Source organism: Falco biarmicus, chromosome 11 (assembly GCF_023638135.1).
Source record: "Falco biarmicus isolate bFalBia1 chromosome 11, bFalBia1.pri, whole genome shotgun sequence".
Classification (NCBI taxonomy): Eukaryota; Metazoa; Chordata; class Aves; order Falconiformes; family Falconidae; genus Falco; species Falco biarmicus.
The window spans coordinates 33,803,395-33,946,869 of NC_079298.1; the positions used below are offsets into that span (position 1 = coordinate 33,803,395).

The window sequence follows — 143,475 nt, forward strand, 5'->3', positions numbered from 1 at the left end:
GGCCACGGGCGGCACGCGTGGCCCTCTCTTCGGAAAGGCGGCCGGAGCAAAGCCAGCAGGCGCCCCGCAGCTCCGCGGCCGCCTTCGGGGACACGGGCCCGGCAAAGGCCAGCCACAGGCCACGCGCTTGGCCCGCTGGGCCCCGGGGCTGGTGGCCCCGCTCTGGCGGGAAGACAGAACCTCAGCCCATAGCTTCAGCTGGCGACGGGCCGGCAGCGGCTGCTGGGGTCACTCCGGACTCCAGGCAGGGGCACGGCCGCCGCCATCCCGCCGCCCCGCTCCTCACGGCGGTAGCCGCACCGCCGGCTCCCGGGCGGGCAGGGGGGCTGCGGCAGGCTCAGCGCCGCGGCCCCCGTCCCCGCCTCGGCGGCGCCGCCGTGGAAAACATGAGATCGCAGCGATCGCCACCGCGGCTTTACCTCAGGGCGCGCACCCCTCCCCGCCGGCGACACTGCGGGCGGCTGGAGCCGCTCCGGGCCCGCGGCGCCGGCTCGGGGCAGGGGTGAGGGCTTAGCCCCGGCGCGGGCCGTGAACGGAGAGGGATCGCGGGCTGAGTGGGGAGGGCGGCGGCGGGCAGCCCCGCCGGGCTCGGTGCCGCATCGCCCGGCGCCGGCGCCGAGGAAGGGGAGCGGGAGCGCGGGCCGGGCGCTGCCGGGCTGCGGGGAGCAGGGGGCCGCGGCGGCGGTGCGGGGAGGCGGGGACAGGAGCGAGCGGCCCCCAGCCGCCGCCGCGCCCCGGCGGGGAGGGAGCGGGAGGAGGGCGCTGGGCGGCCCGGTCTCGGTAGCCCCATCCGCGCTCCCCCTGCCCAGCCCCGGCCATGAATATGTAACTCCCCTCTATTTCCCGAGCTCCATTGCGGAGCCTGCCGCTCGCCATATTGTGCTGCTGGGGCTGCGGCTGCACCGCCGGCAAGAGAGGGCGGCGGGAGGCAGCGGCGTAGCCCGGCGCGGCGGCCTGAGGCGGGAGCCCGGCGGGCGGTGAGCGCGGGGCCGGGGCGGTCGCGGCCGCTGCCGCTGGGTCTGTCCCCCTAGCGGGACAGGGGAGGGTGCGGAGCCGCCGGCTGCGGCAGGCTGCCCCGGAGGGGTGTCTGGTGCCGGCAGCGGTGCCCGACCCCGGCGCGGGGGAGGCGGAGGAGGGGCTGCGCCTCCGTGAGGTGGTTGTTATGGCGGGGCGGGGGTGTCCCGCAGCGGGCTGCCCCCCGGGTTTGGGGGGCTGCCCGGGAGCAGCCGCCGTCGGGCTCCGCCGCCCGGGCAGTGGCCGCGCAGGTGGGTGCGCTGCCCGCCCCGGCGTGTGGCGGCTCCGCTCGCCCGGAGCCCCCCGGCGGGTCCGGGCCGGGGCCGCTCGCCCCCCGCCTGCCGGCCCCGCATGCAGGGGGCTGAGGGGCTGTGGCGGGGCCCTGGGACGAGCTCCGACCCCTTCTGGTGCCCCCCAACCCGGCGCCTTCGGCGGTGCCGCAGGGCCGCGGGGAGCCCCGCAAGCCTCAGCCCTTCCCGGGGGCCGGCGTGTGGCCGCCAGACCCGGCGGTGCGGGAATATATCTGTGTATATATAGATATATATATGTGGGGGGGGGGGGGGGGGCAGTATGTGCACATGCACGCGCTGGAAGCTGAAGGGAGAGGTACCACGCACAGCTGCCTGTCACAGCCGCATAGCTAACACCAGCCCGGGGAGCGAGGCATTGCCCAGTGCCTTACTTGGGAAGGGAGAGCCGCAGAAGAGAATCACGAGCCGTTATTCTCGTTTCTGTAAATTGCCGCTGACTAAAATACAGTATTTGGTGTGATTTATTGCTCTGCGTTCCCAGTCTTTTGTTTCTCTTAAAGCCCGTGTGCATCACTGTGCTGAACAGTGTTCGCAAGGCGTGATGCTGGTAAACTGGTACTGGGAACGACCTGGCTGCTCTTGTGAAAATGTCATCGCTTCCAGCAGGGCATCAGGTGGAGAAAAACACTGTGTCGGGAGCTGTCGATGTGTCTCATCCCTTCACACTCGCTCTCACTCCTTCTGATGTGAATTTAGCACCTGTTTCTTGCCAACTTTTATACTCTGTGGTAGCTAGCTCTTCAAAATCCTTTGCCTTCCTGGGACCCGCCCCATGGCATATTCTGTATATGAAATGAACACTGAGCAACATTCTGCTTCTTGGGATTTTTGTTAAGCTGTTTGTTTGTCAGACCATCTTCTGTGGAAAAATAATTGGATCAAGTGCCTAAATCCATAGAAATCCAGAGGACAGCTAGTGATTTCCAGTATGATAAATTGTAATCCAGTCCTGTTTGGAAGTGCTTGTAGCTCTCTGTAATAACTATGCATTGCACACAGGCTTTTAAGGATTAAAGGAAACTGCTTGCATTTGAAAAAAAAAATGTGACTGGTGTGTGGGGGTAATTATTTTTGCTTGGGGAAAATTCTTTAATCAAATATGCCATTCATTCAGTGACAAAGACTCAATTTGTCATAGGAGTTCCCTGCAGAGGTTCTCTCATTTGTATTCATCTGTGTTTTCATTAAAAACTTCTGTAATGAGATAATTTGACTTTTTAATACATCATGTCAAGCTCAGAGCTGGCATTCAACTTGTCAGCTAAGACAGGGGCGCTCACTTTGAAAGTAGTGGATATCGATAAGCAGTGTGTTTTGCATTAAAAGATACACTTGTTTGAAGGATTAGCTTTGTCAGTTTGGAGATGGGAGGAATTTTCACTGGACAGATGTTAGCATGAGCTGCAGTGTCAGGCAGCAAGCTTTGTGGCTGGATCTGGCACCGTTACAATACACTTCAGTGATGACAAGTTTAAAACATCTTTAGACCTCATTGACCCTGTGAATTGTATTTACAGTGTTTTAATAAATACCTCATTTCTGCATTCAACTTCATAATAATAGCGAGACACAGATTTTGCATTGGAGGAGTTTAACTTCTTCAGTGGCTAAAATTTTGACCTTTTGCTTCCAAGCTTTGAAGCACCAGCCCTGCTGTAGCTGCCAAGAAAAGCACTGCCTGTCGTGTCTTAGTTGAAATAGTACACGAGCGCTAGTGAAATAAATTGCATGGGTCTCCCTTTATCAATGACGCTGTGTTTTAAGAACGATGTATGTTGAGTATAAAGACTTGGTTGGGCATCTTGGTTGATGAGAGCAGAATTCTGACATTTTCAGGGCTGTGTTACTGTTAAATAGAAATATGATTGGTGCTTATAGGAAAGGCATCAGTCTTGTATGGGAAATAGATGTTGGGATTGTGAATTTCTTCAGCTTTGAATGTTTCTTTTTCCCTTGCTTGACAAAAAGAATGCAATGCAGGGGCAAGGGGAAGGTGGGGGAAAAAGGAGTTTCAAAAAATGAGATGTAAGTTTGCAACTGCTCAGTTGTATTTTTTTTAAAAGGAGCACTGGGTCTGCTCTTAATGAAGCACCAGTTCAAAGAACATGTATGAAGTATCAGAGTAAAGGGATTCCTTCCACTTCTTTTTTTTTTTTTTTTGCCTAAATACCCTTTACCTATTTTTTACTGAGGACATCAGTTTATTAATGATGCAGGAAGGAGAGAGATTGGAGAAGGGATGTTGTTGAGCCCCAGCTTGGTTCTGCTTGTTGATGAAAATAACTGGCCTTTGAAGCTGACCTTAAATTCTTAATTTTCTGAGGAATGAGCAGCGTTCAGTATTATGGAGCTGTTTAGACTTGTTGCAGTGGAGAAATATTTTAGGAATTATCCCTGTCTGCCCGCTCCCCGCTTCTGGATGTGGAGCTTTCTTGCAAACAGCTGGGAGTTAGCAGTAGTATTCAGCTAACTAATTAAAAACCTAATCCATTCTTTACTCTTCACTACTGGGGGATAACGTTAAACAATTTTGTATGATTACTGGGTTTAAACTGTGTAAGTACTGCTCCTGTAGTACTGTTTACAAAATGTACAGTTTTATTTGAGAGAGTTCTTAAAACACAATTTATTCTTAGCTGTCACCCAGCTTTAGATGAAAGCTGTCTGGCTGCCAAATTAACAATTTTGTTTCTATATGTTTATGTCCTGAAACCAGGACATAATAGCTATTAAGTCAATCATACATAAGATGACTTGAGTCCTTCTTTTTGTCTCTACAGGTGTTGCGGGGGAGTTTATTTTCTGTTTATTAATAACCAAGCCATCTTTTGTTCTCATTAAGAGAATAAAAAATGACATCACTATTGGTTGTGGCTAGCTAGCTTCACGGTGATAACTAGGTGAGAAATTTTTGTGACTATTTAACATACCTCTGGAAAAACTGAAAACCAAACATACATCTTGATCTGACGTTCTCAGAATTTCTCCCACAATATAAACTCATGAAAATATTACTGCTTACTGCCATTTATATTAATAAATGTGATGGATAGTAAGTATGTTGTATGCTGAAGAGAAGGATAATGAAGTGGCTCATTTGACGTGATCCCAGTAGCCCGAGGAGAGCAGTATACCCGAATTGCAGTATATTTGGCTTGAGCTTCTACAATGTTTCCTAAAATTTGTTTAGGAGCATCTTGGATCCTGTAGCACTGTAACAAAGCAGCCAAAGCAGTAGTCCAAGAAGCTGATGAGCAGGCTTTTATGTTTTCTGCTGGTGGAATGCAAAATAACAAACACACGTTGGGTTCCCGATGGAAGTGAAAGCAGATCTGTGCTGGCTCCTCAAGCATTGCGGTTCAGGGTCTATTGTGATCATTTCTATGTGCCTTCAGTTTCAGACTGTCTTGGCAAGCTGGGCTCAGGAGGGGCATCTGTGGGTGGGAAGAGCCACCGCAGGGCAGGGAGCAGGAGGTGCAGCCCTGAAGAGTATTCTAACAGATTAAATATGGAAGTAATGTATCCGTTCTGTAGCTCCTGTTTGTTAACATCGTGGTAATCTTCGTGTTTGCAGTCAAAGTACAGGTTTTTGATGTTGGTGGTGCCTAACACCACAGCTGCCAGGAGGGAACCTGGAAGCCTTGACTACACTTACCTCTGGCAGGAGTTTGGTTTTGTTGTTTTTGATCTGAGTGAGCACTGTGTTGTATTAAAACTGCAAAGTCCTGAAGGTGAAATTGAATCAGTGTGTTTCATTATCACCACCAAAAGTAGGTTGAGCTGTCAGGCAAAAAACAGCTGTGGGTTGTTGTTTTTTGGGGTTTTTTTTCAGTTTGGTTTGGTTTTTCCCTTGGTGTAACTGTAGCTGTAGAAGTGATTTCTGCCAGCAGTCACCAGTCAAGGACTGCGTTTCTCCACGTTTGCAGTGTAAAAACTAAAAGTAGAAGATCTGTCTTCCAGAGACCTAACCTTTGCTGCTGAACTGTTAATGGCATTTGTGGGCATGGGAAAGATAATTTGAATTGTAGTGCAAGTACTTTCATAGGATTTCTATTAAAATGTATGGCAAACTGAAAGGTTAACAACAGGGTTACTGAAGTGATCAAACTTAAGCTTGTTGATTGGAGTGGTCAATTCTTGCTTTCAGCAGCTGTTACTTCAGAGAGAGGGCAAGGAATTGGCTAGCCTCGAAAAATGTGCCAGAAGTGCTGTGAGGGTAAGAAAGTACTGTAGAAACAAAAGCACTGGTTCCCAAGCATAATTCTGTGGGGAGGGGGTGCGCTGCACAATAGCAGGGTACATGGTGTTTTGATACAGTCACACCCGTGTAAATGCAGTCTTTTACTGCGTACTGTGAGGTCCAGTGCACTATAAACATGCTACTAGAGAATGAATTTTAAAAAGGAAAAAAAAAAAAATTGTTTGATTAAGAATATCCTAAGGCAACGTGTATCATTCCTGGCCTGTTCGTATGTATTTAGTTGCTGTGACAGATTCAACTTTTCTGGTGTTTGAAGGTTTACTTTTGTTTGCTCCCAAAAGTTTTTAATCCTTTATCCTTCCTGCTCTGATCTGATACAGCACTGAAATGAATTTTAGGCAGGGTTTTAGAAAGGCATTTTTGCTTTTCTCCTTCACAGTTGGTTATTAATTCTGAAATCTAAGGTTGAAAGAGCTTAAGAACTTCATTTTTTAAAACTCACTTATACACACAGTATAAGTAGCATGCTTCATAAAACGAGAAACACTGCATAAAATTTAACAACTAACAGAGAAAATAGCAATTGTGCTCACTCTGTCAGAGTGTCAGAGTTCTGCTTAATATTGTTACTTCACAGGGCTAAATTATGGCTTGGTGATAGCTGTTTTCCTTTTCATGTGAGTTGTTGGTGCAGGTCTTCGGCACGTTTGAGGTCAAGTGCTTGCCTGATCTATTGACCCACATCAAGAGTGAAAAGGTACTGTTCCTGTAACAGATTCGTTTTGGCTGCTGGCAGAAGGCATTAATGTTTTATCGTATTTTAGCACTCACTTTTCACGAGGTATAGATGGTGTGAAAGGGTAAGTACCAGGATTTTTTAGCTTTAATAATTAAAATAATCTTACTACCTGTTGCATTAGAACAATGGGCAATGTTTGCTTTTTTTTTTTTTTGGTGTTACCAAAAACTGAAGAGTTTTCTACTTAATCCCTCTGAGATTAAAAAAAACCCCGCAACCTAAGCTTTTTGATTTATAAATAGCCTGGTTTTGAAATGTGATGAGTTTGAGCATTTGTAGGTATGACAGCTAGAGGGAGGTGGATGAATTCCGGACTACCTGGAGGTAGCTAACATGATATAGAGGGAGTTCTTTGGCAACAGTATGATAATTTTATGTATTCCAGTTTTTGTAGCTGAAGAGATGCCCAGGAGGGTATGATACAAAACCGTAAATAAGATGTTGAACGCTAAGGACTGAGATTATTGACAGTAATGGAGCGATCCAGGAGGCAGTGTGAAAAGGCTATTGATGCTCATTGCATGGAATATAGAACTTGTATAGAATAAACTCAGATTTGAGCATCAACTACGTAAGAGCAATGTACTTGAACATATAGTGCTGATATGCTGTTACACTTCACTGCTATAAATATACAGAGAAGCACCAATTTAAAATCAATTACTATTGTTACATCCAATAAATGACTGTTCTTAACACTGTGATTAAACACACTTGAGTATGATCAGAAGTTTAATTTGGTAGGATTTTTTTTCAATTCCTTAATGCTCTTAACTTCTAAAATGGGAGGATTTTCCCTCTTCGGTCACTTGTATTAACATTAGATTCATTAAATTGTTCCATAGATGTACATATGTATAGCAGATGGTTTGCATGAGGCCACAGCACAAAGGTTTCTAAAGGCCAGGATGAGCAGCTTGACGGCCAGATTGGAAATGCTGCCATACTCCCTGGATCAATTCATTTCAGGTCCAGTAAATTGTGAATGGCAATTAACCGCATAAAAAGATCCTATGTCTTAAGGCACCAGGCAAAAGCTTTCTTCTTGAGGAAAATAAATACAGTGAAGAAACTGTAAAAGACCATGTGCTAGCAAAAGCTAGTGGGTTTCAGAAATGCCAGTGTTACTTTCTTTCCCCTCTGTCGGATGTCATCTGTCTGGTAGCCTACTGGATGTTTGATAGTCACAGCATTAGGTGTCGTTACTTCATGTTCGAGAGAGGGTTGGGGTTTTTGTGTGTGTTGAAGAGAAATGCCGGTTAAGCTTATGGGGCAGGTTGTAGGAAAATGGGGAGTTCGGGACTAGTTGTCAGGAAAATGAAAAACTCAGAACCAGTGTGATTGAGAGGGACAGTCATGTTGGGAAAGTGTCTGTAGTGTTACCGACTGTTGAGGCAGTTGAACTGCGACGATGCCTCAGATTTCTTTGCATTCCTCAGTTTTATTGGCTGCTTTGGGACATTTTTGAGGTTGTGGTCTTGAATTAATTTTGCAGCCTACACGCCCCCCACACCTGGTAGTGCTCTAGGGCAGAAATGAGGTTGTCTCTCTTTACTAACTGCTGTTCATAGACTGACAAAAAATGGATTTTTCAGTTTGACCATCTGAAAATGCAGAGCTTTATAATATTTGCTTCGGGAATAAATGCAGTTTCCCTAATTCTCATGTACTTCCAGTGCTGAGTGCCATCAAATAACTTCTCATGTAGTCACGTCCCTTCCAGATGAAAAGCTTTGTTATTGAAAGTAATGGGATAACAGGAAAAAATATTGATCTTTCTAGGGTGACCTTTACAGTGGATTTCAGTAAGCTTCACACTTTTAGAAATCTAGATTCAGTTTTAAGTGGAAAATGAGAGAATCTGACAAACAGTCTTAAAGATCATGTGCTTCCAAGCAGCCTGTAGAAATGCATACTTGAAACTTGTAATACGCATTCTGGTGACACAATACTACTAAGAAAAGGAGAATATGTTGTTTTTTCATACAGAACAGGCTGTATTTGTATTTTAAATGTAGAATTTGGCACAACCTTGAGTGTGGGGAACATCTGGCATTCATGTATGTACAAATAGTTCTGGTTTTATTATAGTTAAATTGTTTTCTCAGCCATAGTGGGGCTATATTGATATAATAGATCAAAACATATGAATGTTAATCTCTTCATTTACTTTTGTCCCTGCCCATGGCAGGGGTGTTGGAGCTAGATGATCTTTAATTTCCCTTCCAACCCAAACTATTCTATGGTTCTGTAAATAAAGCAGGAAAATAGGATGGCAAAGAACCAGAAGCAAACATTGTTAAAATGGGATTGTCAGAATGGTTATCACATTGTGTTGATTTCTCAGTGTGCATGGTGCTATCCTTCAAGTGTAACTGAAATTGGAATGACTTAAAGTAGTGAAAGGGTAGACCTGCTTTAGGTTGTTTAATCACATTAAACATCGACCGTAACATGCACCACAGTCATATGGCCTGCATTAATACACATTATTATTTACAGTAACGTAGCCTCAGGCTAGTCCCAGCCATTCTTTATTTTTGTACATTTTTATTCAGACTTAGTTTCTGTTTATTTTTTTAGCTCAAAACCAGGTTTCCAGGTTTGCTCTGTAAGAATGAAATACCGAACCCCTTCAGAATAGATCTAGGGAAAAAAGACAGAGGATTAACTATATGAGTGCCTATGGCTAATGGCTATAATGCCTGCCTTCTTCACACAGTGGAAAATGTGGTCTTTGTACCCTTGTGCAGTTGTCCAGGGAAAAGTGTAAGGGCAGCAGCTGAATCTGCGGTGGAGGCAGATGGGTTTCTGTCTGGGTTGGCATGAGTTTTGCTTTTGCAGTAGGTTTGGAGGGACATGGAGGAGCGGAGGCTTCCTGCAGCGCCTGGGAGGCTTTGGGTGGTTGCAGGGGGACAGAAGGGTGACACTGCCTTGCCTTGGGGCGTTCGGGAAGAAGCTGGAGGAGGACTGTGCTGGCATTTGTGAGGATCTGGGGGGGGGAGTGAAGGTTGTGATTAGGGTTGTAATGATGCGGGGGGTTTTAAACACGCACAGTCAAAGCCCAGTTCAGGATCCGAGGGCGATGCCCTGCGAAGAGTCTGATCCTTATTTCTCAGCAACACTGTTGCTCCTGGAGCTGCCGGGTGCTGATTTTGTGTCTTTCATGGAGCATGTAACAACAAGCTCTAGCAAGGTTTCTTGCTCCTTGTTTGTTTGTTGGGGTTTTTTTTTTGTTGTTGTTTTTTTGTTTGTTTGTTTTTTCTTTAGTTCAGTGTTTCTGTCTCACAAATACAGTCCAAGGACATGTTTGTTTGCAAGCTGATATATTGTAAGGGTGGAAAGCATGGTGTGAATATTTTTTATCTGTTATCAGATTTGACTTCTGGAGCATGTAATTGCTGTTTGAAGTTTCAGCTTCATAGCTTCTATTAATTTGGCGTCTTTAATAGTCTTTTAATTGGCTTTGATTGTGCTTTGCAGATGATAGACTTCTAGTTAGTGTGTACAAAAGTATTTTAAACACTGGCTTTGTGTAAGTGGAGCTAACCCCTCATATTTAAATGTAGTAGGCATTTACAAAGGAGTTCACTGACAGTACTGCAGAGCATTAACTGACAGTGTTTGGTAATAATTTTGAAATTAGCCCATGAATGTACTTCTAGGTGTTCTGTGATAGTAACTGAAACTATTGCCTTGATAACATTTATTTTGTAATCTGTATCTGACCCTCATAAGTTTGCAGATTGACTAATCCGTCACCAGTTACAGCCCTATTCTAACAGCTACAAATGTTAAATTTGGGCAGATCCCTTCAGCTCTCAAGAGACCCACTTTTCAGTAGGTCGTCTAAACCCAAAGCATTTTTGCTTGCTGTTGGTCTATTTAAATGTGGGTACAGGAGAGAGAAAGTGTATTCTCAAAAAACATGTAGTGTTTTGGGCCTTATTTGTTAATTTTCCAATTTATACAAAAATACCTAGTTGTGAATTTTACTGCTGGTTCCACAAGTTCTTAGAAGATATCGAAGGAAAATGTTCTTTTTCTTAAATATGCGGTTATATCATGTGTTTACAGAAGAAACTCCCAATTTAGGCAGACCTGATGGGTATTTTCTATAACATACTAGGTATCTGAAGTTCTAATTCCGTTGTTGCTGTTTTCACACAGTTCAAACAAATGGATTCTACTTTGTATAAAGCTAGTGGTCACTGTAGTCCCTTCTGATGTTTCTTTTGGGGGTAAGGAGGATGTTTGTGTGGTCATAGTCAGCCACATAGATTGTAAAAGGTGTGTGGAGTAGATCAGGTTTCTTCAGCTTTTTATTATGGCAGTGGTTTATTCGTTGATTACTGTTAGTTGCCATCGGCTTTTCTTGGCTGTTTCACTTTCTATACAGCAAAACTAAGTAAAAATGTTTCCAATCATGAGATAAACCCATAATTAGAATCACTGGGGTTGGAAGAGACCTCCAGAGATCATCTAATACAACTTCCTGGTAAAAGCAGGGCCAATTAAATCAGGTTGTTCGTGGCCACATCCAGTGGAGCGTGCCTGTCTCCGAGCGTGGACATCCCACAACCTGTCTGGAGAGACTTTTTATTAGTGAGTGTTTTGCTGTAGCTTTATGCTTCCAGTAGAGAGTTAGTTTCTCGTGTGAATTGTACTGATCAATGCTTACTCTGTCCATATGCCTTTTGCCATGACAAATAGGTTCTCATTTTTGGTTTTGGTAGGTTATGTACTTGTTGCTTTATGTCTGGCTCATGGTATGAGTCTACAGCACAAGCTCCTAAAGATTTTAAATGGGGCTTTAATGACTGTAAGAGATAATGATGGATACCAAACCATATCTTATCTCTTAGATGTCTTCAGGACTGACAACTTGAGCCTTCCATGTTGGAGATGAGCTGCACTACAGAGGCACTGTGTTTTGATTGCAACTCTGAACGTGAATCAATGAGCTTGAATTTGTTGCTAGCATAAATCATGACTGATTGTGTCAGAAGACGATTGTACACATGGCAAACGTAATATTGGATTCAACTTGCAAATAGAAAGAAGTGAAGATCTTCCCAGTAAGGGATGTTGTGACATTGAACTTGATATTGGGAGGACAAGGACTGATAGCTAATGAACTAAAAACACTTGAGCAAGACATTCCTCTCTCAAGTTTATCCCTTTTTGAGATCAGTATGTAATTGTAGTGAGCGCGATATAAACTTGCAAAGAGGCTGTTTGAGGAGTGGTGACGATACGAGTCAACAGGCAGGAGAGGAAGGGGAGGCATGGACAAACGCGGTGACATACTTGTTCAGGATCATCGACCAGTTAATTTCAGAGCTGGGAACAAAATGAGCTCCAGGCCAGAACCTGATTCGGCTGTCTCCCAGGGATTTTGACATCTAGGGAAGAAAAAAATAACTTCAGAAAAGAGTGAATACTAAAAGTACTAGATTGTAATCTAGTACTAGTTGTCCTAGATTGCTTAACATCCAGTTGTAATCTGAGCTGCTAGTGAACTGCAGTGAAGATTAATCCCTTCAAATAGTGTCTGTCTATTCAGAAATGTATGGGGTTTGTTGGTTGGTTGGGTTTTTTTTTCCCAAATTGAGCTCTTAGGCAGAAAGTAAAAGCAGAAAAAAAAAAATATCAGAGTGCTTTAACTGAACAAATTGAAATGAATGACTGAATTGAATACTTTGTCAAAATACGCAATTTGTCCTTAATGCTAGTCACAATATCAGAGAGAGTAAAACGTAAAACTCTAATCCTGTTAAGCTTCCAAGTAACTGCACTATGATACCTCTTTTTACAAGAACTAATCCTTTGGAAAAAAAAATGGGAATGGTTGAAGGTGCTGTTGAACTTGGCATACCAAATAGAAGCCTAACTCTCTTACTGTTTTAAGTCTAAATATTTACCTTTAAAACTTCGAACAAAAATCACTTTCTAAGGATTTAATACTGTGTAGAAATGTGTGTATTATTTTTTTAAAGAGCCTGGTGCAATTTTTTTCCCTCTAAAGTGTTTTTTCATGAAAGTATTGGAGATCAGTAGGCGAGTGCGAGTTAAAAGGCAGCTGGTATGGCTGTGGCCACACCTGAGCTGTGTTTGTGGGTTAGTTGTTCCAGCTGCTTGGTACCATTCCACCGTTTCTGTGATCTCAAGGTATTCTGACACAACCACACATGCAGTTGCACTTTAGCCATTGCCTGGGCTACAATAGACACTGCAAAGCGTTTTGGAGAATAACTCCGGTTGTGTGGGATCTCTGGTGTCCAGTAGAAAGTCCCCTGCTCCCTGGTTAAAGCAGAACCGCTATCAAGTTAAGTTCCAAGCTAGAGCTAAGGAAATCTTGAATTTTCACAAATGACAAATTTTGAGAAATAAGATTAAGGAGTGATTATACATTGGTGAATCTAAGGGTGGTAGATCTCTGAAAGGGTAAAGTAGGGCAGCGCAGGAGCAGTGATGCGGCTGCTGAGCTTCTCTTTTGCTTTGTAGCCAGTACAGCCTGCCTGCCTGCAGCGCTTGACTGTTCCGAGGTGTATTTGCTGCCAGTTGGATTTTATTTTTACTGGATGGTTTCAGGAATGGGATACCCAAATACCCAGTCTCCTGTGACTCACAGCTACATTTGAGCAAATAAGTGTATTTCAGTTATAAGAGCTTGTAAAGTGGATGTGGTGTGTGACAAGTGTGGATGTTGCTCTGCTGGAGTTTTGCTCTAAGCATGCTGGAAGGACGCTCCAGCATAAATTCCCCGGTCACTAAGCAGGCAGGAGGTCAGAGAGGGGCCTTTTCTGATGGAGTCCTTCATAGTGTGATTTTTTCCTATAACTGTCTGCCTGTTCTCCAGGAACAAGACTTATTTTGTTGTAAAGTTTTTAGGCCCCAGCCATTTGTCTTCAAATTTATTTTGGAAAATAGTCTACAGATGGATGAGCACGAAGAACAAGATTGCATAAGCCCTGTTTTCCAAGGAAATCAGGCTTAAATAGCAAGGCTTTCAAATGAAGTGATGCGATGCTCTTTACTGAAGCTGGCAGACTCATCTCACAGCTCTAGTTAGGGAGCTATTTAACTTGGGGATAAAGTTTGGTTTTCTAAAAGTCAATCAAAAGTTTCCGAAGCGCTTTAAGAACAGCACAGGTGTATCTTGTTTTCTTTTGGTTTTGATGCTCTGGCAATGTGGAGAACTGAGAAACATCCTGGGTACAAAGGAATAAAATTCTACATGTTCTGATAATCTTCAGCCATCTCCCTGTTTAATCTTCTGGTTTTCTTCTGTAAAAGACACAAAGCAACTAGGTAAGTTTTATGACTAAATGCTAAATGTTAGCTTGTTTCCCTCTTTTTGTATGCTTTTTGGAACTGGGGAATGACAAGGAATCAAACCTGAAAAGATTCATAACATCTCTGGTTCTCAGATTTGTCATATGTTCTTCTGGTTATATCAGGTGGCTCTTGCTTTGATAGTGACAGATGTGCGCACTCTGTAATTACAAAGTTTGTGCTGGAGTTTTACTGTGCTTGAGGACCGAGTTGGTCTGAAGGACTGCAGGTGTCCCTGTTGGTTAGGGGTTTTTTTTGTTGGTTTTTTTTTTAATGGCTGACAGGAGTAGCCCTCTGGCTATAGCATAATTCACAACAACTAGTACTTGTTAGTGGCTCTGGGAGAAAGATGTTTGATCTGCCTACAGGAATGTGGCTTCTCCCCTTCATACCGCCCTGTCATCATTTGACTGGTTGCTTTCCTTTTATATCCAGAGGGTATAAACAAGGCATAAAGGTAAAAAAATGATAGAAAGTATAAAGTCATGATATGTTAAAGTTTTTTGCAAAAACTTAATGATGAAAGGCTCACAGGGGTATCTGACTTCACATTGCTCCTAATGCTGGCACATGTAACCTATGAAGAGATCCCATTGTCTTTGTTTATAAAGTGGAAAAGATCTGAAATGTTGAATATGTATTAATGTGTTTCAGTAGGTTTGAATTGACCATGTTTCCAGCGTTCCTCAGATTTTGACTTCATACAAACCAGGGGCAGAGGAGGTGTTTGCTAGTGATAAAGCGCACTCTGTGGATCTCTCCAGCTTTCCGCTAGCTTTAAGGCCAGTATTTTTCCTCTTAAAATCTGAGACTGCTATCACTGCAGACCTTAGGGTGAGAATAAAGCACTCAGCATCTTGGATTAGAAGCCATTAAAATAAAGATGGTCAATTATTTATCATGACACTTGTACCCTGTCTTCTGCAGTGTAGCCTCAGGCCTGTAGGGAAGGTTGCAAAATAAATGATAGTGTTAAGACACTTGTTCTCCAGATTAATAGGTTTGCTGACAGTCTGGCATCTGGAGAGCTGCCGTTCTGTGTCAGCAAGTGTAAGCGTGCAAGTTTGGGCAAGATACTGCTTGTGCTTGCGATGATCTCTTTACCTGGGGCCGCTTTGATGGGCTCTTTACTGTGATGGAGTTGCATCATGTTGGGAGCAGGGTTCTCTTTTAAGAGAGGCTGGATTTACTGGGATTTAGTTGTCTTAATCTGCTGCAGTCTGACTGAATGCTTCAGCAGATTTTTGGGGAAGGGTGTGAATGATTAGCAGCTGTGTGAGTTTCTTCCAGTAGCTGAAATGATAGTTAAATGTGTCAGCTTTAAAAGCACTCAAGAGTAGTATCCAGTGCAGACACAGAATAATAATGTTGGGTCTCTGTTGGAACAACCCAGTGGCACCAACGCATAACAAAAGTCCTCACCCTGGGGGACTTGACTTCCCAGAATTACCTTAAATGATAGGGGAGATTAGAACACAGAGAAATACTATTTCCTTTCTTTGCCACTAGTACGCTTCTCAACATTGCTTCTCTGCTGAGATGTGTCACTTAACACCATCATTAAATTCATACCTCTGAATAATTTAAATGAAATAAATACCTGGAATTCTAACAGGACAGTGCAATGCTTGGCCAGACTGGGAGCTGGCAGCCTGCAGCAGGGTTGTGGTGGCACGTCGCTCTTCGTGGGGAGGTGAGGTCCTAACTGGACATCTTACTTTCCTGATCCACACAGAGAAACATGTCTCTTGTGACAAGTAAACTGTATTTTTAGGGCACAATATTTATATAGTAAAAATTGGAGTTGACAGTCTGTCATCTCCTAATTATTTCTTTTGATGCCTCTTCAGATGCTTATTACTTATTAGACGTAATAGTGGACGTGGCTACTTCATGTCAGGCTTCCACCACCACCACCACCTTTTTTGGTAAAGTAAGAAAACTAATTTCTGTGCTTGGGTGAAAGTAGGTATAATAATCTTTGCTGCACTGCTTCTCTTGCTTTTCCCTCCACAATTAATTAAAGCTTATAAAGTAACCTTGTTCTCCAGAGAGGTTGACCCTTTCATGTAGAGCTTGATGAATCAAAAACTGGATTATAATGTATCTGGTAGATGACAATAGGATCTGCATTTGGCTGCTGATTTCAAGGGTCTGAAATACAAACCTAGATTTAAAAAAATGAAAGTGATAAAAAAGGAAGAAAGTGCTTCTGCTTTTCCCACCTAGTAGAAATGTCTGCAACTGCAATCTTGCCTCTTAGATGGTTCCATTCATTTTTTTAAACATAGCCCACAGTCTGGGATACATTTTCCTTCTTCTTAACGCAGGTAGTTTTTGAGAGATGGGGAAGATTGCTCCTTCTTCCCCAGTGTGAAAACATTTTCTGTTCAGAAACATCATTTTCTTCTATCGTTTTGACCCAACTTTCTTTCACATCAATGGTGACCATGTGTGGTCATTTTGCCTCATCTCATATGATAATCCCAGAATTTGGATGGGAAAGCATGATGGTTTCTCTGTGTTGTTTTTTTTTTTTGTGTGTGTGTGTGGTTTTTTTAATGAAAAGGTGATGTGTGCCTTTGCCTGTAAGCAAATTCTGCAGCAGTGGTTGTGGAGTGTATCAGTCGTCTGTTGATGCGGTTAGTTCTAGCTCTGTCCATTTCCAGGAATGCCTGTCTACCACTACTGATTAAAAAAAAAAAAAGAAAATTGAGAAACCCCTAGTAATGTGTGTATGATTCGGGTTTCTGAAACTTAAAAACTTCTGACTTTGTCCCCCAAGTCATTGCAAATCAGGTGTACATCTGCTGAAGCCCAGCAGGACTCAGAAAAACTGAACCTCTTGGTTGAAATGACCCAGCAATAATCTTCCAGCGTTCTCTAACTTGTGCTAACCCCTAGCGATGCATTTTCAGGAGGAAAAAGAAAGGCAGTATAGTGAGCTTCCAGTGAACGTGTTTAGCTGGTTTTCTGTGTGTGTGTACAATTTGGACCTTCCACTTGGTTAGGAAGTAGACTGTACTTGACCCGTATGCACGTTTGTAAGTGGATGTTTTATGGATGTTTTCCGCATCAGGTGGCATTTGCAGCTTTCACATCACACAGCCAAAGTTTTATGGCCTTCAGTTCTATGTCACTTTTGTTTAACAACCTTAATTGATTTTCACAAAGTGTTCATGGCTGACTGACTGCCTTAATTTTTCTGGAGGGGTGTTGGGCATGGAGTTATCCGCATGGCATACAGTGGAGCCCGGTACTTGGATGAACAAGTGTTCCCCCTGTGCTTCTGCTTTGTTGGCACAGAGACTGCTGTGTCTGTGTAGACCTGGGGGCTCCCTGCTGGCCAGAGGAGCCTGCCTGGGAGCGGAGCTGGCTCCTGCCCCCAGATGTATGGGACTCTGCAACTTGTTTCTCTTTTTCTTCCCAGCCATGTCTCAAGCCGTGCAGACAAACGGGACGCAACCTTTAAGCAAAACATGGGAGCTCAGTTTGTACGAATTACAAAGAACACCTCAGGTAATACGTGCTTGAGAGCTGGCCTTTGTGGCAGGGCTTTCTTTTATACTCTGTAGAATGTGAAGCTTGATGTTTAAGGTTTTCTTTTTCCTTTAGGACTAGTGTTAAATGCCTATTCTAAATGACAGAATATATAAAAGAAAAAAAAAAAGTCTTTCCAAACCAAAACCTCTCCCATAATGTTAAAAGAAAAAGTTTCATCTTTGCCTCTTTTTCCCTTTCTTTAGCAGTATGGGTATGTGTGCTTTACGTGGTTATATATGTGTCTGGGTTTGTCTTTTGACTATGTTTCTCTTTAAAAGAATAGTACAACATGCAATCTTTGTGAGGCAGTTACTAAATTCCATTAAAGAACTTTTACGTTGTTTTACACTAGGAAGCAATCACCGATGGCTTGGAAATAGTGGTGTCGCCCAGGAGCCTGCACAGTGAACTGATGTGTCCCATTTGTTTGGATATGTTAAAAAACACCATGACGACAAAAGAATGTTTGCATCGCTTCTGTGCTGACTGCATCATTACAGCCCTCAGGAGTGGGTATGTAAATATTATTACAGGGAAAAGGGGTTTCACTTGAGATGAAAATGTGATTGAGAAAATCCTTGAAGTCCTGGGTACTGATGGGGAGCAGTTCCTTGCCTGTGCACTGCAAGTTTCTGCACATCTTCTGTATTTCACTCTTGTGTGTTCAGCCAGCTGCGGCAGATCCAGATCTGGCTTTTTCCTCATGAAAAATCATCCCATAATTTTGTTTCTTGCAAGGAGTTGAAAACCTCTTTTTTCTTTTTTTTCCTTTTCTTTTTTTTTTTTTTAAGATCCAGTAAAAGCAAAAAAACCCCACCTACATTACTTACAAAAATTAGTCTTGCCTTTTCCTAATAATAAATGTCAAATTGTGTGGCCCTTCAGCAGTAGTTCTGCTTTCAAGCTTCACTACCAAAACAGCCTATGCTAAAGGACAATTTTTTCTTGTATTCTTCAGTTACAGGTCCATATTTCCCAAAAGCTATAGAATTCTGCAGTTATCTATTTCTGATAATGGCAATTACCTGTGGTCAGAGGTCACACTTAATTTGCTGTGCCTGTGTAACTTCTGATGAGTAATTAGCAAGAATACATTAGAGGGAAACAAGAAAATTATCAGCAGTAGACATCTATGTTTCAGCTACGGAGGCCTCTTCCTCTTACAGCAAAAAAATTGGGTGAATCTGATGTTTTAGTTAAATGAGAACAAAATGGTAGGAAGGACAAGGCTTTTTAGTTTTCCCAGTAGTTAGTACTTGAACTATAGAATAGTTCCTTAATCTTTGTTTTATTCTCTGTGTGTTAGAAAGACTATGCCTTAGTATCATTTGCACTAGACATGCATTTTTTTCTTGGTGAAAATCCAGCCAGACGGTTAAGGGAAGGAGCAGTTTGCAGAGTGGAACTTTTGAACTCTTTGGTCTAAATACAGTTTAGATACATATATCTGAAAACTAGACACATGTTTGGGGTTTCTGTTTAAATATCTGTAACTACCTGATCTGTCAAAAGATAGACGCCCCATTCCAGATTTACTGTAAATATCAAGTTTTAGTGAGCACTTTGACTATGAATTGCAGCATTAGGGCAGGCTTTTGTTATTGCAGGGGAGTTAGTATTGTTTTCTTCCTTCTTGTTCATGTCCAGCAACAAAGAATGTCCCACATGTCGTAAAAAACTAGTTTCAAAACGATCACTGAGACCAGATCCAAATTTTGATGCTCTCATCAGTAAAATTTATCCAAGCCGAGATGAATATGAAGCTCATCAGGAGAGAGTGCTAGCAAGAATCAGCAAGCACAATAACCAGCAAGCTTTAAGTCACAGCATTGAGGAGGGATTAAAGATTCAGGCCATGAACAGGTACGTAATCCATGTCACTTGTCCACAGGTAACCTTGTTTGCCTTAACACTAAAAATACACTGTCTGTCCTCACTCCCTGTATAGCTTGATATTCCTCTGCTCTGAAGTCTGCCAAACTAATTTGTAACCTTGGGCAAAATAATTTTTAACCTTTTTTCTACTAATAGAAACCTTTGTATTGCTCCCTGCCACTTCTGTGGCAGCCTGACGTAGACATTTCAGCCTAGCTTTGCCAAATTATAGCTATCACGTCTTCAAAAATAAACTGTAATATAGCGAATCCTGTACAAGCGTATTACCTTTACATGCAAATAAATGCACTTAATACCAGAGCTTAGGTTTTAGTTGTGACTTAATTCACGAGGCTGGAATATATATGGTTTTTACACAGTAGTGAAATCCAGGGGATGCATTTAAACCTAAGAGAGCCATCTGGGAAAGAAGCCCCAAACTTCATGTCATGCTGAATCATGGTGTGATTTATATTTTTAATCACCTGTGGATTCATGTTTAGATCAACGTAATGGTCTGAAGTTGCCTGAAAAATAACTGTATGAAGTTAAAAATTTTCTTACAACATGTTTAAAAGGTGTTTGAGGGATAGGAAAAAATCCATAGTTTTGTCTGTGAGTATATTTTCATAAGAAAGAACGAATTATGGTCTTTTTTAAACTTTAAATATCTCTGAAGAAACATTTAGTGCTTGTGTGTGCATATGCCTGACTTCTGGCTTGGTGGGGACCGGGAGAGGGAGGAGTTGTACGAGCCTGTGGGCCTGTGTTGGGTGAACTCTGAGTGCAATTAGTGTTTATTTGTACCTGTTTCTGACCAGGTTACAGAGGGGCAAGAAACAACAGATTGAGAATGGCAGTGGAGCGGAAGATAACGGTGACAGTTCCCACTGTAGCAATGCCTCAACACACAGCAATCAGGAAGCAGGGCCTAGTAATAAGAGGACCAAAACATCGGATGATTCTGGGCTAGAACTGGACAATAACAACGCAACTGTGGCAATAGACCCCGTAATGGATGGTGCTAGTGAAATCGAATTAGTTTTTAGGCCTCATCCAACCCTCATGGAGAATGATGACAGCGCACAGACGAGGTAAATGTCTCCTATTCCTCTTCATCTATTCTGCTGTTATTTTTTGGTGCTTTTGTTTTCTGTCGCTTCTTGGGGCTTTTTAGATTCAATTTACTTTAGTCATACCACATCATGTTTAACCATATGCACTCTTTCCCTCTTTCTGCTCCAAGTCAAGTAGATGGTACTGCTCAACTATTACCCAAAATACAGTAACAATCTGTTTTAAGCCTTTGATCACAATAAAGATATGTTTTTAAGGGTTTTGTAGTGTTGCAGTTCACAGCAGGTGCTAGGATGATGGTATAATATCAGTCCCTTTTCTAAGATTCTTTGGGAATAAGCAAACCTTGTGTAAGTGTCAGCAGTTTTCAGAGCTTTGTGTCAGTGGGATTTCTACGCTGGAAGCTTTTCCTGGCATTTTTTTCATGATCCAGTCCAAGCACAGACTGCAGATTTTGGATTACAGCAATGAGCAGTCTCAAGGAGTTTCCTCAGGTCTCTTCCTGGTGCTCTCTCCTAATGAGACATCTCTGTAGTGTTTAGAAATACATTATACGCTTCAGCCAGCTTTTCTTTTTTGGTTTGGAATTGCAAGGGAGTTCTGGGGGGGGGTTATGAAAGGCAAAAGGAAGGCTAAGCTTCTGGGAGAGGCCTCTGCAGCATTTGCCAGCCTTTAATTCTTGCATGAATAATTGAAGTGAGAATGGTTAGTGAGGCAATAAGGAAAAGTAACGGGGAGCAGAGGTGCAGTGTGTCATGTTCGTAGCTTGCCCCTTAGGGTTTTCTGTCCAGGCACTTCAGACTGTATCTGTGCTTGGAAGATTTCAGCAGTCATGAGTAGTTCTCAAACCCCTTGGCAACATGTTACAGGTTTTTTGAATTTGAGCAGATGACAGTGTAGTGCTGTGCTCTCTACAAAGAGCAGGAAGGCCTGTGGGAGAAGTGTCAAAAATATGTATGGGCACTTTGGAACAATAGTTTGCAAAGTTGCTTGCGTGTCTTGGGTGAAAGCAATTAACACTGTCTGTGAACTGTCTTCAAAGGCCTTTTCACGCTTGATGCTTAATATCTGGGGGTGTTCCACATGTCTTTTTCCCATACCTGCAACTCAGACGTCTGATTATCTTTGTGGTTGTTGTCACAGGTACATCAAGACCTCAGGCAATGCCACCGTTGATCACTTGTCCAAGTACCTAGCTGTGAGACTGGCTTTGGAAGAGCTTCGTAGCAAAGGAGAATCAAACCAGATGAACCTTGACACAGCCAGTGAGAAGCAGTACACCATTTACATTGCTACCGCCAATGGGCAGTTCACTGTAAGTAGAACTTTTAACCGAGAGTAAAACTGAGCATCAGCCATCTTTGATACAGGTTCCATTAAAATCCACTCAGTTGGACTTCTCCTGAGTTGGCTTAGGTGTACAATTCATAACACCATGTTTTAGGTGTAGAATTCATAACACCATGTTATTTATTTAGAAGCAGAGCAATTGCTTTTTAGGAAAATTTATACAGCAAAAGTTTGGTTAGTAGAAAAGGAGGGAAATAAATTACTTGGGGGGGGAAATCCAGGGATGCCAGCAACTACTAGCTGACTCATGCCATTGTTTTACAGTTAAAATGGAAGAGGAAAAATACTACTTTATCTGAGGCTCCTGTTTCAAAAGCAGATAGCTGTAGCACCAGGAGGCGTCTACTGTTAGGTGGCGTTTCTCCACGTCTGTGTAGGCTTCCAGTATTCTACTGTGTATCAGCTGTGAGTACACTTAACGGAAGAATCCCTCCTCTTGGTTGCTGACTTCAGAATACACAGATAAAACAGCAAGGCAGTATCACAGTGAAATTGAACTCTGAGCCTGCTCTTGGCTGGGGCGTTTATCTGAACAAAAGTCTTCTGGTTAAAGAGACGGGCAAATGCTTTGCAGTAAAAGTCTGTTTCAAACAGCTTTCAAACGCGACTACAGATTGTCCCTTAGAAGCAGAGATGCTTTTGGTGTAAATACACTACTACTCCCTCTGTAGAGAGAGCGGAAGGAGGAAAACTGAAGTTTACTTTATTTGCAACTAATACTCCCTTTGCAGAAGTGTGTTTTGGTGCTGTTTTAGTGAGATCAGCAGTTCAGAATCGCTTGCGTTGTGGGGTTTTGGTGCCAAGTGGCTAGCTAGTAACTTGTGCCACATTATTGGCGACTTCTCCAAGTTCAGCACGTTTCTCCGATTTACGTAGTCTGTTTCTACAGCACTACCCGTGCAAGCCATCGGTTACTTCATTTCTGTTTTGGTGTTCTCTTCTAGGTATTAAATGGGTCATTTTCCTTGGAACTGGTCAGTGAGAAGTACTGGAAAGTGAACAAACCCATGGAACTGTACTATGCACCAACAAAGGAACATAAATAAGCTGTGGTGGAAAACTGAGATGGGACTAACTCTTTTTATAGCTATGACTTCTTTAATATTAAAAAGAAGGCACCACCATTATCTTCATGGACAATACACATGATGCCTTCAGGCTCTCTCAGTATACTTATTAATATGATTAGACAGTATTCTGGGTTGTATTTAATTTAGTCTTTGGTTTGGGCTTTTGGTTTTTCCCTAGGAGACTAAATGACCTTCTCCAGTGCATTCCAGTGTTTGACATGCTTTTTTGTTCCTAATGCATGATAACTGAACGAGTGTTCCGGTTTGGAATGTCTTAATTTTGTCCAGGTAAATCTGGATTTCTAATACATTTGACACAGTTATAGTAGCCTCTGTGAAGTATTGAGCATTGGATGGCTGAGTAAGTCTATTCAATAGTAACATATGCCAAGGAATGTGTTAAATGTTGTAATTTGCTAATGGCTGTCCATATAAAAGATTGGTAGAGAATTGATTTCTGATAGTCTTGCAGCTAGAGGTAATCCGATTCCCTAGAAAAGATGTATTAATAATTTTCTTGTGAAGAGAGCTGTAGTGAGAAAGCGGACACTTTTAAAACCTTGCCGTTTACTGGGCTTAACACTTCAGTGCAAGGTGATTTATGAGATTGGTTTGCTTTTTAACAAATATTTCAGTCGAGAAAACTCCCAACAACCTAACCCCGTAACTCCTCCCTGTGTCGAACACACCAATCTTGATGCATTCTGCAGTTTCCCGTCTGGCCCTGTTGCAGTGTTACCCTGTCCTCGCAGGCTTCATTGAAGATGATCTCTTGGAAGTTCTCTGCTCCCTAGAATAACAAATTTGCATTGTGAATGTATTGGAATGTTCTCTAAAGAACTGTCCTGAAAACTTTTTTTTTTTTTTTTTTTTTTTTAAAGCAAATCCCCAAAATTCCAGCACACAGACTTAATGCAACATTGAAATGCTTTGCTTTGTGGAATTTCTGCTACCCCAGCTGTGAACTTACCTGGGCTTCAGTTTGAGTAGGGAGGACTTCAACTGTAAGCTGCTCAAAGATTTTAGGTTTCTGTTTTGTTTCTTTTCTTTTTTCTTTTTTTTTTTTTTTTCCCCCATAGCTTTAACAAATGTGGCTTAGCACTTTGGAAGATGATTTTAGTACTTGACAAAGTTTACCGTTTAGTGTCTTAAATTTAGGTTCAAGTTTTAAAAAACTTGGCAGTAGGCTGTTGTGTAAAAGTCCAGTAGCTACTGTTTATTTGCATGTTAAATTCCTCTCCCCTTGCTCTGGACCTTGCTGTCACTTACTGGGGGTTGCTTTACCTATTGGCATTGTGTCCTAAGGGAAATGACGCCACCATGAGATTCCCTTTGCTGTAAGACTTGCTGATGTGCTGATGAAGCCTTCACCCATTTGCACCTGAAGCTAGCAGGAAAAGTTGCTATGATAGGTGGGAATATACTTTAAACCGTACGGTTGTGCTCCTTCTTTGTCTTGCCTGTAGTTAAGACTGGTTTTGGCATGTGGTACGTAAGTATTCAGATGCTTGGGGATTCTCTGGGGAGGGAAATGCCCTTCCATCACTTCTGTCTTTCAAGCTTAGCACTTGTAAAAATGTGTCCATTCCAACTGATGTTTCAGATCAGCTTTATCCCAATGTGAAAACTGCACAGGCTTCTTTGAGTAACTTTTATAATTTCCTTTTACTGGAAACTTTTTTTGTGTGTGACATGAAATGGCAGTTTCCAGGCCCCAGAATGCCAAGGGGGCAGCTTTCAATGACATGCGTTATTCATGACTTTCTGGTGAAATGTTGCATTGTATAGACTAGTAGTGCATGTCCACTAAGTATAATCTGGGGGGTGGGGGATTATAAACGCTTTAAAATTTATGGGGAAATTTCTAGATTAGTTGCAGCATACCTTCCCATTGTGATAGCTAAGGTAATGTCCAGTCCCTTAAGCAAGAGAGGTGTTTGTGAAGCTGAGCAGTCTGTCTAGGAGCTGTCTGTCACTTTGTCCCCAGTTCTTTAAAAAGCGTGGGAGAATGTGAAGCTTTTATTTTCATGTTGTAGTGAATTTACTGAATATTTATGTTCTTTAAATATTATATATATATAATGTAGTTGTTTGATTAAACCATTGATTGCACTGTGACTCTTAGTGCTATAAACTATTTTATTTTCAAAATGACTTTACTCTTCCACCTTTTAAAGCCATGCTATGTTAGGTATGGGTTAGCCTAATAGCTCTAGTAGCCAACTAACTCATTCTCAAATTGACAATAAAAGCAAAAATGTTATCAACAACCTGTTGGAACTTCCAGTGTTGCTTCCTCTTACAGTTCATAAAGCAAGCCCTTTGGACAGCTTTTGTTTGCTAATGCTGCTGTGGTTGTGGTGGCCAGAAGGAAGGGCGAGCAGGCACAGCTGACCTCCGCCAGCATGGATGCAAGGCGTCTGGCCGGAGCACTGTTAAAAGTCCCTTGAAAATGACTGAACTCCCCTGGGCATCACATGCTTTGAATGAGACAGAGGCGCAGAGAAGACAGCGGCTCTTCCAGTCATAGGTGCTGGTGTGCCAGTGGGAGCCTGTAGCCCGAGCAGCGGCGTCAAGGGGTTTCACAGCACTCGGGTTAACCCCAGCAACTCTGGCTGCCTTGAACTTGTTAAGCAGCTTCAGCAGAAAACAGTGTAGGGTAACTAACAAATCACTCGGGCTAAGGTACTTTGTTAAAAAAAGTCATGTTCTGTTCCTTTCCTTGTTTTATTTCTACAGCTACTACAACTTTTAACCAGAAGGATGCACCTCGAGTTAAGAGGCAATGCTTGTGTACAGTAAGCATAGGGTTTCTTGAGATGTACTGAACGTAAGCCATCTCTGATTGCAGGAGGTTCCTCTCTCTGCCTGTACTCCCGCTGCTCGCTGTGCTGACACTGATCTTCAGAGCCTCCTCTGAACAGCTTTAACTCTCTTAGAAAGCTTCCCTCAATCACAGCTAAACAGAAAACACCCAGAGCGCTCACGGGCAGTGGCTCAGTGCTGTATGCAGCGGGTAGGTAAACGTGCTCCTCGGCTAAAAAGCATCAGAGGTGCCACTGTACTACCCATACCGGTAACTAGATCATATCCCAAAACTTCGTTTTCCATCATTCTCTGGTGTTTGTCTTCCAGCATGCTGGTCAGCTGATAACCTAACACTGATTTCAGTACCCTAATGGTTCCAGCATTTACTCAGTTCTGATTTTCTGTTGAGCACAAGCCACTTGCAGTTAACACCTCAGTGCAACAAAGATTTGTGGCATGCTGAGGGTTTGTCATTAGTGATGGTGGCACAGCATGCATGGCAAAGTACTATGCCAAGTATCAGCTCAAGCTCCGTGCTACAACATCGGCCAGCTCTAAGAATTTCAAGAGAATCAGCAGGAACCTTGGCCACCAACACCTGCATTATTCTGATTTTTCTTCTCCTGTATTTACTTCTTAGCAGCCAACCATGGCAATACGGATTGCTGATCGCAACAGCTTTGGGTCATGCTGCTGGGCACAGAGCGCTCTGCACTGCTGTGCTGTTAGTGACTTGTTTTGAGATGCAGCCAAGCAGACTGCTGTGCTCCCCAAACCCCATTTCCATGCAGCATGAGAACAACGTAGTAGTCATACCGTCTAATAGAATCAAGAAATAACAAGGAGAAGCCCTTAAACAACAGCCTTGAACCAATGCTACTGTTCTGTTAACTCATTAATGCAGGGCTGACCCTACCTGATGGGAAACTGAGACAACTAATTGAACAGAAGAATTCTCATAGGCCTGAGTAACAAAACACTCTGCCTGCTGGCCACTTAAACCAGGCAAAACTCCCTGTCCCAGATTGTAACGGCTCCTGCCCATCTGACAGAAGAATCAGAATTGTATGGCCAAGCCCGAACTTTGCTTTCTCTGCTCCTCCTGCTCTGCTACAACCACCAAGGAATAGTTGCTTTGACTTGGAAAAGCTGCACAGTACCTTCTGTTACTTGGGAGGAGCTGTAGAAGTAATTGAAAATATTTCCCATAACAGGCTTCAGTTAAACTTTTGTTTTAGCCTACTTTACTATTATACTTTATCATTACTACTATAATTGGAACACCATCTTTTGTTCCACTTAACTGACTTCATGACTGATTCTATCCCACTTAAATTGACACTGAAGTGAGCAGTGTGACATCTGCAAGCAAAACTTTCCAATAGTGTCTCTGCTTAAAAAAAAATAAATGCTTAGTTCAGAACTAGGGAACACTAACTTTTCTTTCTCCTTCTATGTCTTTTTCCAATTTGATCCCAAGTTATCTTTGGAAAAGAACCATAAACACCGAATTTCTGAAGGAAGCTTAGATTGTTGCTGTATCACTGCTGAAGTACATTCCGTTATCCCTTTAGTGGTAATTTTATTTTTATTTTTTAATTAGGGCAGAATGAAAATAACTCATTACCAAAGCAGTCCTGAATTTAAGATGGTATAAGAGGCAGTAACTTAATTCTGGCCTGATGGGAGCTTAGGAAGTTTTGCTTAATAAGGAGTGTATCAGTCATGTTACTCTTGGTTGGCACTCAGATGAGAGGCAATACTCTTACTGTGACATTTCAGAGACGGGCAAGAGTAATAACCCCTCATATCCTGCTCTTAGATAGCCTGGCCCCCACCGTGCTAAGTTTGAGCACCAGATCTGTGAAAAACTGCATCAGCTACTTCGATTGTGATAGCTATTCCCACTTCAAGTGAAATAGACAGAGGTGTCTGAACAAAGATTGGGAGAAAGGAAGGACAAAGTCAAGCTTATTTGGCTGGAATGCTGCCGTATATTTAAGGAAACCAGAACCAACTACCAACACACAGCACCTTTGCTCGTTTGCAGACAAGATCTTTTTAACAGCTAAGATTGTATTATTGACAGATCAGAGCAAAACTTCACCTAGAATTTCAGCTTGTGGAGCCTTGTCACTGTACCTTTTTACAGCACATGACCAACTGTAATCCCCGAACTAACAACTACTTAGGGTGACTAACACAATTCATTAAAGTTCGGTTATAAACTGAAGTGTCAGTTAAGTTGTGTAACCATTCCTTTCCGTTCTCACTCCAGTTAGGTCCTTGATGGTAGGCAGAACTATGAAAACAGAATTGCATGCCAAATTACATGGGCAACTGGAGTTACAGTCCTCGCGTGGTGCACTCCTCTGCCTTGCTTCAACTCGGATCGCATTTTATGCTCTTTTATTATCTTAACACGACCTTCCTCTGAATTGTAAGCAGTAAGGTTTTAGGAATGATTCGTTTTAGGAATATCTGTTTCACATTAACCTCATGTTCAGAAACACTTTTGGCCCCATCCACCCTCCTGTATTCCGTGCTAGCGGTAAGGCTTTAACAAAGACTCAGGAGCAGCCACAGTGCCTCAGGGTGAAAGTGGATGTGAGCATAAAAGCAAGTAACTAGTCCTGGAGACCTCCTCACAGTAACAGCGCCTTGACCGCACATGCTGCGGTCAGGGGTAAGTTCTGCTACATAATTCTAAAACGTCTTTTCAAATCAAAATAGCAGGCAACTCAAATTTTAAAAATCCAGTTTGGTAAGAAGTACTGGCTTACTTGAACAGGGTGTGCTTGCAAGTCTGTAACACCCTCACGTATGAACCAAATTACTTGCTTTAATCAGCTGCACAGTGAGTAGGGTAGTCGTTCGGGAACATGGTGGCAGCAACATCTTCCAGAAAATCGGCATCCTCTGCCTTGATATCTGCAACAGCTTGAACCTGCTCTGCTGCCTGGAGCCCTTCAGTGAGATGGACAGGGCCGTCTGCCTGCCCGGCCGTGTACGTGGGAGTGCTGTACTTCATAAGAATAGTCTTAAATTGTGCCAAGGGCGCATTCGTGCGAACTCCCATAGGATCAAAGTGGGTTCTACTCACTCTGTATCCAGCTTCAGAGAGATAGTTTAAGAACTTATTTAACCTGAAAAAGACCCAAACCGTTTAAAAAGGAGTTAATGTTAACAAGGCCGATTCAATACAAGCTATGTATCGGTCGTCAGAGCAATGTAAGACTGGAACGAAAACCTTACTTTGGCATGTTCATTCCTTTAATACTGTGTCTGTGGATATTGTAGTAGAACGCAGGGTGCTCAGCGCTGCTCTCAGATTTTTGTCGCTTGGCTGCATTTCGAATCACTTCATCACTTTTTCTTTTTCCTGGACCACAAAAAATGCCAGTGAAGCCAAAGACAGTAGGATCATAGGATTAATTTAGGCTGGAAAGGGCCTTTTAAGATCATCAGGTCCAACCATTAACTCACGATTGCCAAGTCCAGCACTAAACCATTCTGAAGCGCTGCATCTATATATTTAAACACCTCCAGGGATGGTGATTCTACCACCTCCCTGGGCAGCCTGTTCCAAGGCTTGACAACCCTTTCAGTGAAGAAACTTTTTCCTAGTATCCAGTCTAAACCTCCCCGGGCACAACTTGAGGCCATTTCCTCTTAACCTATACCTTTCTGTCTGCTTTTGTAAGCTAGTATTCTGCCAAGCTAACATCTAGCCTGATTTTAATTAACGTGCCATTTTTAGTAGTAACAAATGAAGTGAAGTAGGCTTTATGGAGTATTTAGCATTCTACTCTTATCAGTAAGTATGATTGTGTGTAAAATCAGTAATTCAGTGGGAAACAATCTGAGTACCAGTAATTAAACATAAAAAAAAATACATGAACGGTAGGTTGGCTTAGCCATCACTTAAGCTGTAGTTTACTTTGAAAACTGCTGCATCTACACTAAAATGATCTACTTACCATGTACCAAGGAGGATTCTGCAGAAGCATTTGGTGTTTTAATATATACGCCGCATTCTTCTAGAATACAATTTGACAAACATTAATTCTACTGTTAAGACAGCAGAATGGCAAAATACATTTGTTAAAAAGAAGGAAATAATCCCACACTCTGGCCTGAAGAAGGAAGGGTAGTAAGAAGCATACATATGCATAACTTTTACATTATTAGCTCAGAACTTGAGTTTAGAGGGGATATTCAAAATATGATTTCATTTAATGAGTAGAACAGCGTTTCTGTACAGAAAGCCATTGCTTTTAGCACGCTGATTTGCAATCCCTGCAGAGTATGCAGAGCGTGACGGCTGGAGTCTTCTCTTCCCAACAGCACATACTCTCAGGTCAGGGTTGGAATACACCAGAGAACTAGCAGACACTTCGTATTTCCATCTCCTTCAGGGAGCATACTGGATTTCCTAGCAGTCAGCCTGCCTGCATTATGTTTATTTCATTTAGGATCTGCCATACTCATTAAAGATGTGTAAATTCAGTGCTCTGCCTCTGACTGCAGCACCAGAGGCTATCTGACGAGAAACGATCAGTCCCATGCTACCTTCAATTTTATGAATACAGTGCTGTTAATAGTAAGTTATCCAAGAGCAGCATCTCTAAATTGCCACAAAGCCAGTCCTGTCCTTTTTGCGAACAGTATTCTTACCTTGCTTGTTCTCATCATAAGGACTATGAGTAGAAAAATGTTTTAAAGTTGTGCACTCTGCTTCGCAAACTAACGTCTTCAGAAGCGGCTGAGCTTCATCCAAACCATACTGAACAGCCTCAAACAGCATTCTTCTGATGAATCCAGTGTTAAAGAGGGCTCCTGACCTATGAAATGCAAGACAAGTGAAAAGTTACATCTTAATGAAAGCAGAAAAGTTGCTCGAAAAACCTCCTGCCCAAATTGATCAGCAATTACAATGAAGTGCTGCATCAGGCTGTGTTCATAACTTAATGATACTGAATTGCTTTGTTTGGAATGACAGTAACATTGGTCTTGTATTAAAAAAAAAAAAAAAAATCAAGATCTCAAGAATGGTAATTTTAATTTTGCCCTGCTATGTTGAGAAAGTGAATTAACTCCAAAAAGAAAGGTACTGTCAATTGTCAACCACTTCTAATAGTGCTTTGAAATGGTTAACAAAAGACTTTATTCTTGTTTCTCACAAGAGAAAATTTTAAGTATTAATTATCAAGCAGTGCATTATTTACTACTGTCAGCACGTGTAAGGATTTACTAAATAAATTCTCCATTTGGCAGCTACAGCAACATGCAGCCAAGTTCTCCTATGCAGGATGTACTACCTAAGTTGCACCGAATGTGAAATTCAAAGCAAGTTTGTTACTATTTATGAGCAAAAGCAAAACCTGAATACCCTATTAAATCCAGATCAACCAAATGTTTCCTGAATTCCAACTGCCATACGTCCTTTTGTAGCACTAAAATATCCAGCAGGCTTGTATTTTTATTCTGTGACTGAACAGCTGACCTCCACAGGTCCCTCTAAATTATTCCCCAATCCTGTATTGTGTTCTGAACTTACCAGAGAGGACCAAGAACCACTGCCGTCTTCCCAGGCATACTGCCATGGCAGTCACAAGGCAGCTGCTGGTACGGGTTTTCTGTAACGGAAAAATGGGATTTAAGTTGTTTTGAAATAGAAGCAACACCTGCTTTACCAGAGAGAGGTGACACAGATGGGAAGTAGCAGATTACTTCAGTGGAGGTATCTGGAAGGGCAAGCAACAGCAGAAGTGTAACACCATCCTGGTTTCCGCCGAGCAGTGCTTATGAGAACTTAGTGATTGGTAACTTCATCTTTAAAACTAGGGTTTTCCTTTTATATTCGTTTAAACTACCCTCTGACCAATAGCTACCTTGTAGCTTAATTTTTGTCTCCTGCATCTGCTGATTGTGCATAGAGACAGCCCACAAGCAGTGAACTTGTAACCTAAAGTCTGCCTTCATCTAGCAGCAGCTGCTAGATGGTTGACAGGAACGGTGCACACCTTTCCTCCAGCGCCAGCTGAGCGGCAATACCCGTCAGATACTGCCTGAAGCCAGGCACAACACGGCCTCGGTGGCGGGGAAAGTCCGCTACATCTTAAAGTAACCGAAATGAACAGCAGAAAAGCAATCTGACATGGAGATCTATCAAGCTGCCACTGCACAGGGGAACCAAACGGTAGCAAAGACTGTCCCACTCTTCATGCCCTCTGCTGAAAAGGCGTATTTGGCATCCTGGCAGCTTCAGCAGCGGAGTATGTCCTGCCTAGGAACAAATCCAACACACTTACAGCAAAATCCATGCAGACAACCGATGTGATCCACTGCCATACAGCACTGTACCGTCTCCACCTCACACAACCAGGTGGAGATACCTTCTCTACCTCATACGATACACTCATTGTTACATTAAAGGGAATTATTACTTTACTAAAGGGACGTAAATATAAACAAGCACAAAAAGGAGATAAAGGAAATCAAGACTTTCTAGAAAGTGCAAAAGAAAAGCCATTTACCTTCTACCATATTACCCTCTTTCTGAAAAATTCTCTCTTCGCACCACTGGCAGTGGATGAGGTATCTTATTTTCTTAGCCGAATCATCTGCAGGGGATGGTCCCCTCAGAACTCTGACCACTACTAGAACAAAATGTTCTAGCGCTACTGCAAGTAAAACTTCAATGCCTTTGTTACAGCGAGCTGCAGCTCTGCGAAGGAAAAACAAACACAAACCCAAACTGCATTGAATTGCCACAGACACCTGAGCCTTCTGAAACATTCCTGAGCTCATCCACTTTCTAGAGATACTAAGGATCTGAGAAACTGATCAAGAGAAATTCTTGTTTCTAAAGGGCCTAGTTTTGTCTGCTACCTGTAAGGCTAAGTCAAGTTTGTTCTCCTTCCTTTTATCACGTCTAGAAATATCCATCTGCCACCTGCATCATCTTTCTATCCAAATACCTATCTATTGCCAGGATATTGTAACAACAACCCTCCCCCGCCCCCCCCCCCCCCCAATTAAAGGAAAATCAAAGTAGAACTGTAGAGGGGCACACATGATGGTAAATCATGGAATGTTAATTGAGTAAGGGCTGTGGAAAGGCAGGTGAGCAGTTCCTGAATAGGTAAGTGTTGAGAAGGAAGAAATGTTTAGGGAGCTGGAGCGTGTAACCCAGAACACAATTAAAACTTTGTTCAAGCAGCATGTTTGTACCTAAGTAATTTCTGCAGGGAGAGAAGGAAAATCTACATGTATTCACGTCAGTATTTGCGCTCTGGCATTCTGAAGACTTCTGTGTGCTTAATTTCGTCCCCATCTTTCCTGAGCAGCTGTCCCATCCTCTTGCCTGTATCTTTTTTTTTCCGCCCAATTAGGAACCAGGTTATTTAACGGACTGAATTTACTGAGAATATCTACATGCAGACGACTACTGTCACAAGTTAGTAATTACATGTATCTTTATAACCTCAAGCATGAGGATCTGAAGTGAACATCAGTTTCCACTGAAGCAAGTTTAACTCTAATGCTTGGCTAGAAGCCATTCAAAGCAGCTTAATTAATATTTACAAAGTCCTGTGCAACACTAAAATGACAAAATTGACAGAGGAATAAAGAGTTTGCAGATAGAAAAAGTAACACTCAGACTTGCCCGTTACCATCCCTCCCCACCACCAAAAAAACTCCCTGCCATAGCAAACCCGTACCCTTATTTATTCATTTTCACCTTGCTCCGTCTTCTAGTTAAAAATTTACATCATCCCACACCAGCACACATAAAATATGAAACATTAATTTTGTATCCAGAAGTCTGGGTTTTAGAATTAGGGAATTCTAGAAACTAAACATACACAACCTGCAGCAGTCTTAAGTTTTTTATCACTAGTAATTTTTTTACAATAATTTGAGCTCAATTAGTGGTACCTTGTCACAGCAGCAATTACTATTCTGGCTGCCAGTTCCCTGTAGTACTCTGTTCTGACAATATTACATCCGTAATGACGCAGGGCAACGTGTCGAGCCTTTGCATACAGAGAGCTGATGTCTGTGGATGTCAATGACACAATTCCAAGATTTCTCACATTTCTAAAGGCAGAGTCCAGGTAATTCACAGAAGTTCCGAAGGGGTCCAAATGGCTGAAAAGTAAGGAAGTAGCACTCAGTATCTACGAATGCTCAGGAGTTTAGCTTTAGACTGAGGAAAACACTTTATAATCTTCACCTATGGTCATATTTAACACAAAAGGAGGAAACAGGAAAAAAATTTACAGCACACCTCTTGTGAATTACTCTGGAATACCCAAGTGTCAAACTGCAAAAGCCAGGGAGGCACAGTGCTGGAAAAGACACATCACCACAAAGTCAGCAAGTGCTTTTTTCTGCATCCTGACCCACCGACTAACTCAAGTTACAAGAGTATTGGCCTGATACTTATCTTCATCCTCCAAACAAAGCGAAACTTCCAAAACCAACGGTATCTTCACATGTATGCATTCCAGTTTATGTACTAAATAACTGGCCTAATTTTCAGCCTGAATACCTGCTGCTTAGATCTGGATGTTAATCAATACAAAAAAAATCCAATCACTTATTTTGATGTCTGTATAGGTTTTCCATGTATGCATCTATAAACCCAACTTGGAAGAATTAGCCTACTTTAACTCAAAATGAATACGCTGCAAAATGGATTAAAACAAGATGCAATAAAGTCCTACACAGAAACATGCAAAGGTATGAATTTTAAACTAATTAAAAGTTTTAAGAAAAAAAAACACTAATATGACATTTCATCAAACAGACAAGGAAGTTAAAAAGAAATAGTCTGGCTTAACATTTTCATGTACATTTATAGCCCTTTTTGGATGTCACAAGGGCTTAGTATTTTTCCAGCGATTTCTAAAACACTGAAGAGTAAAATTCTGTTCCTCCACCATTTCTGGAACAACAGAATTACGTTTAAAACACCCAAGTGACTGTTGGCTGATTCTTTCATTCCAACTTTCCCAAATAATCATATACTGGGGGATGGTGTGGGATGCATCATATCAAACCAGAAAACTATGAACAGAAACATTCAATACTTACATAAAATCAAATGATCTCAAATGCATTATGACATTTGCATCCATTTTTGTCACCTCAATGGTGTCAGTATTTTCTTCTCCATCTCCCAGAGCTTCCTCATTGTCTTCTTCCTTAGTATTCAGTTTCACCTTCATTTTGTTTAAATGGCAGTTTTCCCGAATCATCGTCACAGAATTTTCATTACAATCGTTAATAGTAACTTTCACAGAACTTCTGAGATGCTTTGCCCATTGTAATCCCATTATACCTAAGGAAAAATAGAATTGTAATTCCGTGACAAACAGAGTTGGTTTCTGGATCACTGAAATTGCCAAGAAAAATATTAATCCTTTTAAATGCTTGTAACACAGAGGTATGTGGGATGCAAATTTTGTCATGTTCCTACAAAAATGCGTTGGTGACCTTCTGCCTCAGCACAGAGTGACAATGGGGTATGTAAAGGGACAGCCTATCTGTCACCTCTGTATATGATAATGGGGGCTACAGACCCAAGGACCTGTGATTTTTGCAGCCAGCTGGACCCACAGTCTGCAGGAAAGCCCCTTGGCTTGTTTAATGCTCCAGCATAGCAGGCGGACTCCAGAGGTAGCGGGAAGCTTTTCAGGCTGCCTCCAAGCGTTTGTTGCTGCCTTTTGTAGTAAAGTCTATGACTACACTGTAGAAATGCAGGACAGGATGTACACCTGAAGACTGGCCTAGTTCAGAACGGTGATAAATCCATTAGCAGGAATTTTTATGCAAAATGCTAAGCAGTTACTGTTCTTCTCAACTATGACCTTAAGTTTACAGCAGCTGGCCGATCATGAGGCAGCGATCCAGATCTCTTCAGAGCTTTGCTGCAGATGGATAATAGACACTGGTAACTACATTACATTCTTGCAATCGATTAAGAGACAATTCTGATAAAGAAGCTTGGATTCATCACCATTTTTAAACCACAAGTTGATTTTACAGTCAAATTCTACAGCCACAGAATCACAGGACATTTGTGACCTTGGACGCAAGTTTAGGAAGATGCTACTTCGTGGACATTAAGGCAACTGATTTCAAGGAGACCACTAAACATTGATTTAGTATTATTTACAGTCTTTTTAAAAGGGCTAACAGCAGGCTCTTGACAGCTGGTTGGTTTTGTACAGAAGCTAACTGCCTGCCTGCCTAAGGAGAATTATTGTGTACCTCACATTATTTCTGAATACGTGATGTCAGTTACTATTGATTTCTGCAGCTTCATACTATTGAATATTAGCCAAATGATTAAAGAAATTGACTTTACCGGTGGCTCCAAAAGCATCCAAACATTCTATCGGTTTACGTTCCTCGGCTAGAACGGCTAGTGCACAGAATATCAACTGCCTTGAAAATAAAAAAGAATGGTCACAGTAAGTTGAGAGAATACTTTTCCTTCCTTTTCATTATTTATTTCCCTTGAACATAATGCTAGAACATGTAAGCTAAACTCTACCTTTTACACGCAACAATTGTAAATCAAAAACCTCAACTACCTTTAAAAGTTTAACTCTTCAGCAGGATATTCATAAGGTAAGATCCTGAATCAACTTAGTTACTCTAACACCAGAAAAAGCGGCTGGCATTCAAAAGTAAAGGGTGTTTCTTTCACCTTCCTAGCCCAACCTGATACTGCCCTACTAACAGCTATGTTTAATAAGATGTTCGAAATTGCTGCAGAGCACCGAAATTCCGCTGTGTTGAGGAACAGGCCTTGTTCTTTTAGACGCGGCCCTAAGGCGAGTTGCAATGGCCTGCTCCAGAGGCATGCCTTAGCCTGCACAGACGTACCCGAGCCAACTGCAAACCTGGCAGCTCAAATATTACAGCACTGAGACCGTGAAGGGTCAGCATGGGCTGAAGCACAGTCCCACGTGTTGGTGTCGACGCTCACACCTTTCAGTTGTGGTACAGACACCATTTATGACTCCTTAAAAAAAGACAATACTCCCTCCTTCACTTTTTTTAATGCAAATAATGAGAAGACACCTAAGAGGATCTGAGTCCCAAGAGAAAAAGGCCTAGAATATGGAAACTAATTTACAGGTACACTGCTGCTGTTCAGTTAGGAGAGAGCAAGCAGCAACTATCCATTGTATCTTATGGATACAATGAAATGTATCACAGAAAAACATCTTCGGTGTATACAATAGAGTGAGTTTTCAGGTGCGCTCCTTTCAAATCCTGTTCTCCATAACCTACTCATTACAGAACACTTAATTGTTTCAGAATTGACAATATTCCCCACATCGTGTTCTTGGGTTTAAATATTATTTGTCAAGAAGCCTTTTCTGATGAAAACTATTTCTCCTGCCCTCTGAACAAAAGTTTTGCAGGGTTTGCTTTTCAAAACACATAAGTATTTTTCACTGCAAACTCCCCACGCCTCTGGTGCATCCTTCCACTCCCTGTTCTCTTACCTGTTGAGTTTCATTTTAGGATTAAAATAGGAATCTGTTTTATGAGGTGTGGAGTAGTTGGGAAGAACCTGCACGTCTGTGGCTGACTCTTTCAGCACTCTGTAAGAGGACCTGGGAGAAGGAGCTAAAAGACAGTAATTGAGGGAAGGAAAGAGTGAGAATTGAAATTATCATCAGCATATTTGATAAATTAAACTGAAAATTTGCTCCCATATAGCAAGAAGTCTGGGTTATGCTGTAATCCAACGAGCACATGGGTGAGTTAACAAGTATGTAGGGGAAAAAAAAGCAGGGAACAATTTATCTTCTGGTCCTAAGCCTGGCTGATAAGAATCAAACTCTACCACAATTTTCTTCTCATAAAACATCATTTTTTTTCTCAGTTGGCCTCCTATGTATCCACTCAAATTTATGAAACCAGCCTCTGAGCCCGAGTCTTAGCACATTTGTTTTGCATGTTCAAACATAATACATTGCTAATTAATTAAATCCCTATTAACATAGTCCTGAATGTATATCAATGAGCTTCAAAAACCCCTCAACATCCTTGATCTCTGTAAGTTCGCAAACAGCTTCATGAAACGTGTCTAGACAGCACAAGCATAGGGACAATTTCAGCACTTAAGCTCTGTATAAAATACAGTCTGTGGCAAAATAAACTTTCTGTTTTGACAGCTGTAAACACATGCTGTCCATTCCTCTAAGCAATTTATCGCCAGTCTTCAAGTAGCAAAATTTATCCAGGAATGACCAGGAAAACCCTGTTAGCTATCAACTAGACACCTTGCAGTGCTCAGCCTGCCTCTCTCTCCATGCTTTCAAACACACAAATTGTGAATCTGTGAACCATGCTCTCCATGTGCGCTACCATGCGCTCCACAGTCATAGCCCCCACGTGCTGCTGAAGCGCCTACAAAGCATGAAATACCCCACCTCTCAATTTCTCCTCTCCCCATGAGGAAAACCAGACACATGCATTTTGTTAAAAAAATGACAAATGGGTCATCCTTTTCTAACAGCTCCGAAGAGAACCATGCAGAGATTTACGTATTTCACAACAGAAACTCTATTCAAGTTGAAGTTAAGGAATATGGATAGATGGAACCACCATCACTTCTCAGACACGTGAGCTGAAGCCCAACGTTAAACGATTATTCCTAAAGCACATATGGGTAACAGAAAGAAGTGTGAACCTCACAGCCCCCAGGACTGCCCTTACTATACTGTACCTAAATAAAATCCATACATCTACACAGAGACAGAGAAAAAGAAGTCAGGCTAATTTTCAACAGGAACAGTCTGGGCTGTAACAAAAAAACCCTCAATTTTTACACACCAGCTAATCAATTATATCCTTTCTACTCAACAGCTGTAGAGATCAGACAACTTGCAAAAATAAAGGAAATTAAATTAATTTTCAAGATTTGGCATTCCAATTATTTACATTTTTTTCAATCTAGCTTATCCAATTTTAGAGATAAAGTCTAAATCTGGAAGATGTCAGGATTGTAATTTATCAAAGAACTACTGACACCTCCGTCATGACTGTCCAGGGCTGAAAAAACATCATCTTGTTTTGTGAATGACATGCTGATGTAGTTTGGCTAAAAACCAAAGGATTTTTATATTGCAGAAAGATTTTCTCTAGACTGTTTAAACAAGAAAGACAGCAAAACACAGACACATTAAATTCTCTATGCAGACTTTGTTTTATGGCTGCCGTGTTCCCCATTCCTTTGGAGACACAGAAACCTGTGTTTACAGTATTAAACTGATTGTGAAGGGAGTATTATTGATCAGTAAGGACAGAGTAACTGGTCAATGCAGAGACTAAATCACAACATTGCTACATCTTTGAGGAAAACGAAAAATTCTGAAATATTAAGGGCATATTTCTCATTAGTAAAGCTAAATCTGTTTTGGAATTTTTCCTCATGCCTCTCACCCACATAGCACAGTTATTGCATGTGCTACATACGATAAAACGATTGAATGTTTTATGTAAGAAAGAACCTACCTGTAATGAACCTTGATTCGGTTTCTCCCTTATTCACATGACGATTAATATGACCTATCATGTCTGTTCTTCGCATGATGGTTGCTGAACAGATGATACAATGGTAATGGGCTCCCATCTTTGAAAATGCCTGTAAAATATAATGTGTGGTGTCAGAATGCATACACGTGGTTAAAGCAGCACTATACCCGAACACTGTTACCTCTAGCGCATACAAAATATTTTCAACCTACAGCCAGAGACTGTAAACAACCTGCAAGCGCAGCTCTCCAGCCCCAGCACCACAACCAGTTAAACTCTGCCAGTACTCCCTGTCCTCTGCACACAGGGGAGGAACTGAGGAGCAGCCCCTGCCTGGCCTAACGAACCTTCATCTCTTCTGCACAAAGCTGCCATCTGCTCCAAACTGTGACGAGTGCTTTACATGACCTAGGCAGCTACCCACCAAAGTAAGAGAGATACAACTATGTCCAGCTACCCAAGGGTTGTATCAAGTACATATACTCTGGACCAATGGGCTTTTGGCATCCCACACTGCAGGGCCACATGTATTTGGCAACTAGGCAGATTGCAGAAGGTCCCCTACATCACCCATTTCCCCCGCTTCGTAGGGTAACGAATAGTTCTGTGATTCAGCAGTTTTACCTGGTCTCCAATGAGGTTTGGTTTTACTGGGCGACAAGGTAAGTGACAGATGCACATTCTGTACCCTGGAAAACAAATTGTCACATCACAGTACAGTCAGTAAACAAAAGGTATACGTCCTATATCACATGGTCTCATTTAAGACTCTCAAATATTGCCACAAGATAGCAGTAAAAGAACATCACCAATTAGTTGGTATATCCACCCTCTGTACAGGGAAATTTATCAGCCAACTATACATGTTAAATTTTAAAATGCACAAGAATTACATACAGACAATTAATTTTAATAAGTCTGTTAGCATCCTACAAAGCTACGTTGAGTCTTCAGGCTATACTTTCTTTACTTTTCTTCAGTCACAACTTTCCAAAATACTTGTATTCTACAGAAGTGGTGTTACCTGGCTACAAGACTTGTGTGAAGACTCCCATAGAACCTATCTTCCAATTAAAGAAAAACAAAAAAACCCCAACAGAGATACCTACTAATGCATGCAAAACCAGAACTCTAGTCAGAGCATTTTTTATTTTAATCTTGTTCATCTTCTAATTAGTCATTTTATTTCCTGCAAACCCAAACACCTAGTTCTTTAAAAAAACCACACACTGTTCACTTTCTTTTCCTTTTGAAGTTCTTGCAGGGAATTTAATGCATCTTAAAAGCAGATCAGTTTATTAAAAAACAGATAAGGCTACCAAATACTGATACTAAATAAACATTTTTAAGTATTCATCTGAAACCATGGAATCTTTACAGTGAGCCAAAAATGACCGCACATGTGTGTGATTATGAACAACATAACAAAAAATTTTATTGAAGTAACTTTCATTATATACATACTTTATATTTTACAGTAAATTTCATTACATGCCAAGCAATTACTATCATTTTCTTTTAAAACAAGTAATGCACAGCTGTAACTATTTTGGCATGTAAAAGAACAGAGCTATTTCATATTTCCATTTTACATCCCAGGTCAAAACTCATTACATCAAAATGAGTTTCTAATTCAGAGCTGGTAACGAGATACTTAAGAGAAATTTACCAAGATGAAACACAGATCAATGTCCTACGTGTCCACCATTTCTTCTAGTATTTACCATTCAAATATGATTGCCATTACCTTCAAATTCAACAGAAACTTTCCAGTGCAAATTCTGAAGGTGACGATGGAGCTTATAACTATAGCAAGCTTTTAGTTTCTCCTCAGGACACAATGGACAAGGCTTCCTTTCATCTGAAAACACGGACAAACAAAAAGCATGAGGAACACATGAGATGGAGTTACCACTCGTGTTAACAGAGATGCATGCTAAGAGAAAAAGAGAAGGAAGGTACTATCAATGGGAGTCAAAGATTAATTCCCCAGGGTATATTCTATTTCGGGCATGCACAAACTTTAAATTTGTGGGTTGCCTCTTTCTACCCCATAGAATATAGACAAGAATCACTATTACTTTAAAGATCATTAACTTCTACAACTTCATTTTCTAGTACTTTTTAGTCCAGCAACATGAGGCTAATGCAACTTCTGAAGAGTACTGCAGAATAACAGACTTTTATAGATGAAGTCTAGAGACTTGCACTGTTTTGAAAAAAACCCCAACTGAAGAGGTTAGAACAAGAATCTGTCCTTCCTGCTCTTGAATCTTTTAGATAAAACAAGCACCTGGTATCTTTTTAAGCCGCCAAAAAAGGTAACATACTCTTTTAATATTTTTTCTTGGAAATCCTGCATAAAAGACAAAGGCAAGATTACCTGACATCAAAGGTGCTGAAGCACTTGTAGTAACCTAAGTAAGAACTAGCTATTGGGAGATGTATGTTGTAGAGCTGTACACAGGAGTTACATATCAGAGCATCTGCTGCTGGGTCTTAAGACTGCTGAATGTCAAACCACCTCCCATGCAGAGCTTAGCAGAAAGGCTTCTACGTGTTAGAACAGCATGGGATCAATACTGAAACATGCCACACAACATTGGTATCTAGAATAATAATTACTGATTTTAGGCTTGCACAACAGCAAAATTCCTCTTTTATGACTTTACGAGTCGATTACTTATGTCCATGCCGAGTCCCACGCCACAGAAGGCAACAGAGGCAGCCTACAAATTAATCACCAGTGCTCTCTAATGCTGATCAGCCTCTTTCATTGACTAATGAATTGCTGAGTATCAAATATATGAGGTGATGGTAATACAAGTCAGTCCATAAACATATATAGCAGGAAAATGCTACATCCGTAGCAGAAGAAAAAAAATCACTATCGAGAACAGGGAAAGGAATAATGAGTTTATCACTACCACGTAACTCAGCTCAGCAACAGCTACAACTTCAGGGCTTACGAGGTACTTACGATCTATTACTTATGATCTATCTCCTCACTGAAATGAACAAACTCTTTATAGAAGTTTTTGGCATATTTTTTAGTCAAATTAAACAGACATGGAGGTAGGCTATTATTTCCATCAGTGGCCACTCTAAAAGATGATAAAGGCGCAAGAGCTGTATGATGCAAAGCCTCTGTGGACCCTGATGTTTTTCTTGATCTGTGAATAAAAACTACCTTCAGTCGCAAGGGCTGCCACTACCAGCACTAAATACATACATGTAATCAGAGGAAGTTGTAATAAAAACACTTTGCAGTCTTAAAGCAATCCTCCAATATACATCTAGATCAAAAATGAATACAGAGCGGGGAAAAAAACCCCAAGAACATCCAAAACAGAATACATTTTAATTTAAACTGCACTGCAAAGACAACATTAGCTTCCCTGTTACCGTGGCACTTGAAGTACAATAAAAGTGAGACTAAGCTGCTGATGCACAGCTACAATTAACATTTTGCTGTTCCATGCATGCTGCCAACATTAGAAATGCTACAATGCAGAGGAAGACTGAAAGGAATCATTAAGGCCTTAAATTTACTGAAGGAATTACAACATTCACTAAGCAAGGGAACAAATCATTAAGCTATTTTTAATGAAAACCCTAGTTTTTAAGCATTATAAATGTATGTCGTGTGTTGAAATAATAACTAAGAAAACCCGTAAATACCTGTAACATGAAGATCTGTGTTCTGGGATACTGCCATGGTAAACTCACCTTCTTTCAGGTCAGCTAGTTTCTCTAGATCAGCAAGATGTCTTTGAATTGAAATATGTTTCTCTAAAAAGCAGAGATATTTAGAAGTTAAACACTCAGTTAAAATATTATTTTTAGTTTAGTGCTATTTTTCTGTGTGTCACTTCAAATCCAACACTATTAGAGAATGACTATAGTACCAATTGAAATACTTGTTTGTATCCTTCAGCTTCCATGGTAGAAGGAATGACTGCAAAATTAATCCCCTGAATGGTTCTTTAGTAGGATCCATATATTTCTACTTGCTTTTTAATGCTGACACACATCAAATTTCTCCAACTGGAAAGACCTTAATTTAAAAAAACAAGCTGAAAAGATCAGGCCCCATTCCATGTACTCCTGATTTTACTGCTCAGCATCATCAGTGAATTATGCACAAAGAAGTATAAAAACTTCCTATGAACTGTCTGGAAAAACTAAAATACCAGCTAGAAATGAACAAATTATAAGCAACAATTATTCACTGTACAGCCAGGACACATTAAATTCTACCCTATTTTTCTTCCTTAGAAGACTGTTTAACCTTTAAATTTACCTCCTCATTTTTCAGTCAATGGGAACAGCGGAGAATTAGCTAAAACCAAGAAGATTACCCCTTATCCAATAAATTAGTTTTATTGGTTTCAGCACACAGAACACTCAGTTTACAGTAATATTGATTCTGTAACGATTGTAAACCTTTATGATGTTTTTATAAGATCAGTTTTCAGGTTTTCTTATGTGAAACAAAGATAGCAATTGACCAATGTGCTCTAGATACAGAGGTGAGTTTTAAAACAAAGGTTAAAAGCAATTCCTAGTTTTTAATCTCTGCACTTAGATACAATAGATTTTCTCTGCTTTCATCAGTGCTTTTAGAACCAGAGCCTAACAGAGGTCATACCTCATCTAACCCCGACTTCTGTCACTGCGTATATGTGTATTTCTGCAGGGACTTCTAGAAATTTAAGGGGAAAATGGCATCTATCCGATGTATGGGAAATGAGATTTCACGCATTCCTCTTATCTCTCTTCTATCTATTTCTACCTTTTCTTCTCTTTTCCTCAAGCACACAACACAAATATTCTTAAGAGTTTATCAGCAAACCTCTTGGATAATCCGAGGACACATCCAAAATGTTGCTGTCCGATTCCTTCGTGGAATCTTCCTCCATTTCTTTTTCTTCAGTTTTCAGTTCTAGTTCAGTAACTTTCACATCCAGGTTGTTGGTTTTTACTTTTCCAGAGGCAACCACACCATCTTTAACAAAATCAAACCAACAAAAAACAGTAACAGCATTATTGATATAGCTGAATTATACAAATATATTTGTTTCCAATAATTTGGTGCTTCTAACAGGCAAAAATGACTACAAGTGTGAAGGAAAACAAAAAACAAACCCTGTATGATGAAGAATAATACGAGACTCATTATTGCTTATCCTTGGAAACTACTGTGAAATAATGCCATCCTGGACAGACAAAACTACTTGCCAATCTGTATCACCAGATGTTTAAACTTAACAGAGTAATATTTACGCCTTATTTTCTGGCAAAACCAGTGCTAGCAAGAAAAAAGCAGGCAAGGAGGAGGTCCAAATGCTCATTATAATACACTAACAGCTAAGAAAATTTGGAAAGGGAAATTTAGAACTGGTTATGACTGGTTGAACGATTCGAAAAAAGGAGGGGAGGGAGTAAGGGATTTGCTACCACCAGGGGCTATGAGGTGGGTTAAGTGCTGGTGCCACCAAGCATCTGCAAATGAATGACTTCTCTGGGGTAGCAGAAATGGGCCCACTCAAGGACTTCAAAAGGACTGAAAAGGCTGAGTGATTGGGCAATAATCTGACAAAAACCAGCCAACACTTAGGAAAAGTAATTTTGATTTCACCTAGGAATGCAAGGACTCAGAGCTGAGCATCACGTCAGGACTACCACCTTGGGATTTTATAGAAGTTTTGAGCAAAGGGAGAGGTATAAATCCTCAGGAGCAGCAGGTCCCTCTCCCCAGCCACAGACACCCGGAAGCACTGGGGAAGGATGCAGAAAGCCATGCCTAGACTGCACACTGAATGCCCCTGCGCCCCCCCCCCCCCTTCAAAGGGACACCAGAACTAGGGAAGTTTCAAAAAAGGGCGACAAGAAATAACAAAGCTATGGGATCACTTCTGAGCTACTGAGAAGCAACAAGTTCTCAGCCTGGCTATGACAGATGTCTGTAAGATAAGGAGATGCAGAGAGAGCACTGAAGTCAACCACTCATTGTCTATTCCGACACAAAAACTGGGATGCACCACATGGAGATAGCAGCTGGAAATTCAGAGAAGAATGTTCTCCACACCACCTGGCCACTGCAGACCTCCCCACCACAGGCTGCTCCACGTCCACAAGTGCCACAGTGAGAATTTTATGGAAAAGAAATCCACTACGGGCTTTTAAATGCAAAAAGGCAACCTTAGGCTCAAGGAAATCAGGAATAAGGAACTGTGTTGTGTTTGCAGACACTTCCAGAGGATGCATTACTGTATGGTTGCTCCACTCTGCTGGTCCTCACTAGTCATCTACTCCTGGCCGCTACTGAAGGCACAAGAAAGGCTGGAAGGATCTTAACAGCAGTTCTTACCATTTCCCTGGGATTTTTTGCTTGTTTGCTTTTAAACACCGCCGTTGGATATGAAACTTTTGCTATTATAAAACAAAAACAACAAACAACAAAACAGAAAGAGGAAATGGAAGGAATACCTCAATCCAGGCGTTCGAGAAATTGTTTCGAAAAACAGAAACACAGAGTAAATTTATTCCGCCTTCCTTGCGATACATCCAGGGCAGCACTGCTGCTCAGCTGCTGGATTTCTCGCACATCTATTTTGAAGCTGATATAATTCACCTGAGACACACGTATTTCCTTCTCAAATGAGAAAGATGCCTGGGGATAGTTTCTCAATAGAAAAACAGATGGAAAACAAAGAAGTCGAGGGATTTTTGGTAAGAAATCCGTAAGAACCATGATTATGACTGCACGTGCTGTGAGAAAAACTGATTTAACACTTACAAAACCGTACAGTGAGAGCACAGCAGGAGCCAAGCCCCCCGCACTGGGGCTGTGCATCTTCAGAGCAAGTGTAGAGTTTAAAAAGGTTGAAAAAGACTATGCACATATGTACATAGAGCTTCTCCACACACCTACGGGGAGCGGGGTAAACTTCTGCACTAAAGGATTAAGCAAATCGGGCTGCTACCTAAACAAGACGGTAGGATTTTTAAACGCCCATCAGGAATCACGGATGAGGTAGAAACGTAATAATGCTTCAAAGAGCTGAAGTAATAGTATTTTTAAAATAAAAAATGAAAACAATAGAGGAGTCCATTTCAACCGTAAGCCTGCAGCAAGTGACTGGCATCGACGCCACACCTGGCACGGCTGGAAAACTGGCACAACCAGCGTAAACGCATTTGGAGAGAAAATACGAGGCGAAAACTCGGAGGGGCGGGCGGCACGGCGACCGCGTGGGCCGCGGCACACACCGGGGGCCCGTCCCCGCCAGCCCCCCCCGCCGGCTGCAGGGGCGCCCCGGCCCCCCGCCCCCCCCGCCCCGGCCCCGGCCCCCAGCCCCCCGGCCGGCTGCAGGGGCGCCCCTGGGCGGGGCGGGAGCCGCAGCCGCCGGGCCGTGCCGTGCCGGCGCGGGCACCACGTGCGCTCCCGCCGCCCGGCCCGCGCTACACAAAGGCGGGAAACAGGGGGGCCCCAGGCGCGCGGGGGCGGCTCCGGCTGCACATTCACCCCCCCCGCGGGGCTCCCGCATGGCGCCGGCCCGCGGCTCCCGGGCACGGCGCGGTCTGCACCGCCGGGAAGCGGAGCAGCAGCCGGGCACCGCGCCGCTGCCCTCGGCGGGGTCGGAGGGCCCATCTCCCAGCGCGCCGCCCGGCTCTCAGCGCTCCCCCCCGCTCCCCGGCCCGGCCCGGCCCTCACTGAGCGCCGCGGTCTCGTCGCCGCCGCCGCCTTCGGCGCTCTCCTCTTCATCGTCTTCCCGCCCCGGCTGCCTCCGCTCCGGGGACAGAGCTGCCAGCGAGGCCTCCGCAGCCTCCGCTGCCATCGCCTCCAGGGGTAGCCCGGCGGTGGGCGCAGGGAGGTGAGGCGAGGCGAGGGGCCGCGCCGCTATCGCCGCACGCCGGTGGCTCGGGAGGGGGCGGCGCTGCGGGAGGCGGCGCGGAGGCCGGCGCTGGCGGCCCGGCACGTAGGGCGGGAGGGGGCGGGCCCGCGCCGCCTACATCTCCCAGAGGCCTCGGGGCTGTAGGGCCCGGCCTGGCCCAGCGCGCCCCGCGGCGGGGGGTGGCAGCGAGCGGCGCCGCCCGGCAGACAGGGTCGTTGCCGGCCCGGGAACGGGGCTACGCTCCGCGTTCCTCCCGAGGCCCCTCCGCCGGGACCGTGCCTCCCGAGGCCGCCTGGCGTGACGCGACGCGGTGCGGGGCACGGAGCCGCTCTCCACCTCGGTTTCGTCTTCGCTTCGACAGGAGGGTGTGTCCGAGCTGTCCGGCCTGCGGCGGGGCCGCCCCTGTACCCTGCAGCCGGGGTGGGGCGGGCCGGGCCCCGGGGGCTCGCCCTGTTCTTCATGCGCGGCGCTGGGGGCCCTGCAGCCCTTCCCCGAGCCCGCCCGTGCCGTGGCGGCGGGGGGAGCCGGGTGTTTACCTCAGCTTCCCGCCTGCGCCGCTCCGGTGGCCGGGCACTTCAGGGAGCTGATCCTCTGGAAACCCGCCTGGAGCTCTGGGAGCTTCTGGCGAAGCTTCCTTAGGCCCTTCTCAGCGCCGTCTTGTTCGCGAGGCTAGTTGTGTCGAGAATGGTGTAGCTGCAGGGACACGTCGCGATATTACCACCCCACCTCCCCCCAGCGGGGTGTGTGTGTGTGGCGCCCTGGGGTGTGTTACATGATTGGAACTGCTTTAAAACTTGACGCTTGTACGACTAAATGTTAAAGGATGTATGCCTCTATTGCTCTGGTATGTTTGCTGGTACAAAATATGCCTCTCTGGACCAGATGGCAGAGTAATTGCCATCTTTTTTTTTTTTTTTCTGTGAAGTTCTCTCAGTCACAAGATGTGAGTAATTAACCCTGTTGAAATCTGCTGTGGCTCTGAAATGAGAAAACAAGAGTATTTTTTTCTCCATGTAGTTAAAATTTTAGGGTTTATACCATCTGGAAATGAAGACTTGAAATAAATAATAATGGCAACACTGTTTTTTCTAGGTTTTGAAGATGTCTAAAAAGAAACTGAAGAAATTAATGGGAAAGGAAGACTGTTTGGATGGCTGGGATGACAAAGTAGGAACAGCTGTATTATTATCACTATTTTAATTCAACCCACCCCACCCACCCCCTATTGAAGAGAAGACCAGGAATTGTTTAGTGGTCTTACGATTCAAGGATGAATCAAACTCAAAGGTGTGGTCATAAAGAACAGCAGAAAGGTTGAATTGGTCAGATAAGTGCAAGTGCTGGCCAGATGACTATCATCTGTTTTTCTCCAGAGGCTGTGAGTAGTGTGGGTATCAGAAAATAAGAAGTTCTTTTACTTCAATGTATTTTCCTGGTTGAGGAAGTTTGAGCTTGAAATTGTTATCAAAATCACTACTGTTTTCCTGAATTGTTCTTTATCTTGGATCATGTATCCTAACTTCCTGATTAATCACAAATCATACTTTGCAGCATTGTGTTTCCTTTTAATCACTGAGATTATATCAACAACCAAAATTCTTAGTATACTCTGGTATATATTTGTATCTAATGAGGAAATTTTCACTAAGTTGCTTGTAAAGTGCAGGTGCTGCAGGGATGATAATCTTTCTGGTCATGCTTTTATGCTGCTTTTTAAAATGTTTTTTTAACGTGTTTCTTAATCCCTTTCTGGGAAGTTAATTTCTGCCAGTTGTATAATATATATCCAGTAAATCAGTAGTTTAATAAATCCACACTTAAGTTTGCCAGGTTTTTTTCCTTTAAATTTTGCAAGGCATATATGAAATAAGAGCTTTTAACTGTCTTACTGTAAATGTCTCAAAAAATGTTTGGAAGTGTTTGTAAATGAGCATACTATTATGGCCTTATAAACCAAAATATGCATGTTAGAAGGCTTTTGCTTGTAGATGTTTTTCAAAGACGAATGTTTGTAACTGGTTTTCCTCCTGAATTCCTTATTATTCAAGTTGTCTTTTAACATTAACTTATCCTAAAGTGGTGGGTTGTTTGGGGTTTTTTTGACTCCTGTAATACAGAGGTTAAAAACACGGCTTAAAACCTTGTATGATAGCTGTATTGCCACTGCTAATGCCTATACCCTATATATATATTATATACTATAGTTTTGACTGTTGCATGACTTCAGTCTGAGACTGCATGAAATACTGCTGCTATATGCAGACATTGACCAGCACAAGTGGCAGTGAGAACCCAAACTAATAATACCAAAAAAAAAAAAGAAACGTCTTGATAGTACCAAGTGTTTTTTCAGTGATCACAATATGGATAAGAGGTGTCTTCAGCTCTTAAGGTGAGAGTAAGCCATTTAAGTAGAGTCATAGTTAGGCATGATTGTGCAGGGGCTTTGTGCTTTTTTGTGTGGTGTAGGCATGACTACAGATTACAGAAAATTTTATGCCTGTTGGCTTTAGTTTGGCATATAATTCCATAAATACGAGTGAAAGGACATTTGTCACAGTATAAATTGGAACAGCTTTACACAGAGCTGTCTGGAGGAGAACAGCACAGCTGCCTCTTGGTAACATGGCCTGGATCGCAGCAGGTGATAAGGTAGTCATGGGACTGTAAACAGAACGCCTAAACCAGTCTGCTCCAATGGGGCCTCATGCTAAGAGGAAAGTAACAGTAAGAAAGCTTGCTTAAGGTTACCAAATTAAGTGAAAACCAGAGGATTATCAACAGACATGAGAAAAGGAGCTAGATTGAAAAGAAATACTAAAAACACCATGAAAACTTGTGGTTCTAGGGGAATAGGCATTGAGAGAAAGCAGTAACTGAGCAGCAGTCAAACTGGGCTTGGTATGTCCCACTAGCATCGTGACCCCCACCTGCCCTGATAGGCTATTGACAGTGTCTGGCAGTCAAGGTGCTCTGCATTCCAGCTGGTGGAGCGACAATATGGGGGTACATTCTGTAGCACCCCATGTGTTGCATGTGTGTACATGACTTTGTGGGGGGCCTTTCTTACCAGCATGGGCGATAGCAGGTTGTAGGAAGCGTTACAGCTGCCTACATGACTGGAGCACCCATGTCTTCAACCATATGAGCATCCGTGCCAAAGTGTATACCGTAGGGGTGTGAGATTAAAACTTCCTGGTACCAAGTCATCTGATCAGGTATCATTTTGTAACTGTCTGTTATACTTTTTCTGCTGGTGTTGTTCCTGAGTGTGTAGTTCACTGGTTGCCAGTTGAGTTGTTAATAAAACACTTTGATTCCTATTTAATTATAATTGTGCGAGTTGAACAAGTCTTCCTACAGCAGGTTGTGTTGATACGATTCTCAGTGGCAGCAGCCTTTGACAGCCTTCTAGGTTACTATTTCATTAGTTTTGCTGCTGTTACAACTCTGGAACCAACCACAGGCAGAAGTTCTCAAAACTTACTTAATTCATTAGGACTCCACTGCTTTCTGTAACCTTTTAAAAAAAAATAATAAAAAAAAACCAATACCAAAATGCTTTCTGATGCGAAAGTAAAATAGCAATAACTATTGCAAAATAGCAGGCCTTTCTAGTTAGGAAAATCTCTGCTGCAGTGACCTAAAGGTCTCTCTGAGTCAGCATGACCGAATTATTGAAGAAGTGAACTATTTGTAAAAGGCTCTACTGTCTGGAGCTTCCTTATCTGAAGTAATCCATATGTTACTATTCCATGTTGTAACTCCCTACACCCTGCTGCTGTTTTGGGAAAACTGAGTCATATAACCCAAAGGTATATAAAAATTAACTGCCTCATGGGGCAGAGTTCATGTCAGCAATCTGTCATTTTGCTGCTTTCTGTCTTCTCCCGTAGCTGCAATAGTAAACTGTGTTCTGTTCTTACCTGATCAAAGTTACCTTCCAGTTATTCCACAATACAAATGCTACACAGCTTGTGATATAGATCTGTCAAACAGTGATATAACTGCTTTCTAAACAAGGACTGTTCAAGTTATTTGTCTGGGGACTGTCTTTACTCTTAACCATGCATAACTGCAGTTTCACAGTTCTACCTAAGTAGTAAATCTGATGAGAGTTAATTACACATCTTTTCTGCACAAAAACATCCCATAGGAATTTCCTCTCTTTGGCCTTACATAGTGGGTAGCTGGAAGCAGTCTTCAGGTGACTTCCTTTTCCCTAATAGTTTTTATAAATATATATTCTACATACTGATATATTTGCAGAGTATATGAAACACATTAGTCTTAAATGTGTTCTGATTAGTTGAGTTTCCTCTGTAACCCAGGACTGTGTGCCACATTCAATTTTTCCTCTTGTGGTGTTCTTAAATATGAGAAAATCAGAGTACTAAATTATAGCAAGTTATGTGGCTGCCTTTTCCAAGGTTAACCTATCTAAAATCAGTGAATCTAGTATGGAATAATAGTTTGTTCCATTGTACAAAGGTGGATTTTTAACTGTGGTTTCCTCTGCAAGCCCTTGGATTTTTTTCTTCTTTCAGAACTCTGAAGAAACAAGATCTTACAACTGTACTATGAAAGGAGAGACAGAATTTCAGAGGTAAATTCCTGTTCTCTCATTAAATGGAACTACTTAAAAATAAGACACGGACTTAAAGCTTACTGAATTTAGGAGTTTTGTTCGACTTGTTCACCGAATAAAATACAGTATTTTTAACTGATGAGGTGTTGGCATTGCATTAGTGAGTAGATTCTAAGCTGGGCAGTTTGAGATAGTTGAAGAAAACGGGGTTCAGAATTACTTTTTTAAACTCTTGATGTATGCCTCTACCTTTCAGATAAGGTAGGAATTATATCCTTCCAACACTGCTGTCCTAGAGAGGTGGGGTGTTGTGTGTGTTTGGTTTTTTTTTCTCTTGAGCACTACCTTGTTGGTTTATATTGCATATGACACATTTTGTTAGCAAAAAAAGGCTCTAATGGAGTCTGGAGGATAGTTCTGCGGTGAACTTAATACCTTTACCAGATTCCTGTACTCCTGAAATCATTGATTTCTCCTGATGCTTGAAGTAATTGATTCCAAGACAAAGAAAGCAAATGTAAACAGTGTTTGAAAGCTACTCCATATAAGGTGAGAATGTTCTCATGGATCCTGAGCTTTGGATTGTTTCTTAATTATGGCAAAATGTTGTTGCAGTTTCTCTGTTAGACCGGAGTTAAGTCATAGGATACTCAGCTGCATGCATACGTGCTGTTAAGCACTGTTTGTTGGTACAGTATGATAAAACCATAAAACAGTAACTATGTTCATGTCAAAACTCTGTCCAGTCCAGTCCCCCATCCCTGGCAGTGGCCAGCAGGACGTGCATAGGGCTTACAACACATGAAACAAGACAAGTGCCAAACTTTTCCTGTTGTACACCCATCCAGCTTCTAAGAACCATTGAGGGGTCTCCTAAGTCAGAAGTTGCATCTCAATCAGTGCGTTTAAGTTGCCTGTCCTACACGAGTTTGTCAGATGGCCTTTACCTCCCCAATGTTTTTAGCAATACGGTTAACAGAGTAGGCTAGAAACTTTTTTGGATATTTTAAACCTAGTATATGATAAATTTATTGAGTATTTGCTCTTACAAGAAAATTTCCTATTAATTTTTCATATAATTAATGATTTCTGTAGAATGTTGGTTTATTCCCACCAACCGTTCCTTTTCCAAGTTCTCCAGTCTGTTTATCCTGTAATGTTTTAAAGCTGTGTGGTGCTTGGCACTGTGCAACCAAGCTGAACTGCAGCACACTTGAATTTTAGGATGACATACTTCATATATCATTAAACTGCTATTAAAATTTATCTGTGTGCTAAGATAAAACTAAACTTTGTAGGGCATCTCTCAAAGCAATAGATAGTGAATGGGGAAGAAGCTTTTTCTCAATCTTGTAAGCTAAAATAGCTGTACAGCTAGGAAAAATACAAAACGTAAAAATGCTGTGTCAGACTGTTTTAAAGGACAGATGCTGCTGCAGGTTCATTTTTAAGAATGTACCAAACTGGTACTTAAAAATACATGGCTGTAACTGCCTAAATCAAGTACAAGCTTTTTTCTTTTGTTTGTTTTTACATTAACCAAGCTAATTAGATTACTTTTCTTGTAATGTTTCTATAGATCCAAAGTGGAGAAAGATGGGCAAGAGAAGAAGCAAGACCAAAGGTCTGGTATTTCTCATGGTAATGATGGAAGATCCCAAGGAAAATCTGCAAATAGAAGCAAAACCACAGACAATTCTTTACTGCAAACTGGAAGGCAAAAGAAAATAGTTATCCAGTTTAAAGCCAAAGAAATTAAACATGGTAAAAGTACACTCACTCCTGACATAGTGAGTACTACTAGCAAGGGAAGTTTTAAAAAAAGTCGTTTTGATGGAACAGAAGGAAAAAGACTCTGGCATAGCTTTGCAGTTCAGAGGGACAAGGCACTGAGGAAAAAGGCAGAGAAAGGTAAACTTTGCAAACTAAAGGCAAAAGTGGAACAAACTATGTTGGAAAAATTTAAGTGTTCTGTGTATGATTTAGATGTACCACATAAAACAGGAGATGGATCAAAAAAGCAGAGTGAAGATGTCAGAGTTCAAAAAAAGCCATCCAGTACTTCTACAGGGACTGTGCGGGATGATAGACCTTTCACTAAGAAACCAAACGTATTATCTAGGACTTGGGAAGAAGAGTATGTAGAAGAATATAAGGAGTTTTCTAAGACAAAGCAGCATGTGACTAAACATATGCCATCACACTATTTGACTGAAACATCACAACGATGGGACTCTTGTAAATGGAAAAAACAGGATGCTGATTCTGATAAAGCTGCTGGTAATTCAAGGACTGAAGAAAGGGACTTCGAGGCTACAGCATCATGTTCTAAGCAGGTAATGAGGACCCAGTTCTTTGTATTACACAGGTAGATGTTTCAGGCTAGTTTCTGAATGGCAGCCAGTTCTTACATGAGCTGTCATCTTACAGATTTCAGACAGGATTTCATAGCTAACTAGATAGATTTTTCTGATCCCAGTGCAAGCCGTGTTAAAACGTCCCTCTGCTAAATGCTTAAACAAACTGGAAGAAAGGTCTTATGTATTGGGGCTGTGTCTGCACATATGCTTTCATAGCTTTACTTGGCTGCTGGGGGTATGGAATACTCCTGTTTGGGTTTAAGTCAACATAATTTTTTTTGGAGCTGGCATGTTTATATCATTTATTGCATGACAGTTGCTCATAGCTGACAAAGTGATGTCAAGAGAACTTTGTTGCAGATCTAGGATTAAATTTATGTTTCCTGCAGAACTTTGTGTTTGACTGTGATCAGTTTGTTTCTGAGTTCTAGTTTGTGTTTGGCTCTGCACCTCAACTTTGTCTTGAGCATGGTTACTTTTTTTGTTGTTCTCATTTAACATGCCTAGTGGTTTTGGAACTTTCAGTTCATGTTATGGTGGCATGATTATTTTGTGTGTATGCAAAGATAGTAATTATGTGCAGAATCATGGAATCATTGAGGTTGGAAGGCACCTCTGGACACCATCTAGTCCAGCCCACTTGCTCAAGCAGGGCCAGCTAGAGCAGGTTGCCCAGGACTGTGTCCAGTGTGGTTTTGAATATTTCTAAGGATGGAGATTCCACGACATCTCTGGGTAGTCTGTTAAACCACTTTCACCATAAAAAAAAAAAAAGTGGGATATTCAGTGTTCAGATGGAGCTTGCCGTGTTTCAGTTTGTGCCCCTTGCCTCTTGTCCTAGCACTGGGCATTGCTAGGAGTCTGGTTCCATCTTCTTTACACCCTCCCATCAGATATTTATAAACATTGATGAGTCCCTCTTCTATTGAGGCCAAACAGTCCCAGCTCTTACAGCCTCTTGTATGATGTGCCCCAGTCATTTAATCATTTTAGTGACCTTTTGCTCAATTTACTCTTATTAAATTCATGTCTGTGTGAATTCATGTGGGAAGTCCAGAGCAAGAATAACATAGTCACAAACCCACAAGAGATTGGGAAAATGGGCTTACAGTGTAATCCACTATAGTTATTTTAAAATAAAGCCATCTTCTAAGCCCTTTTGAAATGATACGTAGATGCTTCGTCATGGATATTGAAAATAGGTTTTACGTTACCTGTTTAATTCACTTCAGAATATTCATTGTTCTCTAACAAGCACTCTAAAAGACTGACGCATGTTCTACTTCCATTCCTACTTGCTTTTAGAATTTTGAGGTCCTGTGCATGTCTGACTCCTACCAAGAAGGTGAGGACAAAAAGTCTGTCCAAAAGGTTGGTGATGTACTTGTTTAGCACTACAGAGGTATATTTCAAAACTCTTTGACATGGGCATCACTTTCCTCAGTATTCCTTTATATTCTGTGGTGTTGGTATGTTTTTTTTTCAATTCTTCCTACAGAGCTTTGAAGCCTTTCCACCAACTCAAGACAGCCAGAACCCGGAAACAGACCAGGAGGTTAGTAATGCTTTAATTTAACACTTCAAAGTGGTATTAAAAACTCAAGGCACCAAGGTTGAGTATCTGGACAATTCCATGCCCTTTCCTAGTATTTTGCATTGTTGGCTTATGAGCTACACTTCAAAAAATGTGGAGGTGTTTTTTTTTTTTTTCAAATACTAAACAGACTTGCTCAAGTATTGCTGATTAGGAACTTTCTGAAGGTAGATTGCGTTTCTGTTATTCTCTGTCACACAGGGAGTCTTCATAGTTGCTTACATATTCCAGCTATCTCATTTTCCATCCTCTAACTTCCAAGTTGGAAAAGATACTTTTTAAGAAACACCTGTCAGGAAACTTGCTGTCTGTGTAGCAAAAAATGAAACAAATTATTTGGGGACCAGGTAGAAAGGTTATAAGTCTTCATTCTAGGCTGTATTTTGGACATTTTTTGTGGACTTCTTATAGTGGAGGATGTGCAGAAGGTTCTCATGGCTTTACGTTTGCTGCACCAACTTAAAAGTTTTCATGCTTCATTTTTGGTCAGTTTTAACTCAACAGCATTAATGTGAAAGTATCTTTTTGGGGAACAATTCATAAGTGATTACTTACAATGGATTTCATACATGCAATTTTTTTTGTTGTAGATGCAGATAGTTGAAGATTTGCATGTTGCTCGTCTTCAGAAGAGGATGGCACTCTCCGTTGTACAGACTTATGGAGAACTTACAAGTATGGAAATAGATCTTCCAGAACAGGATTTAAATATTTCTGCTGGTAAGTCATGATCTGATTTCTTTGATATGTACTTGCAACTAGTTATTACAGTCAATGGTCTTAGTAGAGAGTATGCAACTGATTTTTTTCACACTTTGATTTTTTCTTTTTCCCTCCTCAGGGACTTTTACTTCTGGACTAAACATGTTAGTGGTGATTGACACAAATATAATGATTAGTCACCTTGAGTTTGTCAAGTCCCTGAAATCTGAGGATATACCAGGTATGTGAATACATGGTGATCAATAAGGCATTTTAAGAAAAAACATGATGCAAGACCTTCAGGCTACGTGAAGAATAACAAACCTGGGCTGCTTAAAAGGGCAGCAGGTTTCATATAAAGGCAGAAGGCTCACACTTAGTAAGAGGCTGGTTCTGTGAACCCAGATAGGTTCTTGCCTCTTAAGGAAAGTTCAGCTCTGAAATCAGAATCTACTGTGCTATAGCTGTGTACCTACAGAGAGTCATAGTCAGCATTCCCAGAATGTGCATGAATTCTTAGAGGTAAGTAAGTCTTACCCACTGTAAGAATGTACTTTTAAGCGTTTAATCCATTACTAGTGGTAATTATGATTTCTACTCTTTTTAGCATATTTTTTTTTTCTGGAAATCTAAAACCATTTAAAGTCTGATAAGCAGTCAGTCAGTACTTTATAGCTGTCTTTGTAAAGGTCACTGAATTCACAAAATGAGCGAACAATTTCTCAGGGATTCAGAATGCAGACCCTGGCTTTAATGTGTTGTGAAGGTTGTAGTGATTTAATGTTAGCAGGATTAGAATCGTGATGTCACTTGGTGGCAGACATATTTGGAGTCTATCAGAATACTTAAGAGTGCTTTGATGCTTTCTGCTAATGAACACATTTATTCCAGCCACCTGGAAAATAACTTTAATAAGGGCCTGAGTAATTTTCAAGAGTGTCAGACTGCATTTCTCTGTCCCATATTAGGAATGGTGTCGCATTGTGTACACTGGGATGCCTTTTTGAGACTATTGCAGCTTCCAATTTCTGGTCCTGCTCCAGACCCCTTATGTTCAGAAGGCTGCTGATTCCTGACCTGTTTGTTACAAAGCAGATATATATTAATGTATTTTTTCAAAATTGTATTCTTATAATGTGAATGAGAAAGAAAACCACTGAAGTATTTGTTGTGGGTAGACCAGTGGAACAGTCAATTAAATTTCTGATTTACCATATATTTCATACATGAGAGTTTTAAAGTTCAGACCATACTTACATACAAATGAAACCATGGTCCAATATCCATATTTCCCATTCCTGGCTTAGGAGTGCTAGTTGGCAATTAGCACAAACCATTGCTCCTTCTGTTTGATGATTGTTTTGGCACAGGGACTGTTGTGGTCATTCAGTTATTTTCAGGCCATTATTTCAGCTGCTGTCACCTTGAACATCTTCCAGTGAGTGTGTCACAAGATGGTAATTGCTACAAATGTATTTTATAATATTGCTACATGCTGTTGTCACAGTACTCGGTTGATTAAAATTGTGTCTCGTTTGTTTGCCTAATGTAATTTTTAAATGTAACCAATGTAGTGCTAGTTTGAGCTTAGATTAGGAAGAAGGAACTTGGCCTTTTTCAGTTTTTCATTTTTTAATGCTAGATATTCTTGAGCATGGAATATGAAAATTACTGGCAAAAAGATGTGTGGACTTACATGAAGATGATGTTTGAATTAAAAGTTATCTGTAGTAGTTTGCTTTGCTCTTCAAAATGTCTTTGCTTTTTGGTTGTGTGTGTTTTGTTTTTTTTTTCTTGCAGGTGTTGGCAGACTTGCATTAATAATTCCCTGGGTTGTTCTACAAGAGTTGGACAACTTGAAGAAGGGGAAAATGTTGCAGCACGTTCGGGATAAAGCTATCCCTGCAGTCCAGTTCATCTACATGTGTCTCAAAAACCAAGATTCAAAATTGTGGGGGCAATCCATGCAGCTTGCTTCTCAAAAAATATGTAATATATGTGCAATCAATTTGTTTTGGGTACTTAATCCTTGCAGTTCACCTAGTGTGAACCTTAGCACTAAATTCTGAGTTTAACACAATCTTCACTCTGCAGTTTGCTAATTAAAATTAGCTAATAGCTTACAGCAGCCTTAAGAGCGTATCCAAGGCTATAGTATGCAAATACCTTATTAGTGCTTTGTTCACTAGTTTTTTAATCAGTTGCTTCTCACTTTTAGCTACATCTGTTAGTAAGTAGGGGATTAGTTAATGAAAATTCATCTAGTTACTTTTACCTGTGAGCTGATGACATGTTGTACGGTTTTGCTTTTTACTCTGTCATCACAAAATCTAACGTACTCAAATTTATATGTGGCTCACTCATTGTATTTTGGCAAAACCTTAGCATTTTTAAGTGGAGTAGTAGCTAAGAATGCAGAGCTCAGATCTGTGTTTAGATTTGGACTTCTCTGTCATTGTTTGGGGAGTATTAAATTTAAAATCAGTGCCATGACTGCACGGAAGTATTTCTTATGTTGAGTTACTTCTAAACATGTCAGGACTGTCTTCACTAAATTTGCAGATGGCCTGAGTGACGAGAACAATGACGATCGTGTTTTACAGTGTTGTCTGCAGTATCAGAACCTCTTTCCTCAGGCTGTTGTCATACTCTGCACGTGAGTTCCTGTGTGGTTTACACCTCCTGAGAGACCTAAAGTCTCATGCCAAACACACTATTTTCCAGTCATATCTTAAAATAAAGAGCTGTTTCTGAATGCCGTCCTAAAAGCTAGAATAGAAGGATATAATAAAACACAAAGACTGTAGAATTAATCGCCTTCACGTGCCTGAAGTAGATTTAAGTTTACTCAGTATTGAATTTTAAAACTTCTGAAGCATAGTTTTCTCAGATTTTACTCTGATTTCTCATTAGAAAATATCACTGGAGTTACAAAATAGAAAAAAGTGTTTGTATTAATGACTGAGAGCCAGTTAGATACCTTGTTTCTGCTCACCTGGTTGGGAGCAGTGATGAACATTGTCAGGGGTTAATCTTAGAGGGAAGATGGTGATACGTTTGCATCTGTTCTTGTTTTGTGAGGGTAACAGCTGACTTTCTGGGTATTGATGCTCAGTTTTATACAAGTCACATGAAGCTAATTTTTAAAGTGCTCATATTCCTTGGCAGGTACTGTAAACAGCTTGCTTTCTGGTCTTTGCTAGGACCATTTCCTGCATGGTTTTAGTAAGGGAGGTTAAGACGCTGTTGGTTTGTTTTAAGCAGACATGTGGATTGGGTTGCAGATGGAATTCACTGTATTGGTAGGGCTATTGATAATGATTTTGGGTTTCTGAGTGAAGAACAAGAGGTGACTTCAGAAGTGCTTTACATCTGAAAATCCCTTTATCAATATAAGCCATGGGAATCTTTAAGAAAGTATTAGGATTGAACTTCATACTGCTTCTTTATAGTAGTACTGCTGGAGCAGCATACACTTCAGGGAAGCATCTGGAACAATGCTGTGGCCAATAGAACAGTAAACCGTATGAATTTATTGTAGCAATTGAGTAAGATAATACTGTTTAAGAATTATTGCCTTGTTTGCATTCCAAGATCATAGCAGCTAGACACCATTGCTATGGTGTTTATAGTTGTTTTTTTCTTAAAGCAAACCTAGATCCTGAAACATCTTTCAGTTTGCTTCTGATTTTTTTCAGAGTAGATGCTTTAGTTAATTTTCTGGTTTAATTTTTTCTACTGCTTCTAACTGCTTGAGAAAGCAAGCTTCATATATAGTGAAGCTCATAAAATAACCTTACTAAAGACAATTTTTTCAGTGTGTCTATTTTTATTACTTGATAGACTTTTATTACTTACTTTGTAGTTGTCCTGGTTTTGGCTAGGGTAGAGTTAATTTTCTTCCCAGTAGCTGGTACAGTGCTGTGTTTTGGATTTAGTTTGGCTTTAGGATGAGAATAATGTTGATGACACATTGATGGACAGTGGTAATGTCAGTTTTATGTCAACAATTAATTCTCTTCTCCTAGGGATGATAAAAATTTATGTAATAAAGCCATTGTGAGTGAGGTCAAGGCATTCTGCAAAGCTGATTTGGTTACTGCTCTACAGAATCTGAATGTAAACAGGCACCACCAGAGCTGTGTTGAGCTGCAACAGTCAAAACATGGTAAGTTTGTTTAATGTACACACATAGGTATGCTGGCTTTTGAGACATGTAATAATCAGTGTAGGAGAGAGAGAATAGTTTCTACTATAATTTCAGTTTTCATATACGTCAAATCTTTAGGAATGCTTTTTACTTCGGGCGGGTTTTTTATTTTCAAAGGTAAGTGGGTTTCTGAAGGTTTGAGACCTTTATTAAAACATCTGTCTCTTAGAGTTCTGGCAAATTCAAATGTGACGTATTCTTGTTTTATAGAAAAAACACAGCATGAATTTCCTGTGTTTATAGTAATTCGAAAGGTGTCATGAACTTTTTAGGACTGAAAAGAGGTTTTTCCAGTGTAGCCAGGTTGTGTCCTATTCTTGGTAGTTGTAAAGTTCAGTATGCTAAGATCACGCCTTATATTTTATACTTACACTTTTACCTGCATCCCAAATAGCAGAACTTGATTCTTCGGTTGCTTGTTCATTTTTCCAAAGATACAAATAGATCTTACAATATTAAAAAGTTATCTTCTTATACTTGCTGATATAGAGCCAGTGGGGTTACAGTCTTCAGTTATTTAAGAAAAAAAGAAATGTGGAGTAAGATCACAACGGAATAATGCTCTGGGGAAATTAATCTTGGTTAGTAGCTCATAATTAAAAATACCCACAGTACAAGTGGGTATAACTAGAAATACTTGAAACCTAATTAGATGTAGCCCATCTGCTTTATGAAGAAATATAAAGTGCAGTCTGTCTTTGTTTATGGGAACAAGTTATTTGTGTACTATCAACATAAATTAGATATAGAAACAGTTGCAATAAGTACCTTTTATTATCATTGGTTTGACAGGTACAGAATATCAGAAAACAGGAAGAGCTGATGCTAGTCTTACTGCACGATTCCCAAATATACTTCCAGACCTTGAAAAGAACTTGGGAGAAGCTTTATCTTGTATTTTGGAGACAGAAATGAAAATTGCATTTGGAAACCTATGGATGGAGGTGGTTTCTTATGTCATCTTGCTTGGTATTTGAAGTGTTAAGAGGGTGTAAATATACTTGGTATTTTAATGATATTAGTACCTGTGCTAAGCCAAACAGCTAAGTCCTCTAGTTCATTAACAACAGTTCATGGACAGTGAACAGTTCAGTGTTCAGTTTTATTATTTCATTTTGTAACAAGATTATTCCATTTGACCAGTAATGACTGTGCAGTATTTTAATTCTTTTAATAATACGGTAACAGAGATGTTGGCTGTTCAGTGTGAATTTTCAGAACTCTTTTTTATTGGTTGCATTAAAATTTATATTTTGAGTTTTCTAGCGTGGTTGAATCACTGCATTGTAAATGCATCTTTTTAAGAAATTATTCCATCATTTTTTTATCTTGCATAGAGGCACTGTTGTTGCAGACGCTTCTTCCCCATCTGAACAGATGTTTTTAGATACCATGTGGATAAAATTGTTAACAGCTAAAATGGTTACAACGCAGACGGAGAACTCCAAGGGTGTTAACAAGAACTTCCAAAACCTCACTTTTATCAAAAGTATTGATGACAGAAAAGAAATACTCATGTACAAGGCACTTTAATCCATGCTTTGGTTTAGATTGTATTTTATAGCTGGTAGGGGTTAGTTAGAAATTTACATTTATTGCAGATAAGCCTCTGTGGCTTTAAAAAAAGAAAATCATTTGCATGGGATGATTGTTGTTCCAAAAGATAGGGCTTTGATTAGCTGTTAAGCATTTAGGCACTTCTGATTAACTTAGTTGATTTCTGTTAACATGTTTTCAAACTCTGGTTTCACTTGGTAGTAACAAATTCCAATTTTATTGCTATGTGCATATATTACTTTGTGTATTTATAGTCACAGTTAGGAAAAGTGTGTTTATTTTTACTTTTTTAACAATATTAGAGAAAGGCATATTTACCATTCTGGCTTTTTGTACACAAGTAACACATTAAAACACTAAGAGATAACTTGAGTATTTGGAGTGTTTGAGGAAAGGGGAACCAAAAATCATGAAAATTATTGTACATTGAATGCTTCTACATGAGCATCACTCTTTAACCCATGCTGCTGCTGTATCAAATCTTTTTTAATAAACTTGTTAGATCTGAATTTAGCCTTGTTTCTGAGAAATCATTGAGATTCTACCTCAGCAAGTACAAATCATAACATTATTGAAGAATAGGGCAGTTGTGAAATGTATGGGAAAATGTCTACATGAAAATCAGCCTTTGAGTTTATAACATATCTTTCAGATACTGTATCTGAAGCCACCATGGACATTAGGAAACTTGCTGAAGTGTTATAAAAAACACTGGATGGCTGTTTTTGGTTATGTTGTGCCAAGGAGTTTACTTTCAACCATTGAATGTCTCTATGAACACCTTTGTACAGGTAAGAATCTCTGAGAACATTTATTGTAAATTTGTAAAAAAACTCACTGTTCCAGCTTTAGCAGGTACAGAAGTAGGTACTTTGAAAAGGCTCGTACTCTGTATGTTTAAATAGTAATGTGTTCCATCCTTCTCTGCTCTTTTGGTTTTTTTCCAATTTATGATTATCCAAATGGAGCCATACCTTGGACAGTTTTACTTACTTTTGTATTGATCCATAATCCATTCCCTGGAAGGGTGACAAAATCCCAACACTGTTTTTGTAGCCTTAAAGGCAGAGTTGAACTGAAATTGATGAGCCATGAATTACATACCAAAAAAAAAAAAAGAACAAAAAACAAAAAAAAACCCACCCCACACAAAGGAAAACAGAAAGCTTGTGCCAAGATCAAGTCTGCCCAAACTCTGGTCACAGGTGGTTTAAATATCACCTGCAAAAATCACAAAAATTATTTCTGAAATGCTTCGCTCTCACTTGGTTTTTTTCCTTTTTGTAATTCAGCATTCTGCTGGCTTTTTTCTTTCTACTTTTTATACAAAGATAGTAAAAGCAAATATATTGACACTATCAGACATGTAAGAATTCATTCACATATCTTGCATACCTGCAAAAATCAGGGGAAAAACATTTTAATGAATTTATATACTAATGGTCAACAAAGTCTCTGAACCATTTTCAAAAAGCAAATAATCTTTCTCCCTCCTTAGCCACCATGTTATGTGTGGCCAAATGATCTGCATTTGCCAAATAAATTATGAAGGAGCAAAGGCTACTTAATGTGGTAGATGATGAGGTCAGGGTGGTGGGGTTTTTTTGGTTGGTTTGTTTGAGTTTTTTAAAACAACAACAAAAAACCCCACCACTGTTTCATTTTATTTTAAAATGTCTCTAAGAATTCGATTGTAACAGATACACCTCTTCTGGGATATTGCTGTTCTGCAGAATTATTTTAGTTGTGCCAGTTGATCCTCTTACCAGATCCTGAGGTAAATCTGAAAGACTTCATTAAGTAGTAAGAAATCTTCACCTCTCACGTTTCTCTTGAAAATGGTTCAGAAGCACTAGATCCAACAGTCTCAAGGCTTTTTAGGTGCTTCAGTTAATCCAGATATTTGAGTATAAAATTTGCCTCCTCCGATTGATGATGCCTAACATCTAATATTTTTTATTATTTTCCCATATTAATTTCTAAATACCAGATAAACCAGTTGACTCCTCAACAGTGCGTATCTTGCTCCAGGAATCCAAAAAATTATTCCATGCTTTCAGTTCAAGGTCAGACTACAATGGTGTACTTCCCCAGGCTTATGCTGAAGTGAATAGGCTATACCAAACACTTATGGAGGTAAGGGGAGCTTTAGGAGTACCTAAGGGCTTGTGAACTCGCTCCATGTTCCTACTACAAATCTGCTTGGATTTCTAAATTATTCCCATAATTTTAACAAATTATTGCAGGCAATGTTGTTTTCAAAATTAAGAGCTCCTAAATTTAACATATTTTCATGTAGCAATTATCTGCCTTTACATATGTGCTTGGTAGTCGCTCCCCCCCCGCTTTTTTTTTTCCTAATATAAATGTGTTAGTATTGGGAGGGTGACTGAAAAACATTATTTAGCTGATTTCAGGAAGAAATCTTCATTTTCTACTGCTTTTATAGCTGATGGAAAAGAGCCTTAAGATTACAATTAAAATCATCATTCATACTTCTGACATTGATCCAATACTACTGTTCCTAGGTGTGCAGTTTCAGCTTTCATTGTCTTGGTAGCTCTGGTGCTACACATGGAGGGAGTTACTTATATCATGTGCTTTGTGATAGTTAATGGGGTTGTCCTGACACTTTCTTGTGTTCCAAGAAATATGTCTTCCCGCTCATCTCTTGAGTTGCTGTGGAAGAAGTTTCAGTGCCTTCGTTTATGGTTATTGTTAATTCCATATGAAATGGCATAAAAAATGGAATAATGAGCATGGATGACTTGAAATATTTCTCTGTATGGGAAAGAATACAGGTCAGAATATCTGTAACAAGTTCTTTTCAGTTTTGGAGAAAGTTGAAGGGGAAAGGAGGAAAAGAAGGTCAAGGAGAGGAAAGATGATCTGGGGAACCTTGGTTGTCTACTGTGCTGTAACCTCTGCGTGCATTGCTGTTCGCCACTTAGCCCCTGGTTTTGCGAATGGTGCTGCCGTAAGAAGCAGGCTTTCTGTCTGAAAACTTGCTTCCTCCTCTCCTTGTCCTGACAGGTGTTTGACTTCACCAAGAGCTGCCCTTATACAGACTAGTTTGTGCCAGATCCATTTCAGTTTAACCTGAACAAATTTTCTGAACCAGTTTACCGAATGAGTAGATGAATACTTTGTGCTGTTGCAGAGGAAAATATGCCATCAGTCATGGGATAGGGAGTAAGAGTAAGAAGTGGTTCTTGTTTATAGCAGCTCACCATGCTGGGAAGTTTGGCCTAGGGTTTCCCTTTGCTTTGGTTTCCTGTCTGTAGATATACCAACGTATACGTATAGAAGAAAGACTTGGTGACCAAGACCGAGAGATGCTTTAGATGCAGAGTCTGTAATAAAGATGGTTATGACTAGAAGAGTTCAGCCTTGCTTTTTTGAGCATTGCTTTAAAAACATGTAGAAGCGTTCAAGCTTTTTTAAGTTAGGAACCAAATACATTCATTATTTGTTTCCTAAACTGTTTTATAAGGTGAGGTCAGACAGTGAGCAGAATTTATCAGAAGACATTGCTGTTCATTCAGAAAACCCTGTATGTGAAAAAATGGAAGCAGTGACACCAAATCTACAAAACTCTGAAGAAAAAAAGTTACATCCAAGCTTTCACGTGGCTCAAGAAAACAGGCACCAGGAAATCTGGTCAGTCCTTGAAGGTGTATGGAATACAATAAACTTGTACAGGTATGGTATGCTAAGTTCAGAACTTCTACATAACCTTACATAATTTTCAAACACTTTTCCCCCCCTATTTTACAGAAGAACATATTATTAATTATTCAAAGTTGACCCAAAAAGAAATAAAATCACACAACTTGTCAACAAAGAAGGTAGGAGCATGCAAATTTTTATGTGGATGCAGTCAGTGATATGTCCAGTCTGCTGCTCTATTTCTGGACAGTGGCTGAAATAAGTTGCCTTGGAGAATGGTGTTGAAAGCCCTGTAAGAGCCACACATGTGAGACACCCATGGAAATCTCATCTCTATCCATAAAAAGAAAGAGGCATTCAAGCTCTTATATTTTCTTGTGGTTATTTTCTTTCCAAATCCTTTGGAGGTATACTAGCTTATGCAAAATTTTAAACTTTTTTTTTAACTTCAATGAATTTTGTTATTAAGCAAAATCCTTCACTCTATAAAATCCAAATACAGAATCTAGTGATGAATTTTCTTTGTCATAAAACCTCAAAATTACAGGAAATTAAACTCCCTTCCATCTAGATGTTTTACCATTGTTTTTAGTTTGTTTATTTTTTGAAAAACTGCTTGAAAATCACAGATGTCATACATTTGGATACTACCACAAAATCTGAATAGATACTGTGTTTTCTTTTTGTAGTCTTAACTGAAATATTTTCAAAGGAAGGACTCTTTGAGTTATGTCAAGTACAGAGGAACCCCCCCATTTTTTTGGTGATCCGTTAAGGATTCACCGAATAAACAGTGATAATAACTCTACCAATGCCATTTCTGCCCTGGCATTTGAATGCACTCTAGAGCTGCTCCAGCATACTCCTCTTGGCTTACACCAGTGCAGATTAATTGGAATTGCAGCTGATTAGGAGTTGGCTTGGTGTGGTGGTCAGGTCAGCCAAAGATATGCACCAGAGAACAGTCTCAGTGTGTTCTCTCACTGCGATAGTAGTCCTGATCTTGAAGGTTTCACACAGGCATCAAGGAAAAACCAAGTTTACCGCTTGATAATGAAAATGCATCTGAACTGTTGGCGTTTGCCACCTGTTAGGGACCATGCTTTGAAAGGAGAATAACATTTTAGAATCAAAGGTCACTTCACATTCTTCTTGCTCGTGTCCAGAAAATACTACTCAGCTTGCATCTGTGGGGATAACGATTCATGAGTGCACTGCACTCATCGTCCTGATGCAACCATTGCAGGAAAGGTGTCAAGCCCATTCCAGTAAATCTGGAAAATCAAGCTGCTTAGAAAATTGATGGAAAGCATATTATTTTGCTTATTTAACCTAACAATTTGCTTCCAAGAGAGACTTACTCACGTGTACTCAGGTCATGCATGAAGAGACTGTTTCATTCTCAAGTGAAGTTTATTGTTAAATCTATTTAAGTCAAAGGTAATATACTGTTTTAGAATACAGTTGCCAAGGAAAACTTTAAGCAGAAAAGTACAATGGTAGGGCATGATCTTTGTACCATTTATCCTAGGACTATTTTAGATAATGTGGTTTTAATATAGGTTTACATTTGACCTTGGTTGTTTGTTTTTTTAGTAGTCAAAATATAGCCATACAGTGAGTTTCTCTGAATTCTGAAGATTTTTATTAACTTCTTTTCAATGTCTCTTCTTTGCTTCTTTTTAATGTTAGTATTGAAATTTTCCAAAAGTTGGACCCCAGCACAGTAACTGTGACTACAAAGTCTTCGTTTGAAGAAGCTTTTTTAGGTCTGCAGAAACTGTTGGTAGCAGTGAATGATATCCGTGAAGGAATTAGTAGGTAAGCATTTAAGGTAGTTACAAAAGCTAGTAACAGTCACCTAAAGTCAGAAGAGTCACTGAAATCTTTTGGTGCCAAAGTACAATTTATTATGTGTGCTTAGTTACATGATTCTTGGTAGCAAAAGAATAAGAAATTACTGCAGACATTCATATCTCCTGTAGTGAATGTTCTTTTTTATGACTTGGGATTTGTCTTCCAATATTTGATGATGAGCCGCTTGCCTCCGCTCAGAGTGTAACTGGAGCTATGACATGATTAACTAATACATTAGCTCTGATGGCAAGAACTTTGAATAATTCAGAAGTTGTTTTTTTTTCAAATGCAAGACCCACCAGATTTGGTGCAAATTTCTGATCTAGTGAAGGGCATAGAATTTTGGTCAAAACCTGTATGGCAGCCGTAATGTCATGTGAAGGGGCAGGGGGAGATTCCCTCAGCCCCAGGTGTTTGATCTGTCTTATCAGTGCCCAGGAAAGCAGAGACCCTTGTGCCCAACCAGTCTGTTAGTGTCCCGTTACAGGGACCCTTCACTGAACAGTCCTGGACAAGGGCAATTTGACTGACTTGTTCAGGGAAACATGCCAGCAGCATCAGGGGGACCCCTCAGGGGCACTTCCCACTTTATCTGGGTGTGTTACCTGCTGCTGGCAACTGCTCGCGCCCATGAAGGATTAATACTAACGGAGTAACGCTCTTCATTAATATAAAATCATGACAATATTAAAGTTCGTGATTGCTGGTGATAGAGACTGCAAAAGCAAGCTTTAAATGATATACAACCAAACTACGTATAACTAAACTATCATCACTGACAACAGCTAGTGTGAGTTAGTTAGTAAGCATGCCCAAGGCAAAGTTCTTACCCAACAGGCGTCCCAGTGAGGGGAGGGGGCAGGTTCCGTCCGTCGACTGATCCCAGAAGTTAGGATGGAGTCTTGCCCTAACTTCTCCCCTCATCTGTCCACTTTTTACACTTTACAGTATATTGCATATTTATTCATCGTGCATAGGTTTGGTTACAAGTTTCTGGCTTCTAATGCAAATTACTACGCATCCTCAGAGCGCACTGCTGAAGTTCTCCACTAACTACGCATGCTCCTCAAGCGGGGTTTTGCCCTCGTTCGCAGGGGCTGTTTGAGTTGGAGGTTGTGATCTCCCACTATTATCTTTGTCCTATTTTCAACTAGTTTTCTGTTGATGTCAGTGGATTGCAACACCTTATCATCCTGTTTCCTCTTATAGCCAGAACTTTCCTCACTTGAAGGCTTCTTTCTGCATAATTTAGATAATGGTGTTCTTTTCACAGTCTGTTCTGTGTTTCTCATGCTCCCCAGGGCTGAGCACTGTGATGAGAAGTCCCTTCATTCGTAACAGCTTTAGAGTGGGTCATCTTGACCTAGCTTTGTGAACACTGAATCAGAGTTGGGTAATTCAGAGTTTAGATGACAATCCCCCCCTGCCCTGGACTTATTTCAATCCAGGACTAGTCCACTTCCATCACGTTTAGGTGGAGCTTGAGTGACTGTAATCACACATATCATTGCTACCAACTGCTCCCGTGTGCCCAGTGAGGGGCAGTACTACCCTGGAGGCAGGTAACTTTGAGGTGGAGGTGTGCATTAGTATTACAGTGAGATTATTTCATCTGAGGCAAGTCGTTTCACCACAATGGCTGGCGCAGCCACGGACATCTCATGGATTCTTCATGAGACAACTGGTGTGCAGCTTATCAGCTGGGTGGTGCCATCAAGCTCCCGTTCCTGCAGGGAGCACAACAGAGCATGGCCGTGGTGTCTCCTCTCTGCTGCATCCTCTGTCACTCCTATCAGCACGTGCTGAGCTGGCAGGATGTGTTGGTTAGGGAATTGTGGTGATGTAGACTTCATGCATGCCAACCATCCTGAAGGCGAGAGCTATATTTTACTCTAAAAAAGCTTTCTGTAATACTATGCTTCTATTAGGACCCAATTTTTCTCTAATTCCCCCCCTCAAGGTGATTTTACCACTAGTAACAATGACAATCAGCTGAAGTCTCAGTTTAGGAAGGACAATAATTCCCTCTGTCTTCCTTCTGCCTTTTTTTTTCTTAAGAGTACAGAATAATAAAAATGAAGCTTCAGAAAGAATAAGCTATCTCCTTGTAGTCTTTAGCTTCGTCCTTTTGTTATAGTGATGAAGTTTATTCACTGGCAGGAACAGCTAGGAAGGTTGCTTTACATTGTCACTCTTGCAGTTGTGGAGTTCCTCAGTTTTTGAGGCGTATTTGTAGGAACTGGTTTGTAATTGTGGTTAAAGTTCCAGTAACTGCCGTAAGCATCCTAAAGTGCTAGAGGCCATGACTCTTGAGTGGCTGGAGCTATCTGATTTGGAAAAAAACACCACCACTTGGCACACTTTGAGTGTGTGGTACCGCTGCAGATAGGTTAGAAAGCTGTGAAATAGGTGCATCCAGATGCTGGGCCTTGCCTTGCACATTAACAATCTGCCTTTTAAGTAAACATTGAAGTGTGTTACATTTCTGTTGTAGGCTGTTACGGCTTTGTTAGAGGTTATCTAATCAGCATATAATTTGTTTCAAGAAGTGTTTTTTCTATCTTTCTGCTGTAGTGGTGAACTTTTAAACTTGGCAATGTTCATTACAACGTTTTATGAAGGATCACAGTCCTTACCCTATAGTCACAACAGTCCTGCCAAGCATGGATGTATGGTTATCCCTGTTGTAAAGTGTGAGTTCTGACCTGTCAAGGCACTTCAGAAGTCTGGAGCTCTGTCACTTGGGACTTGAGCTAGTTTCTGTCTGTAACTGGTAGAATACTTTTTTTTTTAATGATAGAATCATGCAGACATTTGCTTCACCTGTGACCACTCCCAAACAAGTTTTCATTGCTATTTTTTTTAAATGAAGGTCAGAAGAATATTTCTTTAATTAAAGGTCTTCAGTAAATGTGTTCTGTATTCCCAAACAAGCTTCAAGGTACACTCATGAGAAATAGCGTGTTCACGTGAGCATAAAAGACCATCCCTGCATCAGTAGTATTATAGCTAAAGTTCTAGGTCTGATATTTTTCTGCACAGCACACTAATAGCAGGATAAATCCATTCAGAGAATCATTGTGCATCTTCCAAAATTAAATGGTCTAAATATGAATGTAGAAACAGAAAAATATAGGTAGAAGCGTGAGCTAGAACAGCTTGGTGGTAATCAATTAATTTTCATTGCTGATTATTTTTTTCTCTAAAGTTGTTTTAATAAAGCAAGTTACTGCTAAACTTGGATTTTTCTTTCCAGTCCTAAAGTTTTTGCAAGAAATCCTGTGATATTATTTTATATATGTGGTGGATGAGATTTAGCAGGCATATGATGCTTCAAGATCATTATTTCTGTGTTAGAGTTGATAATTAAAACATTTTGGCGATAACAGAAGACATTTTGTATTTCTTTTTGTGAAACCTACTTACCTCACATATTTCCCACTACGGCAGAACTCTTTAAAAATAAAAATGTGTCTAACATTATAACAGAGAAATCTAATTTGCAAAAGATGTACTTTCCTGATTAGAGCCATTGGAGTATCTGAAGCAAAGAAACAGGATTCTGTCATTTGACTGTTTGAAACACAGAAGCTATTTTCTGTTCCAGGTGATTACCGTGACACTCAATAACACTGATGAAACGCTTTAAAAATGTCTTTCATACTTTTTAAGTTTTTTTTTCTACCACAAAACTGAAATACGCTGTGTAGGCACCCAGGGTGAGCTCGGAGTGGAGTAATCTTCCCGCACGGTTGCATTTGGAAACTTGCCTGCTCTGAGTTTGTGCTGCACATCTGCAGCAGGTGGCATTGTGGAGCAAGAAATGCAGAGAGACTGGCCCATCAGCTCTTCTGGTTTAGTCTGGAGTGTGGGAATTTCAGTTAGTTTGAGACTTCTGAGTCGGAAGCCATATTTATGAATCATTGTAGGTTTATGTGTGTTACAGATCATTAAAACAAAAAGTCTGAAGTGTTCAAAGGTGAGAGGGAGGCTCATTTTGCCTAGGTTGCTCAGCCTTTCTAAAACTGAATTTTAGAGTACATTTCTTTTTCTTGATTTTTGAAAAAATACCTTTCAGTGACTTACAGTTAATCCAATGGTATGGTTGCAGAAAAGGAGACATCTGGAGAAATAGTGAAAAAGTTTTAGCTTGAATATTTGGAAGTAATACACCTTTTAGTGATAAAATACAAGTGTTTTCCATGTTACTTTCTATTCCTTGCTGTCCAGAACAAAGAAGAGAGAGTGTCTTATGATAAAAGTTTGGAAGGTTTACAAGTAAGTTATATTGAAAGTTGAACCACATTAACAGTTCAGATTTTCAGATTGTTAAAAACAATTATAAAAGCACCGTCACACTTCTTGAGATAAAACGTGTGTAATGATACCCTTCCTCATCAAAAAAACAAAAACAAAACCCCAAAACAAAAACTACGTTAGTGGCACCACTACAGCTGTTCAGGCTTGGTGACCAGAACATGTTTATGACAAATATAGGCATTAAAAAAAGGAAAAAAAGCCTAAAATATCCCCAAACCAAAAAGAGCTGTTTCATGGAAGAGGTCTTACTAACAGCTTTTTGCATCTTACCCTATCTTTGTAATTTTTGCCAGACTATACAGATTTTTAATTTTATCTTTGCTTCTTCCTCTAACAACATTCATAGCGGAATGCATGCCATAAATGTTTAACAGCACTTCAGCTCTAAAATGAAGACAGTAACAAGTATGATTAGCAGCTGTGGACAACATACCTCCTCCTTTTGGCAGCAGGAATGTGTTTAAGCACATATGTGTTAGTTGTCTCATCAAATATAATTGATTCTTGCAGCAACTGATGTATCAGTGCGTTCTTGAGATACTCACTTAAAAAATGAGCATGAAACACCTTTCCACTTTTGACAGCAGTTTATTATATATGTTGATGTATGTTACATTGACTAGCAATGAACGAAGATTATTAAACCTCTGAAATTTATACTTCAGGTAAAATTCTAAAACCATGCTGGTTTAAAATAATTTTGGATTGAATAATATTTCTGACAGTTTTGAGTGGTCGTCTACATTTATGTTGTGTATTATTCATGTTGGGTATTATTTGGAACCAGTAAATTAGGGGACCTAATTTAAGGTCTTCTAAATCTTTAAAATAAATTATCTTTAAAAATATTTAAAATAATTTCTTGGGTTTCAAGTGGCTCTTTGAGGCAACAGAAGTATTTCTACAGCTCAGGGTTTTCAAGTTTGTGCCAAATCTTTCACCAGTTAGAAATTCTTCACTGATTCTGCTGGAAGATGTTCGGGCCCTTTGAAAGATCTTTGGTGAGAAGAGAGGTTTAAGTACTCACCACAGATAATTAACGCTTACAGATCTAAGAAGTGCGGAATGCCTTTCAAAGTATTACTGCTGGAGGGGTATATATACTTGAGGTATATGACTCTATACTTAAGTTACATCATAACTTGTCTCCACTTTCTGCATGCAGGATGTGTTTCTTTCTTAACCTGTTGAAATTACTGTGTGCACCGATGCCAGCAGAAGGCTGGAAGTACTTGTAGGTTTTCATGATCAGTCATCAGCTTATTTTGTGTCTTGCTGCTCTTCTATCTCCCCGTGAACACGCTGATTGGAATATTGGATACAGATAGTTTTCTTACCCTTTCAAAGACTTCAGCAGCAGCATTTAAATGTATCTGTAGGGGTTTACATTAGCCAACATTTTCCTTTGGCTAAATATAACTTCCGATTCAAAGGTTTACAGGCATCCCTAGATAATTTTTCATGTCTTCATGTTTCATGCCCATGTTACTTTTAGATAAGAAATCCTTCTGAACAGAAAAGAACAAGAAAGTTTAGCCTTTGGTGAATTGATAGATGAAAAATCAACCTAGAAACAACTGTTCATTAAGAAATAATTGTTTTGTTCGCATGCCAGCTTTAGAATCACTCACAACTTACAGCATATACTTTTAGATACAGTACTCATAAATATTTATAGCAATATAGTATCAGCTGTAAAAATATCTGTTACTTATTGCAGTAAGGAACTCGAATTCTGCTTTTCTATTATTTTACCTAAATGGAATTTCTCTCAAATTCCCAGTGATTTTGTTTGTTTGGAAAGCACCGATTTAGACAAGGTCTCCATAAACATTTGCAAATTAAAAGTATAGTTTTTAAAAATCTCAGTAGTGCAGGAGAGCATTACTGTATTAGAACTGATCATTGAATTTAATATTTTGGGATTAAACAATTTAAAATCACTTCTATAGTTTTACTAATTTAAAACCAGAATTCTACAGATGTAAAGAAACTGTTTCCACTTTATTCATCTGGTCAGTGGAGGAACTGAGATTTCTTTTACTTGGTGTTTTGTTAGAAAATTGTCTCCCTTCTCTTAGACTGCCATGGCATTTACTGATTTCTAATATTACTGATCATAAAGTCTCTAGATTGAGCTTTACTTTTAATCTTCCTCCACATGAAGTCTCCTTCCACAAATAAAATGGAGATGAACTCCCAGTTCAAAAGGTGTCGGACTTCCCTATTGCTAGTTGCTTGATTTTTATTTTTTTATTTATTTAGGTGAAACCTCCTATGTTCTTGATCCACTGAAGGAGAACAGTTAAATTACTTTAAATGTAAATTTCAGCCTCAGAGTGCTGGATGTTTTGCTGTTTTCCAAGGTAAACAGAATTTACTATGAATGAGAAACTGGTGTTGGAAATGCCACATTGAAGCATTACACAACACGAGGGCATGGCGCCCTCTTCTTAGCGGCCGATCTGGGTGATGGTGCTACCCATCGGCTGTCTTTTGATCTCTGAGCAAGGTGTGTAACATAATTAGCCTAACTCACTGATTGTGAGCAAGAGGAGGATTTTAGAACCTCCATGAAGCCTTTTGACCACGCACAGTCAGACTGGTGCAGCTGGGAGCAGGCTTACAGTTGGATGAGCTGTAAGGCATCTTGTGGGGAGGTGTTGTGTGGAGGAATGTCCCTCCCATGGGGTCCACACTAATGTGGAAACATCCCCTTGTCACTAAGAAAACAACCACTTTACGTCAGTAATAGCATTTCCAAAGCTCATCTTTTTGTAGTATGGTATCCTTTAGTTTAATTATCATGTCTAATATCGTTGAAAATGTGCAGTATCTGACAAAAGGTTTTCTTCTAGTTCTAGCAGTTCCTTTCCTACATGGATTCTTTGCTATCTTGTCTTACATCTGAACTATCTGCAGACTTCTCTGCTGCCAAGGTCCAAATTTGTCCTTTACGCTCTGCCTATTTTCATGAGAGCTGTAAGAAATTAAGAGAGTTTCGAGACCTCTGTCTCTGTCAAATACTGCTGAAATTGGCCAGCACTTAATAAGGTGCTGGGCAGAGGTGGTGCTGTGGGTGCTGCTTAGGCCCTGTTGCTTTTAAACCAGCCTAAAAAAGCAGAAAAGTTTGAATAAATGAGTTAGTGCTGTAAAAGCCATGGTCCTTTCTGACCTTGTAAAGCTAGAGAATAGTCGTCTAGACAAACTGGCACTAGGATCTGACATCTGAAGTACTTCCACAATAGAAAAAAGCATGAACTTGACTTTGGTTTGGGAAAAATCCCCTTAATTTCCCAATATTGATGGTGAACAGAACTCTGGCATGTGTTGATCATTGTAATACCAGTTTGAGCCCCTTGCTGCAGTGCACTGGAATGAGGCATTGTTAATAAACTGCATAGGAGTTTTGGTTTTCCATTTCTCATATTTTTCCTTCCCTGATATTCTGACAGTGAGGTCAAATGGGGCTTTTTAGTGGATTAAGTTGACTTACATAAAATCAAGTGTTATATGCCTTTTTGATGAAGCACGTGAACTTATGAATTGGTTAATGCTTTATGACAGTCTTACCCATCTTATGCCACAAGCAATTACACAGAACTGTTAAAAGAGGAATGGCTCAGTGTGATAAATACAGAGGTTTGGCCAGATTTGGGAGTGATTACCACGTAGTCTCGTATGACTTTTATCCGTATGCTTTACTTGTCATTGCCCAGGATTTTAGTGTCTGTGAGCAGCTGGCAGGCTGACCTGCTTTCACTGCCAGATTGTCTTGTGGGTTGTTTGGGTGTTTTTCCTTCTATTTGATAAGTTAATTTTCTGATCCTTTCCAAGCAGCATTCCTTGTTGCCCGCATCTTCTCTATGTGCAAATGAGGAACCACATCATGAGCTATTTCCTATGCATTTCCAGTTTTGATTATTGTATCTTACATTCTGTGCATGCATTTTGCATCAGATGAGTGACAGGACAGTAGGTAAAGAGATGTTCTGAGGGGTTTGGGAAGCCCTATTGCTTATGAAATAAGAATCATTAAGTCTGACTCTTCTCCTTTCTCCCTTCTGCCCCAAGAACAGCTCACCTCTGTTTTGTAGCTGGTACCCATAGTCACTTTTTGTGTCTTTCGATGACGTGCTCTTCTCTACCTCATGTACTAAATATTTTCAGAAAACTGCATAGAACCATACTATAGCTTTTAGCTTGATCAATAAACTGCATTTTAGTGGCAATCCAGCTTTCCTGTCACCCAGCACGCTTGCCAACACCTCCTCAGAGCATGTTTGGATTAACTAAAAGTTGAAGTACCTAACGTGGGGTTGTTTGTTGTTTGGTTTTGCATGGCTGTGCTGATAGGAAAGGCAAAGTGATTCAGTGGATTTCCACCCTCTGCTTTTGAAATACATTTGATGTCATGTTGAGAGAGGAGAAGAAGCAGTGGTTAATAATGCAGTGCTCATGATACTGAGATTCAGATTGCTTGTTAGAGGAGTTTTATGTAAGAGTCCGTTTGCTTCATGTATTATTTATTTAGAGGGTGTTCTGTAGCTGGGGCAGACTCTTTTTCACTGAGGGACTTTGATGAAAAGGAGATCAGCTTGATTTAATGGAGTAATAGATGCAGAGTGAGTGTGCATACAAACATGTCCAGATTTCCCAATGCACATCATCTCTTAAAATGTCTGTTTTCTGTCACACAGAATGGTGGCTACAGGAGATGAAAGGAACGTAAAGTGGTGACAGTAGCAGTGGTGTGAAATAACTTCTCTGCAGACAGGAATGTGTTACAGTTTTCTGCAGTAAAATATATTCCAAGGCTGGAGCTTGTATTCCAGTTCGTATTTAGTTGAAAACAGCAGTAAGCTTGTTTTATGAATGCTGACCTGTTAAGAATTTGTGGGGGAAGTTACGGTGCAAGCTCTTCTCTCACCAACTTCTCAGTACTCCGTGTGTAGCAATGGTTCTTGCTTGAAAATAACAAATGTCTTTTATTTGAAGATATTGTAAAGCTTTGAGCCAAATGTCAGACTTTTCCTTTTGTGTTATGAACGCAGAAGCAATTGTTGTCATAATCCAAGCAAGCACCATAAAATAAGTTACAGGATTTAACGTTAAGTTACTTGTATGCTTATTTACACATTTTACTTGTAGTGAGCTAAACCAATAGTGGTAGCTGTTCGCTAGTATGCTTTGGTCACCAGTAAAAAAATAAATATATTTTCCAATTTGATCCTGACAACTGAACACGGAGAGTGGTGAGGGTTATCTTATTGATTGCCTGAAGTGTGCAGTCTGGGAAGCATCAATGGAATAATTTGTAAGTCTGCAGCATCCTAACTGGTGTCAAGATTCAGATTCTCTAGTAATAGTTGAAAAGTGTGCCCTTCCGTAAGAAGAGACCTAATAACTGTGTATGTGGTGCTGGTGCTTTCTTGCTTATGTTTGTGGAGGGAAAGGAAATGTGGGTGGCGTGTTGGCTGCTTTCATACTCACAGTACAATTAAAGATCCATGCAAAACCAGGAGTTTAAAAATGACTGTGAAATTACAATCTAATGTGCTTTGAAAATAGGACTTTCCAACTGGTTTTCTTTAGACGTAGCCTTGCTAAGAAGGGTGGAGTGAAACGTGAAGTTTCTAGCCACTTCTCTGCCCTGGGAAGTTGGGACTCTGGTGGACAGCAGTAGCCATGTGGAGATGCGGTATAGTCAAAGGGAAAGGCAGCACCACTTAGTCCTGCCTTCTGCTCTGCTCTCGGGCTTTTCCTTCACCTTCTGTAGCTCATACATATATTTATCTTCCACAAAATCCAGGAGGCCATAATTACTGCAGGTCTTTCTCTCAGCAGCTGCCCTTTCCCCCCACCCTCTGTCCTTCTTCCAGAAAGCTTACCTGGCTGGCTTTTCCGCCAGCAGCTCAACTGTGGCAGCCGTCTCACTTAGCCAGCACCCTTGTGTATGTGTCCTGGGCACAGTAGGAAAAACAGTGATGAACATACTTTGCCCCAACGTACTGTGTAGCAACACGTAATGGCCTTCAGGTGAAGTTACCAGTGACATCTTTCCTTTTATGTTTTGTATGGTTCTGCATTCAGTTTTATGAAAACAGACATGGAAACTTTCCTCCTTTTTCCATGAAATAAAAGACAGAGTGGTACAAAATTCATCAGCAATAGAAATCACACTTTCCCAGGCTTGAGTATACTCTATTTATGTTGCAGATGACTGATGCGATAGCTAAAGCTGATGTATTGTCCCATGCAGACAGGGTTGCTGGCTAATGGCTACATGGAGCTGGTCGGTGGGAATCTTAGCTGTGATGCAATTCAGGCTGCCAAGATTCCCAGCGTTTCCGAGGATGCTTGCCAAATTGTCTCTGCTGGGGTTTTACGCTGTCAAAGCTGATAGCTTTCTCACTGAGGTAGCAGTTGAAGGCTTTGAGGTATTTTTAGGAGAACTAGCCAACTGGTTCTCTTGCTGACTTTTAGTTGGCAGGTTAACAGTTTTAGTTTAAGAAGAAAATTCTGCATGCGTCTTCTTACGAAGGGGGAAAGAGTGTGTGACTAATTTTTGTAACAGTAATAATTCCCGTGTAGAATCATGATGAAAATAAGCAGTGGACTTACTAGTTACAATAAATCCTGTGGTGTGCCAAGGTCTCCTAGCCTGTTGAAAGTACAGGGTCTTTTTTAACTGAGATTTTTAACTTACTGTTAGTTTTCTGTTTTTTTCAATTCCTAATTAATTCATTTATAAAGGCTTACAGCTTGCAAGGGGAGGGAGGGGAGAATTTGGGCACTTTCCCATGGGAAAGTAAATAGAGCTTCCCAAAAAAGATGGGTGTTTTCAATTTTTTTTTCCCTAAACCCAGTCATTTTCTTAATAGTTATTTCCATACTTAAACTATAACATAAGGCAGAATTTTATCAGCACTTTTTAATGTGTGTAAAGTGTTATATGGTTTTTAATGTAGATTTTAATGTACATTTTCCAGTGTTTATAGGGTTCCATTTTTCCCTAGTGAATGCAAATTAAGTTACACTGAGACATAACTGAATTATATCTGCTTAAACAGATTAGGATAATTAATGTTTTGAGAGAATCACTTCCTTATTGCATTATTTCTGGAGCTTTGTGGGAAAGGGTGTACATCTCTCAGAACTTTATGACACCTTACAGAGACCAAAGCTCATGCTTTCTTCCGCGGAAGGTATCTCCACTTGTAACGTGGAGAACAAGGACTAGATTTTGGGGAAGACTGAAATGTCACTGGCTGCTGCATGCATTTCTGTCTGAATAAAATACCACTATTTCACATGATACTAGGTTCTTCATAAAGACACCTCTCTTCAGCTGTCAAATCCCATTTTCACTTCACAGTATTGGGTGGGAATTCATTATTATTACAAGTAGCAAAAATGGTATGTAAATTGTAGCATTTGAGCTGTACATTAGCATATTGGAGGGAATAAAAAAAGTTAAAACTTTAGCTAGTGTGGGAAAATTTTGTATTGCATGTCACTTTTCTGTTGCTCTGCATTAATACATCAGGCTTTGCTTATGTGAAACAAAAGGCTTTTAATTATTACTGGGTTTCTTCCTGTCTGTGTAGTGAAGTTGCTCATAAAAACATCAGTTGAATTTTTAATGAGGAAAAACCTTCATAGAAAGTCCTTACAGAAATAATAAGCTCATTTAATTCTTTCAGAGGAGTGGAAGGGAAAATTCTTCAAAGATCATAATTTCCTTTTTGTTTAAAGAATGTAATTATATTTTTTTTTTCCCCATGGAGCATTTCTGACTTCTTTTAAATTTAACTTTTCCATAGAATCCTTTTATACTTGATTAAAAAAAATCCAAAACTTTTCTTTTTCAGAATTTTGACCCCAACTAGTAGTTTCCAAGATATTTGGACCCTCTATAACTTCCTCATAAGCAACGAGGTATGAAGTTTTCTTTAATGTTTTGGCAGAAACACTTCAGAAACAGTTTTTTATTTGAAGTAGTTACGAGGTTAGCCATCTCGTCATTGTGTTTCCACTAAGCTAGAATTTTGAAGATTTATTCATTAGGCTTTGGACATAAAAATGTGTATTTTTGGTTGGCATCTACCAAAAGTTACTAGAATCTCTATTGGTATTTGAGTTGCTTGCATGACTTTCTGACCGCTCGTTTGTTGTGAATGACTCGCTGTCAGGAGTATAAAGGCTTGAAGCTGAGGTGGCCAAAACATTCCTAATCTAGTTATTTTAAGAAGAGGGAGAGTACGTTGCATTACGTAGTTCTATGGGGAATTTTGACTGCAGTTTGAGAAAAAAAGATAAATTGAAATTACCAGTTACTCATGGAGTTTTAACTAATTTGTGCTGAAAGGTTTTAAGAAGAGAAATTGCATTGTATGTTTGTAGTAAAAGAGCAGTATTTTTCCATTTAGTATGTTACGTGTTTCAGATTTGCAGTCCCCTCCTGTACAGGAAAATATATTTGGGTTTGGGGCTTGTACATGTATTTATGGAATTAACACAAGTCAGAACTTCATTTGCTATAGAACTTTAGGGTAAATGAAGAGGGGAGAAAGAACTATACAAAGTATTTTAGAGTTGTGCAGAAATGGTTAGAAAATGGAGTGATGCCTATCACTCCCATTATATAAAATCATGATTATTAATTTGTAATATTTAATTTTATAATACATAGCATGACTTGTGTATATATCAACTTGAGAGCCTCTTAGGTAATACATTAGCCATATCTGTTACACTAGCTCTATAATTTTAATTGGGGTGTGATACTTGATAAATTACTGTGTTAATTCTTTGCTCTTTGTTTTAGATGAACAACAGTATAAAATTCACTGCTGAGGAGCTTTATGAGTGTGTTTCGCAGAAGATATACCGGTAAGCCAATTACTGACCACATCAGATGGGTTTTGAGACAGCATTTTAGCATGTACTGTATTAACCAAAGGTGCCATAAGAGAAATAGTTTGGATAAATAAAAAATTGTCATTTGTAAGAGGGGCATAGGGAAGATGAATGGGAATGTTTCCTTCCCCCCCTCCCCTCAGCTTTTTTAATGACCTACCATTCCAGCAGAGTAGGAGAGGACAGAAATTAAATTAGAGATGAGCCATTAGCATCTCCACAGTGATTTTCAGCTGTTTGAGGCAAGATGTTGGTTCCTCTGTCCTCTACTGGTTTTGAATTCCCGGCTTAGTGGCAGACAGAGCTGGTATAGGTCAGCATTCATTGTAAGGTAGGTTAGAGCATGCAACTGTATTTAAATGAATTTGATTATAACTGAAATTCTGTTCTGGTGAGGTATTTCTTGTAACAGAACTTGTTATTATGAGAACTTCGCTTAAATCAGCAGAGGAAAAAACCCTGCAATTCTCAAGGTGATTCAAGTGACTGAACTGTAGCATGAAAGCTGGGCACATCTGCAGTTACTGTGCTACATCGTGGCCTTCCTTATTAAAGTCATAAATTAAGCCATTGTATGTTACTAAGCCTTTTTAAAGTACAGTTAGAAAAAAAGAGAAAAAAAATGTTAAGATTCCAAGTACCTGTTCACATTTTCAGAGGTTTTTTACAGTTTGGTCACAGGAAAAAAATGTTCTCTTGTACAGCTGAGGTAAAGGCCTTGAAAACATTGATCTAAAAATGAGTGTCATGCAAGCCTTACAGTTCTTCACGGTAAAGTTTCTGGTTCATAAAAGGTTTATTTCTGAATTTGTGTAATTGAGGGCTTGTAAACCCAGGTTCTGTGAGGTTTTTAAAATGCCATAATGTTTTTAATAGATCTTAGGTGCGTAATAAGACATGTAATTTTTTTTTTTTTATGTTGCTGTTGTATGGGTATGGATTAACTGTAAAACTTGCCAGGATACGAAGCGTGGTTCCATCAGCTGTGGAAAAGGCTTGCAGGTTATTTTAATCTGAGTACGTAGACTATTCTAAAAAGCTTTCCTTTGCCTGGATTGATACTGGTTTCCTAAATCTCTGAGTTTGAAAGTGCACATTGCTAGGTCGGGAGAAAAGTTATGCAGGGAGGGAGAGATTCAGTCTATGTAACAGCAGAGAAAAGTAGTTTTGAAACTTAACTGTCTTGAGTTGATGGCCAGCATTTCTGTGGTTCTCACACTTTCAGACATTTCTGGACATCTCCATCATTGTATGAAATCTACAGCGTACGTACAGCCTTTGGTACTGTGCTAAGGGTAGCAGGGGAACTGCTGCTTCTTGGTGTTTGAAAGATGTGCCTAGGTCCATATTTTATCAGAAAGCCTGAGAACTTGGACCATTTTTGTGAATTCTGTATGCCACGGTAGATTTCATGGACAAAACCAATGTTCTCGCCAGAACTTTGATTTTGCTGGGTGAGCAATGCAGGGGGAGGGTGACATCTTTGTTGCATCTAAGTTATGTCCTTTGAAAACATACAAAGCAAACGAAGCAAAGATTAAGATCTGTTGCTATAAATTCAATCCACAGGTTTTCAAAGTACTGCTTAGGTCTAATTGTTGTTCGTAGTTATTACAACAATGAAACTATTTGGTATTTCAGAAGTGAAATAAAATATGACTCCACCCAGTAAAGTAGAGTTGCTAAATGAGGTTTTAAAAGCACTCAATTAAAAAGAGATGTACCAAGAGCGAAGGCATAGAGAAGGAGACTGCTTTAAGGCAGGCTGAATTACTTGTGCTTTGGCAGAAACACGCTGAACAAAATGTTTCCCTTTGCTTCAATTACCAGCGAACGTTTTTGCTTCAACCTGCCTTCTGAATTCTTTGGGAGATAAATTCCTGTCTAGAACATTTGTACTCTGACTGTTCCTTTTTCAGGATGCACCAAAGATACTCTTGTCTTCAATTTTTGATCCAAAGGGTTTCTTCTTATTTGAGGAAAGAAAAGGACTACTTGGAGTCAAGGCTACAGGCACGATTCTCACTGCTTTTGTATCCCTAAGTGGTACTATAGGCTTTGGTATCACAGTAGTATTTAGAAGATGCCAACCAAGGACGAGGCTCAAGATCTTTAGGAGTATAAACGGAACAAAAAGATTGACCCTGCCCCAGAGATCTGCTGTGACAATTTCTTGCATCTTCAACAAATTCACAAAATAAGTTTTTTCCATTAGAAACGCTTACGTGACTTTTGTAAATTTATTTTTTTTCCCTGAACTTGCCTGCATAGTCACCTGGTAGATTCCAGTCTTCCTCTCTTAGATTGGAGAAGTGTTGACCTAAGACCTCTGCTTTTTCGGTGGGGTTCCCCCCCTCGTTGCTTCCATATATCCCCTGTCTTTGTATTGGTAGAGCCTGAGATGTGGCGAGAGCGAAGCCCTGAAACAAGGCACAAAATGTCCATCGTACTGGGCCAGATCTGTCACAGTAACGTCCCTGTTAGGATGCGAGGGAGGGAACGGGATTACAGAAAGGGCAGGCCTGGCTGCTCGTTTCTTCCTTCGTATGGATTCTTCAGGCTTCATGAAGCAGTTTTATGAAAATCCTAGCCTGGTGGGGGGGTTTCTTAATTGATAGGAAGTTTTCTGCCTTCTGAACAGTGGGAACACACCCCAGCCCTGAGCCGCTTCAGCGGAATTAGGTGGATTGAGGGAGGGTTAGCTCGAGGGAGGGTTAGCTCGAGGGAGGGTTAGCTCAAGGCCTTGTTTCTTCCTCCCTCCCTCCCCATTCGAGCGCGCGCTGTGGGCAGCAGGGCTGCTGGCTTGCAGGAAGAGTTTCAGAGAGGTCACTGTAGTTTTTATGGCAAGCAGCTAATGTGAGGTTACCTGTTGAGTACTTTTCAAGGCTTTTCAGTTTTCCCTGTTGAGTGGTGAAGAGTTGTTATCATTTAATAAATGACAATTTGATGTAAAGGGTAAGTAGTAGAAAGAATTTTTCAGGCTTTGGTTTGCAATCCTATGATCTTGTCTGAACTAAGAAAATATGTTGTTTGGAGGCCTGGGCATCTAAGTAGATCACTTGAAAGTTATGTGTGACTTTCACACCCTTTTTTTGCTGTTCCACCTGGTCCATCTACTTTACAGTAAACTAGCGAAGGAGGTGGGGGTCACTGTGTTAGCAGGGGTTGGGAAGACGCCAATGCCTTGGGGTCAGAACGGGCACTGGCCCAGCGGTACCGGCGTGCTCCGTCCCTGCGGGCAGGCGTTCCCGGGCCAGCCAGGGAGGGCAGACCTGCCAGCCGTGGGGCCGTGTCGTGTGTGGGGTGGTCAGAGCAACAGCTTGGTTTATCGTCCTGACACAGGCTGTAGAGATGAAGCCTGGCGGCCACCCTCCCTGAGTACCATGCGTGGTTTGCAACCCTTACCCCTTTTCCTGCTCATCGCCAGTCCTTCTCAGTGCCTGTGTCCATCCCTTTCTGCTGGCCTGGCGCAGCGTGCTGTCCCACACTGGTCCCACATTTCAGTGGAAGTTACCTGCAATCCAGTATGCACCAGTGTGTTTTTGAGGGCGCAGAAACAGTCTCTTTTGACCTGTAACATTATTTCTAGTTACTGTAGTAACTACATTTGAATTAACCTGTTGCATTGTTGTGAGGTATAAAACTGTGTGCTGTACCATGCTATTTACCATTTTAACCATCACTCAGTGGCCACTAGCATGATACAGGGAAAATTTTAATTGAGATAAAGATAATGAAATATTCGTGTCTCAAACAAGATCCTTTTCTGCACTAGTTTTTAAGAGCTCTTCTTGGAAACTGTCAAGGCACTCACTGATGCAGAGGTTTGATAGTTTGTATTGCTGAGGTGTCCCCGTGTTCACTCTTGTCCCGTACGCAGACCGACAGCCCGAGTGGGCACACTGTGCGCTTACTACTGGCTGCCCAGTAGCGCCGAACTCTGCCGTGTCGAAACTGAGTCGAGGCACAGTTGTCGCTGATGAATGGCACTCATTCATCGGGAGAATGGATGTTTGTTCGTCAGGGTAGCTGTGCCAGTGCTATAGGTTATTGCTGGAGAAACGTTACACATTTAGACTGCTTTTGGTGATAGGATTCATCTCCTGCTCTCTTGGGCTGATCTGCCAAGCTTTTGGTGGCTGTGAGAGCAAAAAACACTGGGGGAAGGTATGGTGTGTGTCCTTTTAAAGGCATCCCTTGGTTTGAATTCTATTTAAAAAATACATATTGTATTGGGTTTGTATGGCAATGGTAGCAGGGGGTACAGGGGTGGCTTCTGAGAGAAGATTCCAGAAGCTTCCCCCGTGCCCAGCGGAGCCCATGCCGGCCGGCTCCCAGACAGACCCGCGGCTGGCCCAGGCCGAGCCCCTCGGTGCCGGTGGACAATGGCTGATTGAGGCAGAGAGTGCCAACAGCTGAGAGCAGCAGCGCTGGCACCCGGGGCGGGGGGGCCAGGGGGCTCCAGGCCCGGAGCAGAGATGCCCCCAGCCCTTGGGGTGAGGAGCCGGGGACTAGGGCCGTGCCCGTGGGGAGAGGAGCCCGTGCCGGGGGCTGGGGGCAGTTCTGACCCCACGGGGGCCCAGGCTGGAGCCGGCTGTGCCCGGGGGGCTGCACCCCGCGGGGGGGACCCAGGCTGGGGCAGCGTGTGATGAGCCCCCCGAGGGGCAGCAGTGGCAGGGACAGCGGGAGGGGGGGTGTGTGTGTGTAACAAATTAAGCTGATTTCCCCAAGTCTGTTTTGTCCCCGACAGCAACTGCTGAGTGATCTCCCTGCCCCCCCGCACCCCACCAGCCTTTCCTTACATTTCCCCCCCGCCGGCCCAGCTGAGGAGGGGGGGGATGGAGCAGGTTTGGTGGGGACCTGGCATCCAGCCTGGGTCAGGCCACCACCTATACATATTAAAAGAAACTGATCAAGGGGGGGAACCCAACCCAACCTAACAAATCCAGCTGCTGAGTATAGATCGGTATCAATACAGGTGTAAAGAAAATAATGTGTGTAAATTTGTGCTCAGCATAGTTAAAAAAACTAAAAATTACTTCAGAGGCTGGTCTGGTAGCCCTCAGGCTGCACTCATGTCACTTAACCCTGCATTTTTTTTCCTGGTTTTGAGGAATATCTTTCCAAAGGCCTTTTGCGAAAGGATCTTTTGGAAAAGCAAAGTTACAGGATGGTTTCTGTGTAATCAGCTGTAGATTCCTCTTCTGAAACAAAAGTCTAAATAATACATCATTGTAGTCAAGAGATGTATTTTTGTGTGTAAACACATTATATGTAACTATATGAAAGACAGCTTGAAATGAACCTTCCCTATTCTGTTAAGAAAGCTGATGTAAGTGACTTTTCAATGCCGATTTTTTTTTAAAAACTACCTTTACAGAATACAACGGAAAGCAAAGAGGAGCTCTGCCTGTTTGCCGGGTTGCAGGTTGGCCGTTTGAAAGTGTTCATATGAAATCCTTGGGGTTTGCAGCTTTGGAGCGGAAGTCACTGCTACTTCTTGAATTTTATGGAAATTGCCTTTCTGATTACACCATAACTGCATAGTTTATCTTCTGTGATATCCCTTTTTAGTTCAGAATTGTGTTGCGTTGTATTTTGAGTCAGGACCACTGGGTTCAAGTTTTGTAGCCACTTTCCTAACAGAAAAGCACCGAATAATGCCTAGTAGCTGCTGGTTCTCAGAGGTTACGTTTGGTTGCAAATACCAGAGAAGAGCCTGCAGGAAGGACCCACGGGTAATGTGTGGGGCAGTTGCTGTTCCATCGGGGCGGGGCGGTCCCTTGTGCGCAGAGGGGCCGCTGTGAGGGTGCGAGCAGACGGGAGGGATGTGTAATGCCGGGCAGAGTGCGTGCGCCTTTGCCCCCAGGCGGGTGAAGGGGAATATCTGCCTCTTGCACATCATGCTCATATGAGCAAGAACATAAAAAATTGTGCTAATTATTTAAAATAACAATTTTTACCTATGCACGAGGTCATTTTTTAAACTCTTAAAATTCAACTGCCTTATCCGTGGTTGATTTTTTTTTTTTCCCCTCTCTTCCCAAGTGCAACAGCAAATGTGCTTGCCAAATACTCAAGTACAGGATTGAGGGTTTTGGTATTTTTCTTGCCGTTTACCATTTAACCAATTTTATCATCTAATTCCAAGTTCAAACAGAAAAACAAGAGCAGGTATTTTGGCAATTTTACAGCTGGGAAAAAGGCAAACTGCGCAGGGAAGACGGGTCACACTGTGAGCAAATAAAACTGCAGCAGACTTGCAGTGGTTCAGTGTCTGCATGGGGTTTTTATTTAACGAGACACGGGGAAACAACATCCTGGATCTGGTCACGTTGCCAACATTTATGAAAGCACTCTGAGGGATGGAGGCTTTGTTTTGCTTGCTTTCAGAACACTGAAATTGGAAAGGCTTTTCATGTGTTGAACTAGAGTGGCTGCAATTTAAACATTCAACACCGTTTGCCAGCCTGCCATATGTTCCAGAACAGGAATCACAGTGGTTACTGTAAATGCATGCTTAGGGGCCTTCTTATTTCCAAAAAAATGTTTCTTCCAGTGTTTTTTTTTTCTCAGCGCAGGTGTCCCATATCGAATGTGTGACTGTACGGCCCTTTATGACTAGCTAATTCAAACAATATTTAACTTGTCTGAGCATATACTTGTAAAATGTTTTCTCTGGTGACACTGCACAGATTATTAGAAGAATTACAGATGTTGGGCAAGCCGGGAGGAACAGGGCTAGCTGCAACTGGTAAAGGTTGAAGTGAGATTATCCCAGAAGCCTAAAATCAGTCTCTGACTGTGTTGTAACTGTGGATGGAACTTGTTTCTATCTGCAGCACATAAACCTGTAGGAAACGTATAGTTGACTTGCAGCTTAAACACATTCAGTAAAAAACAGTAATGTTTTATATCTGAAGGCTTGGTTCTGGGTTGAGAAGACTCGAGTCATGCCTGCTGTGGGGCTTTTAGATTGTTTCTTTTTAAAGATTTAATTGCAGGATGCAGCTGGGAACACATAATGGTTAGCCAGCTCTGGCATAAACTTGATCTTTTGCTGTAATAAAGATAAAAATGTGCCTGAATTTCCAGAGGTACTGAGTACTCTCTGGTTTTGAGAGTTAAAGTGTGGTGTTAGAATCCCTTTGAATTTTGTTTTAAAAGAATATTCAGAAAGATTCCTGTCTATAAAATGGGTCCATTGTGTCTTGATAACCTCTGTATCTTCTGTTCCCCAGGGAAAGGTTGGAAGTTGGATGTTGCCAGCTGGCCCAGCTGGAGCACACAATTAAGCAGTGTCACGCATCAGTTCACATGGAGGCCAAGAACAGGGGCTGGCTGTGACTTCTGGGTCAAGGTTTGGAGCTGCGGTGTTCATCCCCTGCATTCTCCTTGTCTAAGCGGAGCCGAACTCCTCTGGGGTCTGTCATGTGAGAAGCCAAAAAAACCTTCCAAAATATTTTTCTCAATGGTGCTGTTTTCATATTTGAGTTGAAGGAAAAAAAACCCAACTGGTTACCTATGTGCATTAATGTCAGGATGTCTGCGAAGAATTGCAAGGGACTAGAACTTGTTGTCTCAAGTGAGGGACTCTGGATGGATCCAGCTGGTTTGGTGCACAGCAGATGTGCTGGGCTGGTGGTGTCAATTCCAGCAGTTGACGTGAGGAGCTAGATCTGGCGATGGTGGTGAGGGAAGATCCATGTAAAGCATTTGTTTCGCTGATACTTTAGAAGTGACAAGCGAGGTGGGGAAAAAAACAACGTATATAGTGACACCCAGGGGTCTGAAAGGACAGAAGGGCAGGCAGATGCCCGGTATGCTTGCTGCCCCTATGGGCGTGGAGGACTGCAGTGCAGGTGCAATGTGTGTATCCTGTGTAGTGAACTGTAAGGCTTAAGAGAGGAAATAGAACTGGGGGAGAAATGGATTGATGCTCTTTTTTAGTAACAAAACAAAAAACCACCACATTGTGCAGGTGTCTTTGTCCTGGGCCTCTTTTCAGACAAAAAGGATCTTTCTCCTTTGTTACAACACCTACTGAATCCCCATGCTGTGGCAGCCGGTGAGCAGCACTCTTGAAGAACTCCTCACCCTTCTCTTCTGCTACCTGCCCTTGTAAAGGCACAAGCGGTTGTCCTCTTTGGGTTACACAGTGACTTTTCTCGCCTTTGCTCTCCAGGCAGCATCTCTGTGTGAGCATCCTCTTTGTTGCTTTCCCAAACTGCTTTTAAGTCCATGACACTTCCTAAAAGCCATTTTCAGTGCTGCTGTGGCCTTTAAAGCTACCTCTTCTATGTATGTATTTGTACAGAGCTGAGATGACTGGCAAAGGTCTAGAAGTGTTTTATTTTCGTATTAACTTTTGGATGTATTTGTAAAAATCTTTCTTGTAAAAATGCAATTTATTATTATGGTAAACAGCAGTTAATTCTACATGGCAGTTTCTTTGAAGAGCTGTGTTTCCGCGTGGCCCGGTTGCAGGGGGTGCGAGCTTGGTGCAGTTCTTGCTCCCAGACGCTTGAAAGGCAGGGAAGGGGCTGGGGGGTTTGCTGGGGCAGAGCTCGCGTGACGGGCTGTGTCCGTTCGTGCTGTTACCCCCCAGGCGTGGGGCAAGCACCTGCACTTGCTTAGGTGCTTGCTAAGGTAACCTTACGGTGGCAGGGAGTCTTTCCCTGTTGGAATGCTCCCAGCTTTACAGCTGGGAATCACCCTTCATTCCTCTGGCCTGGCCTGGGGTTCCTGCCCCCTCAGCGGGACGGCCTGGGGCTCTGGGCCACAACTCCAGCAGAGGCCTGCTGCCGGGGCGGTGGGACAGCCCTAGGGAGCACAGAGGAGGACGCGCCCTGGCCCTGGCACCATCCCTGGTGTGCCTGTGTTTCCTGAAGCTGCTTGATGAATGCTGCAGCCCACAGCTGGACAGGCACAATGAAGCTCCTTACAGCAGGAGCAGCTGGTTTGTTGCAGCGGCGTTGTGCGCTTTTTTCCTTCCCCTTTCCTCAGCGTGCCCTTGGAGCGCCACACTCCAGTTTGCACAGAGCCTTTAGTAAACTGATCCTGAGAGCAGCCTGGAAGTAGGTAAATCTCCCCGAGGGAACAGCAGTGGTTCCCTAGGAGCCCGCACTGGCTGCATGCTGCAGGCCCTTCCCCCTCCAGAAATGTGTAACTCTCAAACTGCAGGAGCTGGACGCAGCCCTTCCCCCTCCCTGTTCCTGCCCCCGGGGAGGCAGTTAGCCACCCTACCTCCGTTGTCTGGTAGCTTCATCCATTCCCAATGTTTGTTTTAATATTACAAATGCCTGTTTGTAACCTGTCTCGTTAAAGAAGAGGACACAGACACGTCACCGCCATGCTGTGGTACACGGGTTTCCCACAAGGTACCTTTAATGTGTTTGCGGCGGCAGCAAGCAGGCAGTGCGCGTTTGGCACCAGCAGTTAATGTGCAGCACTACACATGAGACACCAAGTCATCCTAACCAGTGTTTAGCCATATGAATAGAGAAAGTGAACTAAAACATAGTACTATGAGCACATACAAAATCAAGTTATTTGTGTTCTATCACACTTCCAAGTGGTAGTATTAGAAAAATAAACTTAAGACAGTTACTAACCAGATGAATACATTTTTGTTGCCAACGGGCAAGAGTTTAAAAACCATGAGAAAACCCCCACACTGAAGTTTTTGTTTTACAAAGGTTAGCTCGCCCATAGTAACAAAACTGCTGTACAGAAAGCACCCTCCGCTTTTTTTGTCAAAATATGTGGAGCCAAAATCATTTTCCCATCCTAGAAAGTCACAGCTATGTTATGTTCAGAAACTCCATTCAGCTCGAGCACAGATGTTGCATACTAAGTGACGAGAGTGCAGCAGAGGCAGAAGCCCAGCAGCTCACACACAGTGGGCAGGCAGTTGGCCCGCTCGGTCTCCATGGACTCCAAGGTTGTCTCTTTGCTTCAATAACCATTTCTCTGCCATCTTCATGTCAACAGGTAAAATACTCTGCTGAGTATATAAAAACTGTTATAAAAAGGCAATCATAAAAGATAAGGTATTGGCAGGCATGTCAGCTTCTTTTAATAAAAAAAATAGCCATTATATCTATTTAAATAAGGCTTCTTGTTACAGATTGTTCCAGTTACTGAAGGAAAACAAGGCCTGATGAAAAAAAACTATCCCCCGTAACCCTTACACTTCCCGCCCCAAGAACGCATCCTACAGGAGAAGTCATTTAATGTGCAGTGACAAAACGAACACTGGGGGAAGCTCCTGAAATGATATGCCAGGTCTAGTTTCTCTTGCATTATCTTCAAAATCTTTTTTAAAAAAAAAAAAACCCTAACCCAAAGTTCTAGAATACACAAAAACCCCTTCATCTCGATATTCTTTCCAAAACAAATATGTACAGCACATTAATATGCAATATGCAAAAGCTCTGTGTTGCTGTCGGCAACATCTATGCCCTCCCCAACCCTATTCACATGTGTACCTCTACTGAAACACAATTACATCACTAAGCCTGTTAGTTTGAAAAAGGAATTTAATTCACTTAAAACTTGTAAATTTTTGTGTAGGGGCTCCATTCATTTGACTCTGGGTTGTAGACTTCAACTGTGTTTAAGAATTCGTTGCCATCAAATCCCCCAACTGCATAAATGGTGTTTGCCACTGTCGTAATCCCGGCGTTGCTCCTCGGCGTAGTCATACTTCCCATCATCTTCCACTCGTTCTTCGCAGGGTCGTACATCTCCACGCAGCTCACCGCGTGAGAGCCATCAAAGCCTCCACCGACAAAGAGTTTTCCTATCAAAAGGAAAGAAAGTGAATGAATGCTTCACTGCTGAGCACCAGCCCCGCTGCCAAGCGCAGCTGCCTGTCCGGGGAGAGAAGCTACGCCAAAACGGAGGAAGTGCGGGTTTTCCATCAGAAACCTTTGCCTCATTCAAGGTCTGAAGTTACAGCACTGACCTGCTTTCGGTCTCTTGATCGTTAGAGCTGGCTGGAAGTTATTTCAGAGTAAGCACAAAGTCCTTCAAAGAGATGCAGCTCTACAAGCTGCATGGTGATGTTTTGAAAAGAAAGAAGTGAGGGTGAATGCCCCAAAACAAAACCAAAGAGGTTTCTTTGGTTTTCTGGTTACAGCTTTTAATTAAAATTGGAGGCATAGCCAGGTTCTTACTGTATTGTCTCCTCCCTGAGGAACACAGCTTGGTATTCTACTCGTATTGTAGCTTAACATGAACAATTCATCAAGCGCAAGAGGTTACTTCAGCCCGCGGAAGCCTACCGTCGTGAACAGCCACTCCAGCTCCTCGCCGAGCCACGTTCATGGGCGCAATCAGGGTCCAGGTGTTGTTCTCAGGGTTGTAACGCTCCACGCTGTTCAGGCAGTTCCAGGACTCTGCTCCTCCGATGATGTATAAATACCCGCCCAGCTCACACACCGCAGACTGATGCCTCCCTACAACCAAACGCCAGGAGTTACAGCCCAGCCCAAGTCACGCACTAACAATTTGCCACAGCAGTGGAAATTTAACCCGTTTTTCTTTTTTTGTTCGGGTTGGTTTTGAGCCTCCAGTTTTGCAATTGCCCTTTCCCCTCCTCCCTCCTGAACTGCACAACACGCTTACGGATATTAAGGGGAGCGCAGCTTGTCCAAGACTTCGTTACAGGATCAAACACATCACAGTTCTTAAGTCCCTTCTGGCCATAAGGATCTGAACCACCAACAATGTACAGTTTTCCATTCAGGGCACAGACTCCTATTCATATCAGAAAGAATAATAAGTAAGCTAATAAATGAATAAATTAGGAAAAAACCACCAGCAATCAAACAACTGCAGACATGTTACCTGCATTGCAGCGATTGGTTCTCAGTTCTGGAACAGGAGTCCAGTCATCTATTTCTGGCTCATACATTTCTCCACAGCTCAAGTCATCCGAGTGACCGTTGGACCCACCCACAACATAGAGCTGCCCCTAAATGGAAAAAAATACATACCTGCTTCACATCGCAGCACGCAACAACCCGAATCATCAGCACTGTAGTAACCGTGTAACTGCAGTTAAGCGACTTCTGTTACCGTTCTGTCAAGTTTGCTCTGTTTGTCCCACCTACGTTTACGTAAGGTCCCACTGCACCTGACCCGCACCCACCACACACCATTAGGACTGCCATCTGGAACCGAGCTCTCGGCGTTCTCATCGGCGCGATGAAAGTCCAAGTGTCCTTCTGCGGATCGTAGCACTCCACGGTGCGCAAACACTCCTCCCTGTTATATCCACCTAAAACCAAAAGGTTAGATGGTGGCGCGTTTCCAAAGGCCAGCCGCTTTGACGCTGAAGAACCCGACCGCAATATGTAGCGTACATATGTCGCTGTCCCCCCTGCCCCCAGCTGAGCAAGCTTTTTTTAAAGACTTATCGCTATTTCTTTTACCTGCAGCGATCAGTTTGCTGTTAAGTTCCGCTGTGCCCAGCCCAGACCGAGCATACTGCATCGGAGACATGGGCTTCTCTATGATATCGTTTGGTTGCAGCTCGAAACTGAGACTCTTCAGCAGTCGCGGCGTGCTCGTGGGAGAGCTCTGAGGGCTGTTACGGCCGTGCAGGAATATCACACACAGCACACCATCCAGCACCGCCAGACACAGGTAGGTGTTACCTGTCATCAGGAAAACAGGAGAGACCACCGATATAGTGAAATTTCAGGTGCTAAATTTAGGTGAATGCCAACTAGGGTCTTCTGATCATGCTTCTCCCCTTCTAAGTGTGAAAACTTCATTTTTTCTGGTTACTGGTTCCAAGTGTTAGGCTAGTTACTGAAAAATACGAGTTTTAGATTCTTAATACAGTGCTCAAGGGACATTAAGACAGCAATCTGAAGACATTTGAGGAGAAAGTCTCCTCCTGCACACACACAGCAGATAGCTCTGTTAATTAATTAGAGACTGCCTGTCTCCTTAGGACTTGTGTAAGTTACACACACCACGGGATTTGGGACAGCCCTGTCAATACGGAATTGAGATGGAAGTGTTCCCCGTTTGGCCCCAGTTATGTTAGAAACTTCGCACGAATTACTCAGCCAATTACTGGATTTGCATCATCGGTAAGAAAAAGCACTTCTGCGTTCCCTACAGATGTTGAAGGAAATGCCCAGGGAGCGGGAGGTAGGCGCACAATACCAGATGCGGCTGTGAGACAAACCCTGCCCCAGTTACTCACTTGAAGTCTTCTCTGAAGCAATGATTTTCCACTCGTGTTTAGGACTCTGAACAGTAGCATTTGGAGAAAGGCTTCCAGAGGAGCTGCTACTAATCTGCTTGTGATCATTCTCACGTGGTGGCTTCTTCTGCAAAATCAAAAGGCAGCTACAGAAACCTAGCCAGAGACTACACCTCCTTCTACCTTTGCTTCTCTGAGCTAATACATAACTATTCCAGAGAACACTTCATCTACCACCTCCGCAGAGCAACATTTATAGCACACCTATATTTTCAACAGAACATCTTGCCTACTCAGCAACAGCGGCCAAAAACCAGCCTACATCTTATCCTGCTGCTCATTTCATCCTGCAGCTGCAGCTTTACACTGCTGCTGTCTGTCTAGGAACGATTTCAGGTTCCTAGAAGAGCATTGGAGTTACTAGCAGGATTTTCAAATGTAAGGAAAAACCTGCATCCACTTGGAGAGAACCAATCTACAAACTAGAAGCCTCACTCAAGCTCTGCTTCTGGAACTGGAGTTAATTATGTAATGCTATTTGGAAGTGAATTAACTATGCTCTTCAGTTCCTGAAGACGTATTAATTTCGCCTCAGTTCCTCTCTGTGCTTAGATTAGCTGTTTCTTGGATTTTACTCCCTTGATGATTCCCAATGACAGGAGACTTCTGCTTTCTTTTCTTCTTCAATTACATTTATACTGTAGCTTACATTATTTCACTCAATTAAGAAAAACCCGCAAATTTCACATTTTAAATTACACAGCAGTTGGCTGGGTTGTTCAGGCTTTTTCGGAATCCTAGCAGCCAAACACAGAAAGTTAACTTTCTGTCTGTTCTGCTCAGCCGCAAAGTTTCGGACCACGGTACCAAGTCTGCAGTGCTTGCCCAGTTCCCAGGAGCCTGACCTCTATGGAAACTGTCACAAGACTTCTGAAATACATCATCTAACTCACAGACAGAAGAGTTTGATTGCTATACTCCACTCACCATGAAAATCAATTCATTTGTGGATAGCATTTTTGTTATTTCTGCATCTTCATCCAATTACAGCTTATTCTCTTATGCTTAAACTGCCTCAGCAGTTACAGAAATTACAAACTTTTTTAATTCAACAATTTAAAAGTTACAGTTTTTCCAGGACTGTCATCTGTGGGTTTTCTGGGCTTGGTTCTCTCAAATGTTTACAATGTCTGAAGTGGGCTGTTCTTATTATCAGAAAGGATTTAAGAAAAAAAAATCAGAACTCTTGGCCTTATTTCTGGAAGTGAACTTTCTGAATGTGCACCTCTCAGCTTCTAAGTATTACAAGTAGTATCCAGAGGTGGAAAAGTCTGCGAAGGCTTACTAAAAACAATTAAGATACTAGAAAATTAGCTGGCTTTTCATTTTCCTCTCTTTTCACTTCTAAAGTCCATGTTCTGGGATGAGATCTTTACATTAGCTAAAATTTTCAAGAAATACACTTTTGTACCAGCACATTCCACTGTTAGGAATTAAAATCCTACAATATATTTACTTCTAACTCAGTGAATTTAAACAACCTTGATTTGTATAAAGCAACTGATAATTTACATCTATTAGCCCTTTTTTATTCTTCGTTTCTTAAACAGCCCCATGTTGCTAAGCTGTGTTTTTCAGGAATTGAGAATGACTGTATCTGGCTGGAACATACTAAAAAAAAAAATTATCTCAAAAAGCCCAAGACTGATTTGTGCAGTTCAAAGCATCAGTTATCTCTAGATCAGAAGTTATCTACAGTTCCTTTTTAAAATTGCTCTTGCACATTACCAGTGCAGCTGAACAACAGAAATGGATGCTGACAGCTGAAGGTTTAGGACTTGTATCTGGAATCTTTTTCTGTGCCCAAATTTAACAGACACATTCTCCACTGGAAGCCATGTAGTCTGCAATTCTTTACAGTCTCTTGAGTATCTCTACAAAGCCACAGCTGACTTGCTACAGCTGAGTGCTTTCCTACCTCTTCTTTCTTCTAACAGCCTAGGATTTATTTTGAAGTCAAACCTAAAGCACTTTGCAAAGGCTTAGGGTCAGTCTGTTGAAAAAACAGAAGCAGAGACTAAATCATCGCCTCCAGCAATTTCGAGAAAGATACTTTCGTGCTGTATATTTTTGCAGTAAAGCCACTCCTGCTTTCTCTGCTAACAGAACACAGGACTTCAGGTGTGCTGTAAACTGCTCCAGTCTATCTGGGGTTACCTGAGACTGTCTGCAATTTGTACCTGCACAAACTGAATGTGGTCATCATCACTGCCATACACCTCAGCCTGTCCATCTAGCAGATTTCCATCAAGCAGCTTGTGATCAGCTGAGTAGTACAGCGTTTGAACCTGCAAAAACAACAACAGAATACCCATGTGGCTACTGTCTCCACCGCCCCTTAGCTACAGGCAGATTACAAAAGGCAGTCGCCAGCATACTTCTCGTCATCTCATCTCAATCTAGCAGAATGACAAAACTAAAAGGAAGCAGATGTCATGGTGGCAATCTTCAAACATGGGATGAAGGTTCCTTACTTTCTCAGCTTGAGAGAAATCTTCGTTTTCCAAGGACGTCTACTGTTTGTCCAGCACAGAAACATTAGACAAGCAAAAGGCACATTAATTTGCAGAATTACACAAATTGACAATCCCATGCAAGCATTTTCGTTACTCCCGCAAACAAGTTTTCTGCTTTGAAAAATACACATACTTATCTCGAGCAGAAAAAGGTAAGAGAGGCCAACAGTGAACTCTAAAAGAAAGGTATGGGAATGAGGGAAGACAACACAAATTTAAGTTCTGGAGGAAACTGTTGTCCACAATTAGACATCAGGTGCGACTGTTTCAGTGAAATGCATCTGAATTTCAACATGATCAAAGCTTTTAAAATGAGTTTTTCCATGAGGAAATACACACTTGAGAATATATACAACAGTATCAACATGTACTTTTGCCTATACAAGTGCTTTCGAAGATCTATCGTGCTTGTAATAACAAACTTGGAAAATTTTGATGTTTCATGGGTTTTTGTAAAGTCCATTTTCTCTAGCCAATTAAAAATTTAGACTCCCCGCTAATTTTTCCATTAAACACTGCCCAGGCTACATCTAGTATTAGTATTCATGAGTAAAGCCATTTAATAACACACAACTTTCAAAAGAATGTATCCTGTAAAGGAGTAAGTAAACACCATTAAATCATCATCATCGTTCTCTGCCCACAGCGGATTTTCTTAGGAGAACTGGGGCAGGACTGCTGCTTCTGTACGTGTCAATACACTTGAGGTTTCTTCTTGGTTCTTCAGCCTTGGTATCCTAGTTTTGTTAATAAACCTATGGGGAGATAAATCAATGGGGAGGAACAACCATTAGAAGCTTTTACCTACTTCGCATTTACAAGCAAAGCCTGCAAAGGAAAACATCAAGAATCTACAGCAAGTTTCAGTACCACCTCCCCAATTCTACAGCAAGATACATGCCACTTTCAGGTTACTATACAGCACATAGTGAGCAAAAAAGGAAAGCGGAAGACCAGACTGAACAGTTCATTCAGCTCACCTGAACACCCCCCCAGTTTCTCAGCTTAGGGGTACCTACAGTAAAATTTAAATTCTTTAGGGTCACAGTTAAAAAAGTGAAAAAAATTAAAAAAAAAAAAAAGAAAAAGGGATCATCCTTCATATTAAATTTTTTAAAGGGAAAAAAAAAAAAAAGAAAAAAAGACGTTTACTCTCATTTTCTTAAAGACTAACCTCTTCCATGAGATCTTCCAGGCTGTCTCCATTCTCCCAGATGCTGCGCTGTACCCAGTTGATTACCTTTGTGTACAATTTGCCGTTGCTGGGTAGGCCAACATTGTCTTCCAGCATTACTTCAAGCTTGAATGAGAACAGAAAAGGATGATTTACTCTATAGGTATTACCCTTGTATTTGTAGCATACTGGACTTCACGTAGTGAGCATTACTCTCACTTTACCACAGAGCTAGAAAACTTCACCTACGAGGAGCTTTCAGCCAATGCCACTGAAACTAGGAAGCACATTTAAGTACCACTGCAGTTTTTATGCTTAGAGGGGATGACAGTATGTATGCTCGACAGTTAAGGTTCATGGTGTATGAACATTATAGAGATCCAGGATTCGCACATTGTCAGTAAAGTCAGTACGCCAAGTTTTCGTACTCCCCAAAAAAGAAGCTGTAACAGTTGCTCCTTAGGTTGCTTTTTGGCAATCACATACCAGAAGGAAACCTACAAACTTAAGCTAACCTTTAACCGTGGAAGTTTGAGAAATTCTTCCTGTTCTGAGATCTGTAAAAGATGTTCCTGAATGTAGCCATCGATCTTGTTCAACAAACGTGAGTCTCCCATACAACTTGCAAAGTTTCGGTAAGAGATGCAACTCTGAACATCCATCTTGGAGAGCAAATAGTCGCCACAAACCTGTTAAGAAATAAGGTTACATCTTAGTTTACAAGTAGACAAATTTTTAATATATTTACATTATCTGTCCCAACACACAGCAACAGCTGTTTTCTAACCGCAGAATAGTGACTGTTGTCATCCCGCCCTCCCTGTGCTTACAGCTGTAAATGAAACATTGCTTTCCATACAAATATGCATATATGAAAAAAATCATACACATCTGAAAGCTACTCACGTATACATCGACCCCCGTGCTTTTCTGTTGATCACCTATTCAAAACTACTTATCTGCAGTCAAGCGAAGATAAGAATCCCAGTTCCCTTGTCAAAGGTAGCCCCGTTTGGGGCAAAAGTAAGCACGTGTGAAGCCAAGCGCTACAAAACTTATGTTCAGGAGCATGTGGATTTTCTTCCCACGTAACACTGCCACAGATTTACAGGTTTAATTACACCTCCCAATGCAACAAAGCACACCACCGCTTCCATGAACATGAAAGTAAGCAACCGGCTATGATTCAGAAGCTGTTTTGCTTATACAGGTGCACAAATACAGAACCTAACTCCAGAGAACCCTTCAGCACAAAGATAACACGAGTGGAAGCCAATACAAACTGATGTCACTCAAATCAATACAATGCTAATGAACATCTAAAGAAGCTTATCTGCCAAGTACTTTTCCCACAGAATCATCATTTTCTGTCTCATTAACACCAAAAACCATAAAGCTGTCAGCCTGAGAAAAAGGAATGGAATAATGGAAGAGCTGAGAACTGCACCTGCTTAACTCTCTCCATCTTCAACTTCTTTGCTGCAGAGTATACATCTTTCACCAGTTCTTTATCAGCTTTCAACCTGTTAAAGAAAGAAAATTCTCTTTGTTATTTTGATTTTTTAAATTCAAGTCTACTCTCTCTGGTTTCTGTGAAAACTACTTACTGAGCAGTATAGGCATAGTTCAACAGAACTTCAACAGCTTCTGGATTGAGATCATCGAATTTAACATGGGAAATTCCATGACAATCACTATCACTATTGAAGATTTCAAACAGGTAGGGACTGCAGCAAGCTAGCACAGCTCGGTGCGCCAACATCTCATGTCCACATACCTTTATTTAAAACACAAATAAGAAACACACACACTGGTAAGATTTTTATTTTAAGCACACTTGTATAATAATAGTATAAAAGCCTACCCGAGTGAACGTCACAGTTCAAATCAATTTTTCAAATCAATATGGTCTTCAATTTATGTCAGCTGAAAAAAAATGTTAGCATTGCCTCTCTCAAAGTATATCTGATTATTTTTTTAAGTGTTCATTTTTCAGAAAAATCAGATTCTAAACCCATGCCTCACAATCAATGAGGTACACAGCATAGTGTAACAAAACCCCCACCGTATTCAACCATCATACTCAGACAGAAAAAAGGTACCTGGAGACGGACATCACAGAACTGACCACTTTTACGTAAGGCATTTAGTTTGGCAACAGAAGACTCGATGAAGTTTTCATCTTCAAACATCAAATATCCATTAGGAATCATTTTGGTGTTGGTCTGGCTAAAAACAGAATACATGAAGTTTATAGACACAACATTTTCCTTCAGTATAGAAGTACTATTAACACATTGCTTGCAAACAAACATTCATGGGAAGTTTTAAAAAAATAAACAAAACCCATCTCAAAAAAAGCCTGGAAGACTACTACTGCTGATGAGTACATGTTGACAACAGTCCTTTGGATTGACTGGATTAATTATTTTCAGAGATTGAGGCCCTAACTTTTAATTTAGCCACATCACTTCGGTAGGTACCAACTTCAAAACTCCATGCTCAACCTGTGGTACCTCTGGGGGGGGGGGGGGGGGCAAGTTGGAAACCACCGAATTACAAAAGCAGCTTCATTTTCCCCTCGGTAAAGATCAGATTTGGTGGATTCATCGCTGTTTTCTGCTCACTGCATGAAATCTGTCATACTGGTCAGCATCATTTTTTGCACAGACCCAAGAATTTTAAGTAACTAGTGAAGCAGATTAAAATATTCAAGTCATTACTCAAAATGAGACAAAATTATTTCCATAGCTAGAGTAGCTGGAAGTCATGAAAGAACATTAGCACCAACAGAACAGAATTAAATATATTCTGAACCACCATCATGTATTTTAAGCCACCACAAAACTAAAATAACTTCTGCTGAAGGTCTTACCCATACCATATACAAACACACCACCTCAGGTAAATTGGACCAAGACTGGAAAAATAACTTCAAGAAACTTAACTTTTGAATTTGGAAGCTATTTTATAGCTCATTTAATTGATTCTTTTTTTAGTTAAGCACTTTTAGGAAAAGTCCACTTCCCAAATAGGAAGCTAATTAAGAAGACTAAAACATGACCCAGAGGTGAACTAATGAACTTGAAATAGCAACTCAAAAAACAACCAAATAAATCAAATTTGTAAGTTTGAGCTGCTAACATATGCAAAAGTATACACTTTCCTCTTAAGATTTTAAAGGAAGGTATGTGGGATATGCTACTAACGTTACCAGCAATAATTCATATTTCTATCTGAAGCTTAAGAAAATTCTGAAGATCAGACTAAACAAGGAACTCCCCAAAATAGAAAAAGTGGATAGCAAAAATCAGTAATAAAGATAGCAAGCGCCACACAAAATAATTCTAGTATTAATCCATTTATTTTAAATTCACTTACTACTGAAAGCATTTGACCCTAAACTGGCAACGCTAATCTTACTTACAAAGATCATTATCAATTTGTATACAGTTTCATTCGTTTCCTTTTATTAAAAAAAGGACAGCAAAGTTTTAAAGTCACAGAATTTCAACAAAAGTATTAACTATTGCATATGCAGCTAACGGTATCAACTTACCTAGCAAATCTATTACTGTGAATTTTTAACTGGGAGATCTTAAAATAATCCAATGGTATTACTGTGTTAAAACAGAGCACTTCAGTTTCAGTATCTTCTGACAGGGAAGATGTTTGTTGAAATGCAAAAGCAGATGTGTCCCTGCAGCTGCAATACGGGTTCCAAAACTATCAGGCTTGAAGATGATGTAATAAAGTCCTTAACAGCTATAGACATGAATTTCTTCTGTGATAATCATGCATCATAATCTGAAATAAAGGAGAAGTTATCAAATAAGGACAAGAAATAGTACTACCATGTATCAGATGAAAGTTTAATGGTGTCTTAAAGTAGAAGTTCCTGACTCAAATGAGTATTTCTTCCCAACAGCCTGAAAAATTCCATAATGACACCAATACATTCTCATGCCTAACAAGAGGTCAACCACGTCAATTTTTATACCCATGGAGACAAGAAAGTGGCTAAATTAGAGCTTAAAGTCAGAACAGCTGAATTCCATTTTCAGACAATCCCTTACCAACTCTAACCTTCAGCCCTTCCTAGATCTAGACCAGTACTGCTTGCTTACACAAGTAGGTAACTCTTAAGTAACAGAACAAAAATTACTACATTTCAAAAAAGAAACCAATCCACATGCCTCCTACCTTCTGCTTTTCCTGTAGTCATCTACTTATATCCTTCTTCTACTGAATGCCTAAAATGGACTGAAGGTGGATTAAGGACATGTCTGAAATGACTGGGCATGTCTTCAGTTGCTGGTACTTCCAGAAAGAAATTATAAGGTCAGAAATCACTAACTTAGTGACAGGTTTCTTTGATAAAGAGTCTCTTTGCTACCCGGCAGACAGAATCTGTAAGTTCTGACCAAGTTCTGCACTGGCAGTGCAGACTGGGGTAGCTTTGTTGGGATTCTGCATGCGGGTGGGCTGTTTATGCCAGGGGTTTTCAGGGAGGGGAGAAGAGGAGGAGCAGCAGCGGGGAGGGAACAGGCAATAAACACCCACTCTGGAACTTTCCATGACCCTGATGCCACCTCAGGAAAACATTGATCACTTCATCCACTTGAGTTGCCCTCTGCAGTTCCAAAACTATATTTGTATCCACAGAATAAATGCCACATCAGGAATCAGGTTTCCTAAAAATAGGTGCAGCTCATTTCTCCTCGTCAAAAAGTAGCAGTCACCTATGTTGTAGGCAAGAGAGCCTCGCGAACCCATGGCACGGGATCATTTTGGCTGGAACTGTACCTCCCGTGGTCTCTAGCAGATCAGCAGCTCAAGTGCAAGGCCTGTTCCCCAGAGCCACTGGGGGCATTATCCCCGCCCCCCCCCCCCCCCCCCCCCCCCCCCCCAGCTCCACAGGAAAACTGCATCCTTCACAGCTTCTTGCAACTGTGAAGACAGGACATTTCAGCCAGCAGATAACAGTGTCAAAAGAATTCATGTGAATTAAGTTTGGCTACTAGAACAGACACAAACGCATACACCTCAAGAAGGAAACAACTGCTCCAGAGCAGCAGCGCTGCCCCTCTGTAACACAGCATCCCTGAATGCAGGGAGGGCTACAGGAACGCTGCCCTGGGGACTACAGCCTTCTCCAGCCTATTTGTATAGCTGCCCATCCACAGCTTCAACGTCAGCATGCTTTGCTGGGGAAAAAAAAAAATCTCAAAGATGAAATGTATGTTCTTTTTATAATCCTACAGGTAAGTTATGAAACTGCACCCAAGCTCTATTTGCCAAATACTATTTAACTAAGCGTTTGGAAGGCAACACTTCTCTTGTTGGTACAACTGGTATAAATGCTTCAGTTTCTAAAGCAATCAACACGTTTCACTTCTCAAAAACAGAAGCAAACCAGTCTGATGTCCACACTTTCCCCAAAGATTCACCTCGACTGAAACATTCTGTTGTTCAAGGATGCAGAGGTATGAGTTCAACAGAAGTGTTGCAATGAATTACCTTGTAAGGTTATAAGAATTTATTAGAAGTTAGGCTTTACCAAGACCATCCACAAACGTACAAAAGAATTACCACCAAGAGACCTCCAACTTTATCATTTCAGGTTTTAAACCTTCCATTACTGTTTGTAGGAATTACCCAGACACAACAGCTACACTCACCTAGCCAAATGCAAACTACAGGAGCCATCTAAACAGGAGTGCAATGGATGATTGGTGCAGCATCAGACAATTTTGGTGAAAAGGCTTGGACCAACCCAGCCACCACTTGCTAGATTCTGAGCAGAAAGCCACACATCAGATTATCCACTGTGCTCACGCTGGTCTTAAACCAGCTTCTTCTCAACTGACAGATCTCTTAAAGAAGTTTTGTTGTTAAAGCAGAGGTACACAACTCCCAAAGCAAATTAAATGTATATTGGTACCACAGCTCAGACAGTGTCTGCTCACACATAACATTATGCATTCCCCCATTCAATATTAATCAGGATTGCTGTTAATTACCAGTACTGAGGCTTTGGGGGGTGGGATTTTGAGTTACACGACAACTATTCAAACAATTTCAACTAAATTCCAGGATCATCCTCACTCAGTTTACATCTCTGGGTACGTTTTGTCACATTCTGCTGTAACGGAAGAACTTTCTTTCAAGTGCAGTGTTTTAACTTTGCCTGACGTACTTGCTTATGACCTTCAAGACCTAAACAGGACATCCCAAATAATTCTGCATTGAAACAGAAGGCTTGTCTTTTAAGGTCCCCCTTTGTGCATGAGGTGAAAACCTATACATTTTGCATTTATGCACCTAATAGTATTGTCCAATCTGAGTATCTAGGAATTTGTATGTCTTAATTATTGCCAGAAGGTTTCAACACTGTTGAGTGCGAACCATAGCTAATATTACTACTCAAAATGACATTAAATAGCACAAGCACATTCATTACTTTCCACATTCCTTTTGGTTTGGTATACTACTGCTAAAACAAAAGCCAAACAGCCAAAATTCAACAAAAAGCCAAGAATGCAGCATTTTCATATAAACAGATACAGCAAACAAATTCCTTTTTTAAATTATTTAAAAAAACTAAATCACTTTGTCATTACCTTTCCCCCTTGCTTATACTCTTATAGTTCATCAGATCAAGGACTATCAGTGGCTTTTTTAATAATTTTCCAGGATTCTGTATTTTTTAAAACCAAGTGTGATGTTCACAGATCACTGTCAGCCAGGTAAAGCATGAATGGCTTTGTTTACTTTTCAGCTTTTTGATTACTTGAAAATGATTACTTTTCAGCTCCATCAAAATGCACTTATTTAAACACATTAAACCTAAAGAATTAGCATTCCAGAATAAGAATACCACATTCCACTGAGAAAATTCTTACTTGAGAGCAAGCCTATTTCCTGCAGTTATCTTTATGATGAAGCAAAAAATAAGAGTGATATATAAACTCTGGATTTCCATTCTAGTTTTGCTCTTAAAGATTGATACTGGTGTTGAGCCTGGAGACACCACCTTCAATCAAGAGTCGTTCACACTAGGTGTAATACTGCAGAGGACCAAGACAGGCCAGAAGCCATGAAGCATTCACACGGTGCATTTGAATGACAGGGCTGTACCAAGGCAGAGGAATGTCGGTCTCAAATGTCAGCCCAGTTGCTCGATGTAAGCATAATTGTGTTGTAATAATTGTGTTTCCTAAACACTTATTGTCATGCACAGACTGAGATTCTCATTTGCTACATACATCTACCACTGGACCATGGAAGAGTCACAGCTCATAATACACTCTGAGAGATTCACTGCACTGAACTCCAGGAGAGAAATTTCCCCCTTTAAACTCATCTTTCCATTTCACTGTATACGTGTTTAAAGATGCATTTAAGACTACTCACCTAAATAATGTCTTCTCATCCTTCACTACACTATCCTCTCACATTTATCTTGCAACTACTACGGAAATAGTTCAGTTACGAGAGCAAAAAACGTCGTAGAGTAATACACTTGAAATTGTTACTTGTGTTCAGGATTTAGGATCTGTTCATGCCCCTCCCCCCCCCCTTTTTTTTTTTACACAGTTGTTCACTGCAGAAAACATTCCAACATTTAAAAAACATGCTGCAAAACACTTGGTGTTCAAATTTCTCTGAGATCTAAAAACCATTATGGTGCCCCAGGACTCTCCACTGCAGAGCCACTTTCAGGGCACGTATGAACTGTGGTCTCAGGTGAAGTACCAAGACAACAGGTCCCAGAGCCACCTACTGAGGCAAAAGTCACCTTACCCATGACCTAACAACACAGGCAGTATTTATTTTTCCTCCCGTCTAAGACCTCTCATCTTTAGTACAGTCCGTTGGTACTTTCCATGTGCAGTATTTAATTTTAAAAAGTAAACAAAGCCCTTACTTTGTGCAAATTTTGTACAAGCTTTTTTTGTCAGATTAAGGTATTACCTCTTCTACTCACAAGTAAACCGCTAACTTGGGGGAGATACTTTTTATTTTTTGATTAGAAGTCAATACTTGTTGATATAATAATGGACACTTGATTGACACTCATGGGAAACAGTGAAACAAAAATGAAATTTAACACCACAGTTGATGCTTTTTAGTTGCTAAGGGCTTTCTGGCTTTTCACAGCCCAGTTCAGAAGAAATGTAGGTCACAGCTGCAACTACTCGTAGTTCCATTACCTGTATCAGCAGATAAAACCAGACGTCCACAAAGATTTTCTTTCATACATTAGCATTTATTTATGGTAAAAAATAACTTCATCTTTTCATGTCTGAGTTTGCATTTGGGCAAAACATCATGGACCAGGACCTACAGCAACATACTTTACACCACTACACAGGCTCAACTTCTCTATACCAGTGATTTAAAATAAGACTCATAGAATTCATATTACTTTCATTTTGCATATTCACTTTTCAGTAACTTTCTACCAAAGATTTAGTCTCATTGATAACAATGACTTGTAAACAAAATTGCTCTACTTCACTGCAAAGCAGCCTCAGTTGTGCTCCCACCCCCACAGTGAAGGGAGAGGGAAAGAATATTTGCTGTCACCGGTTAAGAATTGAAGGGGAAGGAAAAAGTACTACAGTCATTTTCCGAAATATTTTACATGCAGTCCAAGAAGATGTAATACTTGGACTGTCCTCTATAGAGAGCAAGCCTAGAGGGCTCTTTCAAACACACATTTATGTATGTAGACTTTAAAAATTTATGAGAAGTAGGTTTTATGCTTGAATGTTACTGCTGTTTCAACTACAACTCAGCTGTAACACACCAGCTGCCCATTTAGTACTGGCTTCCAATGCCATCCCCCCACGCTTCTGATACACTGTTTCACTGTCTTAGCACTCCCCATTACATCCCCTTGCATACTGGTTCTCCGTTTCCTCTTCTCCACCGTTACACTTTTTTGTTGTAATAGTCTTTATCTACACCTCTTTCTCTACCTTCTGCCTCACATGACTCTTAAAATCTGAGCTCTTTCCTTTTATTTTTTTTCCCTCTCCATATGTTTTTTTTTTCTGCTAACACACCCCTTCCCACAGGTTTTCAAACATCTGTCACAAAAACAGCAAACTGGTGGGTTTTTTTTGTTTGTGTGTTGTCATTGTCTCCCCCCCCCCCCCCCCCCCCAAGCTGTTTTTGTCTTTCTTACCGTCTCCTGCTCCTTAAGGACTCAAGCTAAGGAAAACAAAATTAGATCTATTTAAGGTAGCTAACCCATCATTTCCTAACTGGAAAGGATTCCCTGACTGTTACATCCTGTGATCCAGGAATGAGGCTTGTGGCTACAAAATCTGCTTTCTCAAGTTAAACCAATCTCACCATCAAAGCACCACATCCGGCTTGGTTTCTTATTTTGTAGGTCCCAGACAGAAGAGAATAAGTGTGGTGTCTACACACCCATCACTGAACACATAAAAAACCCTCCCCTTTGCAAACCATGACAAACAAGGAGAGCGACACGATACTGAATTTCCACTAGTCTGTCACCACTCGGCCGCCTTGTGCCCCAGTTCGTCAACATTTTTCCAACATGCATGAAACTGTAAACCAATTCAGGTTTTAAGTCTATGGGAATCCAGAGTGAAGAAACAGCGACGCTGTAACGCAAAAGTATTTTCTTTCTACCTTGACGGACCTCTGAAAAATTCTAAAAAGCTGCTGGAAATTTGTGCAGGCAGGCAGGAGGCACTGTATTTGTCCCTCCCGCTGCAAAAATGAAACCCCCAAACCTTCTGGTCATTCACACTCATCACCTTTCTCCAGAAGCACTGATGCGGACTGACAACCGCTCTTTTCACTGTGTTATCGCCTATTTCCCAGAACCGGTACAGATGACAGGGTGGGCCACGACATTAGCACCCAGCTGTCAGCACACGTTCCTTCAGCCCGACGTGGCTAATTGCTTTAAAGTCCAGCATTCCTGCGCTCCCCCGGTTACCCCCGCGCTCCGGCAGGGTGCCGCGCTGGGGAGGGCGCGCAGGCACCGCCTGACCTTGGCACAGCACCCGCCCGGGCAGCGCCGGGGCCGCCGGGCTGGGGGCTCCTCCACGTCCCCCCGGCCGCGGGGGCCCGGGGGCCACGGCGGCCCGGGGGCCACGGCAACACCGCCGCCCCCCCCCCCCCCCCCGCGGGACGAGGCTCGGCCGCCGTGAGGGAACGGGTCTCAGGCCATTCAGGCCCTTCACACAACTTGGCCGCGGCGCGCACGGCAACTCGGCGATGCGGCCGCCGCCGAGGAGCGGGCCCCACACAAGCAACAAAACGCCGCGGAGCCAGAGGGGCTCCGTCCTCCCGCCGAGGGCGCGGGGAGGGCACGGCGCCACGGGCCGGGCCGCCCCCAGCCCCCGCGCCAGCGCCCAGCGGCGAACAAAGAGCCGCGGGGCCGCAGCGCCCGACCGCCCCCGGCCTCGTGGTCGCTGCCCGCCCCCCGCCACGCCGCCGCCCTTCCCCTCACCGCCGGCGCGGACCGCGCCTGGGCCCGCCCGGGACGTCCCGCGGGGGCCCCCGCCGTACCTGGTGCCTCTCAGCGCAGACGACGCTGTACATATTGGGAGCCTCCAGACTGAGGGGGAAGCGGCCGCGGAGACGGAGAGGCGGCCCCAGCCCGCCGGGGAGAGGCAGCGGACGGCGCAGGGAGAGCGGGGCGAGGCGCTGCCGAGGGGGACGGCGAGAGCGGGACCGGGAGGCGCGGGCGCGGCGCCGCCAGATCGGCCGCCAGCTGGAGCAGCGCGCACCACCCCTGCGCGGGCGCGGCACTGCGCACGTAACCCTCCGCCTCCAGCGGGGCGGGCGGGAGGCGGCCGGCATCGCTCCGCCGAGAAACGAGTCCGGCCGCGCCCCTCCCTCCGCTGCCCAGGCGGGTCGGGGGGGCGCGGCGGGGCCCTGACGCCGGCGGCTGGAGGGGCTGGGGGCGGCCGAAGGCAGTGCGCGGGCCCAGGGGCAGCCGCCGCCGCCCCGCCATGTTTCGATGAGGTGCCGCCGGCGCGCTCGGTGCCCGTAGCTCTCGGCCACAAGCCCACCTGGCTTAATAATTTTGTTTTTCAAAACCGAGGTCACTTTTTGACCTCAGCGATGACTTCCCCCTCATCGCTGGGATCTGTACTGCAGGGCGCCATACCTGCTTAAACAAAAAAATACCGTATTTAATGCTGGAAACTCCCTGGCAGCCTGCCCTGCGCGTGGGGCCACCTCAGGCTCCGGCACCCCGAGCCACTCTGGCATGGGTGTTTTCCCAGCTGGGTGACAAATATTCCCCCCCCCCCCCCCCCCCCCCCCATTTTTCACAATAAATCCTATCTTGCTAGGCAAAGGAGCTTCAAAACATCCCTGCTGGTGAACCGGGGTGTTCGAAGTCCGGCCCGTGTTAGGTGTTCCCCCGCTGGTGTGAAGGGCTCCTGGCACAGGCCTGGCCTCGGGAGGCTCATGGCAACAGGCCGCAGTGCGGGCTGAGCTCATGGCCCTCGCTTGCTTCCTGATCCAAAGCACCAAGGTCACCTGGAAGCAGGGACAGGCTTCCCCCCGGCTCCTTTCTACTGACTCGGAGGCCGCCTGGGTCAGAAGCTGGGAAACCTGCAGGAGGTGGTGCTGGGTGCAGCTTCAGCGCCTCGCCTGTCAAATGCATATGACACATATGATAATTTTTACCCATTTCTCTTAACGTTCTTCAAGAATCTTGGCGGAGAAGCACTGGAGAAGTATTTCAAAACACTGAAGTTGGACAATTCTGAGGGTTTGAGCAGAAAGTGCTTCAAAATACTGAAAATTATGGCCTTGTCTCATCAGACACAGGCAGAGGCATTAAGCTGTAGGTATATTCCTTGCCTACATAAATCCTTCTAACTCTGGAAATATATACGATAGCACAGCACCCATGCTGCAGCTGAGCCTCTTCAGCTTCTCGTTTTACCGGCAGCAAACTGGACCATCTCGACTCCTTACCTCTATAATACATTCCCACTCCCTCTCAGTTTTCAAATCACCAGCCACACCTCAGTGCCTGCCTGCCCACTCTCTGCTTTCTTCTTGAATGAAACTTCTTATTAGGGCTGGGCTAATCAAAGCCACTTGTGCTAAAGCTGGAAGGGAGAGGGAGGTGAAGACAGGAACCATAATCAAACAAAACAGTGCTGGGGATGTTCCTTGATTAAGTAAACCTCAGTATTACACAAGCTGCTATTCCAGTATTCTTAGGAAAGGAGATGTCTTTATGAATCACCGTCAGTTTTCACTATCAGCCACAGCAAGTGATGTCAAAGAGTGAGTGTAGCATCTTCCCAACAGCTCAGGGTTAACGGATGGGTGTTTCCAGTTCTTGTCACACAGATCCCCATGACAGGGGGACACATTTGGGATCTTGCAGACCGTGGCTAGGCTGGGAGCTCAGGCAGCATCTCCCTTGGGCAGGTTGCATTCGGATACCCAAACTCACCTCCCACTGAAAGAAAAAAAAAAGGAGGGTTCTCTGCTTTGTAATCAACATGAAATTAGTTTACTTCATTAAAACACCATTGTTCCAGCTGAGATGTGACTATCTTTCTTACAATGATGGAAAAAGACTTCTATAACATGCAAATACCTTAATTTTGATTTGCCTAGATACTTTGCAATCCTTTCCAATGAAACTTATGTTAAATCTTAATTGACTTCTGAAGAAGAACCCTTTATTCAAAGGGACCAGTGGAATCATGTTGATACCAGACAATTGACTTCCCAGGAGCTGATCCAGAACTTTGTCAGCACACATGCAGCCACCAGAGCAGTGATGTTCATTATGGTCTTAGATGCCCTGGTTTGACAACCGTCCTTCCCTGTAACGGTGTTTGTCAGATGTCAAGAACACTTCTTTAATAAAACCACTTCTCTGTTAACACTGTGTTTTTAAAAAAATAAATAAAGTTATGCTTGTGGAGACTCTGGATGTTCTACATACCTGTTGTCTCCCATCACAGGAGATATAATCTTCCTAGTAAATGGATGGAAAACCCTCTTGGTTTTCTTCCAAATGATGCATTACTCCCAAGTCAGGTGATTTGTAGGTGTCCCTGGTCCTGGTCATGTTATAAGGGACTCCACATGTCTCATCTAAAGAGATGTCTAAAGGAAACGCTGAATTTGTTAACTGGATATTGCAAGGGCTTAATGTTGTAACATTAAACTCTGCTTCTGCCAACGGCTTAATCCTGAAGGTCACCTGAGAGGGGAAAATACTGTATTTGGTGAGAGCAAAATATGTGGCTTGGATTGCTAGTCTAACAATGGAGAAAATGTAGAAAAAATCTGTTACCTCTAGAAGTAGAACAAGACCTTTTTTCATATAAGCTGCTCTACAATATGTCTTTAAATCATCATTTAGCCTTTCTTTTTGGACACAGCTTTGTACCTGTCAGTGAAGTATACCTCCTGAGCAAGGTATGCTACTAATCAAGGATCTGGTCCATGGTTTTCTTTTAAAGAGAAAATTGTTTTTATGAACGAACAAAATGTTTTTGACGCCAAATACAACTTAGCAGAACATCACTTATTATGTATATATTTAAAATATAGAGATATGTATTGAAATTGAAGGTTACTTTTTTTCTTCATCATTATCACATGCACCGATCTATTCATTCTGTAACTTTTCCTTGCTGCATTTTGGAAGGGTTTTCAGTAATTCATTTTGGTTGCAGAAATCCTTGTGTAGAACATGTTTAGTTGCTGCCTTGGCTCTCAGAGTCCTTAGCAGTGACATTTTAATGGTGTTCGGGGTGTAGAGGCTCTGTTTGAATTAATGATCTGCATTGGACTCTTTCCTGTAGATTCTGGCACATCATTTGCCAGCTGGCTGGCTGATAACGGCTAATCCAAGGAGGGCAGTTTGTCTCCTTTCCTTTTCCTATTCTTAGGCAGAGCAATGATGATCTTGGATGAATTCTTTACTTAGGAGCAAAGACTGTAGGAAATTTAGATGAAGTATGGAAGACCTGGTTTTAATAGCTGTGGCCTTAAATTTTGAACTGAGGTTCTCTATCAAGTCTCTGCTCATCTTTTTTAAACAATGTAAACAACTTTCCTTCTTCATTTCAGGAGACACCGTTCTTCCACCACGGTGACTTCCTTGATTTCAAATAGTTTTGTGTTGGACGGAAAGCTAGAGACTGTCTTCCACACCAAGGTTATAAATTAAGTCTTGTCTCATTTCCATTAAGCAAACAGAAGTCTTTTTAATTAATTCTATTGGATTAAGTCCATAAGAAACGTACAGAGGATTTGGACAGAGCTGCTAGTTAATGTCTTAAAAAAAAAAAAAGTCCTTCTTCTGAATACCTGTCCTTGAAGGATCAATCCTGCAATCTCAAAAGCATAGCTTTTAGGATGAAGCATCATGGGAGCTCCCAGCTGCAAATATGTCTTGCGTGGAGAAAATAGCTACAATTTTTGAAAAAAATATGGCTTTTATAACTCCTTCAAGACAATTCTCACCAGGCGACTGTCAGCAGATCCATTCTGTGCATGGAGATACTACCTTTATTTATGTTACAAGTTGTTTTTATTTGGTCAGGGACAGTTCTAACAGTGTTTAACCCAGATGTAACACCAATTTGAAAGTATGGAGGTGTGTATGTAAGCTGCATAAGAGTGTTCACAAAGCATTATTGGTCCTGTCATCATGCTCTGAGCAAACAAACCAGGGATTGATATTCAGATCTGATTCCCCAGCAAATGTGGGAGACAAAATTTAAGGAGACTTGCCTGAAGTCTGATCCTTTGGACTATGCATGCTGAAGAGATTCTGATCAGGAATCAGCTATTAAAAAATCTGTAGTTTATGGCTTTCCTGTAGAACTTGGTCTTTTGTTATTGCTTCTTTACGACTGGAAGCCTAGTTAAAATTAAATGAACTCTCCCATGCTTTCTGACTGTATTAATTTATGCTTGCTGGGTGGTGATATTTGCAAATATATTCTATTTGTTCATTATAAAAATGCTGACTTGTTCCATACACCTGTATGTCTTTCTTGCTTCCATAAGGACAATAGTATCTTTGGCAGAAACATCCTGTTCAGAGCATTACAATAAAAGGCTGTAAAACAGTTTGCTCTTAAATTGTTTGCCTTCGTGACCCTTAAGCCTTGTGCCAGCTTCTGACTGTGCATGCAAGTAAGAGCTTTGTACTATTTGTCCTTGGTGTTGCATTCACAAAATATATTTGTTGGCTGTACTGCAGTCTAGTAGATCCTAATTTGCTTTTTTTTCTCCCCACCCCCCCTGCCCTGAAACTACATCATTACTTTTACTCATGATCTCAATGACAAATTAGAATGTAAAGAAAAATAATTTAGAAAGTTTCCATGACGAGAATATTTCTTCAGATATTAAGAATGGCAGCACTGGGAAATCTCTGGAAAACAAACAACAACCAAACACCTAATTGCCTCTAACAGAAAGAAAAGCTACGTTAGCATGGGGTTAGGCAGGTGAAAGAAAGGGAGCTGTATAAATCCCAGCAGCTGCCTCTTGTGCCAAAGAATCGGTCACTCCTGTTACGCCACTGCAACTGGAAAAGGCTGCTTCTCGCCAGTGGTGTGTCACTTACGGTCGTTCAGACTTTTACATCCCTAATCTGGTTGTTAAGTGATGACTGTAATTAGAAACACTAGAATACAACATTGGTAGCAGGCACAGCGCCATCCTAACAGATTGGGAGATGATGTCTGCTCTCCGAGACAGAGAATTTTCATTCCTGTGGCTGTGAGGAATATACTGTCTGTCGTCTCCATCTCTGAGACAGGTTAGCTTTTAAAATAACATAAAGGCTGTGAGTGCAGGAATTACTAGGTAGTGATTTATCTGCTTTTCTGGGAAAATAAAAGAGAATTAAACATCCTGTTCTATCATGAGGTCAGAAAATGTTCCAGGCAATGACCAAAGATTTGCACAACTAAGTCCAAAGCTCCTGTTTCGGTGCTTGTTTTTTTTCAAGAAAGCTCTTTTTTCAGCTTTTGCAAAAGAACGCAGTGCCCTTCAATTTTATTTTTTTTTTAATTCATACTAACATCTAAAGATAATGAGAACAAAATTGATTTAAGAGTTGGACTATGCATTTGTAATCTCTGCACAAGCGGAAGAGTAGCATTATTTCTAAAGTTGCTTTAACTCTGCTTATATGTTTTAGCTACAATAATGCCATGCCATTAATTTTAAAAAAAGGAGAAGAAAAATGTAGAAAAACTTTTATGTCCTGTGAAGAGGAAGCTATTCCCATTGTATATCCACACTAGTAAGAAGCCTCCTTTAGGGCTGTTTTTCAGATGTGCACAGGAACAAGCCAAAGATGAGCTATATTGTTTCTTGATCAAGAGCAATGAATGAATATTAAAACCCCATAATTTATTCCAAAGAACACAGAAGTTTATTATAAGTGTGCCCTCAGACTGCATGATGCTGCAGCTCGACAGTTTCTGGAAAAGATAACCCTGTTATACACAGATCCTCTTGGATTCCAGCAGTGTCATGAGTTCACTCAACACGGGGGTTGTTTGTTTAATGTTTGGGACAGGTCTCTTGTGTTGGTATGATCTGTTTCCAAAAACACTGGTAAGTGCTACAACCAGCCTGCCACAGATTGTAGGTTTTGATAGGGCTGAGGAATGCTTCCAGGGAAATGCAATCTCTTTGAGGCCACAGCAGAGTTCAGCCTTCAGACTTTGTGTTGAAATGATTTTTTCACATGACTCATGATATTTGCAATTCTGCAATAATCCTTTCTGGTTAAAGACCCCAGAACTGTATGTAAATTCATGCAGCGACATAGAAATGCATAGAGGGAGATAAATATTTTATATTTCTGCTTTGCTTTTTGTTCTTGTTTGTTTGTTTTCACAGATGAGTGGACTGGAGGACGAGAACTGTCTGATTTGCCTGAGATCACAAAAGAGCAAGAACTGGCAACTGACAGAAAATATTTCCCAGCTCTTGAATCTAGAGAGAATACAACCAAATGAAAATTGGGGCAGTCCGCACTCTGCAGAAGTTTTGCGGACTTCTGCAGATACAGTGTGTGGTGTGTGCCTGATGCGTGGCGCGCTGTTCTAGGGATGAGCCGAAACACCTGGCAGGGAATGAGGAGAGGGAGCTGCAGCGGGGAGCAAAGTACTGAAGAGCAGGCTGGAGAGCTGCCTGTGATTTTACCAGCTGGTTGTGCTGACCCTGCCCAGCTGCTTCCAGCGCAGCCCCAGCTGTAGCACTGGTAACTCCGGGGTATCAGCCCCAGTGCTCCCTCCTGAGACCTGCCTGGGGGCTGGATCTCTGCTGCCTGGAGCTCCCAGGTTCTGCAGGGGAGAGGACTACCTGTGTCTCGAGTGGCTCTCTCTGCTTCTTGGAGCCTTGAAGAGGTTAGGGCTCCCCGGAAGGGATGGGGGGGACCGGGGCTGTCTGAGGAATGCTGCGCTACCTTGGGGCTGGAAGGGCTTCATTATACTCCTTCATGCAGTGGGATTCGCTTGAATGGTTGGCCTTGAACGATAACTGAGGCAGCTGAGGCCCATCTGCTTGCATGCTTCTTTTGAAAACCTGAGCAGGTCACTGTTTACAGCTTTTATTTTTTTCATATTCGGCTGGTAACTTCTGATGGCAGTGCTAATACAAGCAAACCTCTGACAATTTAAATGGGAGATGTTCTTATTGTAATATCTGTAGTGTGACCTGTTTATATTTAAGGTAATTGCCACCATTAAAATAAAAGGGCACAGGTAACTGCAAGTTTCTCCTTAAGGGAAATATTCAATTTAAATATAAGTAAACAGGAACAAAGTAGTCTTATTTTAGAGCTAGTCAGCCCACATATTGATTTGACCAGGAATCAGCTCATACACAGAAGTAACCTTAGGTTGCCGGCACCTTGTAATAAAGTCACAGAAAATGTGCATAATCAAAATACCATGCACTTTGAAGACATGTACGCAAACGCAAATAGGGTGAGCACTGAAAGGTTTCTGGAAGATGGAGCAGCAGGGGGGGAATTATAAAGGAGCACATTTGGAACAAGAAATATTTTTCCTGCAGCACCAGTGTCCCTTCAAAGAATCTGAATTACCACACAGCCTCGAGAGGAGACAAAAAAGCTGCGGAGATTTAAAATTCCAGCATGATGGCTGCCCATGGGAATGAATTAAATGCAACAAGAGTATGTAATGTACACTCAGTGTCACGTATATCTGCTCTCCCGAGGACTGCAAATTCCATTATAAGGTCACACATCTCATTCTTTGGCTCCGTCCTTTTAGCACAGAGAATGAGAACTGCTACAGGCTGCCTCGTGTTACACTAGAGTATTAATAGTGTTGATATCTGGCCAAACACTCTCATGAAATGAGCATTTATTTCTTTAAAAATATATATGTATATGTACGTGACATGGTGCCATTCTTATGTGTTGTATATTAACATACCAGGACACTCAGGAGAGAAAGGTAAACATTAAACTGCACATTTATTAAGATGAAATAATATATTTTGGCCCACATGTCAAGGACTCAGTTATTTTATTGTCATATGTAAGATGAAGAGTTTGTCATGCTGATATATAAATGTTTATGGTGCCAAGATAATTACTGATGCGTGATAGCCACGTGTGTTTTGTTCCAGCTTCACAGCTCTTCAGCCATCCCTACCAGTCAACATCAAGCTCCTACTCCTATTATAGTTAAAAGCATGTTTATCTTTGACCTCTGTGGGAACAAGAACGGGCCCCTTGGGTAATTGTGTGAAATAATAGACTTTAGTATCATTTGCTTCACTCATCTGAGCAGCCCTGTGAGTTGATTTGAACCAAATTACTCAGGTAGTTGCAGCATGGTTTACTTACAGGTTAACATTTTTAATTATCATGCAAGTCTCTAACATTCAGAGTGATATGTATTTAGGAAAAAGAGAAAAAGGGATTGGTGGTTTTCTACAAGTGGCATTCAGACTATACACACAGACCAACAAAACATACAGCCACTGCAAAATATACAGTGTGTTCAGCTTTTGTGATTCCTAGTAGTTACTAGAGCAAACAAAACAGATACTCGTACCGGTCCAAAGAAATGGTTTCACTTTGTATTGCTGAAAAGGATTCTGAGTCTGAATTCACAGCTCTGAAAAGAAACTGAGAATGTTGTCTTGCTTTTCCCAAAAGTAAGTTAACTGATAATCTATCTTCATCTCTTAATTTTTTTTCCTTGTTCGTTTCTCTTGACTTCTCTTGTTCCTTTATGCTCTGTCTTCTTGATGTCCCTGCTTCTACAATTTTCATTGTCAGCTTTTATACCACTTGTCAAAACCCAAGGTGGTAAATTACAGACTCCTCATTAGAGAGAGCAATCGCCAGTGGCTTTACTCTTGTAGTACTTTTATGGGATCCCTTATGTTTTCCTTTTGCTTATAAATGAATGAGATCTGAAATGTGTTTGATGGGAAGGGGGAAGTGGCATAACCATTTATAAAGTCACAGCCACAATGTTGAGAAGGAAACCATGGTTAAAATCTGTGAGAGCTGGATCCATTTCGGTTTTGCAGTCATTCCCTTTTTATGAGCGAATCAGGATTATGCCCCATCATTATTTGGAATTTACTGTATTTAAATTTCTTGAAATTTTCCACATTGTAATATCTGATCCCGTCACCGAGATTAATGATTGTGGTCCCACAACAACTCAGAGAGACCTATAGACCTTATTTTATAGCTTAAGAAACTGAGGGTCAAAAAGGTTAAGTCATTGGCTCAAGTTACTAAGGAAAAATGTAGCAAAATTGTGAGTTAAGTTTGGATCACCTGAGTCCTATGTCAACACTTTCACCCTAAAGCTATTGTTCTGTTGTGATGCAAAGAACAATATATGACTCATGCATTTATGTTTCCATTTTATATAGCCATTTAGAAGAAGACTGCCTTATGACTGTGAATAACCCAGCATGATTTTAAGGAGGAAATAGCCAGAAAGATGTATTATCATTTGGGTAAGATTAAAAACTTGAGATTTTTTAAGTCACGAGTGAAGGCTGATGGCCAAAATAACTGGCTAGCTGCAGGTATTGCTGTAGTATTTTCCTATACTTCTTAGCCACATCTCTGAAAAACTAAACATTGTGACTGTGAACCTGTGTATTTGGTGAAAGAATGGGTAATGGCATGATCATAGTGAAAAGTCTGGTGGAGGAAATAAATGAAACAACACTCTCAAGCTTTCCAGTATTGCTGAATTTCAGAATTAAAAAACCAAACCAAACGGGCAGAATGAAGGAGATATTATTTGACATTTTGTGACAATCTTTCCATTCAGTTGTAGCCCTCCCATGATTTTCCTCTACCCTTCTCCACCTACAGACTCAGTTCATCTTCATACACAAACTAACTCTCTTGGCAAATTTGACTTTGCCAGTCCTGACTCCTCCTTACCTTAGGACTTGCTTAGCTCATTATCATCCACATCCACTTTTCCCAGCCTCCATTCACATTCCTAGGCACACCTTTAGCTCCACTGCCTGAAACTCCTTCAATTATTACCAAACCTCTCCACACTGCTTGCTTCTGAGCTCTCTCTGCATGCTCCCAAGCTCCTTGCTACCTCCCTCCCTTACTCAGAGTTTAGGTCAGAGAAGCAGCTGGTGTAGTTAGATGTTATTCCTCCACAAACCCACTGACAGATGCAGAAACACTTACTCTACTGTCTCAGACCACCTGCTCTGTGCATGCAGCTGCTGCCATATGTAGAGGAACAGGAGATCAGACAGCAAGAAAATTATTCCTAGATATGGAAAATGCATGTTCTGAGTCTGTGTGGTTGAAGAAAGTCAGCTCTGCAGAATGATCCTGCATCCTTCACCTTCTGCCTCCTCTTGGTGCTGTGGGACTGGGAGTACTGGATGAGAATCAGATGCACTGCGGATTTCAGGGGCTGGCAGGGCATTGCTGTGTGCTTTTGGATAGGTGCTGTGTTTCACTCTCAGGGCACTATAATTTTGGTGGTGGATGCATGATTCAAATGGATGAAATACAGAAGATGAGCTATAGCTGCGCTGGGCTAACTTTCCCTTCAGGAGAATGGGAAAGGATGACAATATCAGCTGTCAGAAGAAGGGATCACTTTCTTGCTGCTGTACAGAACTCTACTGCACAATGGCAGAGATAAACACAATAGCTTAATTGCACAGCCTGTTGGATTACTTTTTATTTTTCAGGAGCAAATCCAAAAACTGCAGTAACTTTGGGAGGCTGATAGGACAAGCACTTCAGCTCACACCTCTGTTAGACACGGAGTTATGTGGTTCTGCAAATCAGGGCTAAAAAAAAGGAGCAAAGGGGATGTATTCTGCAGCTATCTGTACTTCCATTCATAATGAAGAAAGGAGGGAGTTTTTTCATGATGATCTGGATCTGTTTCTACCAAAATAGAAATATGGCAAAGGTTTTCCTTCATTATATGTTACAACCGTTGCTGTAGTTCTGCAAATCCAGCTGAAGAAACAGTGGGGAAGAGCAACCCTGTGGCTTCAGCACTGCTTTTTATCACACACACACACCCATTACACCAGTGCAATTATTTGCTGGGACACGCTGTAACGCAGGAGAATTAAATTACCTAAGCTAAGATTTTTTTTTCTGAGGAGTTTCTTCTGTTTTTCAACCTGAATCATTCAACAGATTGAGTTTACATGGGAACGGGCAGCTGCCTGGCAAGTCTTACACCTACTTTTTGCTACTACAGCCAATGTATGATGGGCCACAGTGTCAGGATAGCAGTACCACGTACAGCGTATCCCTAGGTATGACTGGCTTGATATTTAAGAAGACCAGGAGAAGGCACAAGATGCCAGGTACATAAATAGCTACTACAGGGAGTAGGCAGAGATGCATCCTCTTACATCTCTAACCAGCTGTGGGGCTTGGGCAGCAGGAGGGACCACAGAAAGTGGTCAGGCTCATGGGCTCTCCCAAAACAGTATTTTCTGTGGCAACCGTTGGAGGCAGAAACCTGGGCGGGATGGACCATTGGCCTAAGGGCGTTTCTTATACCCACTATATAAATAGGCCTGAGGTTGCTTAAATATATATCTCAGATATTTGGATTTGCTTTAGTTTTGAGTAGTACAGTACCCAATAGTATGAGAATGGAATACTGTAACGATAAACACAGGATAAAACATTGTTAGGGGTATTGGGAAACAAACTACAGCCAGCCACAAAAATAACCATTTCAAACATGGACTGACGAAGAGATTACTCTTTCATGGTCCAACATTTTTGGTCTCCAGTAGAATTTGTGCCTGGGAGAGACAGCCAGCATTCCTGCTTCGGTTTCCTTAGTGCTTTGAAGGTGTGGAAATGAGCAGTTGTGACAGATCTCTGGCGACTGAATTCCAGGGGAATTCCAGGTAGCTGCAGTACAGAGCCAGTTGTACCATACAGCCGTTTTTATCTCCCATGATGATTACCTGCAGTTAGGCTGGGTGCAACTGGGAGTTTTGGCATTTTTTAGTTGACAAACGTACTCTTGATGTTGTTAAACATGATACAGCAGTGATTAACTTTGAGGCTGTTGTGATTCACGCTGTTCCCAAGTGACCCAGTCTACTGCAAACACATCACTCATCCTTTTTTCAGAATGTGACAAAAAGATGTTTGGAGGGACAAAGAACCCCCATTTAGAGACAGAAGATGAGACACCTTGTATTATTTTTTAAAATTGTGGGTCAGATTCCTTTCTGGCTTGGTACATTTGCTGCATATTGATTTTCCTGAAGTTACATAAGGCATAAACCCAGTCCTTTGTCACCAAAAGCAGTACAGCTGTTTCCAGGACCGTGAGTCATGTGTATGACTTCTCTTTTTAACTTCCCACTGGCTTTTTAAAAATATACTTCAAATCAGTTTTGCTTTTCAACACCAAAGAGAAACAGCAGCAAGTTTTCCCAAGAACTGAAGATTTGGGCAAAACATTAGGTTTTCATATGCTAAGAAGGTTGAGTTGTGAAGATGTTTTAAGCTCTGACATTGACACAATGTTCTAGAATACAGGGGGAGTAATATATAGAATTACATACATCTAAAATTCAGATTGGAGGGACTAGAGTTGTCTTATTTAAGCGGTAGTGAAACCCAGCTCCTGGGGGCTGCTGGAGCTATTTTGGATAAGCAGGTAGTCTTGACTTTCTCTGACCAAGTTAGGCATCAGGATGGTTAAAATGTTGGTTGCTTGTAGAAGCAAATTAATGTTAGCAGCAGTGGGAAAAATTGGGAAGTTTAGGCTACAATCCCACTTTTTGGGGAATGTGTTCATAGTTAAATATCAGAACCTGTGAAAGTGCGTATACTGAAAAAATAAGAAACACAGGTACAGGGTGAGACTGACATCCTCATTGAAGTATTTTGTGTAATTCCTTCTGGATTAGCAAAACAACCACTGGTGATTAAGACCAGCTTTTCCTTGTCCTCCTTCTGTAGTATTTCAGAGGTATAACAACCTGGTCTTCATATATTTGCTTTTGAACCTTGTTTTGTTTTGCTCCAACTTTTGTGCCAGCGATCTAACCTGACCTGGATGTACCTGCAAAGGGAACTCTTTGCGCTCTTCTGAAGTAACATCTCATTTCTCTTCTGGATCCCTGGGATCACATACAGGGGCTCATGTGGACAAGATCGTGACAACAGCCTTTGTTCGATGCCTAAAACTTCTCCAGTGGTACAAAGAAGCTGCAGTCCTTTTGACTGCTCACTTGTTTTTATAAAAATAACAGGGAAAGACAGTGTGGCAGAAGCTTGTTTTAAAAATTACCTTGTTCCTTGTCAGACATTGTGGCTACACTTGAAAATGTTCGGCTCCCTGTCATCTAAGACTAGTGATGGTGTCATTTGCCACAAAGATGCAGGCAGTGGTGAAGGAAGGAGAGAGCACAGCAATCTGAAAATAGAGTTATCTGAGCGTATGTCCACGTGTAGCCCTGCTGTGATGCCAAGACAGAGCAGTCCGGCATGTGTGTATCACGTTTGTTATCACAGTACCCCCCGGGTGCCTGCAGAGCCGGTGTGTGCACAAAGAAAACAAGATATGGGTAAACTATGGGATTCGCCCCAAGTCACCTGGCAATCTGTGCCGCATCCAGGGAATTGTATCAGTTCATTTTATGGCTTGCAGTCTGGCCTGTTTACCCCTAGGCTTACGAAGCGAGGAATTTATGACACCTTTCCTCAATTTAACTCCCTCTTATGGGTTTAAAAAAGGCACTCAGAACTTCGACTGGCTTCCCAGGTGTTGTACCAGCACCCAGATATTTGACTTGTCTCTCAAGTAATACTGAGAATTAGGCAGTGTATAAAGCACTCTGAAGACTAAAAGCACACCAGTTCTAGGTACTGCACGGGAGCGGTGGCTTTACAGCAATTTAGGTTGGACTTGCTGAAGTCACATATGATACCCACCTATCATGTTATATTTGTATAATAAATACATGGAATCTCTATATTTGCACTCATCTTCTCTAAAGGCTTTTGGTGTGTTTTATGAGCTGAAAAGAGAGCATGCATCCTCTTGACTGCTGTGTTCAAGATCAAATGTAAAAACTCAGCAACAGATTAATGAGCAACATCTCCAAATGTTTCACAGCTTCATGCATCTTGCACACTTGCATAAATTTCAACAAATGAGTAATTTTTAATAAAATCCATGGCAGAGGCACGACATTGCAAGAAAGGCTGAGACAGTGCTTGATAGTTCTTGTATATATTACTAACCTCTCTGGTTTACTTCAAAGCTTTTCACTTTTCTGAAGTCTGCTGAGAAACTCAAAAAACCCAAATCTGATACAAGGCTTTTATGGTGGATTTTTCTATGGCAAAAATCAGTGGACCAGCTTCACACCACTGCTGTTTAGGTAATTATTAATTCATTGAAGAGGACAGGCAGTAGGTTTTAAGTCAATTTGTACTGATGCACCCAGAAATACATACAAGAACGCAAACGTAATTTCTTTTTATCTCTGTATGTACGTATATCTATACAGACCTGTACACACCCGTGTGAGTTACACAGAGACATACACTAGTGCATAGGTAGGAGGTATGTATAATGTACCTTCCTCAGGCATAACCCTGTGGATAACCACATGCCTGAGTCAGTGCAGGATCAGGCCCTGGGCCTGCCTTTGTAAAAGCAATGCTGCTGCTTAGCAACCATTTTCTGCCTGGCTGAAAGCGGGAACCTTGCAAATCATAAACAAATACACAGGTCCACGCAGAGGTCAAGTTAAATAAAGCGGTATCCTTTACTCTAACTCTGTCTGCTTGTCATTTTTCATGGTAAAAATTTCCATGAAAAACAAGAGAAAGTATAGGACACAGAGCTTTAAAGGAGACATTTAAAAAATGGATAAACAGGAAATAAGTACGATGCACAGGAAGTTTTCAGCCACTATGGAAAATAAAAAAGGACCTCCAGAGGAGATAAAAATAAATCAATTCAGTCTTTTAAAGCCACTATTTCAAGTGGATTTACATTTTTACCTTTTTTTCCTCCACGAGTAATAATTACAAATATGTGTTATTTCTTCCATAAAAATTAATGTGGTATGGAGAGGACAAGTAGTTACTTTTGATGTCTTTACTTACAGTTATTTTTAATCGTGTCAGCCAGATGTACTCATGCACTGAAATGCCATTAGCACCCAGGGCTGACCGGGTGAGCTTCAGAAAGAGAGCCATAGCCGCTACAGAGCTGCTGCTCTTGAGTTTGCTTACGGACATACCACATGATCTCTGGCAAATTTCTGAGAGTCCAGTTTTCAGAGATCTTTGTATCCCTAGCAATGCAGCTGGCACACAGACATCACAGTTTCAAAGGAAAATCTAATGAGAAGAAAATTAGGTGCCTAAATCTCAGGGCAACTAGATGCCTAATCTATTAAGGTACTTTGGAAAATCCCATTAGGCATCTAAATAACTTTGGAAAAATCTGGTCCTCTGAGGTTGAGCAAAATCCCCTTGAAATCTGTGGGAATCACTCCACTAACTACAAGAGGTTTTGAATTAGGCTGATCTATTGTACCAGTTCAGTTGATATTTTGTACCAGTTCTGTATCTCTAAACAGCAAATAGTAATCCTATAGCTGCTGCGTGGAAGAAGAATGCCCACACTCCAGGATCAGCTCGGACTGGAGAGCTCAGCAGGGTACCTAATGGGGCAATTTCTTACTCTGTGTTTGTTTATATGATACAGAAATAACAGTCCTTGAGCACAAGTGGCTACCAGAGGCTGAGCCTCTTAGTTTGTGAGCTGGAGGCAATGGTATGGAGAGCCTGGAGGGAGCAGATGGCACAGACCATCTCCCAGTTACACCAACAGCTATTTTACCACTTCCATTCACCTCCCCAGTCCCGTGCCACCCCCTGGATGTAGAGACTGCCTGGTTAATATCTGCTCACCTGTGAGTATGTACAACCCAAGGCATGGTATCTACTTCCTTTCCTGTGTCTGCTTTGTAATGTGGAAGTTTTAAGCCTGCAGAGTTCAAAAGATTCTCTGCACCAAAGCTCCCCTCACGTCTCACTTCCCAGTCTGGCTGCAGAGTAAATCCCTATGGACTGATCTCTGTATGCATCTCTCTATGCATCTCTACATTTTTAACTGCAATACACCTAATCATGGCCCAATACCTGTCGAAAGAAGCATAAATTCTCCTGAAATGGTGAACAAGACAAGCAAGCCCTGCTGTTTTCTTTATCTCCCGATCTAGAAACTTTAGGGCAAAGAGACTGACCCCTGTGTCATTTCCAGCAAAAAGGTTTGCAGGTTAATGTGAAAAATAGAGGCTTACTTCTATTTTCAATACCATCTGAAGCTTTTCCTTTCCTTCAAGTTTTAAATACTTCCAAACAGCTGGTATTTAACATTAAAGAAAAATAACTTTGGATGCTAAAATTGTGGCCTGACTTTGAAAAACCAATCAATAGGGAATGGATTAGTTTCCTATACAATTTCAGTAATAAAAAAAAAAAAGGGGGGGAAACTTGTAGAGTTTTTTCCCTCAAAAACATCTCAGTGCCTATTTCCCTTATGGTTTGATCACAGGTAACCTACAAACGAGCTCCATGTTGCAAGGTGCCCAGACATCTTAATTCCCATATCAGGAGTAACTCAGTGGAGCTGGCCTTGCGGCGATCGGTGAGCTGAAAGATGAGACGAGAGAGAACCGAATGCTCGAATTTTCTTGATGCTCTTTGACTGTTCCCTGGCAGGTTTGTTTGTCTGATTACCTCTGCACAATCTTGCTCATGCAAACTAAAGGCAACCAGGGTGGCTCCTGCAGCTACAGCAAAAAAGGAAAACAGGAATAGTGCCTGGCAAATGGAAAGGGAAAAAATTGGAAATTTTTACAGAGAAGCTTTTGAAATTGCTGAAGCCTGGGAATCTTTAGGAGCATGGTGACAAGTTTCCTGTATAACAGAAGGGAATGGAAAAAAATTGTAATTCTTAATATAGCGATGATGCTTTTTAACTTACTCTAAGACTAAAGTGACACAGTCATATGTTTAAGACATTTTTACTGTAGAATTTCCAACCTTACAAGCATCATGTTTTGGCCCTGGAGGCTGTTTTTCTATAAACCTATGTTGACATACTAACCTTTGGAGGGCTTTGAGCAAAGAAAGAATATGCAAGCTGGAGGCAGTCTGCAGAAAGCATTTTGGATACATAATGGCATCATAAACAAAGTTAAGTGTTACAAAACCACATTTGTGTTTCCTGGTTATCTTCCTACTTTAAATCTCAATATCAAGTGTCGCAAAAACTTTCAGGAATGTAGCAATTGGTGCTGTTATTTTTAAGCAAGTGGAACCGGTGTAGTCACTAAATATTGGGTGGGCTTTGATTAGAGACAGAGCAGCGCTATCAAATCTGTTTGGAAGACATGAATCACTGCCAAACTTCATGATGCTGCTCCTGATACTATGGCTTCTAGAGAAAAACTAAAGCTCTAAAGAGTACTTTTCAGAAAAGTACTCCTAATTATTTGTGGATAAGACAGGGATAGAAAAACCTGTTTTCTGGGAAGCATCTTTTCAGGGGGAAGTTCCAGGGTTGCATAAAAGAGAAGGCGAGCTTCTTCGTTGCTTACAGTGACAAGGTTCATTTTTATAAGGTTTTCCACCACAAGATTAATTATATCCTTGAGTATGAAAATGGCTGGCAAAAGGCTTCTAGATGACTGGAGGAGACTGTCAGAGAAATGCTTGTGGAAAGGTATTGTGGTTAACAGGGGGGCTTCTCTCTCACTCAGAGTAAGTCCTCCTCTAAGACAACTGATCCTTGGCATGTGCAAACAGAGTAAAACTGAGAGTAACTACACTCAGAATGAAAAAGAGAAATTGTGTCAATTAACTTTGGTTGCATTTTCATCAGTGTTTATCAAGGGAAATTACCTCAGGGTGAAAGAGAACATCAAGTACAGGGCACTCAGCAAATCACCACTGAAGTTGAATATTTATGAAAATTTAATAGGGCTTGTAGATTATAACCGGTGTCTTTCAAGGCTGACTACCAAGGAATATACAGAGAAGTCATGTAATGGGAAATAAAATTTACAACCCCAGTCCTTGCAAGTTGATTGAGGCCAGATAACAAAATGTAATGTCAGCCTTCTTATGTATTATGCTCTAATTGCAATTAATAGCTCTGTGTACATGAAGTCTCTTAGCAATTACCTTGCTCTGCTTAAGCTTGGAATCAAGAATGTAATTCAGGTGTAACTGTTGAGACGGAAAAGGTCTGTAAGTCCAAAAGCAATCTGAGAATAAACAAACACACCTCCTTTGCTGAAAAAAACCATGCTGGTAAAGTCTTGCGCAAATACTTCCTGAGAATGAATATAAAAATAAAATATTCTATTAAGCCCTAAAAACATCACTGTATCAAGACCTTTGCCTTCAGGGTGGTGACAGGCTGAGGAAAGTCATTCATAGCAGCAAAACTCAGGAAGAGCTGGTCTGCCTCACATGAGGTGCGTTATTCAGTGCGAAAGCTAAACTTCATGGGACTTAGTGGCTAAATGTCATGGCTACTTAATCTGGCATCAATTTACCCTTTATAGTGGAGTGTTTGGTGTTTAAATGCTCAGCTACATACTGCGTATTTTACCCTAATGTCTGAGAGAATCAGTGGGTCAACAGGCTAAAGCCCAACCACCCCGTCTTCAGACCAGGAAACATGAATTTTATGCTAGGTTGGGAGGAAGAACGAGATCTTCCTCCTATTGCTGGATCAATGTCCTCCATTTAAACCTTACAAAGAGCTAATAAACCTTGTCCCATCTTTGCATGAAGGAGACAAGTATTATCAATCTCATTTTATGAGTGCTGACATCTGGGAGAGATGTGAAGCAATTTGACCAGTTGAGCTGGATCCCTGTTTTAATCAGTAGGCAACGCCCTCAACATAAGAAATTAGCTTTAAATAATAACACTTGAAAATATGAAAGCTGTCTCCAGCTTAAAAATAGGTTGTTTAATGAGGGAATAAATACAATGATTCCCTTTGAAATGCAAAACTGACTTTGGTTGTAGCAGAGTAAATATTATTATTAATAAAACACAGACACTCACCGCCTAAAATTGGGTGCACAGCAGCTGATGGGCTCAACACAGCACAGACAAAAAATATAATGTATAATAATAATACTCCATGCAGATTCCTCCAGAAGGGTACCAACCCCCTGCTCCAAACCTGTTTACCTCTGTACGGATGTCTTCTTATTTCTTTGCAGTCCATCCGTAACAAAAGACAAGCTGTTGTTTGCTGGTGAGTTAATTTTGTTTGACATTGACATTTTTTCTCAAGTCAGTGAGGAGTTACTTCTGTAACGTTTGAAATTTGAAATTTATATTTTAATGTGTCAGTAGTATTTAGCATACAGCAAGGCATTAAAACAGAAACTGAAGGTGTCAGTTACTGTGAGTGGTGTTATGTGGAAAGGCCTTATTCACTTGTTTGCTTCATTTCAATATTTACAGCTTTAAATGTTACTGCTGTAGGGTTCAACTGCCTTTCTCATAATTTAGATAATTTTGCTTTTTTTCAGGAATTGCTCTAATTTCACGGTGATAATAAATACTGCCACTTTTACAAACAGCTGTTATCTCTCCCTTCACAAATCATTTTCACTGAGCCAAATACATGGAGAATATACAAACAGGAGAAGATGGTTTCAAATGTTTCCTGTTAACTCTTACCTTGTCCCTCTTTATCCTTTAACAGTTCATTTGGGGTTTGGGTCTTCAGTCAACTGGCAGCACATCGTTGCTGTAGAGGGATGGCAGATGCTTGGAGCTGCACAGTCAGCACTGTCAGGCTGGTCACCCTCTCCCCTTGAAGGGGGCAAAGACACAGCACAGCTGGGAAGCACCAGCTGGGTCCCTGGCTCCACCGTGCACAACATCCACGGGCATCAAGTTCATTACTGGCCTTGTGCAAGTGGGAGAAGCAACTTGCCTTTGCTTCAGGTTTTGCTGAGATTGGGGTGCTGAGGGCTGGGCAGCAGCAAATCCTTCCTGGTCACTGCTGCTCTCTGCAACCTCCCAGCAAGACAGAGCTATAGAACCTAGCAAAGAGCTCAAGTCATAATTTTGGTACTCACTTTCTCACCTACAGAAAAGCACTAAATACACTATTTCAGTGGATGGCAGACCTGAGAGCAGTAATAGTCCCCGGTACAGAACATCTCACATTAATAAGGCTCAATTTAGGGCTGGGGATTCAGTGGGAGACTGCATCTGACTCCAGTGGGTTGTGGAATAGACCCTAAATACACAATATTATATTACCTTAACTTTGGTTTTTAGGATGGACTGCTGATATGAGAATTACATAAATAAAAACGTAAATTTATTCTTCAACATAGTGGATAGCTGCCCTGTGGTAAACATGCATGTTTGTATTAGAGAAGTAGAATGTAATTAAGGTTACTTAATGCTTGGGAGGCTTAACATTGCTTGGGTTATTTTGTTATTCCTAATGTATTAATCCCATCCATCTCAACTATGTTTTGTTATTCACTGTCTTTACTAATAGTGCCTTATTTGCCTGGCTTCTAAAATGAATACTTACATCTCATGCTTAACGCATAACCTTTTTAATGAAGAACCAATGCTGAAATGAACATGTGATTTTTTTTTTCTCTCTTTGTAGTTGCTATTTATGGGAACTGTCCCACCAAAGAACAGCTGGGCTTAACATCTGGTACACTTTTTCACTTGCAAAACCAAGTGCAAATCAACTGACTAGAGAAAGCATATAGTCTGACTGTAGGCTCAACAACTTTATTTTCTCTAATAGTGGCTATTTCAGCATGATTTTCCAAAAATCCAGATTCTGGGTAAGTTTACTGCTCTGTCTTTTCTAAGTATAAAAGTATTGGGAGGTTTAATAGATTCTGCTTCAGCATTTCATTGGTGAGGATTATTCATGTCCTAAGGACCAGCTTTGTTAAAGGGTTGATCTAGATATGCAGTAATTATCCTGTCAGAGATTAATGCTGCAGAGAGTTTTAGATAAGGATGAAACAAATACGTGCTGCTTCGTTTCACACTCGCCGAGTGATAACAGCTTCAGTCTGGTCTGTGTTATGTGGAAGCTATCAGAAAAGGTTTCATAGCTAATTACAGGTGGCCCAAAATGCCCAGTCACACACAGGCTTAACGGCGCAGAATAATTCAACTTTTTCAGCTGCTATACTTCCCACTAGAAGATTCAAGGGAGCAGAAACTGCCAGCAACTTCAGGAAAACTGTTTTCTTCAGCATATTGTCTGCAGAACACAGGGAGACCTCTGGACCTCTACTTGAAGTGGGCAAGGGTTTTTTTCGGGGAACTCCTTGTCCCTGCATGAAGTACTATTTGCAAAATATGAAAGCTGTAGCATATGAGTTTAAAAACGTGCCAGTTTATAGCACTGATGCGGTGCTCCATAGGTATTGAAACATATCCTCCCCAAGCAGAATTCATAAAAGCTCAGAAAATCCCTAAGCATGGAGCATAGCAGATTTATGACTGCTAAGAAAACAAGGGTAGGAAACCTAGATGAGATCATAAATGCAAGTATAAAATGAAAAAGACCAAAATGCTGAGCTGAATATATGTTCCTATGTTCATAAATGCACTAGGCTCTCCATCACGCAAAACATCTCTATTTTGTGTCTTGATTTTAACCTGAAGCTGTAACAGCCACTATCGTTTTGCACCATTTGTCAGAATGGTACGATTAATCTGAAAGCAGTTATATCAGTCTATCTCTGCGGACTTCACTGGTATTATGCCATTATCTATCTCCTCTCTGATAAGAGATTAATGAATTTTCATTCTCACTTTAAAGACTGAAAGAAATACCATATTCCCCTTTCTGTTCATATAAGCAGACACCTACCCTTTTAGGGTCTAATCCAATTCTCATTAAGTCAACACAATGTTTTTAATTTATTTCTGTGGGAACTGGATCAGACTTTCATAGTATAAACTAAATTGGGTATCACCTCATAGTATATACACTGTAAATTTTCAGGCAACTTCATGCATTCAGGCGGTTTGAAAGCTGAAGCTAACATAAACCATATTTAGTAGGTGGAATGAGAGATTCTTACCTAAAATCCATTAAAATGATTTCATGTGAAAACAGCCTGGCTCCCCATTATATCCAGGACATTTCAAAAAGTCAGTTATACACAGTCAGATTTCATATGACACCAGGGGGTGGGGGGGTGCAGGAAAAAGGGAAGATAAAAATTGTTGTAAATATTTTCAAGACTATAATTGTTCAAGATGTAAGAAACATTAGCTGTTAACACAATCGGTGGGAAGCATTATCTTTAGTGAACAAGTGTTACTTTCTGGATATGTTTATCTGAAAGAATTCTTCCTCTAAGTCACCAGGAAATATTGGCTAGCTTGTGAATCTACTAGGCACAGTAAGTAATTGAAGACATTTTAAACCAAGAAATCCCTGGTGTGAGATAAGGTTTATTCAATATTTTAGAAAAGAACTTGGTAGGCTTTACATCCATCTTGGGTGATGACACAATTAGTCATGACACTACATTTATGAAAGAGCTTATATGAATACGTGAAAATACCACTAACCTCCTGAGACCAAACTAGTAAGTATAAATTGGAAAATAAACTCTTATAGTGTGTAAAGAATGAGTGATGAAGCATTACTGAATATGTTGAAATATTTTCTGTTCACTGACTACCATAAAAAGAATTACTTAATATGCTGTAGCTCCACTGAACCCATTGAAATATAGATATGTAAGAGTTATGATTATGTCCTGGGGCATAATTTCTGGAAGATCTTTTTCTTTTTTTACATGACCCATTTTCAAATATGTATCCATTTTTATTATGACAGTGATGAAAAGATAACTAACAGAGATGAAGAGCTCTTAGGTTTTTGAAGCAAACAAGATGTTATTGCGGTACATATAATTCAGTTCTCATGGTCAGAGAATAGAGGTATCTAACTAATAATGGCATTACATGTTGCAAAAATAGATCAGTGATAGGCTGAAGGGTCCAGATTCCAGGACAAACAAGAAAACCCATTAGTGTATCTTGGGTTACAAAAGTTTTAGTTGAGTTGAAGCTGCCTCATACTGATGAAGCAATATAAACTTGCTGGGTCTTTTTATCAGAAAAACAATATAATTCTGCCTTATTGCTACAACCTTTTTTCATTCCTCGAGTGCAGAGGGCTTTGACAAGGTTATGTTACAGAACAGCCTCTGTATATGGCAAACTCAGAGGAAACATGAGTCTTCTCTATTTTATACACAAGTGTATAAAGTGGCCCCCTACAAAGGAGGTCAAGTGAATTCACCTGAAAACAAGGAGGAGGGAAATAGAAGTACTTAATGTCTGCTTCCCACATAGATTTCTGCACTTGCCTGTGGCAGAGCTTATCTTTTTAGGCAAGCTATATGGGGTATTTGAATTGTGACAGCCTATGATTAGCTTTGTTCCTTTGTACTTAAAAGTTTGTAAGTTCTTGAGCTTGTAAGGACAGTAGGTTTCCTTCTTACAACACACACGCTAAACGGGCTGGGAGACCTTGTGACTGTTATGACAGCAGAATTTAGGACAGATGTTTTTATTTGGAAAGTTATGATAAATCCCTGTTCTGTGAACTTTCTCTAGAGATTGGTTAAGAATAAAGAAGCAGCGCAAAACCAATTCAGAAGGATGCTTAACAGGAAAACATTGCCTAGTAGAATGTGATGCAATATAACTGGGCAAAAAAAGTTTGAAATTCAACTTGAACATTTAGCTCAAAATATTTACCTACTGACAAAGTTTTCAGAATGTTTTCTCTAAGTATAATTTATCTGTAATGTAAATACTATCCATGTGTTTGGGAAATAGCAGATCTAATTGAGAAGTGTGTATCTAATGGTAAGTACAGTATACTAATCCTCCTGTCTACTCTACTCTGCTTTATTTCAGCAGTAGCTATCAAGTAAGTAATTTTTTTTCTTTAAGGTAACATAATACTTTTTTTCATCTACAGTAGTACATATTTTTTAGCTGGTTTGGAAATTCTTGTACCATATCATGGAAGATTTCTGTCATTTTGAGTTGTAAAACAGCAAAGTCACAGATCAGCACTAGTACTTACAACCTGAAATTGCTATAGGCAGACATGTGCAAACTGCAATGATTTAATTCTATTCAGTAGCTGAAAATGAAATGTTCGGTGGTGAATCATTGGTTTGAAGGATGGTATTTTGTTACTTTCATCTACAAAGCTGTCAGTTCACACTCACGTTGGCATGGGCTGAAAAAGTGTAAGATTTGTGCTGGCCAGGTAGAAATGTGATTTCTGTTCTATTCCAGAGGGGCAAGTATTTCTCCTCCCAAATCTTAAAATAAAAAGGACAAGGACCGAAGAGATTTGAAGATTGAACTCTTCCTTTCTCCCCGTGGCCCCTCAATCAGCTTCTTACATCAAGGTTGTGGCTGACAGACAGCTCTCAGTGCTGAGTAAGTACTGCTCCGTTCTACCTGGGCTGCTTCTCTTCTAGGGTTAGATATACAACAACGTGGATGGGACCTCATCTGATGCCTGTGAAAAAAGAAAAGCGCAGTGGAGATCATGTTTTGAAGGAAAAGGAGTCTGTTGTAGGAGGTTATTTAAGAAAACAAAGCGTAAATCATAACACCTACTTGCATGGTAAGGAAGAAATGTACTCAATCATGCTATCACGGATAAACAAAGCAAGGAGGTGAAAACGGTAGGAGTGCCTGTGTGAATAACGAGAGGTTTGGATGTAGGGATGAACTAGACTATTCAGGAGCAACAAAAAGATTTCAGAGCAGCTTATTTTCTCTTGTCATCTCCAACATGCAGACAATGGAAATAATAATGGGAAATGCAAACTGTGCTGCCAAATCTCTTCTTAATTTTTATTCTTCTTGATGTTTTTAGGGAAGGGAACATCTTACACTTTCCTGGGTGTCTCAGCATCAGTTTCTGTGACAGTTTTTAAACTTCCCTTGGTAAAAACCAGTCATCTCAGTGAAGGGAGGTGAGCAAGATACAGAGGCACTAAAAGCAAAATATCAGAGCTTAACAACAGTATAATTATCTGAATTAAAAGTGATTTCTAGGTAGTCAGCGCATGAGTAATAAAGGAAATGCAAGTGTCACTATACCAGATCTGACATGCAAACATCCACCCCACCTCCTCCCGAATTGCGATCTGCTTCAGATGTCTGGCTAGCCAAGGTTTTTCTGTACAGACTTTTATCTGGCGGAAGGATGTAGAGGTGATGGCCAGCACAATTGCCTGCGAATATGATCTCATTGTATGATCTTATGTATTTAGGGAAAACTAAGGAATTAAAAAAAAAAACAAACATGCAACTCCTAAAACCCACATACAAATACAAAAAGAAAGGAACATCATAAACAAGTTGTTGAGATAGAAAACAAGATGCAATACACCTCCCCTCTGGCTTTCTCCAAGGCTTCTTTCACCTTTGTTCTGCTCTAGCTTTGGCATATCTAGGCCAGCATTTACTAATTACCAGCAAATGAAAAACACTTGCTGAACAGTGTTAAAGGAAGATTCTCACATTTAAAGCTTATGTTGTTCTGATGTGCTCCAGAAAAAGAGCTTACTCAGAAGAAGTTTAAAAAACAAAAAAATTCTCATTACTAGATAATTGGAGCTCAAGCTGGGTGCATTATATAATAGCACTTGCAAATCCAGCTGCGTTTTACCTATTTACCCGTCCCTCCAAGCGCAAGACACAGTAATTGTTACCACACTGTAGAAACTTGCCAAGGAAAGGTGTGGTCTATTGTTGTCAGAATTACATCAGACCTCAAACTTGTGTCCACAGTGAGGAAGTAGTTAGAACCTGTCAGTAACTACAGCAGAGAGAAAGAAGAAATTTGGAAGAAGGTAGAAGAAAAAACTCCTGAAAAGCTTACCATAAATAACTCCATTTATTTTCCCTTTTTTTATATAATCATTGAGGTTGGAAAAGACCCTTAAGATTATTTTCAGGTTACCAAAAAAGATTTGCATAAAGGTTTGTTTGGAGAACTAGAAATAGGTGAGGAGAAAGGTGCCGGCATGCCATTAGCTATTAACAATACGTAGAATATGTGTTAAAAGGAAGATTTACTAATGCTTCAGGCAAAGCTATAAAGGAGAGGAAGGTGTTTGGGAGTCAGCATGGTTCATGTGACTGGCAGTGATATGCAGTCCTCTGAAAGCTGGTCACCAGGTTAAATTCTGGCCATGCAGGGTTGGACGTTACCACTGCCAACAGGGCTGGAATTGATTCAGGCACGATATTAGATGGACACTTGATAAGTTGAGGCATATATATAACTGATGTCACTTCTGTGGCTGATAGATTCAGCCCAAATACATGAATTAGCATTTTCCATTCATGTCTGCTTTCTGAGGTTCTTGTCAAATTAGGAAATGTCACAATGCACTGAGAAAAGTTGTTTTCCTAAAGCAACTTTTGAAAAAAATTTTAAATGAGAAGTACTAGGAGCATGTTCAAAATTTTTAAAGGGGAAAAAAAAAATCACTAAGTAGTCTGCAGAAGTTATTGTAGTGCTAGTTTTATCAGTAGATTTGCAATAAATCCTTGGGCTTATATATAGAAACAGAACTGTGTTAGCATTCTGTGAGAAGGCAGCTATTTTAGTCTGTTCATCCACTGAGGAGATAAAGCAGACTGTTATGTCAGCCTTGACAGCAACTCTGAGTTTTCCTGGATATGTCTAAGAAAAGGGTTTTATAACTATCACCATATGGAGGTACATAACATGTGATGCAGCCTAAAGCTATTTCCTTTGAAAGCAGAGCTCTAGATTCCTGTAATAAAGCCATGGATGTAAAAACCTGTTGTTAACTTGACAAAACAAGGTATCTGACATAGTTAAGTTACAGCACATTTCACCAGAATAAATTTGCAATTTCCTATTAGTACCTGCAGTGGGATACAGAATAACCATGCATTTTAATTTACCAGGGATTTTTTTAGCCGAGGACCTCTAAAAAGGGCTTTAGGTAGCTCTGGTCCTGTGGGTAGCTGGTTAGTCCAGAGCCACGTGGGACTTACTGACCCAAGCAGACACTGAGGCTGTAAGACTTATTTCAAGCCTTTGTGAGGTGAGAAAGGACAAAGGTCTAGGAAAGTGTTTAAATCAAATGGTATTTGTTGAGTCCACTGTATTTTTTTGAACAGAAGAGTATGGTGTGCTGTGCTGCCCTGGGACTCTGCCAGCAACTCCAGGCACAGGGATTTTTCAGACAGAAGGGTTATGATATAGAGCGCAGATTTTCTGTTTCCTTTATGCTAGCATCCATTAAATCAGTATGTAAAGATCAAGTCGGTGATTTTAATGGAGAAGACATCTGCTATCTCTTATCTTCTCCAAAACTTCCTCCTGTGAGGGACAACTGAGAGGAACAGGCTTTACCTCTCATCGGTGCAGAAATAGCTCCACTGATTCTTTTTGCTTTATCTTTGTGTGTTGCCACCACCATTGTCCCCCCCACGCTGGGAAGCAAACTGCTGTTTGAAGTCTTCTGCCTTCTGTCAGAGGCTGCTTGAGTGGGGAGGATGCAGCACGAGGGCATGTTTTTTCCCATGTGTGTGTGCTTTTTCTGTACAATCCTGCACGTGTGCTCCTCTGCACCCTTTCTTACCTCTCGCGGCAGAAGACGAGGCAGTGTGTAGAGCAACACGCACCCACTAGTATGGATGAACTCTCTCTCTGTTTTAAACAGTGAGCAGAAGGGAAAGCAGTCTTAAAAGCAAACATTGAACCAGACTGTTGGAAAGTGTGGTGACTGTTACAGGTTACAACAAGACCAAGGATCTTAGTTACTACATGTTCTAGCCAGATCTCTATGTTTGGTTAAAATAATATACATTTATACTTACTTTGAATAAAAGACCGTAACCATAGTGGTATTTAACGTGAACGGGTGTACATGTCAGGGCTTAAATTCAGTGAAGAATGTGAGTAAAATAATTGCTGGCTCTCTTTCCTGACCAGGAGTTACTGTCTTATTAATTGTGAGACACAGGTTTACACAAGATGTTGTCCTGAGTAATAGCAGAAGTAATCACTGACATCATGCAAAATAATGCAGCAATGTTCATGAGTGGATTTTTTAATTAACAGTCTTTAGAGGATAAGAATCATGGCCATAACTTTGAAAGCATTTGCAAGTAAATGTGCTGTATACAACCAAAGAAAATCTGCTCAACCTCTGGAAGACAGCAGAAAGAAACAAGCATTAGGAACTCAGTCTAAGGAGATGGAGCATTACAGTAAAAGGGTAATCCTCCTTAAGGGGAATGCTATTTCCATTGCCACCTTGGAGGAATCATAAATGTTAGATCACCATGTATCAATCAGTAGGTTAACACCGTTTTATCAGACTAAACTATTGCTGTGAGGACTCGGGCTGTTCAGCCCAGACTTTCTGCAGAGCTGGGTGAAATAATTTTGATGGAGCATCAATTCTTGTGATTATTTGCTACTGGGGTTTTATTTATAGGCTTACAGTACTTAACGGACACATGGGGAATTCAGTGGCAGGAGGTACAGTGAATATCTACATAAACATATACACATGAATAAAATAAGTTGACAGCAGTTGACATTACGGATGATTAAGCTAGAGGTAGTAGGTAACTAATCATACCTGCTGAACAACTGTTAAGAACGGGAAATGCTTTTAATTAAAGATCATGTAGAACTGTCCCTCCTGTTGACGTGGAGCAAGTCCCATCATCTACTCTATCATTCATTGGCATAAGGGGGGAAATGCACTTCTTTTAGGACAGGTTGGTACCAGCAGCCGCCGGGCAGTGGCGGGCACACCATGGTCACGCAGGGACACGCGTGCGGTGGGAGGCGCGGGGGCCATGGTGCCGGTGAGGCAGGCAGCGCAGCCTCCTCCATCAGTCACTCCGCTGCACAGGGAAATGTGGAATGAAGATGCCGCTAATTAAAACACAGTGGACGGGGCAGCCTGAAAGGTGTCTGCTTTCCTGTGAAACTCACATCACCACAAGGAGCTGCGTCTTCACCTGAGCAAAATGCCAGTGTTTTTAAACTTATCCGGAGTGTGAATCCTTGGCCTAGCTGCCTTCTGCTGGGGAAGTTTCCCTTCCCTGGGGGAGCTTGTTCTCCACTGCACGATGCCAGGCACCATGGCCCCCGGCCCTGCTGAGGGGAAGGGGCAATGCCGGCCGCCCTCCCGGTGCTGGCCAGGGGGAGCTCCTGAAGGGATTTTTTCCCCCTCGGGCTGCAAGGAGATTTGGGTTAGAAAGGGCATCTGGAAGGCACCGTTTTAAAACAGAAAGTTTCTCTTCATCTTCCTTCAGGCTGCAGTCTTTGGTTGCTCCCCACAGGGCACCCAACAGCCTTTCATCAACAGTCACTCCCACCCCTTCTGGCTTAGGGTATTTTTTTCCTCATTCATTTTAGCCCCCTTCAGGGTCTCCTTCCTCCCCCAGCGCTGGCTGCACCATCCCTCCTCTTTGCCCAGGGCTGTTTTCCCACAGCCCCTGTGGCATCCATGTTCCTCCCTGCCGCAGCCTGAGCCGCCTCAGGGGACGGCCTGGCCAGAGCCATTTTGGCTGCTCAGGGGCCAGAGTCTGACACCTCCTCAGCCACGCAGACACAGACACCTGAGGGAAGAAGACAGATAATGGAGGGACAGCCGCATGCCCGGGTGGTCAAGGCAAGGTAAATTTGGGGCAGATCTGCAGTGTGGTTGACACTGGATGATATAAGTGCAAAACTGCAGCGGGCACAGGGCCAGAGGGTTTAACTGCTGCGTCGGGGTGGCAGTGGTGGGGAGCGTGCTGGAGCCGGGCTTTCTGGCAGCACCCTGTCCAAGAACAGCCTGTCATTAAATCTGAGGTAAATTAATCGTCATCATTGCACTTCTTATATGAGAGCTCATGTAGCTTGAGTCAAACCATGTTTTTTGCTACAGGTGTGTAAGAAAAGTTAGTGCTGCAATGGCCATTCGTGTCTCCATTACGGCGTGTGTGTGTCTGAAAATCGGAGGGCAGAGCAAACCTCCAATTTTCCTTTCTATGTTTCCATTTATACTTTCAACTTTTAGGAGAAAGGGATTAGTAACGTGAGAGGAAGGGCAGTGTTTGCAACTCGTGTTTGTATGTCTCATGCAGATACCACAGACATACCCGTAATGGTGTGAATAATCATTTTGCGTAAAATGGTCCTACTTAACATCAAAAATCAGTCATGCTGCTGTGCTTTGCTGAGCTGGGACCTTTGCAAACGCTGCCCGAGCTTCTGCTCACTAACAAAAGGTCCTTAAATGCAAAAACTAAGAGAGGAGAGCCAGCTCCTGACTTTAAGCAAACTTTCTATTACATGAGGGAGGGAAAAGGGATTTCAGACCTAAAAATGTTCAGTTTTAACAGTTCCAGCCTCATCCAAAGCCCACCAAAATTGGTTTAATCCTAATCACAGCTCACTGAGGATCTTTACATGATACAGTACTATTTAGAATAGAGCAGCAGGAGCAAAAATTCAGTCTGAGCTAAAAGTACACAACAAACTTCTGTGTAATGTGAAAATGGGTAATAAAAGGTGCCCTAGCACACTAAACCTTTCCCCCATTTGTAATTGCATTGTGATTTTTTTTTTTCTTTTTCTTTTTCTTTTTTTTTTAATCTTCTCGTATCCCTGTTCATATGCTATATAAATTCAGGAGCTGTAATTCACAAAAGCGGATTGAAATGTTGTGTGTGTTTGTCTTCTCCTTTGTGGAAGGAATGACAGGCCAGAGCCCAGGCCTGTAGGGATGAGAGACCCTTGCAGTAGGGAAGAAAAGAGGTCCAAAGTAGGGCATACAACAGAGAGGGAATACACAACCTGTATAAACACGTGAAGGGATAGGAGAGAACTTTGAAAATCATATACATGTAGAAATATAAATATAACCGAAACCCTAATACTGGAAGCTGGTCATAGCAGCAGCAGTCTTGCTGAAGTTTCCATTAAACCAACATGTTCTCACCTGCTTCATTTTTGGGCAGAAGTCCTGCATGACCTGTTGCTGCTTGAAGACTTAGTGTTAGAAAACCTGAGCAAAAATTCCTTTGCATCTTCTTGAAAGCATTGCAGGGAAGTAGAATAAATATACACTTCTGTTGCAAAAACTCCTTGGTTGTGGTCCTTAAAATGCTAATGAAAAAAGAAAAAAAACAACTGACAGAAAAGGTAAAATTGGAAATATGAATGACTCTTTCAGGATCCCAGCCCTAACCAGAAAAGGCTTTTCTTTTGAAATTGCTCATTCAGTACCTGGAAATGTTTATTTTAGAACTTCATCCTGCAAATGTCTAAAAGTATTAGTTTCATACTTGTGAATGGTTATTAAATTCAGTGGATGTGAGATCACAGTCTAAATTTTGCTGAATTACTTCATGTTTAGTTTACTAAAGCTAGCATGTCTAGGGTTGTCTGGTTGCTGTTGAGACAATTTACCTAGGCAAGATTATAAACCTAGCAATCAAAGCATTTGCAAAAAATTTCAAATACAACTGCTTTCAAATCTGGCGGTAGCAGACTGCCTATTTTTGCTGAAAAGATTTTGTCACAATTAAACAACTGATGCCATGTTTAAAATGGTTTAAATTGTTTAAAATCACTCCTCCAGAAAAGGGTTTCTTATATAAACATAATAGTCCAAATAATTTCTCTGTTGTGCATAGATTTCTTGCAAGGACAGGAGGAACATTGCCCCTGAATAATCATCCTGTTTATATATAGATGCTTCCCAGATTGCTCTGTAGCAGAAGCGATACACTCTGCAGAAGGAGCTAAAATGTTTCCTGAAGGCAAGGTTTACCATAGAGGGGCTATACCAGTAGGAAAGAGGCTTCTTCTAATCTGATTTTTTTTCTTCCCGAATATTAGCTTCTCTTGATAACCAAGTGACAACATCGTGTAAGAAATGGTAATGTTTAAGTGCCAGCCAGGTGATACCTGTAGTTACTGGCAACACCCAGTAATCCTGCCTTCCCTGAGGGACAGTGGGAAGGGAAAAGTAAGAGCCAGTCAGTTGTTTAGTTGGCTTCTAAATCACATGGTAAAAAGGTCAGTGTAAATTGGGCATGCACTTTGTAATTAGTTTCCAGAGATTAGCGATATGCTAATGACCCAAATTCCAAGAGTTGTTCTTAATGCACACAGAGGGCATGCAGGTGTATTGGATTCATAATCTCAGCAGTACAATAGGAAATACAGACTCTAGAAGGAAAGAAGACAGAGTTAAAGCTATTTTAAAAGAGACTCTAGTTGTGAAAGTTGAAAAGGGAATATATTAAAAGAGGAAAATTTAAAAAATTGGACAGTGTGAAAGATGTGTAAAAGACACAGGATAGCCTGAGTAAACTAAAAAGAGCAAGAAACCAAAGTCTACACGTGCATTGGCTTCTGCTTCACATATAGTCACTTAAATTGTTGAGTTTTCCTATGATAAGAAAAGCTGTATCCTAATCACTTACATCTACCATATGAAACGTACCTGGCTAGATTATCCAGGCAGTGCCTGGTGGGCACCCATAACCTTGTTGCTGAAATGGAGCACAGCATCACGTTGTTCTCTGTCAGCTCATCACCACAAGTGTTCTCCCTCCCTTTCCAAAAGGCACGGCAGGGGCAGAGAGGAAAGAAATCCCAAAGGATTAGATCAGTGTCAGAGCATTAACACTTAGTTGATGACAACTGTAGGGATTAATTCAAGCTGGTTAAATCCTTCTTAGCTAGAATAGGAACCAGCAAACCATCTGGTGGAAAGAGCAGTATGACAGGGCTAAAAGGAAATACTGTCTGAGTAGTCAAAGGAAAAATAAACCTTTCTGCAGACTTTTGGGAACTGCTGTGTTTCCTAAATGTCTGGCCACAGCAAGCGACAGTTTTGATTACAGTAGTTTAAATAAATAGTGTGGCAAAATATTGCCTTTGTGGCTCAGAAAAAAAAGATCAGATTCTAAGCTTTTAAATTTGCTACAATAATGCATAACACCTGCATAAAAAAACTATGTAAATAAAGATAATTTCTGTGAAAAAATGTTATACCATACAATCTATTTTCTTGCAAACATCTGTTCTGTTGCCAGACTATGTTATTCTATGGCTTCATTATGGAATGACCTTACAGGTGAATCTCTCTTTTCCCTGCTGTTTTCAGCAGCCCTTTCCTACTTGCCTCCTTTGAGAGAGGTGCTGTTAGTCTCTGCACACCCTCTGCTTTTCTGTGAAGCCGAATAAATGAAGTGTGTGTAATCACAAAGACAAAATACAAGTGACCCAAATTTACAGATAAGGTTAGTATCACAGCTCCTGGGGCTAGTAAGGATGGGCTGGCCTACAAAGACAAGGTGATCAGCCTCATAAACTGCTTTGAGTTTACCTCTCCAGGAATTAAGAGTGTTTGTCTCTGGAGAAGATCAGACAATGCAAATTGGATTTGTGGTGAAGTCTCTCCTCTGCAATGTCACTTGCTGATGTTTATAGTAGAAATAAGGTCTTGCTTCTGATGGGTTTAAGCTTGGTTCACTGGTTTTAGTCTCCTTATAAATGAAGGAATCTGATGAAACCTTGTAAGAGTTTAATTTACACTCTCTATTTTATGAGGTGCACGCTGCTACCATTGACTTGTATATATAATGGTAATTGGCTTACGGTGAATGCTTGGTGGTGGCTCCATGTACAGTCTCACCGGAAGGAAGTTTCCAAAGGGCATTCAGTAAATATATTTTTCATTCACTTTGATCTGTCAGTTGTTCTTCATTCACTTTGATCTGTTAGTTGTTCCCTTTTTGAATCTAGAAATTCTTTTTTTGTTTATCACAGTCTTTAAATGTAAAAGTGTTTATGCAGCTTATGCTGTTGTTCCACAGCAAGGTTTTACTAGCTTCCTAATTATAGAGAGCTTGTTTGTATATGGAAAGTTTTAATTCTGCTGCTCCCCAAATATTGCCATGCAAAGGAATTTATAGATGCAGCAGACTAGCATGTAATCTAATGTAGCAAATGGCTTTGCAAATATAAGAACTGAGCAAAAGCGTTTGATTTCCTGATAGAAAAATATTGAAGCATTGGTTTACACTCCTCTTTTGAATGTGGAAATTCTTGATGTGAAGATGGTAAACCTGAGCAAGGGAGTCCAAAGATCTGTAAGGATTATCTGGTGCTTGAAATGCACCTGTCCTGTGCAGAGCTAGAGGCAAAAAAGTTCAATGTGCTTTGAGCCTATGCTGCTACCATGGGAACCGTATTTTCTCTAAAAATGCTGGCACAGACAGTAGTCCTGTTCTTGAGCCCAATGTTGCTCTCTGAATGCTGCTGGATTTGAAGAAATGTTTTCAGAATACAGTGTTTCATCACTGCTTAGAAGTTTCATGGATTTTAAAAGATTGTTTTCTCTCAGTGGAGCCTAAAATAAAGATAAATTGGAAATCTTTGGATCTAGATTTGAAATAAGAGGATCAAAGGAATCAAAATATCAGCAAAGATAAAAGAGTCTGTTTGCCAGTGTCAGGTCTTACTGCTGATACTGAGGGCTCTTTCTAACCCTAGCAATATCAAGCAGGAAGCATCTGTGTGTGCTTATCAGCTTTTTTGCTACATAACATCACACATTTCTGGCCTGTGCCTTTATCAAAGATAGGGAGTAAGATGTCTCTTAACAATGTCTGTGTGTCAGAATATTGGACATACCCCAAAATCTGGAATGACTTGGTTTGTGTCTTTTAGATCAGTTTGACTAATAACATTAAAACTCTGTGAAAGGCTGAAACATCCATCCCCTTTTGTTTTGATTTTGATGATAATCTGCCAGTCTGGTCAATTGTTCTCAAAACAGCTGTGCCCTTAGCATGAAGAGTAAGTAACAGGAATGAGTTATCACAGCAAACTTACGGGAGTCCTCAAGGAAAAATATTATCCTGGAAAAATGAGTCATGAGAATACATCTTCACAAAACATCTTGATAAATCGTAAACTGTACAAGCAAGATTCCCAATACTATCAATAATTGTTTACCAATTACTGATTATTAATTTCTAGCTACCACTAAGCACAGTGCACTAAACATATCAGTTCAAGACAGAATGGTAAATGCTATATAGGTTTTTTGGGTAAATTTACATTAAATTATTATTTTTTTTAATTTCACTCTGATTTTAGCCATCATAAGAATGGACATGCTGATTCAGACCAAG

At 41.3% G+C, this 143,475-nt stretch overlaps 4 protein-coding genes and 1 long non-coding RNA gene across 12 annotated transcripts; 2 read left to right on the forward strand and 3 right to left on the reverse strand.

Moving 5' to 3' along the window:
* Positions 1-380: 380 nt before the first annotated feature.
* Positions 381-24,696, forward strand: RNF2 (ring finger protein 2). 3 transcript variants are annotated; one of them, XM_056356159.1, is made up of 7 exons: positions 381-502; positions 17,094-17,182; positions 17,559-17,719; positions 18,854-19,069; positions 19,903-20,175; positions 21,302-21,473; positions 22,453-24,696. In XM_056356159.1, exons 2-7 carry the CDS (start codon positions 17,096-17,098, stop codon positions 22,552-22,554), a joined length of 1,011 nt encoding a protein of 336 aa, XP_056212134.1. In that variant the 5' UTR covers positions 381-502; positions 17,094-17,095; the 3' UTR covers positions 22,555-24,696. The 3 variants fall into 3 exon arrangements, with proteins under 3 accessions (XP_056212134.1, XP_056212132.1, XP_056212133.1); XM_056356157.1 differs by lacking the exon at positions 381-502 and adding an exon at positions 776-977; XM_056356158.1 differs by lacking the exon at positions 381-502 and adding an exon at positions 13,271-13,639.
* A 2,660-nt stretch (positions 24,697-27,356) lies between these two features.
* TRMT1L (tRNA methyltransferase 1 like) lies at positions 27,357-47,498 on the reverse strand. Of its 3 annotated transcripts, none has more exons than XM_056356155.1 (16): positions 47,396-47,498; positions 43,814-43,966; positions 42,640-42,750; positions 40,706-40,819; positions 39,583-39,647; positions 38,938-39,067; positions 36,921-37,044; positions 35,768-35,847; positions 34,492-34,738; positions 33,331-33,543; positions 31,926-32,116; positions 30,947-31,025; positions 30,064-30,230; positions 29,367-29,426; positions 28,642-28,768; positions 27,357-28,532 (listed from the first exon to the last, which is right to left on the reverse strand). In XM_056356155.1, exons 2-16 carry the CDS (start codon positions 43,878-43,880, stop codon positions 28,229-28,231), a joined length of 2,079 nt encoding a protein of 692 aa, XP_056212130.1. In that variant the 5' UTR covers positions 43,881-43,966; positions 47,396-47,498; the 3' UTR covers positions 27,357-28,228. The 3 variants fall into 3 exon arrangements, with proteins under 3 accessions (XP_056212130.1, XP_056212129.1, XP_056212128.1); XM_056356154.1 differs by lacking the exon at positions 47,396-47,498 and adding an exon at positions 46,679-46,934 and having other exon boundaries at positions 42,688-42,750; XM_056356153.1 differs by lacking the exon at positions 47,396-47,498 and adding an exon at positions 46,679-46,934.
* SWT1 (SWT1 RNA endoribonuclease homolog) lies at positions 47,044-89,077 on the forward strand. 4 transcript variants are annotated; one of them, XM_056356149.1, is made up of 19 exons: positions 47,044-47,224; positions 47,952-48,026; positions 51,407-51,465; positions 53,027-53,783; positions 55,113-55,178; positions 55,306-55,362; positions 55,992-56,121; positions 56,243-56,344; positions 57,904-58,092; positions 58,666-58,759; positions 60,132-60,271; positions 61,106-61,257; positions 62,523-62,661; positions 63,861-64,006; positions 65,364-65,572; positions 67,232-67,360; positions 79,591-79,657; positions 80,547-80,611; positions 87,880-89,077. In XM_056356149.1, exons 2-19 carry the CDS (start codon positions 47,961-47,963, stop codon positions 87,983-87,985), a joined length of 2,673 nt encoding a protein of 890 aa, XP_056212124.1. In that variant the 5' UTR covers positions 47,044-47,224; positions 47,952-47,960; the 3' UTR covers positions 87,986-89,077. The 4 variants fall into 4 exon arrangements, with proteins under 4 accessions (XP_056212124.1, XP_056212123.1, XP_056212125.1 ...); XM_056356148.1 differs by lacking the exon at positions 47,044-47,224 and adding an exon at positions 47,488-47,703; XM_056356150.1 differs by lacking the exons at positions 47,044-47,224; positions 87,880-89,077 and adding exons at positions 47,488-47,703; positions 86,019-87,873.
* A 909-nt stretch (positions 89,078-89,986) lies between these two features.
* On the reverse strand, positions 89,987-101,324 carry IVNS1ABP (influenza virus NS1A binding protein). The gene is made up of 14 exons (XM_056356156.1): positions 101,173-101,324; positions 99,716-99,842; positions 99,221-99,390; positions 99,061-99,136; positions 98,129-98,302; positions 97,614-97,739; positions 96,104-96,211; positions 93,864-93,990; positions 93,079-93,303; positions 92,803-92,924; positions 92,492-92,618; positions 92,270-92,401; positions 91,927-92,100; positions 89,987-91,442 (listed from the first exon to the last, which is right to left on the reverse strand). Exons 2-14 carry the CDS (start codon positions 99,824-99,826, stop codon positions 91,189-91,191), a joined length of 1,926 nt encoding a protein of 641 aa, XP_056212131.1. The 5' UTR covers positions 99,827-99,842; positions 101,173-101,324; the 3' UTR covers positions 89,987-91,188.
* Positions 101,325-130,672: 29,348 nt separating this feature from the next.
* Positions 130,673-140,887, reverse strand: LOC130157087 (uncharacterized). The gene is made up of 3 exons (XR_008824695.1): positions 140,775-140,887; positions 139,263-139,429; positions 130,673-132,781 (listed from the first exon to the last, which is right to left on the reverse strand). It is a non-coding gene; the product is annotated as an uncharacterized LOC130157087 (long non-coding RNA).
* Between the last annotated feature and the right edge of the window lie 2,588 nt (positions 140,888-143,475).

Bases quoted from the DNA above. Each gene is read 5' to 3' on its own strand.
- IVNS1ABP (XM_056356156.1), bottom strand. From the start codon at position 99,826: ATGATTCCTAATGGATATTTGATGTTTGAAGATGAAAACTTCATCGAG. The intron at 97,740-98,128 runs GTTAGCTTAAGT...TTCTCATTCAAG, and splicing joins TCAAACTTCCACGGTTAAAG to CTTGAAGTAATGCTGGAAGA. The intron at 91,443-91,926 runs GTAGGCTTCCGC...TCCTTTTGATAG, and splicing joins TGGAGTGGCTGTTCACGACG to GAAAACTCTTTGTCGGTGGA.
- TRMT1L (XM_056356153.1), bottom strand. From the start codon at position 46,802: ATGGCAGCGGAGGCTGCGGAGGCCTCGCTGGCAGCTCTGTCCCCGGAG. The intron at 37,045-38,937 runs GTAGGTTCTTTC...ACTGTCTTTTAG, and splicing joins CGAATCAAGGTTCATTACAG to CTCCTTCTCCCAGGTCCTCT. The intron at 33,544-34,491 runs GTAAGTATTGAA...CTTACTTTTCAG, and splicing joins TTGAGATCATTTGATTTTAT to CCATTTGGACCCCTTCGGAA.
- RNF2 (XM_056356159.1), top strand. From the start codon at position 17,096: ATGTCTCAAGCCGTGCAGACAAACGGGACGCAACCTTTAAGCAAAACA. The intron at 19,070-19,902 runs GTACGTAATCCA...GTTTCTGACCAG, and splicing joins AAGATTCAGGCCATGAACAG to GTTACAGAGGGGCAAGAAAC. The intron at 20,176-21,301 runs GTAAATGTCTCC...TTGTTGTCACAG, and splicing joins GATGACAGCGCACAGACGAG to GTACATCAAGACCTCAGGCA.
- SWT1 (XM_056356148.1), top strand. From the start codon at position 47,683: ATGTATGCCTCTATTGCTCTG. The intron at 56,345-57,903 runs GTATGTGAATAC...TTTTTCTTGCAG, and splicing joins GAAATCTGAGGATATACCAG to GTGTTGGCAGACTTGCATTA. The intron at 61,258-62,522 runs GTGGTTTCTTAT...CATATCTTTCAG, and splicing joins TTGGAAACCTATGGATGGAG to ATACTGTATCTGAAGCCACC.